Raw genomic sequence first — 144,179 nt, forward strand, 5'->3', positions numbered from 1 at the left:
AAGATGTAGAAGATCTATCCATCTGCTCTGGAGACAAATCTGTGTTGCATCATTTGAATCCATCCTCTCTGTTTAAATATTGCACCAGGCTTAAACAAATAAAGTGACCCATCAGGGGCTGTAATGATTCACGGTGAATCATGTGGGCCATAGATTTCTTTCATTAAAAAAAAGGATAAAAAGAAAAACTATTTTAAAATGGAAAAAGTACTTCTACTTAACTATCACATCAAAGTTTAACCTGATAGTTTGACTCTACTTCTGGAAGACTAAAACTCTCGTTATCCTAAACTCATTGCCTAATCTAGTCCATTTACAACCCTGATTCCAAAAAAATCAAATTAATAAAACAAATGCTTTGTGACATGTATTAAATTGAAAACCCTAGAAAGACAATATATTCGACCTATTAAAGCCCACCTGCCTGCCAGCAGGTAGGGATAGGGTTAGACCAAAAGCATTTTTTTTACTGTAGTTTCGGTTGTCTTTTAGCCATGGTAGTGGAATTGACGTTACAAATGAATGAAGCCTTATACATTTTGGCCTCAGAGTTCTGCTGTTACAGCTTTGACTCAGTTTGTTTTGGTCTAATCCTAACTTTATTTTGCAGAACATGGGGGTTGCTGGTCTAACACTGCATCAACTACTACTATTGTATGACACAATAACACCAACAAACTAACCGATCCAGGCAGTGGTAGAACGGGAAATCTAGTGTTCTGCAAGGTTAAAAAAAAACAAGAGGCTGGTGACTTTGAGTGCATAAAAAAGAGCTACATTCAAGCACTGAGGGATTTATGCAGGAGCCCCAGTCATTTAAAAACCATATGTTTGTCTGTGGTTTCGGTTTCAATTGATACATACTGAAAGGGTGAACTGAAATGCATTTTGTATAAACATATTAGAGCAAAAAAAGCATCCACAAAATAGTCCAACTGAAAAATAGATGTATTTCACTAAAACTCTTACAGTGAATTAGCTTCAGGTTTATACTCTTATCTTAAATCTGTTCTGTTTAAAATCAGTTAGAACTTGTGGAGACAGAAAGAGAACAAACCAGCTCAGCCCTGACCTTGCTGAAATGGAGGATCGACCAAGCTGAACGAGAACCCACATACATAAAATATTCAATTAAGATGCTCATGTATTATCTACACATTACATCTAGCCTAATATATTATACAAACATCACATTGAAGGCATGTTCTAGTGCAGCAGACCAGTGTTTGAATTTAATATTACCTCCGCAACAACATTAATATCACAGTCTGCCCAGCTGCCAGCCTATAACGTGTCTTTGGGGATTAACCAAGTTACTGGAATGATACCGAGTTTGTGCTGATGCTGCGAGCGAGGTATCGGGGGAGCTATGAAAGACCAGATAATTAACTCAAGGGCCAACCAACTAAGTCATACCATGATAAATTATTCAGTATTTGCAGGCAGATGAACACACTCCCTGCTCATATTACAGGCAATACAATAGCGACTCACTGAAACATTAGCGATTCATTGCTGTCCATTTTATTACCGTGCTCGGTCATTTCCATGTGGACTTGCAGTGTGAATTCAAAGCTTATACATTGTTTTCCAGAACAGTTTGAATACTGCTGAGGGATGGTAGATGAGTACAGGTACAAATCTTTACTCAAGTAAAAGTAGAAATACTCCCATAAAAAAACAGTCAAGTAAAAAAAGAATCCCATTTGACAAACTACTTGATAAGTATAAAAGTACTTATGGAATAAACTACTCAAGAGTACCTTTTAATATTGTTTAGTGTGGGAGCCAGAGTTCTTCACAAGTAATTTAATGCAGGTCAAACAACCTGAAACCTCGAACCACCAAACCTTAAATGGTATTTGCCTCGCCTAATATCTGGCACAGGTGCATTCTCTTTGTACAGCATGGAGACTTTTTAAAGCCCACACAGCTTTATCAAAGTTCATTCAGGTTAATGCAGCACACTGCATAGCAGATTACAGACTAGTTGTAATGAAAGCATAAATGGCAAATGGAGCAAAGTTAAAAGTTGATTACTGGCAAAAAAATTGTAAAAAAAAAAAAAAAGTAAAAGTGCTGTTTTTAAAAGAAACAAGAGTAATGTTCAACTGCACACTAGTCTTTTACAGGCTTAACTGTACATTTGATACTACCATCCCATCCCAATATGTCTCATATGACCAACAATACTGTTGATTTTTAGACCAAGTTTGTCTCAGGGGTCTACAACTTAAGATTTTGTCAAGAGAGTGAATCCAGTTATTGACATGCTCACTCCCATGATTCTCCTCTGGAGAATGAAATAAAAAGTTAGAAAACAGAATTGAAAAAGTCCAGTCCCGGTTCATAAAACTGAAAAACTGTGACATGGTGTGCTTGAAATAAGTTAAATAAAGCAAACAAACTTTTGAGGCTATTTTGACACAAACAGCAAAAACATTTTTTAGGTAACATGGCTCCCCTGTATACTGAATACTGTATATGAAGAGAATGAACAATAAACTCTACGTTGTAGTGAACAAACGGAAACTGCCTCAATTCTGAAGCTGAGCTTATGCAAATTACACAGTTGTGTAAGTGAAAGAATATAAAAGCTTATTCTGATCTGCCTGAAGAGCTCTTGAACAAAACCCTGAATCTCTACCAGCCAGGGCAGTTGTTTTGTTTCTGGGTTCTGATCCTGACCTTTGACCTTCCTTGAGGAGACATAAAGCATAAAGCAGGTTTCAAGTGTGGCAAAAAAAAGTGTCATATCTTTAAGACATTGGTTTGTTCCTGCTTTAACGCTATAAGTGGCCATATACGAGCTGGAAACCACAACTTCAGCAATTGTGAAATGTAACTGAGTACTAATGCTTAAGTAGATATCTGTACTTGAGTATATCTATTTAACACAATGTTATAATGCAAATCCACTATACCTCAGCTGCAAATATACTTTTTACTCCGTTCCATGTTTGACAGCTTTAGTTACTAGTTTTCCCCAGGTCACACATATTCTTCATCCCTTTCCCCTTCAGTGAAAACCACATCTTTGCAATTCTGCATTTGATTCTTTCTGATAAAACGAAGAGTGAAGGGTTTTTTCTTGGTGTGCCAAAACATTTCCCTGCTTGTTAAGCTAAATAATCTCTTTTAAAAACTCTCTTGGGAATATTTGGAAAATGCATCACAATTCTCACTGCACAGCGATGTCTCAAACACACATATGACGATCTTAAAGAATATGATGCATTTCTTTAGAGCCAATGGAGCAGTTGAGGGCTTGGTGACTTGCTCAAATTTTCAGTAGGGTTATAGTCCATTCACTAATCTGTTATTCCCCGATTCCGAGATATTTGAAAAGGTAAAAAAGATGCAGCTGGTAACCCACAACAGTAAAAAAAAAAAAAAAAAAAAAAGTCCTCCGGGTCACGTTGAATCCTCTGGTTCATTAACTGCCAGAGACACGCTGCATTCTGAAGGGCCTTCCTCCTCGTCTGTAAGGCTGAGTCGAGGTCTCTTTACTGTTGTTGGTTGCAAGAACAGTAATGGGCTGTCCAGGGGGAAGGTGAGGGTGCACACGCCGCAATCTCTGCTGGGCACTCGCGCCTGGGTAGCTTCAAAGCACAGACAAAGAAATGAGTAACTTCGTCAGCCGTTTCTACAGGAGCTAAATAATGAGCACACTTATTTTTATAGTAAAAAAAAGAAAAACATGTTATATACAACTTGATAATATGGGTTACAAACCTGTACTTCGAAAGTGATTCTGCAGAGTTTTCATTGATAGCTGTGTCCCGACTGATCTTTTGCGAGGCGGAGTCGGGGCAGCAGGCATAATTAGACAGAATCTGTTACCAGCGTCCTAAAGAGCAAAACAGGGAACAAAATGTTACGCATCAATCATCACAAATATCATTTTAAAGGATGGCTAAAGCAGTGAATGTTTTGTTGTGATTCACCTTGGTTTATATGCTATGAGTTGAGAGAAATGTGAAAGTAAGATGCTATTGCAAAGTTAACTTTATGGAAATAAGCAATACGTGTTATTGTATTCTTTGGCATAACAGATGTGGAATGCAGATGCTGAAATTAAGAATAGGAGTTGAAAAAGTAGTGGGAAAAAGGTAGGAAAATTAGATGAGAGGACATACTTTTCTGTCCAATTTGTTTTTAAGGTTAAATACAGCACACCATCTTTGCTTCAGTTTTTTTCATATTCTAGATATACATTAATAGTATTATACTTGAAAAGAACATGTTTATCACAGCCGTCTCTAGTTCCCAATGATTTCTACAACTCTTATTTTTCTGTGTTGAACATTCTGTAAGACAAACATCTTTTTGTGACAAAAACATTCATGTTTTTTGGCTGTACCCACTTCTATAAATGACTTTTTCTGCCCTGTCAAGGCCAGTAATTCACTAAAGAGAAAAATGACATTTCTGCAGACCCTTACCATAACTGGAGATATTGCAGCCTGAGTGCTCACTGAGACGGTTTTTGGAGGGTCTGTTTGGCACCCTATATCATGGAATCCTGTTATAGAGGAGAAGTCTTGGGCACCAGGATCTTGCTGTGATGTACCCTAAAAGACAGAAGCAAATTAATTTATTAAAACCAATTTTGCATCAGATAAAAACATAGTCTCCTCCTTTGAAAAATCAGCACACTATACGCATGCATATAAATACACACATACAATGATAATATGCTTAATGAGTAAATACATAGCTGCCCTTTAGTTTTTCATTAACTAAATGAATCTTTGGTGTCTCTTTGGGTATCCATTTGCATTTTGTAGAAGCATTCACTTTTTATAGAGTGTATTTAGCTTAAGAAGAAGGAGACTTTTCTCAACACAAGGAACCATTTTATCATTCAGTATATCAGAAAAAACCCTTGGAATTGCCAGTTTCAGAGATATACGGTTTTCAGCGAAAGGGATAAAAAAACATTTTGCAAAGCTTTCAGACATCAGACATGGAGTTAAAAAATAAAATATCTGAAGCTGAGATATAGTGAATTAGCAGTATAAAGCTGTGTTGAATAGAAATACCCAAGTACAAGATATAGTCCTCAGTTGCATTTCACAATTGGTGAATTTGGGTTTCCAGCTCATATATGGGCAGAAATAGTGTTAAAGCAGGAACAAACCAATGTTTTAAAGATATGTGACACTTTTTTTGCCACACTTGAAACCTGCCTTTTTTGTAGTTGTCACTCCAGGAAGGTCAAAGGTTAGCAGCAGAACCCACAAACAAAACAGCTACCCGAGCTGGTAGATATTCAGGGTTTTGTTCAAGAGCTCTTCAGCAGGTCAGAAAAAGCTTGTTTTTATAAATATATGGCTGAAAATCGCCAGATATGGGGGTCACCAGTTTATGCCAAGTACACTTACTTGGGACTAACTATGTCACACTGCTGTGCATATAGCATATCCACTCAAGTAAAAGGCACTTTGGATATCTCAGTTATCTTTTGCTGTGATGGGTGTAGCCGACTGTTTCGGTAGTGTTGTGACAAGCCAGTGTCTCAGAGCAGGTGGAAAACTGCAGCTAGCATGTTAGCCAAACAAGAGTGAATAGTAACCATAACATTAGAGCTAGTATAATCATAAATCAACTCCACACTTGTAAACTGTTCAAGGTGTTGCTATCGAAAAACAGTCGCCATATGTCTACACATTAGCTGTGCAAAAACTGATTTTAAAAACCACTTATAACGGAATAACGTTGGATAGCAAGTAAGCTAGCAAAGCCGAGGCCTACAGTTGAGAACTGGGCGTACACCTTAGCTATAACACGTGTTAATAACTTGTTTAAAACATGACAAATCCACAACTTACAGAACATACTTACAGGCACTGTTTCCGACTCTTCATATTTGCACATCATCGTGGGAACTGCCCCGTCTTTCAGGAGGAGCCGTCGCGAAAACCCAGCGTTGAACTGTACCCGGTTCAGGAAGCAGTCCTCGGCGAAATGACGGGAACACAGTAAGAGGTTTGGGCTGTACTGCTCGGGAATAGTGGTGAAAATGAATGTCAACCACTGGTTCTTCACCTCGTCTTCCCTTGGAAGTCCATACAAAGGGAATTTGCGGTCGCACTGAAGAAAACAGCGTCTTCTCGACATGGCGATATCCACTACCAAAACTCCCGCAATATTTTTTTCCTACTGTGGCGACGGTATGACCCGCCCCACTCTGCCCTTCTCTCCCTCTGATTGGCTCATTCTAAGGGTCTTGCTCTAACGCTAACCAATCCCACTCCTCATGGCAAAACCCAACTCCAGAAGGCAACGAGTACTAGCCAATCAGAGGCAGAGAATGGCGGGTTTTGCCGGACCTGATGGAATGCCAATTAACGGTCTATGATCTTTTTTCTTTCTTTTTTTATTTCACATTCATTTATTGAAAATATACAGCAGTAGTGCAGTAACAGAAGTAGCAGGGTAAACATTACATTAATAACATTTGAGAAACATCTAAATAATACAAAAATAAATACATAAATAGAAAATGAAAATAATAACAATTGTAGAACAGAAAAAAAGCTTGAGGAAACCTTGAAAGTTGAATAATCTGACACCAACACCAAAATCCTCACCATTTTTTTGTGCAGATCGTTGATGGGGAAAGGATGAGCAGGAAGACGTCCAAGTTCTCAGTTTAACATAATTTTATTACAATACGTCAAGAAAGAAGAAGAAAGAAAGTCCAAAACTCATGTCCCTGATACACACAGACGGGTTTCAGTTCGTGAAGTCTGAACCTCGTCTCTTTCCCTCAGACCCAATATTTATCCTAACAATTGTTTACTAAACATGATGGTAGATTTCTTCCAGGAAGTTCCGCCTTCTTGATCCGTTGATTCGTCAGTTTTAGAACATTCAACAAAACCTCCTGCCTTGTTATGTCTTACAGATATAATTTGGAGCCACTTATGTTCATAATTGTATCCTATGTTTAAATTTTCAAGTTCCAAAACAGTTCATTGAGCATATTTGTGGTTTTTATTGAAGTAAATAGTATATTTTTTCAACTCGGATTTCATGATTTTTGGGCTCAATATGTTGATAAAGTAGGTTCAAGTGAGAAAATAATTGTCAGATCATATAGGTGAAGAAAAATGGATACCAAATATGGGTATTGTAAACATTTTTTATGTGGTACATGAAGGGCAAAATCAAAAGTATTTTCAAAAACGGCCAAAATAGGCTCAGACCCCAGAGGGTTAAATCAATAATAACCAACCAACTAATCAAATAAAAAGCCCAAATATGCATATAAAATAAACAAATAAGCATAATATAACAAGGTAAATAAATAAGGCCTGAAATAATAATAAAAAAAACAGGCAATAAATATATAAATTATTGTATCATTCTTAAATTATTAATTAATAATATTGTATTCTTTGGCATAGCAGATTTAATAATAGTGATTAATCTGTCGATTATTTAAACAATTAATCGATTAGTTGTTTGGTCAATAAAATGTTGAAAAATATCAATCAGTGTTTCCCAAACCACAAGATGATGTCCTCAAATCTCTTGTTTTGTCCACAAACTAAAGAGATATTCAGTTTATTGTCATAAAGGAACAAAGAAACCAGCAATATTCACATTGAAGAAGCTGAAATCAGAGAATTTGGACTTACTGTCTTTAAAAAGACTGCTTTATTACTTTACTTACTTATTGCATAGTTCCACTGGTTTCCAGACCCATTAGCACACTGCATCACAGTTTCTCTACTGGCATGGACCCTGTCGACTCTAGAGCAGTGAGGTTGCGGGCCGTATGCGGCCCTCGGGCCTCCAGTTGCCCATCCCTGCTCTAGAGGGTCCATGCCAGGCCTCTAGAGGGCACTGCACCTTGTTCCCTTCACTGGGAGGACCCCATGGAGGGCACTGCACCTTGGGAGGGACCCCTTAGAGGACACTGCACCTTGTTTGCTTCACTAGGAGGACACCCAAGAGGACACTTCATCTTGTTTTAATCATTCAATTATTTTTGTATGAGTCTATATTGTTTTTGGGTTGTTGTTGTTTTTCTTTAGGAATATCCTACTCATGTACTAATTTACACTTTAAGTAATTACTTGTAGTATTGTAGTAAGTATTTTTTTTTACTGAAGTAAAGGATCCGCTGCTAAACTTTGTGTATCTGTGTAAACAGAGCACAGTGCAAGGGTTAAATCCCTGTTGTTACCATGGAGATCAAGACAGCCGCGGTCACCACTTGACAGGCTCACCGAACAGGAGACAGGAGAGGGAGGGGCGGAAAGAGAACTGTTGATTGACAGCAGAAGAGGCGGGGTCAAATGTCATAGTCTGTGCTGATTGGTCAGATTTGCGTCACGTTGCCAGTTTGGAATGCATATGAAAAGAGTTGGTTTGGCCGTTTGGCCCGCCCCTGCTCTGCTCTCTAGCTGCTGCTGCTCTGCTCCGAGCCACCGTCCACAAATGGTGTAGAATATCAGGAATAACAGCCAGGGAGAGCGGCCGAAGAGAGGATCGAGGCTTCAACGCTTACGATAACGGTAAGTGCGACTTGTAGAGTGATCCTTGGCACAGAGTGTCACGGTTGGCACGGGGGATGGGGGGTCAGTTACCGTGTGTGTTTGTGTGTGTGTCGGAACGCCTGAGGTTAATCGGTCGCACTAGCTAACGTCTTCTTGGGGCCCCAAAACAGCAGCAGGCACCAGCGTTAGTTTCTAGCTTGCCTGCTAATGTTGTTTAACAGCTAACTTTAGCCATCAGAGCCTCCATATCGACGCACTGTTAAAAAAATCGCCTAAGTCATTTTTTTTGTCAAAATTGTTGTTGTTGTTTGCCTAAATCATCTCCTCGTGCCACCTATGGTAAATCACATACATCCTCAGTTGATCAGATCATGATTTTACCCCTTTAAGATCATCACTTATTTGACAATTTGCCACATTCATAGGCATCAGATAAGAACCCAGCAAAGAAGAGCTAGAGGGAGATTGTTTAGTTTATCAGTGTTTTATATTAGTGTTGACACTAATATTGGTAACACTTTACTCTAAGGTGTCTGCATAAGAGTGTCTACATATGAGCGTGTCATAAACATGACATGGGATGTGTCATGAACATTAATGACACTTTGAAGTAACATTAATGCTCATGATACTTGTCATGTCATGTTTCTGACAGGCTTGTGTGCCTCTTATGTAGACACCTTCAAAATAAAGTGTTACCTTATCTTGCTTAAGTCACAAAGGCATGTTCAAAAATTGCCTAAGTCATTTATTTCTCTTAAATTACATAATTTACACACAGTGTTATTGCTATACCAATAGCCATCCTGTGTTACATCCTTTTTTGAGTGAAATGATCAATAAATGTCACATGTTACAATTTTGGTGAAGTTTTTTGTTTTCTGCTAAACTTGAAAAAATGAGTTAGGCGACCAGCAGTAAGGTGACGATCAACAAGCCAAATAGTGATAACGTTAGCTAATGTTGTAACGGTATTCAACACTAGCACAAACGGATCAGTGCATGATCAAAACGTGTAAATTGAAGGTTTTGGTCAGCAACAGTAGATCAGCTTAGGCTTTTGACGTTTTTGCTTTGCCTTACCACTTTAAAAGTGTTGGCTAAAGTTAGCCAGGTGCTTTCTTGAAGTACTTTGGTCCCACAGGTCGTGACCCATGTGGAGACAGTTATTTTGACAAGTGGAGTTGGGTCACCCGGTTTTCCCAAATGTTCCACTAGAGCTGTAATAGTGTGGCCATGGCCTTCCAGTGACCTGAATGTGGTCAAAATAACATTACATCTATATCTATAACCTCCCATTCAGCGTGTCTGTGTTTAAATACAGTGTGTGGTCATGTGTGTGTTTGCACTTGGGCTAGTGCTGGGTAATTTGGCTATAATGTTCTATTCAGATTCAACTTATTGCATATCTTGATAAGTGTATAAATCCTAATAATAAACCAGGTTTTCTGGTGATCCGCCAAAAAGTCTGTCTAAAATAAGCCCTTTTTTAACTCCATACTCTGCAAAAAAGGAACTTATTCTCTCCAGCTTTGCTTTATTTTGACAACAACTGTATTCATATTATGCAGCCCTGACTTTTCAGAGCTCATACAAATCACGTGTGTCTAATTTATTTTCATTTCGGGGTTGCCCCAAGTTGACAACCCGTGCAAATACGCAACATCTCTGTAATATTAGGTTGATCAGTCAAGACAAACGCCTCATCACCAAATGGGTACTTGAACCACCAGGAACCAAGTCAAATATACAGATAGAATAAAGAAAACAGCTGCTGCAAAACATCAAGACTGAGTAGGTCTCGCAAAGTTTATGTACAGTCGGGCTGCTGATACTGAAAGAAAATAATACACATGCACTAGCCCACACACATGCCTACATCATACACATGCCTACATCATACACACAACCTCAGATGCTACAGGATTACCTTAGAGGCTATTTAAACAAGCGATTTAGGAAAACTGGAGCCATAAATTCAGACAGACTTATACAGCTACAAGCACATTTACCAGAGTAGTCAACTGTCTGGCATTGTTGGTGTCACTTGACTGCTCAGTGCAAGTCCAACTGTGTCCTTTTTTTTCACATATCAAAAGTTTATCCATTTATAAAGAGAAAGTGTTCTGAATGGGCAGAGTTTGTGATTGTGTGGTGAAGTAATTTGCAATGGCCTTGGTTTGAAAGTCATTAAGAGCTTTTTTTAATGTGTATTTCCTACAGCCAGATAGGCCAGAAGGCTTTTCATCTCTGTAGGAAACTACTTTGTTCTGAACTATAGGGGAGTGTCGGACGACACCAAGAGAATTAAATATAGGAATGGAAACAGGTTTATTGTGCAGGCCATCAGACCACATACAATTGATGCCTATGGTTCCCACCATCTCCTCATATTATCTGCACTCTCAAAAAGGTCAGTTCATGCCCTGCAATTTGCTTATTTCTAGAATAAAAAGGAGCAAAAGGCTCAGTGAAGAAGCTCATAGATTTTCTTCAAGGCTACCAGGGTTAATTAAAGTGGAATGCTCACTTTATCCACTTAAAAGCCCGGCAAGCTGTGAAATAGAGTGACTCCTTTTAAACCTGAGATCCCAAGGGCTGGGAAAATTGGCAAGACAATTACTTGCACATCCATTCTCATAGTTAACACCTGGTCTAAGCTGGGCTATTTATCTGAGTGTTTTGAAAAGGCCGATTTGTTTATTTTACAAGAAGTGAGAGCCACACGCCATTCATATGTTTTGTTTAGAGATATTTGCATGTGAGCTGCGACGCTCCCTCATCTGTACCCGCTCCACTTTCCCAACAGCTATTAGAAATGTTGATCAGCATCCAAGAAGCTTGATGTGTTCCCACAACAAAAATAGTTGAACTGATTTTTTTCCCTGTGCAAAAGCAGCATACCTGGGCTGGGCATGCTTTTGTTGGCCAGACACTCACCAGATGTGCTCCCGTATGTGCAAGGTGCCAGTTTCAGTCGCAGCAACAGCCAGTTTTCATTTATAGTCATGCACAAGTTGTCAGAAGGTATGCATGACATCTGGAAATAATTGTTTTTTGTTGTTGCCAATTTCACAGTTGGAGGGCTGATTTTGTAATTAAAAGTGTGTTTGTCTTTTTAGACGATCTATTTTTGTGTAAATGTGACAATTAGCCAGGTTTGAAGAGGTGAAGGCCACATCCAACTGTGCACTGATAAAAGAATCTGTTGCGATGGCTGAGGGGTGCAGTGTTGCCCTTTATTGCACAAAAGAACTTATCACCCACTGACAGTCAGCCGGATACAGAGAAAGCTTTTCAAAGATCCACCTGCTGGAAACGTGCAAGAACAGGAGAAAAGATGTGAAATTAAATGTTTTCCTGGACAAATGTCACATGTTTGTCTGTGCTTCATGTGATTGCAGACACTTGGAAACTAGTGTTAATATTCAGTACAGGTACAAATAAGGCAGCGATTTCCAGTCAGCTGCACCAAGCAGCACAGTAACAGCAGTTAAAATCTATTACTGCAGTATTAAATTTATATAGAAAAGTATTATAATCAGCCAAAAGGATCATGAAGGGATGCATTTTTTTTGGCAAAAAAACATAGTTATGATTATTTTGATCAATAAATAATCTTTATTATTTAATATGATTATGCATTGATATTGGAAACATCAGGCATTTATTGAACTTTAAAAGTTTTGTTAATCTTTTATTTATTTAAAAGGAGTTCAAGACTTGCGCAAGCACTAGATTTGACTTGTTAAAAAGTTATATTCTATCTATAACTGTTTATTCAACTGACAAAAAAGCACTCTTAATCTGATATGCCATGTACTTATTGTCATGCAAAGCATTTTTATTGATTATTAATAAAATTAAGCATAGGTACATACTATTTGATATGTGCATTTTTCATAGAAACAGAAGAGCTCGATCTCCACTTTATGCTGTCTCTAGTCTCTAGTTCTCCCACCCAAGTGGTACCGCAGCATGAAGCCTTTATGTCATGGTTGACATTAGCTACCATTGATAAAAATTTGCAATTAAATTAGACAATGCACAGGTATTTTATTGATGACCCTGCAGTTGTGGTCTTGAAATAAAATCCTGAGTAATTTTTGTAGGACAGAGCCCATCAAACCCATTTTGAGTTCAATGGGCTCTGCTGACTTGAGGTGCCTGCAGGCGGCATCGAGACTATAAACAAAGATGCGGCAAATACTAGGGCTATGGGCTAGGCTAAAGCTAACTCCTTATTGGCAACCAGCATTTTCTCCCCACCGATGTACAGTCTGAATGAACTGCGGCTGCAGATCACCACTCCTATATGGATTGTGGACTACAACATCATGATTCCGATGGAGACATGGTGACAACACTAACTTTATTAGAGTGGATTACAGCTTGTAATGAGTGCGGAAAGTGGCCCGCTGTGAATAAAAGAGGTGCGCTTCATTTATAACACTAGACAAAACAGCAGCAGAAGTGACGTTTCATCGCGATCACCATTGAAAGCCAAAATCTTAATGGAAAATACATTTTGATTAAACGCACCATTTCAAAGGCTTTGGTAATTGAGTAGAGCACATCTTAAAAAATGTCAGATGAGGTCAAACACTACTCTGACTACTCTGAGTGCTGACCTTTGCATGCATCTCAGGGAACATGGTTCGAGATGATTAGATCGACCTTTGTCTCGGCTTCAATGTGTTTTAACAGTCCATGCAGGGAGTTTTCAGGCAGATACCACTATTAGGATGTGGTATTTTTGTACGAGACTTATATTTTCGCAAATGAAAAGAAAGCTTTTCACCAGGAAGAAAGTAATTGAATGCCTTCATTTCTAACCTCAGTTAATTACCATACTATGTCATTTTGGGCACAGTCCATTGAAAGGTATTAATTCAGTCCTTGTGAATCCTGCTTGAAAAGTATGAGTCCACTGAAGCTGCGGATTTACTATTATCCTTTTGGATTATTTGAACTTTAGATGTCTGGCTGGTTTATTGCTGGTGTTGACCTTGTTTCTGATGAAGGCAGTGAAGCAGACATTTTCTGTGCTGCTTCTGCTCATTTCGGCTCATACCTGACCTATTTTCTTCCTCTTGGTGTGATCGACGCCTGAGAGTGATGCCTCAGAGACTGCTCTGATAGAACAGTGTGGATTGAAGCATGTTGCTAATCTCCGAGCTTTGCCAGAACTATTTAACTGTGATATTTATAGATCAGAGGGAGAGTTTTTTTTCATTTTATTTTGTTCCCCAGTCTGTCTCTGTGCTGTTCTCTCTGCTTCTCCTGTGTTTATTTTGAGAGTTGTTAACAGTCCGGGCGATGTTTAGCATCTTGTGGAGCAATCTGCACTTTGCAGGGTCGGGCCTTACTAAATGAAGCTGAACATGAAAAGACCAGTCTGCTGGGGAGAGTCAAGTGAAAGTGTTTTGTATCTTCACAGCGTGAGTCTGTGTGCTGGAATGGTACACACACGCTCAGCACACTTAACCTGGAAAGCAGCCAGCGCCTCTTTTGTGCTGCTCTACTCAGCTGTGGAAGGCTAGGTCCATCTGAGTCAGATGGCTCAATTACGGCTACCCGACCAATCTTGCCTCGGGATCAGAGGGTATCTCTGTCTTACACACTCCCAACAAAGAAAGTGCTCTGCTTGCTCTGTTTGGACAAAACCCATCGACCGTCATCGGCCCCAGGGGATGACCCTGCCATCAGCAAGGAGATGCGGATTTGTAGAGCGCAGGAAGTGGACGCTGACTTGGAGGCTGCGTTCACACGAGATCCGTTTGCGCGGCACTTAAATGGCCCATTTGTGTGCTGTCTTATTGTTAACTTTAAACCCCCAAAGTAGCACAAATACACTTTATATTTCACAATGATTCTTTTACTTTTTTGTGTTTTTATGAACTGACATAACTGCAGCACTTGAGGGCAGCTTCATTCATTTCACAGCAGCTAGACAGGAAAGGCCCGAGGGACTGTGTTGCTGTGTTGTGTTGTTGATGCAGGAAACCCGCTGAGTAGGGTTATGTGCATGTTAAAGGTGTTAATCAGCAGAGGCCCCACGATACATTTTTTATCCCGATGTTTGAGTCACGATACGATATTATTTTGATTTTAAGCATTTTGCTTAAGAAACCCACAGACTGACCAACAAAGTATTCAGTCAAACTGAACTTAACTGATTTCAAACATGTATGGAGGACAACAGTTGCAGCATTTTCTCATACTTTCCTCAACTTCTTTATTTTTTATTATTTACTTTAAGCTTCACTGCTCTGAATTTTTTTGATTGAAACATAAAGAAAGCCTAACTTTGCAGCTTTATTTCCCGTAACTTATAATATTGCCATGCAAAATATCGCGATACTATGCTGTATCGATTTTTTTTCCCCGACCTCTATTGCATATGAGTAATTTTTATCCTTGTCATTTTTTAAACTTTAAAACTAAAGTTGTTTTTTTTGGCACTTTTACGTGTCAGCCATACAGGCCGGGATGTTTTATCGACTCACTTGTTACGTGATTGGCCACTGCCTGACATTGGGCTGCTTTTCTGCAAAAGTTGAATCATTTAAACTTTTTCTGCTGCAGACCACTGTGGGGGTTTTTGTAGCATCCCTGGCCTGTGGTGCCAACTTCTGCCACCCAAACACATTACCCCCACTTAAATGAAAATTATTACAGTAATTGTGATGCTGTTGGTGCAATGAAGCTTGCCCTTCATCCTCCATCATCACTTTCTGTTAATATTAGTTTAGGCGTTGTGGTGTTGACATGAAAAATGACCACACTGCTGGTGTCTCTTTTTATCTTTTCTCTCCATGCCCTTATACATAATCAAGGCATTGGTCTTTATTTTAATTATTAAATTTTTTTTTTAATTAAATGCAACTGAATAAGTCTTATAATTCTAAAAAAAAATGGCAGGTTATAATAGATTATGTTGGAATTTTTATGTACGGAAGAGTCTTAAGCAACCCCTGATTAATAGGTCAGGCCAACCTTATTCATTAGAAATGAACCAGAATATAGATGGCATGTGTTGTTGTCTGTTAAGTTTTGGATTTATAAGCTTAACATGATAACTAAGCCGAGGTTATGGTCATAAAAGACTCAGTCAGGGCTGCAGCTGACAATTATTGTCATAGAATTCTCTGGGGACAATGTTTCCTGTTTAAAAATCTGCACTTTAAATGGCAGAAAAAAATGTGTTCTAAATTTGTTTTTTGCCTGACCAAGAATCCAAAACTTCATGATATGAATTTTGCAATGATATAAAACAGAAAAGCAGCACATCATGACATTTGAGAACCTATGAGTTTCTACGTTGATTGCCAATTAACTGACTGAGTTGTTTTCGAACAGCCGTGGTTGGTTTGATCGTTTTTTGTGTGTATAAATGATTGTGTTACAGATTGAATGCATAAATTGCAGTGTTAATGTTCCCCCTCAGGGATAAGCCCAGATAACCAATTCTTCAAACGTCAGTAATGACACTTGGAGTATATAGATTTTCCATAGAAACTTCAACCAGCTTGTACACTTTGTCCATAAAAATTGATGAATCTGACAGGAAGATACTACATCTCCCCTGTGTGATTCACATAGGAACTCCTCACTCAAAAAAGAATTGAGGACAGACAAATGCATCAAATTAATATATTCAGCCCCTTAAAGGAAGAAATGACTTCCCATGATTTTTAATTAATCAGCTCATGTGATTTCTGTACAATTTGTTCTTGAGTAGCTCATACACTGTCACTTGACATGGTTTTGTTTCATTTCAAGCTTTTCTGATTTCTAATGAGTCTGGAGTTTGGTATATTCTCAAGCAACTTCTTAGTCCATTTGCAGGCAGTTTCTTTGATGTAGGACTGTTAAAGCCAGGCTCATATGGTGCCTAGATAATTTATTTTTATACCGCTCCCCAGAAGAGCTTGTTTGGCGTCAGTGCTCTTAAAATTGATAATGAGCTTGAATGCTCTGGGAACAAAAGGCGGGGTTTATTTGTTTTAAAGCCCCTTACCGGACAACCCCTTATACGGCCCACTTCACTGAGGCTGCTGCCTGTTTATTCTAGTATCTCATTGGGGTTTTGGGACCGGGGCTTTCAAATGTTGAAGTCCATCATCAAGCCGCTCATGTCAAACTGAGCCACTCAAATGCTCTGTTTTTTCCATCTTGTTTTGACCCCCCCTCCTCCTCCGGTGCACAGGCCTGTTCGCCAAGTGTGAGGCTCCAGGCTTGCGTTTCTGGCTGCACCGCCAGCTAATCTATATGCTAATGAGAAGATGATAATCAATGAGGTTCATGCATGGTTGGCCCCAATCAATACCACATTGCGCCAGCAAACGATTCAAATGGCTACATTTCATACAGGCAGACAGTTGGGTGGCGTGTTAATGTGACGGGGCAGAGCATAAGTATGCCATTATCCTCTGGTTTCATCTAGCTTATTTCACATAAATGAATTCGGTTGTCATTAAAGAGAGGTTGGAATTCAACTGCAAAGCTATCCCATTTCATTTTTGGGTGGGGGGCGCAGGAGCAATTTGCTTCACTTGTTTTGCATTTCATTTCCATAACTGCTTTAAATAGGTGGTTTGACACTTTCCTGCTGCGACTTGGCTAGCCACCACATTGATCCTGATTTATAGTTGACTTTGGGCTTTAATGGAGATATTTTTGGCAGGATTAGGGTACATTTTGTTCATTTTATAAAACATTTTGTGTCCCATTACCTCACCACAGTTACTGGGTAATGGATGTCTTTACTGAACAGTTAAAAGGAATTTCATCAAATTTGGAATTTGTATTTGTATTGTGGGCAGTAAAAGAGGGCAAAATACCCTCTGAATTAAATATTTAGTTGCAGCAGAAATGTCCCATCCTTTAGACTTGATTAAAAAAAATAATAATAGTAATAATAATAAATTAGAATAATTGATGATGACTGAACATTCCCTTTAATATTGTAATTGCAATATCAGCCAAAATCCAAAACATTCAGTCCTACTTGAGAAAAAAAAAAATCGCAATTTTCTTCTTTTTTTTTTTTTTTTTTTTAACTCCCTAGACTCAGTGTCAGTCTTGTCACAAAATTGATGATGATTACTGTCTTGCTGGTAAGATAATGGGTTCAATGTTCAGCCCGGCTATAAGTCACTGCTCCTGCCTGTCCTCAGCTGATTGTTATGATACCAAATTGGCCCACTTTAGTGGTGGAAATGGTGCTCTCTGTAAATGGTTTAAAACCCATCCTGCAGACCTCCAAATTTGAGGCGTTGAAATGGAAATGGAGCCTTCAGTTTTTCAGCTGTCCAGACACAGACTAAACAAAATTTAGAGCTATCTCTGAGCATTCATTTTGATGAAATACCTCATTACGTTGGATATGACTTTAAAAAAAAAAAGATGATTGCAGTCTACCTTATGTTGGAGGGTCCATGCATCCCAAAAAAAAAAAAAAAAAAATCAGCATTCAGGCAGCAGCGGAGGGGGAGGGGAAAGACGGAGTAAAATCATTACCATCATCTTCATTAGAGAGGATCCTGCTGTCCAATCAGCACGCGGCTCCGCACGGGGATTCCATAGGCACCCCGTTGGCTGTCGCTAGGATACCACATAATCAGGAGGCAGGCAGCGGCCTGGTTGGTGGAGTGGGGTGTTGATGCTGGGACGACGAGCTCGCTGTGTGTGTTGGGGGTAGACAAGAGGTGCTGGGGGTTTGGATACGGCACAGAAAACACGCTCGCTCATTCATTCACTTCAGTCAGCCGACCAGCCAGCCAGCCAGCCAGCTCACTCAGTTAGGCAGACAAAGAGGAGCAGCATCCTGCAGGAGGACAGCACGCTCCCGGGGGATGGGGCATCATACCCCTGCATCGCGTTGGGGGGGCCGGAGGAGGTAGGAGCACCAGGGTTAGGGGGCTTTGTCTCAGCAGCAGAGCACCCCTCTACACACACACACATACACACACACACATACACACACACACATACACACAAGCATACGTTTCTCTGTGCATCTCGTGGCTATTAAAGCCATTATCACACATCAATCGATCTGTGCTGCGTTCTAGTGGTGTTTTTAATGTGGGTCATAAGAGTTTTCCTAAATGCAGACTGGAGGATGGACACTGATGGATGCTCTTGCACTTACTTACTGTGATCTAAGCTCTGTAGAGACAGCCAGTCTGTCTGACAGTCTCTTAACAGCTCTCATCTTCCTGCAGGCTATGCAAATCCTCCAGACACAAATCTGACAGTCGGTTCTTGCGGTCTTGTAATGCCAGCATGAGCAGATCAATATGCTCTCTGAAATTGTGTTGTAATGGTGTTGACCGGCTGTTTAGCGATGTATTAGAGGCTGCTGGCGCTGCTTTGATGTGCTCTCAAACACGTTGGCTTTTACCACTTTTCACGGGCACCAGGTTTTTCCTCACAAAACCAGCTCAAAGCTTGATTGTGGATGTGGAAGTGGGGTTAAGGATTGGAGTGGAGGGGGTTCACTGATGGATGGGTGACTCCTCTCAGAAAGACAGGGAATGAAGGCATCATTACCAGAGGGGATTCCCTCCCCTCTCCACACGCGAGGAGGCAATGGGAAGCAGGCTCTGGGATGTAGGCTAATGACGGCATACAGGCAGGCTTTGGCAGCCTTGGTGCTTTGTTTACAACCAGAGAGCTGGGCTACATTTCAGCTCTTATGCACACAAGAAATTCTTAATTCACTACAGACTCTGCTGAATGCAAACTAATGGTTCCTTCGTTTTTAGGAATTTTCTAATTGACTTTTTATACTTAATTTAATTTTGGGCTGTTTTGGCTGTTATTCATATTTTATTTAAATCGTTCCCATTTCACGTAATGACCCAGAACATTGTTGCTGAGAGGACATTGTTGACAAGAGTTCCTCTGGTTTGTATGGCAAAGCATTTTTAGTTAAAACATGTCAGATGTATTTTTAACTGGAATGGCACTATTATCCTGGCCAAAATAACTGCAATTATCATCATAATGTGCTTAAAAATAAAAAAAGAAGCCATATTGGAATCAAGTTCTCTTGGAAATATTTGGAAACAAATATTTTTTTTATTGCTGCACTGAAGGTTTGCAACTAATTTCTTTGTTGTTTGGACAGTTTAAAACCCACAGTATTTCCACACATCTAAATTAACTTTTTTGGGGAGGAGGTATAGTGAGCAAGCCACATGCATGCATGAATGAAAATGTAAAAATGGAAGGTTCTCCTTTTGGCAATCATTATTATTATTATTATTATTATTATTATTATTATTTAGGAAATCAATATTGCACTGTATGTTAACAAGCTAGAATGCTATCCTGATAATAGAAAGTCCCCACAATGAACTATTATAAGTGTATTGTTTTGTTATTCCCAATCACAATAAAATTGTATATCGTTCCATCCTTAATTATTCATACACTTATTGTCTTATTCATGAGCATCTGAAGTTTAATTTAAATCATGCAGCTCCACAAATAAAAGCAAAGCTTAAATTCTAGGTTTTTTTCTTATTCAGTGATGGATTTGTTTACTTGGACATTTCGAGGCATTCTGCTTTCGGCATTTCAAGGATCGGCACATGTTTTGTGTAAGATTCCAGTTTGTTTCCAACTCTGCTTTGTAGCATAAGTGTGCTATAGAGCTTTGGCCCCTAATCCGTTCAAAAGAAAATTGAGGAGGAGGAGGAAATGGCTTAAGAATTGCAGCATGGCGGCAGCATTGCTGCTTATTTAATTACTTCCATCACACCCTCTTTCCTCTCCAACCCATTTAAAATCCTCAACCTGCTCGCTCAACCTTCACCCCTTGCTCGCTCGCTCTCACCCCCTCCTCTATAACTTAATGCTCACACCTCTAACCTCAAGGCTCCAAATTCCATCCTCCCCGTTTTGGCCTCTCTTTTCAGCTCTGTTACATCAGCTCAGCTGTCATGCTGTTTGAATCCCCCCCACCACTCACACACTCATTAATCCCTGCCCCTCCTCTACACCACTCACATCTCACGTCCTCCTGTTCTAAGTGAGCTCTGCTTCATCAAAGACTTTTGAACTTTTTTTTTTTAGCATTTTTTTTCACATCTTTGCCTCAACCGAGGAAGGATCCTTCCTCTCCTTCCATCTCGTCACCTGTCACACCCTCCATCTCATCTGTCTGGAGAGCTCTGAACCTTTTCCTCTTGTGCTAATGGAAAGTCGAGCACCAGGGGACAAACGTTAAAAAGGCTATTAAGGACAGGTCTTAAATCATCCGTTTTATCCTCCTCCATGGTCATAACTGACAGGAAGAAATGGATTGAGACGTCTGAGATGCTGTCGGCCTTCTAAACTTTGTTGTATCTTTCCATTGGCTTGTTGTTGACAAGAAGGAGAGTGGACTCTTTGATAGAATCTGAGCAATAATTAGGCCTCTACTTTTATTAGTCGATGTTGTGGGGTTTGTGTTTCAGGGTTTGGGGCGTTTTGAGTGAAAGTTTTAGTCGCACTCATTAGAACAGCCTCTGCTGCCGTCCCAATTAACTTGCACCAAATGTGTGTGTTCTTGTGTAGTGAATAGCTTCGCCGTTTAAGATGTAATTTAGGGAGGCCACTAATGTTAGCCAGCCACTCTGCCTTTTATGCTTAATTCCCTGGATTTCATTAGTTTCCCAAAAGGCATTTCTGCCTGCTCCTCTAACCAGCTTTGTTGTGCCATGCCTCACTTTTCTGTTTTTGGAGAATGAAGTCATTGCCTGTGTTGGCTTTCAGAAAACTGAGTTTCTGCCTGTAACCTAAGGACAATGCGGGGGTAGATTTTTTTTTTGAACAGGCTTCTAAATTTAGATATAATATTCCTGTTATGAATTCATGGATGAAAATAAACAGACTTCAAAGAATCATTCATTTCCCTGCTGACACAAACTCATCCTGCTGCAGATCTGTGTCATGCAGAACTTTGCCGTAGTATTTACAATCCATGTGCAGTCTAATGGTGGATCATTCTTTCTAACTAGATTAGTGGTGTAACCCTCTGAACCCTGAGCAGTTTCAGGGTGTTTTTTTTTTTTCTGCTCCAGTTACATGAGGACTCACTGTGCCCTCATTTTTCACTGCAATATTTAAGTCCTGCACCTCTGTGGAAACGGCTAAATCCTGGAGGAAGTAGGGATAACACCAAAATGTTTTTTGTACAGAATAAACTGTTTTAATGCCATAACTCTTAATCTAAAGCACAAGCTTCATTTCTTGGGTAATTTGTTTTACAAAAAATTAAATGGAATCTACATATACAACATTTGCCCACAAGTGAAAGTGGGGCTCTATGTGATGTCCATATAGAGCTATTTATTTCCTTTTTTTTAATTCTTTTTTTTACAACCTCTACTTATAACCTCCCTTTTTCTCTCGTCTCTGCTCTGTGCAAACAGCCCAAATCTGACTCAATATTTGTCACATGACTGTTGGTGTCAGCAGAGTCAAATCATGGCTTCCCAGTTGCGTTGAGGTCAGAATTTAATGGGTTTTTTTACAGGGTCTGGTTAGTGCAAAAAGTTTATTATTGGTGACACTTTTTTAAGCTTTGATCTGGTTACTTCTACTGATGTGTTTGTCACACATGATCTCTTCAACTGTTTCAACCGGAAGGTGAAAATCAACCAGAATGCCTGTTTTTATAGTTTTTAGACATTCTTTTCAAACGTGCTGGTGGGTTTCTGAGGAGGTTAAGCAACCACAGCTAGAGTTACCCTGGCAGACAGTGTTAGGATGTATATTTCTTGTGTATTCCTATGTTTTTAGTGTAACAGAAGCTGCAGTGTGCCGGCAACTATATTTACAGGCAACTTTTTTTGACAATTGATAATTTTTTTCGGTCAATTTTCTTGCAAAAGTTTTTCCAGCTTTTCAAATGTGATTATTTTATGCATCTCTGTGTCATGTATGTTGGTAAACTGAATCATCTTGAGCTGTCAGAAATGGTTATTTTACACGATTTTTGTGACATTTTATAAACAAAAAGATGAATCCTTTAAGTGAGAAATGAGCGCGCAAATGAATCGATAATGAAAATAATCGTTAGTTGCAGCATGATAAAAGTTTTATCTCTGCCATACCCAAAGTCACTTTCATTTCCTTTACGATTTCTTTATCAGATCAAATCTTTCTCAACATCTCATGAGTTGCTGGTCTCACATTTCCTTGACATTCAGCTGCTCAGTAGCAGTCATGCACAGGTTTAGTGAGCTTCTGCTGCTAAATACAGTTTCTTTCTTTGCCTGTCCATTGTTTTATTTTCTTGGGTTTCTGCTTCTAAAGAAAGTAAATAGTGTGGCATTTTTTCTCATGCACTTTTCTTTTTTTTTCTCTCTTCAGGCACAGGAGAGCCATTCAGAAGAGTCGGGGGTCAAAGGTGAGAAGAGCAGAGGGCACCATGGAGAGCGAGCCGGGGGCCCCTGCCTCCACGGCCAACAGCACCGGGACCACCGCCGCCTCCTCCACCACCTCCTCCACCTCCAGCACCACAGCTGCCAGCAGTAGTAGTACCACCTCTAACACTACCACTACTACTTCTACCACTTCCACTAGCAGTAGTAATAGTAGTAGTAGTAGTAGTAGTAACACTAACAGTAGTGCCAGTAGTAGTACTACAGCGGGGAGACAGGCAGTGCCTCAGATATCTGTTTACAGTGGGATTCCTGACCGACAAACAGTGCAGGTGAGTGTCTCTTAATGTGCTTGCAGACACACTTTCATGCACATACACATGTTTTGAAGTGATCACACCTTCTTTGCTCTACTGCCCTCTGTTGGTGTTTATAACGGCACATACAGGCCAACACATCATTTTCTTATTGGAAGTAAATTATTGAAATTAAACCATTAAAGCCGGGAAAGCGGATACGTCGTTTTGTAGTATTTGTATAAGCTCTCAAATACTTTTTGAAATTCATTTCTATCTGCTACAGAGGCTGAAAAATCTATTATTTAGTAGAAGCGTTGACACTTCTGTTGAATTTCCAGAAAAACTTTATTTTAAAATCGCCCAGAGGTTTTACAGGCATTTTTTACAGGCGTTTTAGGCCTAAATGGGTTAAAGGAGAGTTTCTAGGGGCGTCCCGGTGGCTCACACCGGTAGAGTGTGTACCATTAAGGCTGAGTCCTTGAATGAGTCTGGGTTCAAATCCGGCCTGAGGTCCCTTTGCCTCCCCTCTGTCTCCCCCTTTCTATCTATCACTTTCAATAAAGCAAAAATGGCCAAAAAAATCATCTTAAAAAAAGAGGAGATTTTCTAGATAAATAAATGGATTAAGGAAAATGAAAGTGAATGGTTATCTCACAGGATTTGTCCAAGTTGAAGGAAGGAATGCTTTCTGTGCTTTAGTGCTCTTGACCCGTTGACCCGGGGTTAAGCCTCTACACAGGCTCGCCCTCTCCCTGAATAAGGTCCACGCAGCTCTTAGCGCTGAAGCTTTGACAGGAGGCTTTTTCTTCAGTTCAGCCTTCCTTTTCTTGTACTCCGCCTGCTGACAGTTAAAAGGCAAACACTATTGACACTAGCGGCCCTCTGAGCACAAAGGGCTCAATGGTCAGCAAGAGGTTTGTTGCAACTCTGCTCCCAATTTTACACTCATTTCCAGAGGTGTGGGTCCGGAGGCTTCTATGACTCCAAGGACAACAGGTCAACATCCTCTCTGACGACTTGGCAACTAGGAAGAGTGAAGGGAAGAGTTATTTTCAATGGTTTGGGAATTCAGCTTTTTTAAATGGGTCAGAGAGACAGGGATTGGAGGAGCAGGATTATTTATCCGTCTGCTGCAGCAATCACAAGTTTTAGACATTTTGAAACACTATTCAAGGCGTGTGTCTCTAACCTCTAATACAATATGAATCATAGCTAGATTCACAGTCTATGATCTAATCCAAGAAACAATATTCAAAGCCCATTCGTTTGAGCCAAGATTTGGATTTGATATTGTTAGTTTTTTATATGAAATATTCATCATATGTAAAATTAATTTGGTGGATCTCGACAAATCGGTTGACTTATTTTATCGACCTATCCCAGACATATTGGTATATATATTGTCCGATATTAAAACTATTTTTACTGAACATATAATGCAGAGAATGATGCTTGAGGTGATTTTAGAAATTATGTAAGCTGTTAATTCGATTTCTTTTTTTTTAATTGTTTATTTTCTCTCTTTTCATTTCTTGAATTGGGTAACAATGTAATACATTGTATGTATAATATTGGAAAATATATTTTTTTTAAAATCACTTGTTAAATAATTCTGCCCCTCTGAGTACCTTTGCATATTCCTACTAATGCACAATCCACATGCAAAAGGCACATTTTCAGCACAAATATTCACTATATCTGACAGCATATCAGTCATTTTTTCCCCCTCAAAAGTTTGCGTCAGTCTCAAAAATCCCATACCAGTCTTGCTCTAGATTTGGTATTCAATGTTCTACTCCAGTTTTTACACCCTGTCAGAATCTAATATATGCAAACTTTTTTCCTGCGCATGTAGCGTTACTCAACCAGCTCTGGCTCTGCCTGTCTTCACGTGCAGGTGTTCCAGCAGGCGTTACACAGACAGCCGAACACAGCAGCACAGTACCTGCAGCAGATGTACGCCGCTCAGCAGCAGCATCTGATGTTACAAACAGCAGCCCTCCAGCAGCAGCACAGCCTGCAGGCCGCTGTACAGCAGGTCAGCAAACGGTCAACGCATGAAAGAATCATTCTCACAGTGTAAATATGATACTGTTATTGGTGAGCCCCTCAAAAAGTGTCAGGAAATGGTCAATTTCTCTCTCTCTTGCTGTGTGATAGGCCAGTATCGCAGCTGGCCGGCAAAGCTCTTCACAGAACGGCACTTCATCCCAGCAAACAGGATCTACTCAGGCTACGGTAAGTGCACTTTGTATTGTTGGGCCTGTCTCCTAAGAGCCTCTTAAGTTTAAGTTATCTTTGTTCATTAGATTATCATGCACCTAAGTTGATTTTAGCGCTTTTGCTGGCTAGGCGCCACACTAGCTGGGCTACTTTCCTTTTGTTTTGGAAGAGATGTAAATGTGTTTTGGTGATGCTGAGTTGTAAAAATGTTTAATATGCATCACTTTGTTGACATGTTGCTAAAAGGAAACCGGCGTATTGATATAGATCAGGGATGGGCAACTTAAATGCTGCAGGGGGCCACAATTTTTCATCGACACTACCACAGGGCCACATATAGGACCGTGCACCTAACCAGATATGATAAAACTTCTATTTGAAATATGTTTACAGTTAGGTAACTCAACATATTTCATGCTCAAATTAATGTATAACATTATAAATAGGAATACAAAAGGTTTGAAGCAAATAAAAAATAACCACTTACTGTGATATCTTTTTTATCAGTGCAAGAACAGCACACCAATATTAATTGCAAGAAGTAATTTTGTGCATTTTTACGCTGCACTTTTGAGATTTCATGCTCAAACTCATGTAGTTGTACTGACGGCCACTTGAAGTGTGGGTGCGGGCCATATGCGGCCCCTGGGCCTCCAGTTGCCCATCCCTGATATAGCTCAAAGACAGGATAAAAGAAGTGGAAGTTACCCTGGAGTCTGCATGTGGAATGCCTCAAACTTGCATTCTTTCTAATGGCCAGCAGGGGGCGACTCCACCGGTTGAAAAAAGGAGCCTGATTGTGCATAAGTCTAAAATAAAATGACCATACTTCTCACTTGATTTATTACCTCAGTAACATATTTCTCATGAGTTTATGGACTGATAAAGCAGGGTGCTTTAGCGCATGGCTACCTTTTTGATTGACAAGTTGCTACCACAAAGACCTTTCAATCAGGACAGAGGTGTAGCAGTGCGTATTCCATGACGTGTACATTTAAATAGCTGTTAACTTGTTTTACTTTTACGTTGAATTATAGAAGCTAACTTTGTAAGCAGCAACTTACCAGGAGCCAGGTGCACCCGGGTTGCTGGTATACCTGTGGGCATGCAAAGTGTCCTTGGATTCTCAATCATATTCACCTTTTCTTCCAAAATTGTCACTTCTGGTAAAGAAAAAACAAGTTTAAAACAGCAGTCCATTAACCAATGGGTGGCTACGTCCACCTCTTTTATACAGTCTTTGATGAAGAGCGTCGTAAAAACAATGTATAACTTAATCATCCTGTCTACCTTCTCCCCGTAGATCAACCTGACCACCTCCCCAGCAGCAGCTCAGCTGATCAGCCGGGCCCAGAGCATTAGTTCAACCCCCACCAGTATTTCCCAGCAGGCTGTTCTGCTGGGCAGCCCGTCCAGCCCCACGCTCACCGCCAGCCAGGCCCAGATGTACCTGCGCGCACAGATGGTGAGACTGCAGACACAAGGAGCATAGCCACTGGCACATTTACACGGTGGTGCATATATGCATAAACATAAACTCGCACACATACTGCTTGAATAAACAAGCTGCTGTTTATTTCTTCTGTGTGTTTGGGATTGGTGTATGAATGCTTACTCTGCGATAGTAAATGCTGTGCTTTATTCTCACTTTGCCACCAGCGGAGGTGGTCGTAATATTCCGTCGGGCCCCAGAGGGCTCATTACAAACACAGAAATGAATGTCTTGAATGTGAGTGCATGCTCTGAAAACATTTTCAGGACGTCACACAGGTGTTCTCTCTCTGCTGTAGCTTTAGGTTCGGTTGTTTTGAGAGAGAGTTGCTAAAGGAACACGCACTCTTTATTTGCCTACTTTGCAGCTGGTTGTGGGTAACTTGACGGTTTCATTTTGCCGTCAGTTGTGCAGCTGGCGAACAGACTGTTCCTGACGCCTCATTATGACCAAGTACACACATTCGCCAGATGTGTTTGATGCTTCTGGCAGACAGCAAAAACACATTAGTGGATTTTATTTCAGATTTTGTCCCCTGGTGTTAAATTAGTGCATATGATTCGTATTAAGCCCTTCACATGTATTCATTTCCTTTCGCTTGCTTGTTTTTCCCACACATAGACCAATTAGATGTTCAAAGAAGTTAAGCTATATAATCAGAACCTAACTGTAGTATCCAGGGATGTAGTTCTTCAGTCCAGCCTAGTCTTAAAACCACTTTTTTTGAAGTCTTGCACTTGTTTTGGTCTGTTGTTGGCTGTTGGTCAGTTGTAAAGAATGTTTATTGATTTGACCAACATGATGTGTTAGATTAGTTTGATGTTATAAGCACCAAAAAGACACTATTGCCTATTATGGTCTTGAACGGGACACAATTTGCTCTGGTCTTGATCTTGACTTGGACTTGGCTAGACCGGAATTTGGACTCAATTTATTTGGTCTTGATAACATCCCTGGTTGTATTAATCTGTTTTGTTTTAAAATGTATTTATTTATTTGTATTTAAAAGGGACCATGTTACAGTTAAAAATACAAATGTCACCATTTGATGCACCGTACCAGTTTGATTGATGAAGCTTTTTTGCTTCTGCAGCCTCCTGGCAGGTCAAAACACAACAACAATCAGTACAGACTGAAAACACAACAACAACAAGATAAAAAAAAAAAGATCAGAGACACAAAGCTCACAAAATTGCACATCACAAGTGTAGGCTTGTAAAATAAATAAAAAACAAGTCCTGGAGACCATAAGACTTCAGAGAATTCAAGGTCAGTTTGAGCAGCTTTTAACAGGCTTTTAAAGTTGGTTTTGAACATGCTAATGGTGCTGCAGCTCTTCACATTTATAGGCAGAGCGTGCCAGTGATTTCTGGCTTCTAAAATTCTACTTCTAAGATTATAAAGAAAAATGTCTGCCATTCTGATTTTTTTATATCATGAATATCATGTCTAAAACATGTGAACAGGGTCCTTTCAGCTTGCTAGCAGACTGGCTAATTCGTATAAATCTGTTTTTGTGTTTGTGCTCTGGCCTGTCAGCATTATTTTGCTTTTTTCTTATCGGAGATTAGAGAAGAATCCAGTCCAAGAAGCATGTTTCTTGCCAAGATTTGGATTTGATATTGTTAGTTTTTTGTATGAAATATTTATCATATGTAAAATTTATTTGATGGATCTCGACAAAGCGGTTGACTGATTTTAACGACCTATCCCAGACATTGGTGTATATATATATATATATTGTCCGATATTAAAACTATTTTCACAGAACATATAATGCAGAGAATGATGCTTGGGGTGATTTAGAAATGATGTAAACTGTATCTTTTCATTTCTTGAATTGGGTCACAATGTAATACAGTGTATGTGTAATATTGGAAAATATTATTTTTTTAAATCATTTGTTAAATAATTCTTCCCCTCTGAGTACCTTTGCATAGTCCTACTAATGCACAATCCACATGCAAAAGGCTAATTTTCAGCACAAATATTCACTATATCTGCCAGCATATCAGTCATTTTTTCCCCTCAAAAGTTTGCATCAGTCTCTAAAATCCCATATCAGTCTTGCTCTAGATTTGGTATTCAATGTTCTACTCCATTTTTTTTTACACCCTGTCAGAATTTAATATATGCAAACTTTTTTTTCTGTGCATGTAGCGTTACTCAACCAGCTCTGGCTCTGCCTAATTCCTATAAATCTCTTTTTGTGTTTGTGCTCTGGCCTGTCAGCATTACTTTGCTTTTTTGTTATTGGAGATTAGAGAAGAATCCAGTCCAAGAAGCATTTTTCTTGACTGATCCATTTGTGTTTTCCAGGCTCAGCAGAGTAACCTGGTGCAGGTGGCGAGGAGCCTGGGCCGGGCGGTGCCTCTGTCCCCGCAGCTCATCTTCACTCCAACAGCCACAGTGACGGCCGTCCAGTCAGAGAGCTCCTCACAGGCTTCCTCACAGGTCGGTTCATGGGGAAATACTGTCACTAAGTTACAAGTATAATTTCAAACCTTCATTAAAAGTTTGATGTCCTGGATTTTATCCCTCTGGTGAGGCATTTAAAGGTTGGACAAACTTGTTACAGTGACTGAGAAAGCTACAGCTGATGATGTGAAACCAAAATGAATGGTTTAAAACTATTTACTGTACCGATGTTATTAAAGGTATAAGCTTTCATTCTAAGCTCATTGAGGTTTTCAATTTAAACTTTAAATGTTATGTTTATAGATGTCATAACCCGAGGATAAAACAAAAGTCCTATTAAAATAAAGTGACTCATCTGAATTAGTCTTTCTATTCTTTTAAAAAAATATATAAAATCAACATTGTTTAACGATAACTACTCAGTTACAGTGCTATTACATTTCTGCTGGACCACCCATTTAGTACAGTTGCATGCCTGTGTTGTGTGCAGCAAGCAGAACTAAAAATATTTGATTGAATACAACTTTTTGATTTAAAAAAAAAAAAAAAAAAAATCTTGACTTTTTTAATTTATAATGCTTTGGAGTAATTTTTATTTGTTTGGATCACGAGTCACAAACAATCCTAGACTGCCAAAAAATAGTATAAAATTAATAACATTACTGTAGCCTGATCCTTATCTCAGGGTTCGTACAGATGCTTGAAATCCTTGAAAATGCTTGAATTTAAATGTTGTATTTTCAAGGTTTAAAAAGTGCTTGGATTTTGGATAAAGTGCTTGTAAATGCTTGAAATTCGTACTGTATTTCTCTTGCAATCTGACTATATCCATTTATAGACTATAGATAATCACATGTTCAATGTAAAAAATAATGAGTAGCCTATCTGAAATGAAGACCGTTCCTCCTAAAAGTGTAAAACCATCGCTGTTGGTATGGTTAAGTGAAATCTCCCCCTTTTTGTATGTAAGTACTCATCTAAAACATGCAATTTACAACTGGTGTGAGGTACTGGAAAAGCTTGAAAATTTACCTTGAAAGTCCTTGAAAAAGGCTTGAATTTGACCACTGCTAAAGTGTACGAACCCTGTTATCTGCAACTGTGCAGGAATACCTGGTTTAAACAAAAATGTGCAGCATTTGAATGATTTGGAATTCAATTGGCTTTGAAGCTTTGAACTATATGGTACAGCCCTCTGTGCTTCAATTGTTTGAGAAAAAAAAAAAAAGGGGTATATTACAACTTCATTAATATTTTTTAAAAAGTGGATCTGACAAACTATCTGCTCCTTTAACCTACTTTATGAATCTGTATCAATAATCTCCCATCATTTTGTGTCTCAGAACCAGGTCCAGAATCTGGCCATCCGCGGCCAGCAGGGGGCGACCTCGTCCTCCTCTCAGACTCAGACGCTGCAGGCTCTCAGTCTGAAGCAGAGCCCTGTGCCCATCCAGCCCGCCTCACTGATCAAGAACCCCAGCCAGGGAACGCAGGCCTCCGCAGCGGGGAAGGCCGGCTCCTCCGACAGCTCGTCTGAAGCGGCGAAGAAGGGGGACATCCCCGCTGTCACAGAGGTCCGAGCTATAAACATGAGCCGCAGCGTCACGGCCATCAGCGCTCAGCCCCTCATTGCTCCAGGTGAGTGGAGTTTGAGAGAGAGAGAGAGAGAGTTTACAACCCCACAGCCTGAAAAGTTCAGATTTTGTTAAAGTCTCTTACCTATAAAACTGATCCTGGCCTTGCTTACAAACCCCCACAGGCATTTAGTGTTTGGTCTATAGTGAAAATAAGTGAAATGAGCAATATGGGTATTAAAGCGGAATCAATTAGTTGATTAATTAAGTAATATTTTTGATTTGATTGATAAATTGTCTTTTATTCATGGACTGATTTTACACATTCTCTACTTGTTGCTTCTCAGATGTAAATATTTGCTACTTTTCTTCTTCTTCTATGATAGTAAAGTTCTTTTTTTTTTTAGGGGGGGGTGTAGTTCAAGCAAAACAAGCAATTTAAAGACGGCACTTCGGCTCTTAGGAAATTCTAAAAGGCATTTTTTTCCATTTGATATTGCTAATCATTGTTTTTTGCAGTCTCAATGGATAAAACACATAAATGGTGGTAAGATACAGACGTCCAGAGCTGTTCATGCCATCAGATGCACAAAAAGGGCAAATTGCACTGATCTGCAAAACTGCTTTAATCCATTCTTTGTGAATCCACCTGTCAGTCTTGTTTTCATCTGATGGAGCGTCCACACTGGTTACAGAGCAAGTGTCGTGTGTGTTGAATGTAAACAGTTTGCTTTGTGTTATTTCTGCACAGACACCGACACTCAATATTCCATAGCAAGTTTATTTTCATTTTTATGGACAGATAAATGAACCTACCAGCTGCTTCACACTCATCTTTTTGGAAAGGGATGTCCATTTTTTTAAACCTTGAAATAGACTCAGCTGTCATACTGTACACACAGTGGAAACGTGTTCTCGTGTTTATAGTAAGATTAGACGAGAAAAGAGTTTTTACGCTCTGAGCTTGGAATAGCTCTCTCCGGGCTGAGAGTGGTGTGACATGTCAGGGCCTGCATCACAAACTGAAGGGGTGAAACGAGCCGTATCAAACACTGTGTTGGAACAGTCGAGCTGCTTTGTGAATCAGAAGCTGTGAAAGGCACGCTGCCACGCAAGAGTCTTTCTAAACCACTTTATTGTGTAATTGAAAGTCAGCAGCTGTTTTAGTGTCAATGATTGTGAATATGCCAGCAGTGCAAGCTGATTAGATCAAATTTAGTCCAGTTTGTTTGCAGGATAAGCCTCTTCAGATGCATTATCAGATTTTCAGCAGGAGGAAAAATCTAAAAATATGTGGATGCATGCCCCATATGAGTGAATGTGCTGAAAATGCTAACTGTATGTTCATGACTCTGAACCTTATTTAGGCTGCAGGACATTGCGTTTTTGTTTTTGGGGCTTGTGTGTGTGTGTGTGTGTGTGTGTGTGTGTGTGTATGTGTGTGTTTGGGGAAAGGGAGGGGGGGGGGGGCTGGGATTATCTAAGCGTGTCAGTGCACAACTGTGTCTTGCTTTGTTGCAGTAATGGATTCACATAAAATGAAAGGGAGGATGGAAGCTGAAAATCTGGCTGCATGCTGTCTGGAAAAATTAACATGGGTTGCCATAGCAGCGGGCCATAAGGGACAGGTGTGCACATGAGATGCTGTGAGAGTTAATACACTGTGGATCAGCAGAGGGAGAGGCTGCACGGCTGCCTGATGGGATGCAGATTAGGATAAAAGCTCAGATTCAACTTGACTTTGACTGGGTCATTTTGCACTTTCATTTCCTACAAAAAAAACCACAGAAAACTCTGTGGACCCATTTTTTTACCTGACATGCTGCTGTGTCTTGAAAATCCAAAATTTCACCAACGTCTTTCACGGCTGATGTTTAGTGTCTTGTTGTGGCAAATAAATGGGACGAACCACTAAATGAGTTGGTAAATTCACACCTTGTCCTTAATATCCGAGCTCTAATGGGTAGCTATTATAAGGCCTCGTGTCTAATTAGTGAGTAATCTCAGTGTTGTTAAAATGTAGAAATTACTCGTAATTGTTACATTACAAATTAAGTTAATTACCATCAATTAGAGTAGTTAACGATCTTGCTCCATTACTTTTGCTTTCCAACCTAAATGGGTTTTTATAAGTTCACATTATAGTAAGCCTGCGTTACCACCATAGTATTACCAAAATCCTCTTAAATATCACTTTCAGAGCAACATTTACCATTTTTTCACTTATTTTATGACTTAAACTTGAAAGCAAGATAAAACTTGGGCAAACAAGTTTTCAGATAACTAGGGCTTAAGTCTGGGTGGTGATGCATGATGTTTATCCCAGTATTTCCTGCCAATAGAGCTAAATGTTTAGTTGTAAGTCAAAGCCACACTGTGAGATGTTACAAGCACTTTTATTGAAACAGACTGTGATCAAAAAGAAATGCAAAGGCAGGGTTTCCTTCCCCTTTTTTGAAAAATATACAGCAGCAAAACATGTAAATTATAGAAGATAAGGAGCCTATATTAAACAAAACAACGACCCTTCTCTGAGAGAGCTACTTTTAATTATTTTTAACATCAATAACAAACTGATGAAAGCATAGTACAGAGTTTCCTGCGGAACAAGAGGGGTTTTGCTTCTGTATCATCTCATACTATGTTTGAAAATATATCAGTATAACTTTAAGAAGTCCATATGCTGCTCAGCCCTTCAGACAACATGCCAAATAAGTCTGCAACCGCATCAGTAAACAGGATGTTTTTATTGAAATTGTGTCATAAGTCAAGCACAAATCAAACCTTCACTTTTTCAGTGCTGATGTCACTGCAGTCAGTCTGGCTGATCTGAGAGAGAATTGGAAGAAGACTGATTAATTTTGTGTTTGCTATTTTTGGTCGTTAACTCTTCATGTTGTTTTCCAAGAGATCATTTCAGAGAAATGTCTCGGTTTCTGTGAACATCACAAACATTTAAAGTCAGTCCCCTTTGAATAGAAATTGGAATGGAAACCAATTCACGTCTGGCTTGTTGCAGCGAGCGTTTGTCATCGCCTCCTCTTGGCACTAAAAATCCACCACCTTTACTATTAAAACCACAGCAGGGAACCCCCAGGAGCACCATGCACACATATTAAAAGACCAGATCTGCACATTCAAGTCTTTCTTGGCATATTTATGTAGCTGCTAGCAACACTATCAGTCAAGGATGGGAATTAAAAACCAGTTCTAGTTGAGAACCGGTTCCAAATTGTGTTATCCATCAGAATTGGTTTGGCATGTTTTTCCGGATAGTTTTTGACTAAGAAAACCTAAATGAAGACGAATACTGTACTAATATTTTCATTTGATCCGTTTGAGCAAGTATCAGTGGAATTTTTGCACACACGAGTCACATGCAGTCCTTATTTCTACTCTTTAAATACTGTGTTTGGACTAATAAAAAGTTTTGCATTGACGCTGAAAGAATTGGACTGAAAAGTATGATTGAAATGGCATTTGTATTAATAAAATCGTATCAATTTCCATTCATATCAGTCGCCAGATTCACTAGAATTTGATTCCAAAAAACAAAGACCCACACCTTAGCTTTATGCAAAACCTAATGACTGCTTATAAGTTACCTTTCTGTCCCCTTTTGTCAACAAAACCTGACATTGAGTCTTTTAGTTTTTCCATTTTTTCTTGATCTGAAAAATAACATCAAGGCAATATTCAATTGCAAAACTACTGATTTTTGTGGTTTAGTTTCCTCCATGAGAGGCTGCAATTGTGTTTCATTTGACCATGAGACAGGCTTTTGTTTTTTGTATCAGTGCGGTTTTTACACCAACCATTGTGTCTGCAAACTTCATTTTGAATTGTCATTAAGTGATGCTTCTGCTGCTGCTCTGTTGTTTTAAGTCGGAATGTGTAAGCCAAAGTGGCAGCCAGTGAGAATGTGGAAACTCAGGGATTTTCCAGGCTCTGTTGCTGCAAACCCATCAGGAGTGTTCGCTGTCTTCAGCTGCAGGACATTGTGCAACAACATGCAGATAGAGTAGGAGATCTACATTCATAAGTTAGGGGGCGTGGAGGGCCGCTGCCACATACTAAATATTGTATGAACGCATGCGGATATTTGTGTGTGTGGGTGTGAGGGGCGGCTGAGTCATTCCAGACCTTAATCCCAAAGACCTTGAGGGGAATAGCTTTTAAATGAATTCCCCTGTCTTCCTCCTCTTCCATGACTGCTCTCTGTTCCTCGTTAGAGGCTTGAGAAAGTTGTCAGGATTCAGGCCGGTTGTATCCGGTGTGCACTGATTCAGAAATCCCCCTCCTTCGCTCAGACGGGGGCTGGAAATCTCTTGCTATCTTTTATGATTTAGTGATATTTTGATTAAAGGTGCTATCATTTTTAATGCATTTTGACTCTCACGTGGCAGTTTGTAATAGTCCTTCTCATCTTTATGGCCACAGTTACAACAGCATAATCATTATTATCTACTCTGGAAGAAGGTCAGGTGAATACTTTTATCACCATGTATTGATCGTAGAGTGTGGGTATTATTGTTGCAGTTGGGGTATGTTGAGCAAAAAGTCTTGTTTCACTGACAGAATATGAGTTTAGATCCCTGCGGTGTTGAGTTCTTTCACATGGCCTGTTGTCCTTGTGTTGTGCCACTTTCACATGGTTCTTCGTCAGTTGTTGCCAAACCTCAAGAAGGCAGGTCATGAGAAGAAGAGACACAAATGCAATAAAGTCTGTTTGCTACGGAACAGTTAGAAAGTGAATAATTGAAACCACGATAATGAATAATATCACTTATCCCTGAAGTATTTTGGTTTAGTCTCTGAGTTTTTTTGTTAACCCAAATTAACTGAAGCTAATGCTGTAGGCCAGCATTAGCTGTAGGAGGGTCCGACATTTTTGTCCAGACTAAAATAGCAGATAGAATCTAACTATTGGACTAACTAAACATTCATTCTGACTCCTGATGCCTCAGTCGTCTTCAGATGTCTCGTTTGTCCAACTGAAAGTCCAGAACCTAAAGCAATTCATTTTTGTTTTGACAAAAGGAACAAAGAGAAGAAGCAAATCAGTTTTTGCTTGAAAAATGTCAATTGTTGTTGAAAGTATCTACCATCTCTTGATTCTGTAATTCTCGCTTCATCATTGATTTTGCAAGAATTCAACTCCTGTGCAAGGGAAGCCCTACTGTGCTATAATTGGTAGATTATCTGGTGATAACAATAAATTTCCTTGCATTGAGTTAAATTTGACTCATTAAGCAGCTGGTTAGTTAGCTAGCTAGCTTACTAATCCGTCCCTGCTGCTGCCGTCTGCTATCTTAACGGCAAAGAAGCGCCCTAGTGCTCTTGTGTTCACCTGTTCCGGAAAAAGAGGCAAACAAAGTTGCCAGTCATCTGTTAATAGTTGCTATGCTCTTTCCTACACTGTGACAAGAGTGTGTGGATGAAACATTAAGTTAAATTTAACTCATTTAGCTTCTGGCTAGTTAGCTAGCTAGCTTACTAATCTATCTCTGCTGCTGCCGTCTGCTATCCACACGGCAAAGTATCATCTTAGTGTTCATGTGTTCATAGCACACTAGGTAGTGAAAAAGAGGCAACCAAAGTTGGCAGTCATCAGGCAATAGCAGTGTGCTTCCCTATGCTGTGATAAGTGGCGGAACATTAAGTTGTTCAATTAGACTAAGTTAGCGACTGGCTAGTTAGCTAGCTGAATTCCAAGGACAGGTTGAGTAAACAGGTACTAGCATGCTAAAGCAGGGCTAGTCTCTACTGTTTTCAGGGGAAAATGACACTTTTAAAGTCAAGAATACAGTGTTCATGACAAATAAAGTTATGTGTATGATGATATTTGTTCTTTTCAGCTTTAAAATTGTGATTACTCCATTGTGATTTTTTTTTCCCATAAAGAACTACTTTAAAATTCAGGTTGAGAAGTTCTGAAGAGAAAATAGAAAATCATGACACATTAAATGCTCTATTTTTTTTTTTTGCCGTTACGCATAGTTGCTGATGGATGATTTTATCCCCCAAAGTGTCAGTTTAAATAGCTTTTCATGCCTGATGTATCCACACATTCCAGCCTCACATCTATCCTGCTCTGATCACTGCAAATATTACATTTAGGCTTTAATTGTGCTCCATAGATCACCAAATTTTCTTTTTGTTGGTTCCTCTGTCTCTCATCATGTGAAACAGAAAACACTTTTTCAGCAGATCCTGTAGCATTAAAGACCCTGCTGGATAGAAACATCTATATATTCCACAGCAGGGCACAGGCTGCGGTTAGTGCCTCACAGGGAAACTTTGAAACCAGATGGAGCCGATCCCACACAAAACATCATGAAAAGAACAGGGGGCGGAGGAGCAGAGTGGGGGCGAGGGGGATTTTAGACAAACACTGATGTACTTGGCAGTTTTCCATGCTTGAATTTATTAGGGGGTTTATTAACATCAGCGAACACACCTCCGTGTTCACACGGCTCATATAGCAGAAGCTACTGTATAGCTCTGCGGAGCAGGAGTGATTTCTTGTTTGGGTTTCAGTAAAAAGAGCGAGTCAATTAGTTCTTACTATTTCCTGGTAGGGTTGTTAAAGATCAAGGAGGCAGCAGAGGGGCTTACTGACTCAACATGAAGTCCATAAGTAGTGTCGTGGACAGTTGGCTCTGCATGTTCGTTCCTGAGGCATTTCTAATATTAGACGAGCCTCAGGCTACTTCCGCTGAACGACTCTCCCACTCAGACGTGCTCCCACAATGCAAGATTGATGCGCTGTGTCTTGGGCTTCGGGGCAAGTTATGAGCTCAGGATGTCTTTTTTACCCACAACAGCGCTGACAGGTGGTGACAGGCCGTTTTGAAACCATTTGTGAGTAATGGCCAGAACAAAACTGCAACAGATGTGTGTATGTGTGTGTGTGCACCTTTCAGCGAGCTCGTAATATTACATCCTGTCAACAAGGGGTGAACACAGGTGAAGGACGAGCTGCAAAACAAGCTCTTTTGTGCAAACGTCTACATTTTTTGTGGACAGTTATGAGCACACAAGATAAATATTGCTCTTGGTTTGTGACATGTTTGAGTTGTAAGGGTATTTCTCAGTTACAGGTATAAAAGATGATACTATTTGAGCCTGCCGCATGACGTGTGTATTGTGTAGTCTTTGTGGAACAATAGGCCTCTTCTGATTGGTTTAATTATAGAAAATTACAAAAATATATAAGTCAATTAATCATTTGTGGTCTGTTAAAACAGTATTGATAATTTTAACAATATTTTTATTATTTTTTTCACTTTCACAAGTAAAGGATGGTCACATAATATGGTATACAGTAATAAAAAGCAAAACAAACAAGTAAACAAAACAAATAATAATTTTAAAAAAAACAACACAAAACCAGCTCAGATCCAAATAAATAACACTTGGGGTTACAGTAATAATGTGCGGTATAAGCAGACAAGAAAATCCCTGCAGCATGATATTGGAGACATCAGGTTCTACACAGTTCAAATAGGGTTCCCACACTTTATAGAATTGGTCTGTTTTTGAATGTAATATACATGTAAGGTACTATAATGGCACTAGATCAAACACCATTCTTTCCCAGCCTTTAACAGTTGGTAGTACTTTTTCATTAATCCACTGCAATAAAATATTCTTCCTTGCTGCATAAGTAAGAATACAATACAACCTCTTATTATGATTGGATGTTAAGCGTGGCCGTGGGAGGCCCAGTATGAGAGACACAGGGTTCATCTCCAGTTCTAAGCCCAATATCTTTTTTTATTTCAGATAACACATTACACCAATACATTTGCAGTTTCAAACATGACCAAAAACAATGAGTTAGAGTACCAATTTCTATCTTGCATTTAAGGCACATGGGTGAGAATTGAAGCGATGTCTGCGGTTGGGGGATATGTGCATTCTGTGTATAATCTTAAACTGTATTTCTTTGGTGTGATTGCACACTGAAATTGATTTAGCATGTCTCCAGACATCCTTCCACTCTTCGTCACCAGTATTGATACTTGATAAAAGTATTGATACTTTTTAACCTTACATTTAACGGAGAAAAGTGATAAATGTTCACATGAGAGAAGCAGGAACCAGAGAATGTTTTGCATTGATTAAATGTCTTAAACGATTCCAGGATTTACACAATCGGTGCAGATTGACTTTCAGATAACCAACCCATCAAATAATTGACTTTCTTTCACCACTATTAAATGCAAAATTCTTACTACACCAATAGTATCTGCAGTGGTTTAATCTTGATTATTGAAGTTAAATGAAAAACTTGCGTTTAGATATTATTGTTTTGTTGATGATTACATGCTATATCTACATGTGTAGGACATCAGAATCTGAATCCAGTCTTCCATGTTCACTATTATTCTGTCAATTTTCATACAAATATATTTTTTAAAAAACACTGCGGAGAAATGTGCAGAGAAAATACAGTCTGTTAGTCATCATATAGGAGAAACAAAATATATAGTATAGGATCTGATTTAAAGGTAAATTGGCTGGAGGTAGTCAGTGGCCTGTGAGGTGTCTGTGGGTGGTAAACGCAGCCGTGAGCTGAATTCATGAATTTAAAATAAATAAATGTTGTTGTTGTTGTCGTTCCAGCGTACACACAGATTCAGCCCCACTCCCTGGTGCAGCAACACAAGCAGCAGCAGCAGCAGTTTGTGGTCCATCAGAGTCAAGGTTCCCAGAGGAGCGCAGGCCAGCTGCTGCAAACCGCCTCCATTCAGCCGTCCCAGCACCCTGTCCCCGTACTGCCCAAACCTGCTCCACACCAGCCCTCCATGCCCAGCCAGCAGGCCACCATCTTCCACTCCACCATCAGCCCCCACGCTCTCCACTCCTCCCTCAACCACGCCAAAGCTCAGCCCGTCCAGCTCACCGCCATCAATCTGCAAATACAGCCCACGGTGAGTGAAGTTACATAAAAACGTCTCAATCAAAAGAGCATTTGAATAAATTAGTCCCCAACCTGCTGGTGGGTTTGAAAAGTATCAAAAGAAACTGTAAAACTGGCATTGTAGTCGGATTTTTAACTGTCCGACAGTCCTTGAATGGATCATAGTTTCATGAGTTTCCGTTAGAAGCTTAAAAGCTTAGAATTGTGATAATTCTCTCAAAATCACTTTATTCGACATGTCTCATTTAAAACGTTGACAAAAATAACTTCTCGTAATAGTAGATAGATGTTGGTCTAAAACAGGCCAAGGTCTTGTCATTTTGTCTTTTCTTCATAATAATAATAATAATACATTTTATTTGTAAAGCACTTTTCATTGTCAATAGCAATCCCAAGGTTCAGTGTCTAACAGCTTCAAGTTGATTAATGTTTTCTTGCAGTCCATCAGGACTGCAATTATGTTTCATTAGTTGCAGATTTTAACCAACATTTCTCAGTGAACTGGAGGTCTGAGAGCATTTTCCACTTAAATATCTAGTTATCATCATTGATTTCCCACATTGTAAAGAGTCGGTTCACACTGATACAGGCTTATAAAACATAACGGCAATTTTGTGAAAATAATAAGGCTTTAATTAACTGTTACCACATAGATTCTGGCCCTTGGACAAATTCAGACATTCATGGTTCTCAGATGATGAACCCTACTGACTTTGGGTGGACCCAAGTCAAAGTTTTAATTTATACAATACTTTTATTAATGACCAAATAATCACAATACTAATGACATTCCCATCAGCCTCAGCTGTATTCTGTGTTTATGCTAATTGGCTAATATCAAAATGCTAATAGCTAAACGTACATGGTGTAAACATTATGGCTGCTAAACAGTAGCATGTCGGTATTGTCATTGTGAGCATGTTAGCATGCTAATGTTAGCATTCAGCTCATAGCATAGCCGCACAGTGCCATGAGCACTGAGGTGGCTTTAGACTCAGAAATAAACGTGAAACATTTACCATACATGTTGAATATAAGGTAGCTGTAACATATTATCCATTGTACCCAAAATTATATATTGGATGAGATTTCTTGTTTTTTTAAATATCCATTTGTTTCTAAAATGACACGACTTTCTGTCCTACTTAACATTCTGCTTTTTTTTTTTTAAGTGAGAAACCACAAGACAAAGCATACTGTCCCTAAAACATCCGCTGAGTCCCTCTCTACCCAAAGACAGGCTTTTAAAAAAAATAATATAGGAATCTTCTGAGTTTGGGATTCCTGGTGTAATATTTTCCCCACTGGTGTGATATTTTCCAAGTCCTAATGGTTTTCAGTATTTGAGTCACCAACATTAATAGTCCCTGATCTGTCTTTTCACTCCCGTCTCAGATGTACCTTCTCATGTTTTCCCTTCTTTCCCTGTTGCACATCGTAGGCCTCTCGACTGGTTCAGGACAGTAAAGATAAGCCAACCTCACTGGTGGTCAGAGAGACGTGTCCAGCCCCCGCCACGCAGCCACAGCAGCCACAACAGCAACAACAGCAGCAACAGCAGCAACCTGCGCCTTCGCCATCACAACCTGCCAAGCCTGTAGAGCAGCCCAAGGTCGACCCTGTTACGCCAGCTGTTCAGCCACAAGGTAATGTACTCAAAAGTTTTGGTAAATAAAATCTTTAATCATTTGGGAAAAGAAGTAGCAGATAAACAAACGTAAACTTTTCTCCTCGACACAGAAAATGTAGCATTATTTCTGCTTTGCCATCCTTGAATCGGCCGGCTATTGGGAACCTTCAGTGGAGGAAAAGAAAATCAATGCTTATGTTTACTTGTAATTCAGCTCATGTTGTGTCTGCAGCACATTCGGTTTCACTATTATCTGTCTCTTATTGCTTTGTTTGTTGTTCTCTCTGTGATTTCCCTGAGCTGCGGCCAAAAAGCTCACCTGATACCCACAACGCACTTAACACTGTCGCACACAAACATTTAAACCCACAGCACAAAAGCCCCGATCAACAGAATAACAGAGATATAACCAGCTCATAATGGACCTGAATTGTTTTTATTATATTATTGTCTGTAAATTACATTGGAGACATCTTGGCAAACATTATTTTACTGCATTAAGTGTGGAGCATTTTCATGGGAAGGTTGTGTTATGTTTACATGAGGGGGGTAAAAAAGTTATAATGCAACCAAATACAACAACACCTTTCACTATAACAATTAGGAACATTTCACATATTTCTGTATTGTACTCATAGACTGCATATAAATAATGGACGTAGAGACTGTGACGTCACCTATTGGTTTGTTGCCCGTTGGAAGCATCGAGTTCAGAGTTACACCCCTCGCCATCTTGTTCCGCCATCTTGTTTCCGATACGGGGAGCAGACCATACAGTGTGAAAGGGTCAAAGTTATAAGACTAAACCGGTAAACCTCCTTTTTTTATATCTATATAACGTTATACAGTTCAAACCAGTAGTTTACATACACTATATAAAAATTCACAGGCTTTATTTTCTTCACTGTCTGAATGTTTTTCCTGTTTTAGGTCCGTTAGGATTACCAAAATTGTTTCTATTTGCTAAATGCCAGAATAATAAGAGAAGGATTTTTTTAGACATTTTTTTTTATTACTTTCTTCAAAGTCAGAAGTTTACTTACACTAACATTACTATGCCTTGAAACAATTTGGGAAAGCCCAGATGATGATGTCATGTCCTTGGAAGCTTCTGATAGGTTTATTGACAACATTAGAGTTAATTCGAGACACATCTGTGGATGTATTTTAAGGCACACCTGAAACACACTGCTTCTTTGTGTAACATCATGGGAAAGTCAAAAGAAATCCACCAAGATATCAGGAAGAGAATTGTGGACTTGCACAAGTCTGGTTCATCCTTGGGTGCAATTTCCAGATGCCTGAAAGTGCCACATTCATCTGTTCAAACAATTATACCCAAGTATAAACACCATGGGAATGTCCAGCCATCATACTGCTCAGGAAGGAGACGGGTTCTGTGTCCCAGAGATGAACGTGCTTTGGTCCAAAATGTGCATATCAACCCAAGAACAAAAGCAAAAGACCTTGTGAAGATGCTGGCTGAAGCTGGTAAGAGTGTGTCATTATCCACAGTGAAACAAGTACTGTACTGACTGAAAGGCCACTCTGCCAGGAAGAAGCCATTACTCCAAAAGAAACATTTAAAAAGCCAGATTACAGTTTGCAAATGTACACAAGGACAAAGACCTTAATTTTTCCTGTGGTCTGACAAAACTAAAATCGAACTGTTTGGCAATAATGACCATCGTTATGTTTGGAGGAAAAAGGGGGAAGCTTGCAAGCCTGAGAACATCATCCCAACTGTGAAATACAGGGGTGGCAGCATCATGTTGTGGGGTTGTTTTGCTGCAGGAGGGACTGGTGCACTTCACAAAATAGATGGCAGCATGAGGAAAGAACATTATGTGGAAATACTGAAGCAACATCTCAAGGAAGGCCAGGAAGTTAAGGCTTGGGCGCAAATGGGTCCTCCAAATGGACAATGAATGAAGTTTAATCTGATTTAATGACAGACGGTGAGAAAAAAAAAAGATTGTGTCTTTATCTATAGTGTATGTAAACGTCTGGTTTTAACTGTATATAACTTTATTGACACGTTGCCATGGATACGCATTGTTCTGCTTCTCTGCCCCAAATCATACGATTCTTTATCTTCTATTTTCTTCTAAATGGGTCCATTATTTGAACTCTTAACGTCAAATTGTCTTGAAGAAGATTTTTTACTAGCGATTAAGACCATAGTGTTGTCCTAAAAAAAAATTCTGAGGTAATGAATCAAGTGAGAAGGTTTCTTATTTTGTATTGAAATAAATGGACCGAAACCTTTCTGCAGCCAAACTCAGCGTCCCCTACTGGAACTCTTGGTAGAATGCAGCTTAAGGCACTTCCTGGTTTGCCTCCCTGCTCAGACCCGGAGGTTGCCGCCTAATTACACTTTACGAATAATGAACAAACACTTCCCTGTTGTGCCCTGTTACTTCCCAAAAGGTAGCACAGGCTATACAACTTAAACGCATCTCTTATGCTATGAAATTGAATACAAAATAAATCTATTGCATTAAGAGCACCTCACAGCAAGAGGGTTGCTGGTTCAACTCCGGCTTGCGGCTCTTCTGTGTGGAGTTTGCATGTTCGCTCCGGGTCCTCTGGCCTCCCACAGTCCAAAAATATGCATCTTAGGCTTAATTAGTGACTCTAAATTGCCAGTTGGAGTGAATGAGAGTGTGGGTTGTCCGTCTCTGTGTGATAGTCTGGCGACCTGTCCAGGGTGTACCCCGCCTTTCACTCAGTGTCAGCTGGGATTGGCCCCAGCCCCCCGCGACCTGAGTTGGGATAAGCGGTTAGGGATAATGGATGGATTAAGAGGACTGTTTGAACTGCTTGAAAGAAGCGGGAATGTGTTTTGTTTTTTCCGGTTTGTTTTTTTCTTTGTCCAGCTGATTGGCACACCTGGCTGATGCTGTTGAATGTGTGTTAGCATGTTGTATGTGTTTTCTTTGATATACCCTGAAATAGTGGAATAAGATTGACCCTTCGTTGCTGTTGTGGCTGATCTGAAAACCTAGAACTTGTCTTCCAGCTCTGATGTTTCATTTGTGCTTAGTGTGACTGACTCGCACACCAATCCGCTTGTTGAACTAACTTCAGCACATGTGGATTACAACTGAAAGTTTCCAGTTCCATATTACGGTCATGATAGTTTATTCAATGTGTGCACCGAACTGTGACCCCTTCACCGTGAAAGTTTGACACAAAGTCACATACGAAATAAGATTTATTAAACACGTTTTCTGATTAAATTTCATTAGATTTTGAAGGCGTTCGGGCTAATAAACTGTTAAATCAATTTTATTGTAGCACTGTTGTAGGGTTTGAGTTCCATGACTTTGCAGTTACTGAACAGCTTTTGTCCGTTAGACTGTCTGATGCATGCCTGTGTAATTGACTATTATGATGACTGCTGGGAAAATCAAAGTTTCTAAACTCTGGACAAACCGTTTTGAAATGTGGGATGACTGTAAAGTGATTTTCACAATATAATGCAGTTTAAAGGCTTTTATGTAACAAGAAAATCCCAAAAATGTTGCATTGTCAGTAAAATCTATTTTCATAATGCTGCATTTTCTGCTTATTGTGCACATTTTGTTGGCCAGGTGATTTAAGGTGATTTGAATAGCAGGGCTTAAAGCAGATAAAAGCATGTTCTGATAAATCATAAATGGTCAGTAGCTTTCAGATTCTTCTTGCTAAGCACCAAATTATTTTGGTGTACTTTATAAATGTTGACACAGATCAGTTTCTATAGAGATATTCCTGCTAAATGGTTGGAAATGAGGCTAATGCTGTGTTTCTTGTAAAATGAAACTTTCTGTAGACCGCAAATTGCTGTTTATGGGCAATGAGTTGGGTGTGATGCTCACCACCAGAGGAGGAAACTATTTTTGTAATCCACTGGCTGCAGGGCCTGATGACGCTGAGCCCAAAGTTTTTGAGCTTTTTGGAAAAATGAACAAAAGCTGTTCTTGAGTCAAAGTGGCTTATAGAGAAAACTATGTTTTCAGCTGCAAAGATTGCATTTTCTTACAACCCTGATTCCAAAAACCACTGTGTAAATAATGTAAATGTTTTTTTTATGTTTTCAAATTAAAACTGTACAAAAACAATTATATTCATTGTTTAATCATATCAACTTATACAGTAGTGTTCAAAACAATAGCAGTCCAATGTGACTAACCAGATTAATCCAGGTTTTTAGTATATTTTTTATTGCTACATGGCAAACAAGGTACCAGTAAGTGCAGTAGATTCTCAGATTCTCTTTTAACACACCCCTTTGAACTAATTGCCCAATTGCACAGCCTTAAGAGCTGCATATCACGAATGCTGGGTCTTGTTGGTTTTCTGAGAATCTACTGCACCTACCTTGTTTGCCATGTAGCAATAAAAAATATACTAAAAACCTGGATTAATCTGGTTAGTCACATTGGACTGCTATTATTTTGAGCACTACTGTATATGTATCTACTTATTCAGAATTTTGCCAGCAACATATAAGGTGTATTTTTTTACACAGGTAAAGGAAACCTAATCCTAAAGGAAACACGGCTTTTCAACAATTGTAACCCCTGTGTCATGATGGTCAGATCGACAGACTCTCGCCAGTATATAGCCCCATTTGTAACCAGTTAAAAACTAATTTTAATTGCTTTAAAATTATAAATTTAGAGTGTGCACTTAAGGGGGACTTGGACCCTAAAAACCCTCTCTACGGCCCTGCTGAAAACATGCACTCTTACCTCTCGCGTTTATTTGTCGCGTTAATGAATTGTAGTTCTAGTTTTTGGGACTAAAATGAAATATTGGCTGAATGTGTTTGACACTGCTCTCCTCTTATGGTTCCTGTTGCACCATGTTGTGCAGCAGCAGGCTTCAGCGGAGCAGAGATGCTAACGTTAGCTGCTGCTGCTGTGGGAGGAAACAGGGAGGCGGGTCCTGCTTTAAAAGCTTTTCTTTGAGCGGCGCTGCAGCTTAAACACGGTCACAGGCACAAACAGCAGCAGAGGCAGGTCGGCGTGTGTGTGTTAGCGTGTGTCCATGTGCGTGTGTGTGTTTCGGATAATTACAGCAACAAACGCGAGCAAACCGCACTCGTTTTTCTCTCCGAACACAGCGGAAGTTGGTAAGAAACGCTAATTCAAAACACTGGTTGACTTTAAAACACGATAAGCATGGCGGCTTCATGTTTACTTTCGCTTTGTGGGGTTTTAGTGAAAAGCCGAGGCGATGTTGTTGTTGTTTTCCTGTCGTTGTGAAGGAGGCAGGGCTGCATGGTGGATTTACTGTCTGGTATTGATGCACTGTGTGTCACTAGGTCACTTCAGCTTTTATCAGATCGGAGAAGTAATTTCGGTCCGCAGCAGGCAGGTGGATGAGACTGTTTTACATGGAGATGGCTGTAAATGTGATAATTACTGTCTGCTTTGAGTAATATAGCTTCATAGTTAAATATCCCATGTATACATGCTAAACACTGCACTAAAAGCAAGAGAAAAACAACTACATAGCTCTTTAGAAATAAGAAAATGAATACTTTTATTAAAAGTTTTAGCTATTCATGTTATTCCTCAGAAGTTGAAATCCATTTCACCAGTTTGATGATTTAGATTAACTCTTTAATTCGAATAATAAAAGTGGGTATTCAGAGTCTTAACTGTAAATTTAATAAGGCAGCAACTTATGATTTATTTTATTTTCAATCAATCTGTTTATTGATTCTTGATTAATGTTTGACCTATAAATTGACAGTTGAATAGAGAATTTTTTTGTTGCCGACAAATTTCATTCATTGGACGATGCTTTACGTTCTGATCCTTGCACGTGGGAGCACAGCTGGAGAGAACCAATTGCTTATTTCATATGTCCCACTTATAGAATAACAAGAAAACATTTGATGTCATATGAATTGTTATCAAGATGTGAAATTACATGAGGACGAAAGATTTTGTCCTTATCTTCCAACCCTAATTTGAAGATTGAATCTGATATACAATCTAAGGCTGGTTGCTGATTATTTTCTACATTAATTGCTGATAAAATGTCTCATAATAGCGAAAAATGCCCAGTGTAGTTATCCAGAGCACAACGTGACATTTTCAGCATGCTTGTTTAGTGCAATCAACATACCAGAGCCCCAAAATATTCACTTCACAGTCACATATGACATCAAAAAGCATAAAATGTGAAAGATTTTAGTTTTTTCTGCATGAGAAATGACAGAAAATATTAATTAACCTTTCAGCTTTAATTTGATTCCAGCTCAGTCCACCAGCTCTCACATCCTCTCATACAAATTAATGGTGTTATATTAATTTCTTGGTCAGCAGGAGGGGGCGCAACCAAGAGGCCGAGCGCTGCACCTGGGACCCCACCTCCAGCCATGACTTCAGGAAATGAGAGTGAGGCGCCCACCGTGACGGGCAGCACGCCGCAGAACGGAGAGAACAAACCGCCCCAAGCCATCGTCAAGCCCCAGGTCCTCACGCACGTCATCGAAGGCTTTGTCATCCAGGAGGGAGCCGAGCCGTTCCCTGTGTGTGTAAGTGGCCCCGATCTCAGCACTGTCACAAGCAGTGAGACACGATAAACAACCCAGAGCCAACTCGCTCTCTCTCTGGTGTACTCGCCTGCGGGGAGCTGTCAGCGGGCAAACACCAAACCTTCTGTTACTACTACTACTACTGACAGCTCGCAGCTTCAGTGTGATTCAGTCATTAATTTTAGTGAGACTGCAGATGGATGAAGGTGCGTGTGCAACGAGCTGTAGCCTCTCAATTATCTCAAGGCATAAAAACACTTCTTTTAATCAGTGTCAGCAACCTTAATATTGATGTTATGATGTACTATATTGTTTATGCATGTACATGTTGACATGTGTATCATCTCATCTCTATTATAATCACGGAAAAACGCTGAATGTTCACGAAAAAGCCATTTGTTCAGGTGCAACATGATGGCTTGTTGTTATTTTTAGGCTTGGGGCTCGCTGCCTCCTACTGGACATTTGGTGTAAATACTCTATAAAATATTTTATATTTACATGCCTACAGGCCTGAATACACACAAAACATTCAGGCAGTTTTACAACATGAAGAAGTGCAGTGTTCACATTGCAAAGACAGTAATGTGGTACTTTTAACTCAGACTAAAGACTATTTTTGTTATTGGTTTGTTGTGTTAATGGAATAGGTGTGTTATATTAAACAGAGAAAAGCAGCCCGGCTTCACATTCGAGACGCTCAAACCATTAATTTTTTTCTCCCATTTGCACTTGATTTAACGACTTAATGACTCGATTATCACAATTGTTGCAGATTCATTTTCTGCTGATTGACCGATTTGTTTCAGCACTAATGAATACACATTTCTTACTTTGCAAACAACGTCTCCAGGCCTACTTTAATTATCAAAGTGAGCCCAAACATGGCTTTTCAAGGACAATTATTCAGATTTTTTTAAACCAGGGAAAGTGTCCACTCCTACCTCATTTTATCTATTCGTATCAATAATGTATTTAGGAGATTAATTATTAATTGGTAGTCAAACAGACACTGTTGGTCAAGCTGTCAAGATACACACATGAAAAGTAGTTTTTGCACTTAATAAGCCCTATTTAAATGATCTATAGTGAGGGTGTAAAGTGTATGACACAAGTGCATTAAGGGTGTTTCTAACTTCAGTTTTGCATAAATTGTGCATAATCTGGGTGCAAAGTATGCACAAGAGGCTGTATTTAGTCTCTTAATTATTCAGGAGTTTTTATTGGTAAAACATGAGTTAAACCAAGCACAAAGTCATCTCCTGTTTCCCTTTTTAAAAGTCCAGTAAAACCAGGAAAATTGGAGAAGTGAGTGGTTTACAGTCTCCAAATCAACAACTCCATTTGACTGCATATGAGCAAAGGCAGTGATAAACTATATAACTGATGAGCAAGAGGAGCGCTGATGTGTGTTACAAGCAGTATGTACACGCTTTGTGAACCTGCCTATGTAAGCACATTTTACTATACGATTTTTTTTTTATCCTTTAAATTGCAGGGAAATACTGCACCATTAACTTTAGACCAAGTTTTTGTTGGTCAGTGGTGCAATCACAAAGCACCTGACCACACCTCATTTTAAGACTAACACGGCCATGTGTGCACAGACACAAGGATTACTACCTACACAACATGGGTGTGACAAAGTCTGAAACTAGTGCACTGGGTGTAAGATAGGGTCCAATGATGCTACCACAATGTATGTCTGAATTATGGTTTTTGCAGTCTTTCACATTTAGATTAAAACCATATTATCAATTACAGCAAGCACAACAGTTTTTTATTCCTGGAGACTGTTTCCTTTTGTAAATGTTTGTTTTTTTGTCACCAGGTGGAGCGTCTGCCCATTCTTATCGACAGTCCAAAGAAGCTGGATCACCAGCTCTCCTCAGATCCCGACAAAACCCCCGTCAGCAATGCAGCAAACAGCGACTCTGATCCCGAGGACATGAACCAGCCAGGTGAGACACAAAGTGTTAAATATAATGTTGTATGATAAAGTACAAAAGGCTGTGTAGCATTGGGCTGCAAAACAGCACACATCCACATGATAAACAACATCATTCACCAGCTTCAGTCTTGAATTTTGGTGATTGCAGTTATTTATTATTTATTTTATTTCCCTTTCTACAGAAAAAGAGCAAGAACCCAAGCTGACCTGTGAATACTGCGGTTGGGTCGACTTTGCTTACACGTTCAAAGGCTCTAAAAGATTCTGCTCTGTCGTTTGTGCAAAGAGGCAAGTGACCTTTTAGTTTTATATTTCTTCTTATGTAAGCCATTTTATTATGTGACAAAAAGTTCTAATAGTTTAATTTGTGGACAGGTACAATGTGGGCTGCACGAAGCGGATCGGCCTTTTCCGTCCAGAGAGGAGTAAACCAACGAATCGCTGGCGTAGAAGATCTCAGGGCCGCCCCAGTATAGAGGCGAAGAAGCAGGTACACACGCACACACACACACACACACACACACACACACACACACACACAAACTTCACCATCAACACTTTACCTCCCATCAGATACTGCTTCTGCTGCACATTTTATGCCCTGCACTTTTCACGCCTCATGCTTTTTAATGAACCTCAGCATCATTTGTGTCAGCGCCCGATTATCTCCCTCTGTCTTTAAAGGGTCATTAAGTACTTTATGATCTTTGTTAACATTTATCGGTGACCAGTAGGAACAGGGAGGCATTAGTAGAGATTTTCTGCCTACTGCACAAGTTATATAGACATCAAAAGAGACTGGATTTGTTTTTGCTCATAGACATTCATCTGAGACGCCTAGATATCCTGCGTCCTGACTCCTCACTTTTAATACTGAAACTCGAGCCTGAGATGATAAAGTTAAGTTTTTACGCAACAGCCAGTATGTGACATGAAGCAGAATAGCTGACTTTTAATTTGGTGACCTTTTAGCTGGAGTTTACAGATTAAATCAGATGTGAAAAGGTATAAAACTTTTACTTGAGTGAAGTTTTAGTTGAGTTAAGTACAGACACTCCTGTACAAATATTACAACAATACAAGCACTTTTTTACTGTCCACCTCTGGATTTAATGGTCTGTTAAAGTGGATGAAGGTGTATATACTGTTTGCTAAATGTGAAAAATAAACTTCAGTCTTCTGTGTGAGTGTGAAGCGACCAGAACAGCCAAATTGTTTTACACACTGTTGTCAGATAAACAATTCCAACCTTACGAGAATTTAAAATTAATATTTTACATGAAATTATTTACATAAAATTGGTATTTGAAGATATAAAAATATCCAGAAAATTGTCTCTTAATATTGCCCAGTTGATTTCAAACCTAAATCTCAGGCAGGGGAATGACAGGAAAATAAAATATCCCAATATATTTTCCCAAATACCTTGATGTCATTTGTGTTAGTTACATTATTGTAGAGATAAGTATTTAGTGCTTTCACTAAATATTCAGACAATAAATAATCATCAGTAATATAAGGGATATAATGCTAGAACAGTTTGGTAAATTCAGAATAGTACATCATTTTACTGTAATGTGGCCTTTAAAACCAGGAAAAGTCAAGTCTAATTTATTTATAGTGCATACACTATAAATATATATTTCATACAAAAAGCAACACAATGTGCTCCACAAGGCTGGAAATCAGTGAATGCATGATGACATGAAATCAAAGTTCACATTAGATCAAACATAAAAACAGACAAACCTACAGTGATTAAAAGCAAAATAATTCAGCTAAAACAGCGGCAGAAATCAACACTTACGCCTTATTAAGACATCCAAAATCTAAGACAATCTCTAGCTTCATATCTATATAATATTGATATGTTTCTCAGCCTTTATGCTTATTCATGATGCTGTGGAAAGAGTATTACATTTTCTCTGTCAAGGTCTTAAAGAAGCATTAAATTAGATTTCAAAAAATGTTCATGCAGCAAACCTGCACTGAATAATAATACTGGAAAAATATAAATTTTTTGGCTCAAGAACAATATTTTAAAGGCTTTAGAGCCAAAATGTTCAGAGTTATGTAATGCCTCGAGGGCCGGGTCCTGAACCTCCAGCGGGGGGTGCTTTTGTTTCATGTTTGGACCAGGAAGCGAGTTTTATAATCCAGAGGGTTCAGCACCTGACAAAGTGATTGTCGAGGCATTGGTATCGATCCAACAGCCCTATCAAATCCCTGCAGGTGTATAATGCTCATCTGAAGCTGTTCTACAGTATAAATCTTACTTATTACCCCTTTAATCTTTGACATGTCGAACACAATGTCCCAGTGGTGTTTTACTGACGAACCTTTCATTTCTCACGCAGCGCCTTGACGTCACGCTCGACTGTTTTTACCTTTCAGAAGCTGTCCCCCTCGCCGCAGCAGACTCAAGGCGGCTCCGTGTCCTCGCCGCATCCCTCGCAGCCCAGTCAGGAGGAGTCCAGCCCGTGTTCGGACATGTCCAGTTACGAGGAGCCGCCGTCTCCTCTGTCGGCGGCCAGCTCAGGACCCCTGCCTCCTGCTCCGGCCCCGGCTCAGGTCCCCGTCCACCGGCATCCCAGCAGGGCCTCGGACCAGGAGGGCTGCGCCGTCAGAGATGCACCTTCACTGTGCCAGCGCTTCTTACCCAACGACCCCACCAAGTGGAACGTGGAAGAAGTTTATGAGTTCATCCGTTCACTGCCAGGTCAGAGGGGTAAACACTGCAAACACACTCCTAAAGCATTACATACACACAGATATCGGCACAAATACATCAAAAAGTAACAAATTACAAACATGCATGTTAGAAGTATCAAAATAAAATACGAAATTCATGGTATAAGAAATATATTTTTGAAAGGAATTTAAAAACAGTCCATATAAATCACATTTTAGGTATTTATTAGCCTCAAATAGGTCTGACCTCAACCTCTCTGTATTGAATCTAATTTCATCATAGATCCACATCCTGTCTCTTTATACAGTAAAATGATGTATTAAGTAACATTTTTCAAAATACACATTTACGGGTTTCTAAAATATTTTGTTATTAATCACGTCTTGTTTGTGTTCTGTCCAGCAAAATACAAATGACTCAAAAGCAATTAAATATTTATTTTGAATACTGCCTATCTTTGCATGCAGACCTATTAATATGCCTGTTTTTGACGTGACTGATGCTGCCTTCCAGTCAAAGTCGAGGGTCAGAATTTCTCATTTGAAATTTTCAACTTTCGACCTCAAAGTGTTTCAAGGTGCAAGACAACAAACGTAGACAAAAAAATGTGGCTGACTGACAAACTGATGTTTTTGGGAAGTGTACACAAATAGATACCATTAAACATTTTATTTTAGAGCACTTTTGTACTTGGAAATGTCTGAAGAACAGGTTTTACTATATAATATGTATTATTTTAATTAAATGCATGCAAATAAACTTGTTTCCTTTTAGTTGATGGGTTACATTCATAATGTGCATTTTCATTGGTGCTTCCATTGCTCTGCCAGAGTCCAACTTTGAGTTTTGTTCCATTGTATTTCTGCTCGTAGGAGGTTGGGATTTTTTGAGATCGGAGTTGTCTATAACTCTTACTTCTCCCTCTGCTGTGCCTCCAGGTTGTCAGGAGATCGCAGACGAGTTTCGCTCTCAGGAGATTGACGGACAGGCTCTGCTTCTGTTGAAGGAGGACCACCTCATGAGCACCATGAACATTAAACTGGGACCTGCACTCAAGATCTTTGCACGCATCAACATGCTCAAAGACTCTTAGCAGGACAACAGTGTTGCATTGATCTTGCGTTCGTCCATTTTCGTGTGTGTGGGTGTGTGTTTGTACGTGTGAGAGAGAAGAGCAGTGTGAAACTTTGGCAGATGATGTCATCGTAGCACTGACAACACAGACTGACTGCAGTATGACCTCGCCTTCTCACCACTACTGGACCGGTTCCACTGAATCCCCCTTCACCTCGCTCTCACTCACATTCACCTGCCTCTGCTCAATAACCGATCTATGGGTGTGCCACTAGTCGGTTGCGATACATAACTGACAGGTGCTCTTCTACCCTGAAACAGTATAAACAATAGAACATTTCCCAGCTTTATTTCAAGAATTTAAAAGATAGATTTATTTCCATTTACGACTACAGAACAAAAAATAAAAGGCTACACACTTAACACAAACGCATCTTGGTATTCCTTGACTGGACAAACACTCAAGGCTGTCTGCTCCAGGATTCCAAAACCGGATGGAGATGGTGGCTCTTTTTAGGAAATTTCTCTTATATCATGAAAGAGGTTTAATGAAATGTGATTTTTGAAAATATTTGAAGAGAGAAATAAGCGATGAAATTATTGAATCCGTCTTTATTTTAGATAGACAACGGTTAGTTTAAATGTTTTTTGGGAGTTTCCAGAGGTGGTGCATCATGCTTGATGCTCCTTTTTTGCATAAAGAAGCTGAGATCTGAACTTAATGCAAACAGCAAATGTGACGCCCCATCTCGCTAGACGTTGCTTCCAGAATAACTTGCACAGCTGCTTATGAATGAGAAAACATGGAAATAATCGACCCGGCTGACACGTGTTGGTGATATTAGACTTGCCGCCCATGTTTACCTGCACTCACAGTAAGGACTGTGGCAAACTCTCTAACAAAATGTTAATCCTAACATTAAATAAGTGAATATTTTTGCTCTTCACACCTCAAATAGAGCTTTCTCTGGATATCCAGTCTGAATCCATAACAAGGCATGAACACATTGCATTTGGACTATTCAATCCACCAAACCGGATTTGGTTTTGGTCTTGCTGACATTGTGTTCAGGGGCCTGTTTGTAAAGTGAGTTTACCAAATAAACCAGGCTTATTTCAGTTACATAAAATGGCTCAATTTATTAAACAGGCCCTTGATTTGGCTCACATTTTGATCTGATCTCAGCAGGTGTGAACGGCATCCATACTGTATTTTTGTTTATTCTTTTAAAGAGAGTCAAGAAGAAAAGAAGCTCCCCGTCAGACAGCAACAAATCTCCTTTTCTCTGCAAAAACAGAACCTTTGCTTTCCTCCACTTGAGACGTGCTTTTACGTTTTATTTTGCATCTAATGACCTGATCATAATGCAGGCAGAACTGGGATACCAAGGACTCTTATTAATACTAGGTTTAGATAAAAAGGTCTTAATTAAATGCCATTACCAAGATACAGAGTCGCTGAAAACAGCAGGTGTAAATGGGGGCTCGGATTTGGCCCAAGAACAACAAAAAGCTGTTCAATTTTAAAGGAAAAAAGAAGGTAATTAGAAAGTTGAGATAATAAGTCGTGCCAAAGTGCACTTACTGCTCTGTGGTGTCAGGGTTGGGTCATACTGCAACACGGTCATTACTGAATTAAGGCATTGAGACACAGTTACGTCTGAATTAATTATTAATATTATTATATTATTAGAGATGTTTTTTGTACAGTTTTGTTGGTGTGTGAATGAAAGAGCCATTTTTCTTTGTGTGGCTGGGAACAGAAGATTGCATTCATTAATTTTCTCATTTTTATTCAGGAGATGCTCCTTTGCCTTTTTTCTCACAATAAGACTCTCACGGCTCTCGAATACAAAGCTTGAATGCAGAGTAGACCGTTTAAGCAGCTTCTTTTGTGACATTGATTTCCCTTTCATGAGGAACTCGCCAGTTTTTCTCCTGTAGATTTAAACTGCTTACAAATGATTTTTCACCGCTTATTCAAAATGATTTACTAAAATATGACATTGATTTCTCGTCTTGGTTTCATAGGAGGACACTAAGTTATCTGAGGAACAATTCAGCTGTGCTGCACTCTTCACACAGCCTGACTTTTGGCACTTATTTTCCTTCTGGTTTCCTTTAATGTTAGGAGACCTAAAGTGAGAGTAGCATCTGCAGCAATGTAACACGTTTATATGTACATAGCAGCTCAAATGAGGAGAAAGACTGAAACTAAGTGTGAAGCTGTCTTTTTTTTAAGTTAAACTTATTTTAAAACAGAAATTTAATGGTGTTCAATATTTTGAAATATGCAAATGTATAAATATCATTTTTTATGTTCTTTTTTCTAATGAAATATGATCAAATCTATTTGTGTTTTGTGGCTGTGATCAAAGGTCAACTTTTTTAGATAAGGCTTTGTCAAATGCTTGTATTTATCAAAACAGTTTGTTACAACATTTTGCAATTATAAATAATTTGCAATACAATTCTGTCTTGGGCCATTTTCTGTGTGTGTGTGGCTGTGTGAAAGAAAAAGTCGATTTCAATCTCACTGTTAGTGCCTTCTTGAAGGCAATAAAAGTTCTTGGTTTGTAAGAAAACAATAATCCAAAACTCAATGAAAATCACTTTGTAGTTATATTAAATGGGGCAAAGCAGCACATTTGTGTTTGAATAACCACCATATGTTTACATTTTTGTTTGAGAAATGATTGTCATTGAAGTTTTGTTGATATAAATGCAAATGAAAGGGAACATAATGCAAAGGAAAATAATGTATAAAACAATCAGATGTATTTAAATACAATTGTAATAAGTGTACTAAAAGAACAAGAACATTATCAAAGCCCAAATAGAAAAAAAAAAAAAGCACAAATTACTTTGAAAAAATCTTTCTTTGAAAAGGGGACGTTTTCAAAGCATTTTATACCTGGATTGTATAAAACTAATGCATGGTAGAAAGTATAGAACACGGTAGAGTATAGAAGCACGTACATGGTGCAAAAATGACATCTAGAAAAAAAGTATATAGTTGGAAAATACATTAGTATTGTTTGTTCCCTTTTTTCAAATGCTGTTTTAATACATATCTGTCAGTTTCTTCTCGAAGTTCCTGGTTTATAGGAAACAGGACATTTCCAGCTGTTCTCACATAATTGTTTCATTATACAATGACCGGTTTTAACAAACAGACCGACCACTTTCCATTTTGTTTGCAATGAAATACAATAGAGGAACAAACAAACAAGGAGCAGGTACGGTGAGTTTTTAAATGACACGTTGCTACAGAAACATACAGTACTGACACGCCCACTGTTTTGATTTGAGAACGGACCAAACCAAATGCTGTCGACCTTTTTTCTCTTCTTACATAGACGTGAAAAGAAAGTCAACCAGTTAAGCCATTTAAATCAATCATTTGAATCACGATACAATGGTAATTTACGGGTTTTGATGTTAAAACAACGTGTTGAAACAATAGCAAAGTTTGTAACTTTGAAACTCCCCCGTATATCTCGATCAGAATGGTTTAGCCCATGTTCAAACTTGACCGTTGTTGATGCTGTGACGTTGTGTGACTTTTAAACTGTAGAAAGGTAAACGGTTAGTTAACGTTAGTTTGTGTAAGTCAGTAAATTACTTTTTTTCATCTCAAAATTATAAATTCATCGAAATAACATCAAAAGGTAAGTACGTCTCTAGAAAGTGTTTTATTGTAATAACAGTGTAATTTTATGGGTTTTTTTTGGTATTTTTGTTTTTAATCATATGACATTTTAGCTTAACGTTATACATTATGTTAATTAACGTTAGAAAGTTTTAGCTGAGGTCATCGGCAATTTTGTGTATGAAGTTGCTTTTTTTAGTGGTAGAAAGTAACGTTACATTTCGTCACCCTGTCAAAATAATCGCCTAACTCACAAAAAACTTCACCAAAAGTGTAACATATGACATTTATTGATCATTTCACTCAAAAAGAATGGGATGGCTATTTGAATAGTAATAACACTGTGTGTAAATGATGTAACTGAAGAGAAATAAATGACTTAGGCAATTTTTTGAACATGCCTTTGTGACTTCAGCAATATATGGTAACACTTTATTTTGAAGGTGTCTACATAAGAGTCACACAAGCCTGTCAGAAACATGACATGACAAGTATCATGAGCATTAATGTTACTTCAAAGTGTCATTAATGTTCATGACACATCCCATGTCATGTTTATGACACGCTCATGTCACTCTTATGTAGACACCTTCAAAATAAAGTGTTACCATATCTTGCTTAAGTCACAAAGGCAAGGCATGTTCAAAAAATTGCCCAAGTCACATTTTATTTTGACTTAGGCATTATAAATCTGCTTAAGTCACACACTTGACAATGGGAAGTGAAGACATAAAACTGAAGCAATATTGAGTCTTACCATCAGCTTCCCTCTAAAGTTCTGGCCTGAAACTACATGCCAGATTTATTTATTTTTGATGATATTCGGCCAAGTAAAACTGGAGATATTGTCAAATATATTTAGTATAAAATATTGAACTAGAGATTATCCTCATTTTACCTGTTATATGTAATATTTGCAACCTGTATTCATATTTGCAACATTTCAAATTCTGTGTTTTGAAACATCATTTTCAAGATCAGATTTTATGTTTTCCTTAGTTTCTTTTGGGTTCAACATTTTGATCAAGTAAGTCAAAGTTAAAAATTAATTATCAGGACATATAGGTGATGTATAGGTGAGGTAACGCTGAAAAAACTGATACCAACATGGCATGGTAAAGATTTTGACCTCCAACTTTACACATGAATGCATGTTTCGTTATATTCCAATACTTACATTTTCTGCTTGTCAAGTCTTCAATGCATAGGTGTTACTTTTGCTTTTTAATCGAGTTACTTTTACTTGGGCAAAACAGCTGTGTACTTTTTCCACCACTGTTTTTTTATTGTCTGTAAAACCACCTTGTAACTGCCATGATCACATTTTATTCATTATATTTCCAGGGATGTAACTTACAATTTTCTTTGTGGATTTATCTAAAGATTTTCTACTGATTCATAATTTAGTCTATAAATTGTCAGAAAAAAAATATTCCTGTTATGAGGCCCAATATGATGTCGTCTGACTTTTTTAAAATTTGACAAACAGTGCAAAACCCAAACATAATTGATTTATTATTATATGCTCTTCACGTTTGAACAGCTGGAAAAATGTGTTTGGCGTTTTTGCTTGAAAAATAATGATGAATAAATTAGTAAAATAATACAGATTAAAGATCTGTCGGTTGAGTGATTGGTTAATCTACTAATAATTGCAGCTCTTAATATTGTTATCATACAGATCGTGGCCAATTCGACCAAGCTCTATTGGCTTTATTAGTTACTGAGTAATTTAAATGTCTAGACTGTTGCTGAAATGCCAAATCAAAGAGACGAGGCTGCTGATGATTCCCCAGCTGACCTTCCCTGTCTGGAAAAACTTGACTCTCCCACAGGTATGAAGCTTTATTATGGCAGTTATTGTTTTCAGGCACGTTCAGGGACCATTAGTAATTGAATTATTACCACCGTGGCAGTTTTAATTATCTGAGGGTGTGTGTGTCCTGTCTGTGGTGTCAGGGAGCCCACCCACCGCCTCATTATCCAGTCTGATGGAGCTGGAAAATTGTGTTTCCAACCTGAACCTCGCGCATGAGATAGTACTGAACAGAGACTTCTGCTTCAAACCCAGGAGCCCTCCCACAGACAGGCAAGAATAACACTGCACCACAGCTAAAGTGACCTTGTTATTCTTATTTCCAAATTGAATTGAGAGATTAGTCTCTTTTGAGCTTTTTTTTTTTAAAACTTTATCTTTCTGTAGCCTGGAGGGCATAGTGACTGAGACCATTCACCGAGCCTTTTGGGACAGTCTTCAAGAGCAACTGAATGACGATCCTCCAAACTACAGCCATGCTGTCACTCTGCTGCAGGAAGTCAAGACGGTAAGTGTGTATGGTATCAAATTATAGGCATTAAAAGAAGGGGAGGGGGTTTGCTGAGACCTTTGACCCCTTTCATTCATCAAAACCAATACAGTATGGGTAGAAAACACAAATAAAAACACATGGCCAACCTCACAGGCTCATTGGAGCTATCTGCAATTTAGGAAAATAAACATTCAATTGAGAATACGTTCTAGAGGGAAAACAATTTAATATTTGTATTACTTATTTATCTATTCATAGTGGTAGTTCAAAGATATATAGGTATAAGAGTTAGAGTATAGGTAAAAGTTAGATTAAAGGATTAGTTGGACAATAAGGAATACACTCGTTCACTTTCGGGCAGAGTTAGATGAGAAGATTGATGCCACTGTCACATCTGTGCGGTAAATATAAAGGTACAGCCAGCAGCTGGTTATCGAAGCTTAGCATAAAGACTGGAAACAGGGAGAAACAGCTAGCCTGGCCCTGATTAAAGCTAACAAAATGATTAGCGCTGGTGTATTTAATGTGCATCTGATATTCATTCAACTTGATGCTCTAAACTCTAAACTGGCTCTAAACCACATGAACCTTAAATAATACATATAATTCTCTGTATTCAAACGTGACTTAAGGCTACCTCATACTTCCTTGTAGATGCTTCAGTCCCTGCTGCTGCCCGGTCACGTCAGGCTGAGGTCTCAGCTGGACGAGGTGCTGGACATGGAGCTGATCCAACAGGAAGTCGATCATGGAGCTCTGGATCTCCACAGACTGGCAGGATACATCATCAACACCATGGCATCCTTATGTGCACCTGTGCGAGACCCAGCAATCAGAGCTCTGAGGGACCTGAGGGACCCCGTGGAGCTGTTGAGGTGAGAAGAAGGTTAACACCACCTTCACAGGCAAAGCTTGTGTCTATTTATAAGTATATATAAATAAACCCAGTTCATTTGACCCATTTTTACAAAAGTCCAGGCTCATATCACTTCTAAACAAGTCTTCTTGGTTTACTTCAGGGGGGGTCAAACTGATCCATGAAGGGGCCAGTGTGGCTGCAGGTTTTCCTTCCAGTCAAGCAGGAGCACACCTGATCAATCATTCAATCACCTGAACTGTCTTCACTCAGTTGATTTGTTGTATCAGGTGTGCTCTTACTTGGTTAACGCAAAAACCCTGCAGCCACTTGCAAACTTTAATGGGGAGCAGCTTGTCTTAAATACTGTACCTCACTGAAAAGTAAACATGAACACACTTTTTCTGTTGTTTTTCCTCAATTCCCACAAAAATTCAAGAAGAAATAAATGAGTGCAGATCTTTAAGAAACATCTAAAAAACAATTTATTTTCCTTTTAGTTGTTATTGATTTGCGCAAATTGTATTCTGTCCCTTTTCTTCTTCCTGTGAAGCACTTCCTCGGTTTTGAGAAGTGCTACATAATAAATTTCACTTGCCTGTATTTGTAATTTTTCAGCAAAGTTGTTTCACCTAAAACTGATTCCCCTGTCCTTCACCTCAGAGAGATCTTCCGCGTCTTGGGCCTGATGAAGACCGACATGGTTAACTTCACCATCCAGAGCCTGAGGCCTCACCTCCTGCAGCAGGCTGTGCAGTACGAGAGGGCCAAGTTCCAGCAGATCCTGGACAAGCAGCCGGGTGAGGAGCGGTGTTTAAATCTCTAACCTGACTGCTGCAGTGTGAGTGATAGATGATAAAGGTGACTTTGTGACTGTGAAATTTACGGTCATCGGATATTTCACTTTTCAATTAAACAGATTTTGACCCTTGTTGCTCTAAAGCGCCATCAGGCCATTTTTCAGCTTCTCACAGATTAAGTGGGGAGCTGGACAGCCAATCAGTGACCTCTGGCTCGGATATTCTGTCCAAGTGCTGCTGGCTAATCAGTTTTGCAAAAAAAAAAAAAAATGAGTGCCTCCCAAAATACATTTTGTTAGCAAATGAATGTGGTGAAAGTAGGATAGTACTCACTTCATTTTTGTTTATAGAAGAAGATGTACATTTTTTCAAAAGGTAATTTTCTTATTTTAGTGCAGATGCTGTGACATAATTGAATTGGTTTTATTCTCTATGCTCCCTAAACAGACACTTAAACTCACACTGTTTTTTGTTGCTACATAAATACATTTGTTTGTATCTCTCAAAACACCATGTGAATCCTCTGCAGGGTTCGTACGGGTGCTTGAAATCCCTGAAAATGCTTAAATTTTAATGTTTTATTTTCAAGGTTTGAAAAGTGCTTGGATTTTGGATAAAATGCTTGAAAATGCATGAAATTTTTACTGTATTTCTCGTGTAATAGAATAGAAGAATAGAATAGAATATATCTTTATTGTCTGTTCAACAGTCTGACTATAGACAATCACATGTTCAATTAAAAAAATAATAAATTGAATATTGAGATTAGCAAACTGTTATTTTGGTTGTTAAGTGTTAACCATCGCTGTCGGTATGGTTGGAGCGAAATTACCCCTTTTAGCATGTAAGTACTCATCTAAAACATGCATCTTACAACCATTGTAAGGTCCTGGAAAAGCTTGAAAATGGACCTTGAAAGTCTTTGAAAAGTGCTTGAATTTGACCACTCATAAAGTGTATGAACCTTGCCTCTGGTAGTTATTGCAGTTCATCCTAATCTGTCGTCTTTGTCATATATATATTTTACCTTGTCTTTTTCAGCTTCTCTGGATGATACCACCGCTTGGCTTCAGGCAGCAGCATCAGAAGAGGCGGCAGCAGTCAGTGCTGGGCCCGAGTCTCCCCGTCCTGACAGCCGAGGTCCTGTCAGCGCCACCGCTGTCCTCAACCGGGCCTACATGCGTCTGCTACACTGGGACCCGCGAGACCAGAAATATCCCGAGGTCAGCTGCCTTTTTAATTTGAATGATATTTTATTGATTATCAGGAAATATTCACTCTCCCAACACACTCCTTGTCACCCCGCTGCATGTTAAATTATGTGATAACGCATTAGAGCTCCAGTCTGATGTACTGACACAGTCCTGTCAGATTAACTCAAGTACTCCTCCGTCAACATCACCCATCAGGTTCCAAGTGTGTTCATTACAGCTGATTTTAAACTTCATGTTATTTAGCACTATTTATTCTTTAAAAATAGATATTGTTGGCCTACAACAATGTCGTTCAAACAAATTGAACTACTCTCTTAATTACGTCATCTTCAGCTTCTTCTGCAGTGGTATCGTGGTTTTCTGACAGGTGAATTGGCTCCAGCTAGTGCTTATCTTGATGAGCCAACTACTAATACTCACACAACGCTGGTGGATGGAAACTAGCATTTAAATCCAATTTTCTTTTGCTGATTTTCTCGAATTTCAACAATATTTGTGACCCATTTGGATGGACACCTGGCTGATGTTTAGGTGGTTTGGTTAAGTTGGAATCTGTGTTACTGCCACACGGAGTAGTTAAAGTTTTAAGCATTTATCAGTTACCTCTGCTGAATATTTAACCCATATATTTATAACCCATTTATCCATTAGGCTTAAAGCTATTCAACACTTATCCATTACGTTCACTGAACAATTTAAACCACCTATTTATTACTTTTAGCCATCTATTTTAACATTATATCCTTAAGTAAATTTTTGGCTATTTTTACTTTTATAATTTACTTGTAGGTAAGAATTTCACTTATACTTCCATTACTAATAGTAGTCTATTTAAGCCAACTAGTTAGGGTTAAACCTCTCTGCTCAGTTGATAACTAGTTATCATATTAAATTTCTTGTATATACCCCTCATGTCCGATTACCCCTAGTTGGGAGCTAGGATTTTGTCATCTAAGCTGTAGCTGTTGGTTTTCTTCAGAAAGACTTATATTTATGCTGAAAACACCCCGTGGTTACCCATTTGACACGAGACTCTGACCTCCACACACAGACTGTGCTGATGGACCGAGCCCGCCTGGACGTTCTGGGCCAGCGGCTCCAGTTGCTGGTTCTGGAGGCGTCAGTGCTGCTCCTGACCAATGCTCAGTGTGGGGGCGCCGTTTTCTCCCTGCAGGGGTTTGTAGGTAAACTCAGGCAGTCCGTCACTGTCCTGCTGGAGGGCAGTCACACCAGGTAAGAGGAGGATTTGGTGATGCATGTACTGGCTGTCACGGGGAACAGGTATTGTATGAGAAGGAAACCAATGGAGGTGACAGGAGGCAACTAGCTTGTCAGAACGGATCCAGCTAACCTCATTCTTTCTGTTCAAGAGAAGCCCCGTCATGATTAGTGGATAAATGTGGAACAGCAGCCTGCTCACACTCAATAAAATGCACCATAGGCTACTTCTCCTTTAATCACCTTTATTAAAATGTCATTTTATTTCATTCAAACCTGAGAGACCTTGGTGATATTAAAAACTCTTATTTATTGACTTCCGTGAGTCCCAGGACTCTTTGCTCATCACTCTTTATAAAATTAATAAATTAATCGGCCTGTGACCTAACACACATTTAATGAACCCAGCTGGTAATTTGTCTAATGCTCGTTTCTGGTGCCGCAGGGAAGCAGACCTAAAGGGGGCGCTGCTGGGGCTCAGGGAGACAGTGCTGCAGCTGGTGACCGAAGCTGTGAGGAGCCACGGAGGAGCAGCGCTGCCTCAGGAGAGCCGAGATCTGCTGAAAGGACAAATCTCTGAGCTGTGGAAGCACAACAACCCTGTCCGCACACTCATAGGTCAGAGCACAAGAGCGCTACATCAATGATTTATTTAAGCACCAATGGGGGAAAATAGTATAAATTAACATATTAGGGTTTTTTTTTTAAATATCCATTGCTTTATTGGTGGTTGTTTTTACTTTTTTTTTTAGAAAACTTAGGCTGATACATCAAACCCCCTCAAAGCTTAATCAAAATATATTTCATAAAGAGATTTCATTATCGTTTGTAAAAAGCTGACAGTTTGGAAAGACACTATTTTCACAGGGCAAGAGAAACCTGCCTTACAACTATTTTCATTAATAATTAATCCGTCAATTATTTTTCTAATTGACAGCTCTGTGGTGCATCCTCACATCAATCGTTTTCTTCAACCAATCGTCCAAAACAAAAAAAAACATCTAGTTTGCCATCACATATGACAAAGAATCGAACTTATCTTGACATTCGAAGAGAACCAGAGTATTAACGATTCAACTTGTTAATTCATTATCAAAATAGTCACAGAATAATGTGGTATATTTTAATGTGTAGGAGGTAACATGCTTTATAATGTCATTTAGTTTGGGTTATTATCACATGAATGTTTCAAACTTGGATGCTGCAGAGAGCTGACTCCTCTCCTTCTCTCTCCCTCCGCCCCCTCATCCTTCCCTCGATCAAACACAGGAGAAAGGGTACAGGGCTTCCTCCAGGCCATGCTGCAGGGCGGCCCCGCTAAAAGGAGTCCAGAGCTGCCCGCTCCCCTCAGGCTGGTGAGCGCCGAGCTCTCCGAGCTGGGGACGGCCTTTGGGCGAATCGTCCACTTCAACCGAACGGTCTTCGGTCCCTTCTACGCACCCGTCCTTAGGAAACTGCTGTTCCCGCCAGGAGAGGCCGAGACCGGGGACGACACGCGCTAGACTGAGGGCGACCCAGACAACCTCCGGTGACCTTAACATAAGCTGCCAGTTGGCACCGAACGTGTCGCTATAGAGTGTAAATACTGTAAACAAGAATGTTCAAGGGAAAGACATTTACACAAATGTACATTACTATTATATTTTTCAGGTGTTTAAACAAAAAGTTTCTCAAAGCTCGAGGCAGGTACTGAATTATTACTGCATTGGTGCATCTGGGCTGCACATTTCAGTGCACAAACATCAGAAAAACTAACAGATTGTGTGAAACAAAATGAGTAATCATTTCCACCCAGACAAGAGTAACAAATAGTTTGTAGTACGTTTATGAAAAGAGACAGATTTTGATTCTGAGATATTTTGCAGGGGGAAAAAATCGATTGTCTGAAAATACACTTTTGTTGGTTTCTGTCAGTTCTCAGATCTCTTCATTTCAAGATAAACAGTCTCAGGAAAAACAAAGTACCAAAGATCATGCAGATAGTTTGTATATAATACTTTAGTTTTAATATGTAGCTGGTTTCTCTTCTTATCTTTATGTTGACAGATGATTATGTACCAAAGACTTTGTGCAATTTTTTCTGATTGTTTTTGTTTTTTGCACCTTTGCTTATAAACCAAAGCTATACTCAGTGTTTCCCCTTCAGCTGTTTTTATTAGTGGGAGGTGGTATACCAAACAGGCACTTATTTGTAAATAAATACTGAATTGATACATTTTCCAACCTTTAGGAGCAATGATTCACTCAACTAAATAAGTTGAAAACAAATGAAAATTCAGGTCTCAAAATTCACCAAGAAATCATCGTTCACATTGAATACTTTTGAACAATAATCTCATAAAAGGATTCCTGGATCCCTTTTAACAGGCAGAGCTAAACACAAAAACAACTTAAACAGGGTGCTAAAGATAACCAAACACGTTGCTACACAACAAAGTTGGTATTTTCTTTGAAACTTGATTGTTGGTAGGATTAGCTGCTCCATTTAAAAAAAAACAAAAAAAAAAACCCTGCATCATTAGAAAACAACAAATAAAAATAAGGTTAATTATTTGACCGTTTGTGAGCAAGTGCTGTCCTGTATTGTCTGTAAAACAATTTCTTAAAAAGAGCGGGAACCCTAATGTAATGTAAATAACTGATATAAAACATATTCTTTGTTTTGCAAATCAAGCAAAGACCTGTGTCATTTCTTTTTAAATCATGCAACAAATCTAAATGGCAAGAACAGTTTTTAAGGACTCTGTAAATGCCATCACCACAGCAGAGCAGAACCAGACACTTCAGGGAATCAGATGCTCAGCTCTGTGACTCGAATATAACACACAGTACACACAAACTGGTGCTAATCGTTTGTTGAGATTAGAAGTTGCACCACCCACTAATCTCTACAGCAGGGGAAACACTGATAGTGTAATTGTACAATAATTACCATGTTATTATGTTTGTCACTTTGAACAGCTGGCATTATTTTTTTCTTTGTGTTTTTACATTTTTAACCATAAAACAAAATCAATGCCGACAACAGACTTGAGAGGGATTCTTTTGTCATTGTATTATTTAATTTTTCATTAATATAATATTGCTTTGAAATTTGAAACAGTATCACATTTTCATTGACAAACCATACTCTGTCCACAAACATGGGCAAAGCATTGTATGCTGGTACAGTTTTTTTTTTCTCTACACTTTGTTACATTTCTGTTTACCCTTTAATAACTCCCACAGTTACTATCTCCAATAGACCTGAATCAATAGAAATGCTCATTAATGGTCTATATCATTAATGGTCTACAGTGCTCTAAACATTACAGTACCTACATGACAAGATCAGAAAGTCACATGGAGGCCAGGAAATAGACTTGACCCTTTTCTGACCTCTCTCTCTCTCAAGACAGGAGTGATACGCAGGTCCTGTTTCTAGCCAGTGATGTGGGACAACAGGTTACCTTTTCGTCTGTGTGTTGGGATTGATATCAGGGGCAGTGGAGGAGCAGGGGGATATACAGAGTGAGATCTAAATGGCCCTGCACGTTGCATAAGGCTTACCTCTCGTTTTCTCTCTCTCTCTCTACCTCTTTTCCACTGCTCTGCCCACTAAACTCAACACACACACTCGCATCGGCTGCTCCCCTTCAACTCACAGCTTGGTATCCGGAAACTTGAACGCTGGGGTGAGCTACACAAGGAAAACACCAATGTTAAAAAGACTGGTACATGCACAGCCAAATCATGCCACCAAAACGTTGCTTTAAATAGCTTGCTGCTCATTAAAGTGTAATGCTTTTATATTATGCATCCATACTAGAGCAGGTTGTCTTGGTGACACACAAAATGGAAGAACATACGTGACAAAAGGCTGGGAGGAATGACGACAATGGAAACGTGGAGGGATGAGGATGAATCGCTGTATTGGTGTTGTAACGGAGAGAGAGGAGGGAACATAAAAAGCGAATGGCAGATGAGTGAGAGGAGACGAGACATTGCTACAGTACATACAGAGACTGCTCAGGCCAAAGTGCATCAAAGGGTACAAAAACACAAAAGACACTGCCAACATGCATCGTCAGTGGAAGCTAACAGTCAGAACAGAGTGGCAATGACACAGCCACGGTACTGCACACAAACCAGGTAGATGAGGTTGTACGAGGTACTTATCCACAGTCGGTGTGTTACCTACTGTAGATGGTGGTCGGCACGCTCGCAGTTGGGAGAAGCAAGCAGGAGTACCGACATGGAAGCTAAGTAATGTACTGCAGGAGTAAAACATATTTTAGCCCCCTAAAAAAAAGGCCTACCTAAAAGTGTACGCTATATTCAGGATATTTTTGCCGCTTTATCTTGCCATCAGACAGCCCTTTCCAACGGGGAACTGAAGCAGCTCAGTGTTCTCTTCCACCAGACTCCACTGACAAAAATAGTAATTTTACCTCACAGAACACAATAGCTGCTGGTCTACCGCTGCCTGAATCCATTAGCTTGTTTAGGTTATTGTGATACTTTTGTGTTTTTAAGGATTAGTTTGGATACCCCAAAGTCACACAATAACACAAACAATCTAAACTATCAGAGCAGCAGTGGAACAGCAAGTCCTTTATTCTGAGGTTAAATTGCTGTTTTTATCAAAAGAATCTGGTGGCTATATAGACACCACAACAAGTAGCAGCAAAGTGCAGTGAGCTATCATGCAATGGCTATGGAAAGCTAAAGCAACCTCTTTGGACGACTGCAGCAAAGTGTGATCAAAAAAAAAAAAAAAGATGGGGATAGTTTAACTTTTTGTGGCAAATTGCAGCCAGACAATACTGACAGCCAGTCAGTAAACAGACCTGTGACATGTTGACATATGCTACAAAAAATGTCTTCTTGCCCGGCACTTAACATGCCTCCACTATACTGCTGCTTGGTGTGTTTTCAGTCTAACAGCTTCAGTTCCCCTTCGAAAAGGGTTGTCTGACGGGAAGGTAAAGTGGTGAAAATATTCTAAATATAGCTTTCACTTAAACAGAAATAGATTTTTTTAGGTGGCTATAAACACATTTTCCTGCTGTCTCTTTCCACAGCAGCACATTGCTTAACTTCCATGTCTGTACTGCTGCCTGCTTCTCCAAACTAGGAGCGTACCGACTGCCATCTACTGTAGTTAACACACACTGACTGATGGATAAGTACCTCATACAACCCCACTTCAAAAAAACCCAAACTATCCCTTTAACAGTCAGTCTCCAGACACACTGTCTTGTGGAGAAGAGCTCAATCCCTCACATCTCCTGCAGCACACAGAAACAAGGACAGTGGACAGTGATGTAACAGCAACAGTCCAAACTCCCATGAGGACAGACAGAAACAAGGCATACAGCACGCACAGTAGGAAGTGCACACAGGGGAGGACCCACAGATATGTGTCGACTCCGCGACAAGCGTTTTTGAGTCACAGTGCAGGAGGGAAATTCTTCTTTTAAAAAGGGGGAGGGAATAAATAAATAAAAAACTGTGTCATGTTCTTAGCATAACAAATCCATTCGCATTAACACGACACCAGAGCAACACTTAGATTTGCCTCTTTTTAATGTGGTGGAATTAAATCTTTTCACTGCCGTTTATTTCCAAGTGACATACTTTGCATGTACTGTACCTAATTCTAAATTGGTGTGAAACAGCGTGGATACCTACCCATGTAATCACGATAATAAGATGCTATGTTGGGAAATGTGTGCCAAATTGTGCTCCAGGCTCATTAATATACAAATGAAATCACGTTGAGGATGGGTTTTTTTTTGGGATTACCAAAATTGTGAAATGTGGATCCAATGTCAGTACACTTAATATGCTTGTGTATTTTTTTTTTGTGGTGGTGGTATTCTCTTTGTTTTTTTGCCTGTAGTCGCTCTTTCCCAACGTATTTCATTCAGCCTCCGTCTATCAAAAAGTATCACAAAGTGCGCTAATGTCCTATTTGCACCGTAAGAAGAAAAAAAAGAGAAGGTATTAAAAGGGATAGTGCTACGTTTTAACACAGTGTTTTTTTTTTAAATTGACAAGAAGAAGATGCTGTGATTTGCAGTCTCTCGGTGCTACCATGAATGCCGAGAGACTGCAGTACAAAGGCCAGAGCAAAGACTCTCATCTGGACAAAACTGTACCATCATAAGAAACAACGTCGTCCCAGCCAGTCAATTTAACACACCAGGAAATCAGAAGTGTTGTCTTTTTTTCAGTCTTTTAGAAGCAGGGGGGAGGCGTGCAGTTGTTGGGTGGTGGTGGTGGTTTTTTAGGAAAGGTCGGGGCTTTAGTTGATTATAGATAACCGAAATGACGTAAGGCTGTTGTCCTCGGTAAAGTGTAGGAAATTTGTCCTCCTGTGTTTGTGTGTGTCTGTGTGTGTGTGTGTACGAGGGTTCAGTTCTTGGTCCATTTTGAGTTCAGACATCAGTGATAGATTCATGACCAATCCATCGTGTTGTTATGAGTATTGTACAAATGCGTAGAAAAGAAAAAGAAAATACAGGTTGTTTTGCTGCATGTTGCTGTTTTGTCTTTCATTGATTTTAATTGTCCGTCTGTCTTGCATCCCGTACTAGCAAAGCAGCCTCCTCATAGTGCCTCACAGTGGTAGATGCCTGGTAAGACAGGACAGGCTAAAGATGGAGAAAGAAAAAAAATTATAACTGTCTTTGAGGCAAAACAACCAAACAATTCAGAAAATTTTGAAATAATACGTGATGTTAAAAAAATAATTAAAAAAAGAATCATGCTTTTATTTTACAGACTAAATCTTCAAACTGTGCGATATCAAAAGGGCACGTTAACTTGTGCATTTTTGCTTTTACATTTTTGGTTTAATTTTGACTGTGTTAATGTATAAGACATGCATTTTGAAAAAAAGATGTTCGTTTTTTTCCCCCCTAGAATTTAGTTTAGAGAAGAAAATTACAATTTTGTGTTTTTTTCTTTAAAAACAAAACAAAACAATGGGTGGTATCTAAATTGTATGCAATAAAAGTTAGGTTGAATTTCTAAAAAATAATGAATATTTTGTAGTGATGATCAGGACTGAAGTCAGTTCAAATATTTAACTAGGTTAAAGTAAAAAAATAATATTATATAATTTCATTTTTTTAATGTACATTTTTTGGACATAAGAGGAACTTTGATTAACAAAGATTAGAGTAAAAGTTCAAGAGTTAGACAATATTGACATCTCTCGCACATCTGTACAGCAAATATGAAGCTACCATCAGCAGCCAGCTAACGCAGGTTAGCATAGAGTCAGGAAAGATGGAAAGAAACATGTTTGTAGAATGATGTGCTGTCTGTTTATGAGTCGTAAGAAATCATAAATCATCGTTTAGAAGGAACAGATGTGTGCTGTGAGCTCAGTAGTTAAATTTAACAATACGTTAACAGAGGGTTTTTTCGTCCATGGTCATTTAAAATCTAAATAAACCTCAAACCTTTCACTTTATAAACAATGTGTGGAAATATATTAAAGGAGTGTTGCACATTCTTGATGTCAAATGTGACACACCAGAAAAAACAGAGGACATACTCGTCTACTGGCAATGTAAAAGTAGTCTATCACCTTTTTTTGCTGGTTTTCTCATGTTTAAAAGTATGCATATACACACAAATTTTGCTGGGAAAGGGTATTGGTGAGCTTTAGAGGAATTAGGCTAGATGTTTCCATCCATTTCCAGTATTCATGCTAAGCTAGTGTTCGCTGGCTGCTGCCTGTAGCTTTATAATTACAATGCGAATGTGAGAAAGTATCAATATTCTCACTTAATTCTCAAAACGCTGAACTTTTCTTAAACAGGTTTAACACACTGGCCCTTTTGGTATTACACACACATTTGCAGCTTACTCTGTTATAAACTTCACCTTTCTATAAATTAACCCAAGCCAATGTAGGAGTCTAGATACAGCGCAAAATAAAAATGAACATGCTCGTTTTGCCTGCAGAGAACCAATTTAAAGAATGGCCTGAAAGAATAATAAGAATAATAAGAATAAAGGTGCAACCTCTGGGAGCTATCGGGGATTTGGAGGCAGATGCAAGCTGTCAGGAGGAGGAGGATGAGGAGGAAGAGGCAGTTTGGTTGAGAGAGCAGGGCCACTGTAAAATGAGATCAGTCCAGGATCATCCGTTCCAGGGCTCCGCCATTGGCTGCAGCAGCAACAGGCGAGGGAGGCTGCCAGGGGTGTTGGGGAGGCACGGGAGAGCTGCAGGAGTGTTTGTCATGGCGGGTAAAGAGGTTGGTGTGGGTCGCTGGGCAGGGCAAAGGAGGGTGCAGGAGTAGGCAGCCCTGAGGGATGCTATACCATCACAGTGAGAAGGCACGGGGCTCGCATGTTTTTATGTTTGTGTGTGAGATAAATAAAGAACCGGATGCAGGGGGGAGGGGGGAGTACGAGGGGGTGCAGAGGGGCGGCTGTGGGGATCCGGCCTCAGAATATGGTGGTCTCGTACTTGGTGCTGACGGGGCGCCTGTGGGAGTCCCGCTGGTCCAAGAGCCAGGTGGTGCTGCCCAGGGACTGCATGTCTGCGTCCATCTCCAGGGGGTCGATCTGCCGGAGGGGAGGGAGGGAGGGGGGACGAGAGGAGGGCGTGAGACGGGCGGCAGTGGAGGCCAATTGCGCCACACTGACAAGTCCTCAGCTCACACACGTGCATGTGGATTAGAGGTACAGTCCAGTGATCATGTTATAATCACAGACACTCAGGGCTCAATCCACAACATGGATGATGTCAGACAGGAAATACACTCAGCGTCTGTACGCGGCGGCTGTTAAAACCAAAGCTACCACCCTCTGGGAGTTAAAAAATATACTGATTATTAGTTCAAAAGCAACATGTGCTCTACGCCGAGTGCTACCGTCATTACATAAGCAGGCAAACACTTAAATATGCTGATAAATACTGATTTACTGAGAGCTAAATAGGAATTTGAAACTTGAAACTGCCCTTCGTATCGAGGAAATCTTCAGTTCGACATGTCTTATTAGATAGAAAAAAATTAGAAGCTGAAAAACATCCAACAGAGACAACTTCAACCATCTTGTTTACAAACCGTCACTGACACAATTAAGCCAACAGTCTTCATCGAAGCGTACATAGAGAAGGTAAATCACATCAAGAAACCCTCTCTTCTGAATGTGTTTAACCACAGAACTGGAGCTAATTGCATCTTAAACTCTTGAAATGTAAGATGAAGATGAGAGATGGGAAAGTAAAGGGGATGAGGAGGAACGTTTATGGTTGAATTATTAAGAACCACAAAACGAGGTGACAGGAGTTGCACTGCGGCACTCTGACAAAAAACAACAACAAAAATAAGAAAGAAATAAAGGAAAGGGAGGGATCGGTGTGTAAGCAGATGTGTGTGGTGATTACAGGTTGAATAGAGGAAAGGAAAGAGAAGGACCTGGACTCCAGGGCTAACAGAGTGCAACGGGAGGAAGGAAGGACGGTGGGTAGTACACGTGTGACAGTGACAGCAGCGGCATTCGAGCAGAGGGGCACCCTGGGAGGCAGGAGGACCAAGAAGACAAGAACAAAGACATGTTAAAAAAACGAGAGAGTATAGAGGGACAGAGCATTTGAATGCACCGAACGGACAAAGAAGAAATCCAGCAGGAGCAGTTCATCACTCGTTGGCACTACAGAAGGTAAATTAAACAAGAAGATTCTTCTATGTACTTCCTGTTTATTGTATATATAACATTTATTTTCATTGTCCTATGTCTTTTACGAACCACTTTTTCTTGAAAACGTCACAAAGTCAATGAAAGATGTGAAGTAAAATTCATAGGGACATAAGAAAAATCAACCACGAGGATTAGAGAATCCAACTCCACTTACACTAGGCTAGGTAATTACCATATGTGATTTTAATTGCAGATTGCGCTAAAAATACTCACAATAGGTTGATTGTGGTAAATTCCTATTATCCGGATAATAGTGAAGATAATTTTCATGACATTTTAAATAAGGGGGGGCTTATGATTTATTACATTACTTAATATTGTCTCTTTCTTTCACAGTAAAAAAAAAATGACTCTAGTATGTTTTAGTGCTATTTCAGGTGTTTTAAGCATATTATGTCAATTATGGGTTAAATATCATGAATTGCAATTATATTGGCCATGCCCATCATGCCAATTTGTTGTCTGAAAATATGAGCAATTATGTAAGCTAAGCAGCCAATCTTTAAGTCTTCCTTATCTTAATTATAATACAAGGACTAACTAGCTTTACACTGCAAAACAAAAACAACGTTTTTTTATTTCCAAGTTTTCTACACAGATTAACAGCTGTTTAGTCGTTAGATTGAAGAGATTAAAAACTTTGTTCATTTGTCATTCCAGAGCATGTTTCGCTTATATTCTCTGATCTAATTCCAGTAGTGCCAACCCGTCGACTAAAGCAACACTGTTCCTCTTATTTCCAGCTTGTTTATTGTGCACTTCACACTTAAACAGGAACCTTTTCTTATCTAAATCTTCACACATTTTGATGTTAAGCTTCTCGTTTTCTTTTATGAGTGACAGGTGATTTTCTCCTTTTCTTATTTCACTGTTGCTCCGAAAGTATCTTTGTCTTTTCTGCCCTTGAAAAATACACAGTAAGTCCTCTCAGCTTTCTGAATGAACTGAATCAAGCTTTTGTGGCAGGTGGTTCCAAGCTTTTAAACGGTAAATTATGAAGCTATCAAGTGCATCTTCAACACCTGTTACATTCATTTTGTTGTGTAACAGAGTCGGCATTTTCAACAAACCTCAAAGAGCTAAGGTGAAAGTAAAATCAGCTGTTGACATTTTAGACATGAGAAGGCTTTTATCTACCGCTGTCTGAAATCAAGAACCCATTGTTTCAGACATTAAAAAGAATTCAAAGCAGTAAATTTGTCACCATTATCACTGTAAACTGCAGATGTGCTGTGCAAGAATGGAAAGCTTGTGTAACAACAGTAACTAAGAGAGGCTAATCGAACTGTCAATCTCTCCTTGGGGAACATTTTAAATAACTGTACGGCTGTCACAGTCTGTTTAAACCAACTAGACTTGGTAGCATTCACATTCCTCATCGCCATAAAAAAACATTAAAACAAATTGCAGCAGAGAGGAGTCCCCCCCTTCCTCATTTAAAACTTAAACAACCAGCCAGACTCATTATGCAGCTCTGTGATTACTCCATATATTATCCTTACAGGCAGGTAGTAAAACAAAGTGATTTGTGTCTCTGCATGAGCATGTGGTCTAACGGTGTGCGTGCTTCCCGGCTGTGCAGCTCTCTCAGGTGACAGTGATCACTGAGTGCTCATTATATAGGCAGCCTGAGAGGTCAATGCATCAATGCGTAGCTCAGGGGTATACGTGTAACATTTACGCAACACACTCAATCAATAGTAGGGAGCAGCGGATGGGTCCAACCAGCGAGGCTGAGCCATCAGAAGAGTCCCAGAGGAAATCATAAACCCGCCTGTAAGCAACAAATAAAACTATCCATTCATCATGTTTCGCATATGCACAAAAAAAAATTCTCCCCTGATCTGAGTGAGTCAGAGAGTTGAGGGGTGGGCGAGATGAAATTGGTTGCAAAGTAATGACTCATCACTTTCTACCACACACACAGCAAATCTTCCTTTGTAGGTGGCCCATTGGGGATTCAGTGGCGGGGAAAAAGTCGGTCACGAGGTCTGTTTACCTTTTCTGAATTATGATTTTACAAACAAAAGCAAATTCAACACTCACACGCTCACAAATAACACACACGTTCCACATCTTTTGTAGGGAGAGTTGTAGGGGTGGTACTCACTGCTGATCTCCGCATGCTGCTCCACGACTGAGATACGGGGCGGCTGGCTTTGGTCTCTATGACCTCTGAGGGTAGAGACGTAGGTGGGACGTAGTGTCTCGCCCTGGACTGCACTGCCATCTGATAGGCCACCTCAAATGCCTGTCCCAGTGTTAGGATGATCTCGTAGGTCTGTGTCTGTGGGAAAAAGGAAAGCTTAAAATAGTTGTTGAAATCTGAACATAAAGTCAGGTTCAGCTGGTGCTAACTGACTGAAAGAGCTTGTTCACGGTGGTTTCCTTTTGTTTTTACACCAGAAACTGAATTCTCATTGACCTTAAATGACACAGCATGGCTCCAGAGTGTGACCATAGATTAACATTATATAGAACATTTATATCGGTGTAAATGTTTTCTGATCTGCAGTAGTATGAATAACATTTTACTAAACAAAAAATGTAGAAAATTATGCTTGCAGTGAGTAAGAAATTCTGTCATGGAGCTATTTTTTATTTTTTATTCTTTATTATTATCGTCAGTAATTGACAGATACGGAACATACAGAACTGATGTTTAGCTATTTAAAAAAAAATCTTTATTTTCTGTGTCGTAGAATGGGTTGATGATAATGTTTTTTTAATAAAGTTTTGGGTTTAAGAAAGCAGCCTTTTTGATTCCTTTGCATCATCATATCAGTGCAAAATGCACTCTGCACAGTTGACATAGAAAAGGTCTATTTTTAACCCAGTTCAAGAATAATGAGTAAATGAGCCTTTTGCGCTCTCAGAATATCTCAGAATAGTATCTCAGAATATCAAAATATTAGTAGTATTCCTTTAATGACTTCTGACTCTGTTTCAATGTTTGTTATAGAATTATAGTTATTATTTTGGGGGGTTTACAAATGCTTGCTCTGAACAAATTGTCGAGCATCACATTGTTTGGATAATTACTCTGTATAATTATCTGTTGGCTGTTGTTTGAAAATCATGCTCATTTCCAGAGCAAAGCAGAAGCAGTTTTTACACATTGTTGTTCAACATTGAGCAGTTTTGTTAAATACAAATAAATGAGGCTGAAAACTGTAAAAACTTTGATCATTATAATTCAGCTAAAACTGTTTCCCTGCAGCTATCCGACACTCCACAGTGGTCCATCTGCCAAAGAGAAAAGATTGTCTTCGACCTTTACAGGAGCTGAGACACAAATTACAACATAATCTGAGCCTGTACATGGAAATGCCACGCATAGCGGGAGTGGAACTTCAATCAAGCCTTCCTACGAGTCAATCAAGGAAATAATGTCCGCAGGATGCTGCACACAGTTTTAACTGTGGGATACCGGACATCCCACAAAGGACACACGGTTTGTACTAAATTATTCAACAAAGAATTTACAAAAAGATCAAAAATAAAAAAATGATATGAAGATTTAAGGGTTTCCTGAATGGACCGATGACATACAGTGTTTGTACTCTTCCAGTTAAGTTAAACATGCCGATACCTTGAATTAAATAATGGGTTTCTCTGGGTTTAAACATTGTTGGAAACATTTGGGATAAAGCAAGAACACAACTTTACAAAAAAACAACATAGGTAAAGTTGTTTTTTGACATTTTAATGTGGAAATGTTAGATATTATACCAGGGGTGGGCAATTCATTTTCCCAAGGGGCCACATGAGATACTGTGATGGTTGCGGACGGCCGGACCAAAACTCTGAAGTAAATTCTGCTCAATATTGAATTAATCGCTTTATAAAATGGAGCAGATTAACTGGTTTTGAGCTTCTACTGGTAAAATGCATGTTATGATAAGGCTGTGTTAATGTGGAGTAAGTAAAATATAGCATTAAAAACTCCAATCATTCTCAGTTTTCCATTTATTTAAAACAGAACATAAATTCGAACCACAATAGCAATATAGAGCGTGTATGTTTTCCAGTAAACCTGCAATTTATCCACTTTATGCAAAAAGCAGTTTCTGTCTGATGAAAATTTTTTTTTTTGTGGAACACATTTCTGTGCAGGTGCATATGTATGCACGCGCATACGAAAATAGCCTTCAGAATAAAAGCACTGTGGTTGTATATCTAATTTCCGGGTAACCTTACCTGGGCTGGACAGGGACAGCCAACGGACCTAATGCCCAGGTCTGTATTATACCTTTAATACAGGGATGGGCAACTTAAATGCTGGAGGGGGCCACAAATTTTCATAGACACTACCACAGGGCCACATATGGGACCGTGCACTTAACCAGATATGATGAAACTGCAATTTTAAATATGTTTACAGTGCAGTAACTTAACATATTTCATGCTCAAATGCATGTATAACAGTATAAATAGGAATACAAAAGGTTTGAAGCAAATAAAAAATAACCACTCACTGTGATTTCTTTTTTTTTCAGTGCAAGAACAGCAGACCAACATTAATTGCGGAAGTAATTTTGTGCATTTTTACACTGCACTTTTAAGATTTCATGCTCAAATGCATGTAGTTGTACTGAGGTTCCACCTCAAGTGAGGGTGCGGGCCGTATGTGGCCCCCGGGCCTCCAGTTGCCCAGCCTTGCTTTAATAGAACAGAGTTGTATTACTCACCACTTCCACAGTGCTGAAGACGTGACAGAAGTGGTGGCCGCTCTTTAGATCCTTGGTAATGTAGGCAAAAGTGCAGAGGTCATCTGGGTCTTGGGCGGCACACGAGATGTTCCTGATCTCATGCTCTGCTACTATAGTCTAATGGAGAAAGGAAGGAAGTGAGTGAGTGCTTACTGGAAATCAACCACTAATGGAGTCTAAGAGAGTGGACCGAAATGTTTGGGTCAGCCAGATCAATATACACGGAGACACACAAACATACTTTCACATTACCTTCGTGGCTGCATCAATGAACTTGACCCCTCTATAGGTAATGGACAGTATGACAACTGGACCCTTTCTGGAATCCTTTGATTTCTACAGCGGACACAATAAAAAGAGTGAGAGGGGAATACATATATTTTATCCACTCTATTTTTCTTCTTGTCATTTCATGTGTGATATTTTTATTGTTTATTTGCAGGAATGTATTTATTTTATTTAAAAACGCAAGCAAAACACTTTTGGAATTGTTCTTCAAATGTCAGAGGGAATAAAAATTAGAAGACAAAAGTCTTGTTAAAGCTATTCAGTCATACTTACCCTAATTTTAGCACAGGCTTCTTGTGTGGACTCGATTCCTCGTAGATCCCTGATTATCATTGATCCTAGGTACTAGGAGAGAATCAAAACACAAGCTACAGTTCAGGATGGAGACATTAAATGTAGTAAATGGAATGAAATATCTCTGTCAATCAATTTTTATTGAAGAGTAGGCAATTCTGTCATGAACTGTATACTGTGTTTGTCTGCGTCCATGTTAAAAAGACAGTAAAGAGAGACTTACGGTTGCCTCGTACCCGCAGGAGTCCAGGATGAGCTTCTCAGGCTGGTGATGCCAGGCGGACACCGTGGCGTAGGTAGCAGACTGACTCGGCGGCCGGAGGTTTAAACGAGAGTCTTTGTGTCGTTCACTCTGTCTGTCCTGCAGAGATGCAAAAATCATTTGTTGGTGAACACAACAGAAAGAGGAAAGCACAAGCAACATTGGTGCATTAAATATATGAAATACTTCTATAACAGTAGGGTTGTACAATAAATCATATTTTTACCAAAATTGCAATATGGCCTCGGGCAGTAACCAAATCGCAGGAGGTGCAATATTTGTTAAAAGTAAAATACAGGGTTCGTACGCTTTTTCAGTGGTCAAATTCAAGCACTTTTCAAGGACTTTCAAGGTCCATTTTCAAGCTTTTCCAGTAGATTTCAATGGTTGTAAATGTACTAAAAGGGGTAATTTCACTTAACCATACCACCAGCAATGATATTACACTTTTAACAACTAAAAGTAGTTTGCTAATCTCATAAAACATACTGGTATGGGAATCTAGGGGCTAGGAGCAAAAGTAAGCTCACAAAAATCATCAACCGGCAGCTGGTGGAACTAAACACGACCCAAACTAGGAGGAAAGCCCCACAAATAGGCTACTGCAGGAGCCCTCACATCCACTAGGAATTTGAAAAACTCCCTTCAGTAAGAAGATACAGGGTAGAGCAACAAGAAACATCTCAGAAACAAGAAGACACAGGCGAAGCGGTCTTCATTTCAGATCGGCTATAGGCTATTCAGTTTATATATTTTTTTCAATTGAAAATGTGGTTATCTATAGTCAGATTGCAAGAGAAATACAGTAAGAATTTCAAGCATTTACAAGCACTTAATCCAAAATCCAAGCACTTTTCAAACCTTGAATTTCAACATTAAAATTCAAGCATTTTCAAGGATTTCAAGCACCCGTACAGTATTGTGGTGCTGTAGAGATGCTCCGGCCTATAAATCATATTTTACAGACTCACGGGAAAATCTCTGTTTGGTAGAGAGCCTAACAAAAATACAAAAACATATTTTTCAATGAAAATGAGAATAATTCCGCAAACATGACCATTCCCTCCAATTATGAATCATATCCCAATAGCAATATCAGTTAAAAAATAATCACAATTAGACATTTTTTTCCAAATCTTGCAGCTCTACATAACAGCAGCATAAATCTTCTAAGTTTTTACTTAATGGATACTTTCCTTCACATATGCACACTTATATACTTCAGTTTCAATCAAGAGTGATAAGAAACTGTATTTTGTGCATATTAGACTTCTGACTGCTTGAATATAAGTGTGAAGGCGACTGAAGTCTGCTTGGTCAGCACTTCACTATAAGTCCTTTTTGATCTGCTGGTATGCTCATAAATATTCATGCACATGCTTGGGCCTGGCAGTGCTCAGCTCTTTCATAAATCACCTGTCAGAGTAAAATATACTACTGACAATAATCCACTAAGCATTTAGGAAAATGATAAGTATTGATTTTGAATATAATGGTTCCTGAGTGGTGCAGTCGTCCAACATTTCCCTCATCTCTGGATGCTGCTCTGTGTTTTCTCTTTGACCTCAGTGAGTCACAAATGAGGAATGCCAGCTTGACTGTTTGTGTCGCAGTTTGACCTTTAGCAAATGATAAAATTTGATTACCGAGTTATTCTTGGTTTATTTTCTTAAGGAGGAACACAAGAAATCCAGGGAAGCACACAAGAACTGAATTAATGTCTGAGAACGGAGATGCTGTGTTGGATTTTAAGGTTTTCAAATATTTATTTTTTTAAAAATCAGAGCTACTCAGGAGACAAATGATCTTAAGGAGTGAGTCAAAATACACTAAAAGTAAAATCCACAGTGTCTTTTGAAAAAACAAGTAAACGTGAAGTTGCTTTTAATGGCCTTTATGATGGAGATTTAATGTGCTAAAGTAGCTAAATACATGAACAGCTAGATTATGCTGGTGAGCAATGATTCTTTGCTAATCAAAAACTAACAAACATAAATAAATTAAATAGATTTACATGAAAAAATACTTTTTTTACAATTTTGTCTAATACAATCCAAAACTTAAGGAGACTTTATTATGAAGAACATTGTTTTATTTTTTAATTTTTAATTTAAATAAAATTTCGGCATACACTTATAATGTAAACATTAGCATAAATGTGATAAATTGCTGTTTTCAGTCCGAAGCAGCAGTGCTTGGCTGCATAACATTAGTCCTCCCTGTGTTGTATAATGCTTACTTACACTCAGTTGTCAGTTCATTAGGTACATTTGGTTTGTTGTGGTGCTGCACCTAATAAACAGATGATTAATGCAAAAATTCAAAAAGTCTGATATTTCCATGAAGCAGTCCAGTCCTGCTCATTGATTCCCAATATAGACCTTAATTGTCTAATAAACTGGCAGATGAGTAATGCAAAAATATTATTTAAAAAGTCTAATATTTCCATGAAGCAGTCCTGATTATTGATTCCCGATATTGACCTTAATTGTCTAATCCGGGGGTGTCAAACTGATCGACGATAGGACCATGTGGCTGCAGGTTTTCTGTTCCAACCAAGCCAGAGCACACCTGAAACAAATACTCAACTGAGTGACGACTGTTCAGGTGATTGATTGAGTTGAGTTGGGTGTGCTCCTACAGCCCCATTGCCCCTTTCAGCACGAGAAAATAGTTTTTTAAATATCTAAGCAACCTAAAATACAAGTATAGACCAGGACATGAGCACAATAAAGACAGTGATACCCCATTAAGAATGTTTGTGGGACACATGGCTCTACCCTATTTACTGCTTTGCTGAATTCTCTAGTTAAAGTTGTTGGGGATCTTTGGGTCTGTCCACTAACATTTAACTCAACGAGTAGGAGGTTTAGTTCTGCAGAACGGCTCTGCCTCTGAGAAATGTGACTACAAGGAGCAACAACATGTGACACGACACACTGACACATCTAACTTTGTACAGCATCCTCCTCTATTATTCAGCCAGTCGCTCACTGAAAGTACGTTTGCTGGTTTCCCGGAGGACAATAAAAGCGAAAGAAGGTGAGACTCACTACGGAGCGCGGCCTCTCGCTGTACGACCGCAGAGAAACGCTGCAGTCCTGGTCGCCGCCTCGCCGCCTCCGGTCCGTCTCAGTCAAGGGCAGGAGCATGTCCATGGAGCGACTGGTGTACGGGTCCATCTGACTGAGGGGGGATGTGGTCTGGGACAGGAGGTCATGGAACTGTCACACACATACACACACACACGCACACACAGTCACACAAAAGAAAACAAACACATCATACACACACACACACACACACACACACACACACACAGCACAGATTAATGATTTGACAGCACTGTCTGCATGGGCTGGTTTCCCTGATCTACATCCAAGCTTAATCCTCAACAAAAGAGCCTCTTCCATGGAGATTCTCAATTCTTTTTAGCCCGGTTTAATCTGCCTGGGAAATCAGCCCTGAGTATTTAACTGTTGTGAACATAATGATATTGAAGAATCTCATTCCAAAATTAGAAATCCACTGCTGTAAGAAAAAAAAGGATCAATTTTCTCACAAAATGATGTTGGCATATAAGTAAAGCTTGTCATGCAAGGTTGCTTAACTTCCATCATAAGCTCTGTTTTGATTGTTGTTCAATGAGAAAAGTAACGGGGTGTAATCATCGATCTTTATTGAAATACTGAGCACTATAACTACTAATCTAAATAAACATGAGCGCACTTCAGATAAATATAAACATGCTGTATCTTTAATGGACATCGCTGACACTAAATATGGGTTAAACTGAAGCCGTAAGCAAAACAACCCTTCTAATTGGGAATATTGAGCAAACCCAATCTGTTAACCAAATTAGCGTTGACAATGCATTTCTGCACTTAGATGGTTAAATAGCAGCACTAACAATGCTGCAGTCTGAATCACACTCTGGGTACTGCAAGGTGCTTTAGATAAAAACATTTATCTTGGATTGCTGTGCTGCTTCTTGTGGATTATGGAGCAGAGTCGACATCAAGTCTGTGCATCTAATGAAAGGCTAGCAAAGAAGTCTAGGCCCTGGAGGATAACCGCATGACCGCAGATATGTGATATCTAGTGCAGGGTTTAGCTCATTACCGCAATTTCTCTTTTTTTTAAATTTCATTGTTTCTGCTGGTGAAAGTTACAGAAGTGTATATGGTGTGTGATATGAAATATAATAAACACAATCATCAGGGTTTTCATCACTGACAGTCTTCCTTTCTGTGTTCAAGGGCTTCTGGAGGAAAAACACTTGTCAGTTGCTCGTCACTCTGTCTCTAGACCGGGGACGCCAAGTCAGCGTTCATGCGACACTGATGTAACTGTCTATACCTGTTCTGCCATGTCCGCAAATTTCAAAGTGTCGAGCAACAAAAGAGCAGCCAAAGTTGCTGTGCAGTGTGCAGTTTTGCTTTGATACGAGTGAGGCTGTCCTCAACTAAAGATATTCCTCGTCGACAAGGATTTCTCGTCTAATTCATACATTTGTGAGTATTCTGGTATTTTTGTCACCAACACTTCCATCAACAGCTCCTCAGTGCTCCTGAATATGGTTGAGCAATATGATGGTGTATACCACTCTCCACTCACAGGCAACCTTATGATCTCACATGATCTTGTAAGGCTCGGGCAATTCATGATCCGTTTTGGGATCTCAAGATTCAAACCAGCTCTTTTTTTGCCTTTTTAATGAACATCAACTCATGCACATATTGTTGAAAAAATAGACTTGAAGCAAAAACAAACACAGGACACAAACCTGTATGCACAAACTGAAATTAAAATACTGCGTGAGATGTGCACTGGCAATGGGCGAACATTGGGCTACGTTGCCTTTTTACCACTTTAAGATGAAATCCATATCATCAGAGCCTTAATGAAGACCGAATGATACTGTGACAGTGAACTGTATCAATTTCTACATCGCTAGTCTTACCATAATTGGGGACAGGCGCCGGGACTTGGATGGAGCCTCTTCATATGGTCTCTCTGCTAGAGAGGCAATGATCCTCTTCCTGTGGCCCAGGGGACCAATCTTAATAACCTAGAGAGAACAGCATCAGGGCACAAAATGAGACAGACTTCCCAGCGTGTTTTCATATCAATATCGCAAACACGAGAATTTATTTAGACTAAACTAATAAAGATATATCCAAAATACACTGACACAGACTTGGTGGCATGCATCCCTCACTGGCAGGCATCCACAGGCAAACAGAAATGACTCTCGTCAATAATTCAGCCTCAATCTGTTTTGCCGTAAGCTTAAAGTACAGCACTGTCTCCTTCCTGGGACACTCCATAATTCACGATCCATTTTTGGACATAGTGCTTAAATAACAGAGAAGAATTTGGTGATTTAGGGGATGATAACAGGTAAAATGCAAATAACCAATCAGGTTTTTAAACAACCATATTACACAGATGCACTTTTTTGACACAACCTAAATATGATTTTAATTGACAGTATTTTAACCTGACACACGTCTATCCACAATATCTCTGTCTCTTTAAACCTTTTACAATGCCAGATCCGCTTGTGTGGCTGAAACCCTCAGAGGAGGAACCATAGGTTAATTTTTATGTAATCAAAACTCATTATCCTAATACTGTATGTTTGCATAATTACCTATTAACATTCATGCTCATGCAGTGAAGGTGGATGTCGAGTGATTAATGTTACATCCGCAATTATGTTGCTGGTACAAAATATTCCGTAACTGGCTCGTATGGCTCTTTGTCTGAAGGCTTCAATTATTTATTCAGTGAGAGTCAGAGGCAGATGAGGCAACTGGTCTGTAGTCTGGATTTCTTGTGCTGTTTTCCTTATTCTTTTGTGCTGAATCCCAGTGAGACCAGTATGCATGAGGTGTGTGAAATAAGAGAAAATTTAAATAGTAATAAAGAGCCTTGGGATTATCTGGGAATGTAAACCAGCTCGTAAATCAAATTCGTGGTTGATACTAAGATGCTGTAAGATGCTGAAGAGGATGTTGGAAATGTAATAGGCAATGCAAGTCCTGCCAAAATGCTCACAGGCAGTTCTGCACACTGAAAGTAATGTGCCCTGCTCTCACACCCATCTTTCTGTACTGCATCGCAGTCTGCTGGACAGCATCCCTCACACACTGCATATACAGTATGTTTGGCTGCTGCTGCTGCTGCTGCTACTGCAGCTGTTGCTGGTTTCTGCCATTTTGCCACCACTGTCTTTGTGTTTATCACAGCCAAACACACATGGATATGCAGTGGAAAAAAATATGACTGCTGTAAACAACCTCAGCTTATCAGCCATATCAGATCAACTGTTTGGGCTGCCTGTCATGACATAAACAATGTTCATGTCTACATGATAGGTGATTATCTCTGCCAAGGAGATGATGTTTTCAGCTTGGTTTGTCTGTTTGTCAGCTACTGGTCCAAATTTCATAACACTCAGTGGAAAGGTGTAGCATGGGCCAGAGAAGAATGCCATTAAATCCCATTACATTTTGGAGCAGATCCATATCACTGGGTGGATGCATGCCACAGTATGCAACCAACGGCTGAAAGATTACAAAAATGCCTGCATCTAGCTAAAACATTAGAGAAAAGCCTGTAAAATGATTATTGCAAACATTGCATTGTATAGCTTTCTGATTTATCCACATTTCACTACAACAGGAGTTGCATACTGTCAACTTTAGCTTAACTGAGAGAACGATTGTTGCCCTAAAACTGATAATATATTGGATATATGAGTTAGGTACAAAATGCTTGCTGCACATGTTACATTAGGCCTTCTAGGTTTTGCCATTGTCCCTCCGTATGTTCCACATCTGTATCTACTGTTGTCCTCTGAAAAGCTTTGTTTTTTAGGTTTGTCACCTTGATTAAAAAGTTTTTTACCCTGTTGGTAGTGAATCCCAATACACAGTAGCTTTTTGGCATTTTTCTGCTGTTGCAAAAGGGAATTTGTGTGAAAACTAGGAGCAAAGAATCAGGTGAGCCGTGGAATGAGTATCAAAAATGTTGATAACTTTCTAAATGGTTGGAACGACTTGTTGGCGCATTCATGTCATTTTCCCAGTCAGAAACACTTTTTACATTATTCTAACAAAACATGAATACAATAAATCCTGCAATGTTAACAAAAGTAACAATTTGTTACATCGTACAAAATCAAATGGGTTCTTCCTTGGTGCAAACCTTTCAAACTATTTTCTTAAAAATTGGGCCAGTAGTCTTTCCTTCTTCTTCTGACAGAAAAACAAACGAGCAGACAGACTAACCGAGCCGAAAACATAACCTCTTTGGTTGAGGTAATTAAAGATTAAAGAGAAAAGTCTGAAAAAGTAATTCTGTAGCAGGAGATGGTATGTTTTTTCTTTCCGATCCCTTTTATCATCTTGCAAACCCTCAGATTTATCTTAAGAGCCCAGTGGGGAAACCACTGCTGGAGTCTAAACACACAGACACGTAAGCGCAAACAGAGACAAATCGACATCTGCACACATGTTCAACCAATAGGGCACATGTTTCTCTACAACCTCACCAGCGTTTTGGCAAAAATAAATTGTAACACAATTTCCATAAAAATAAAACCAATTTCTATTCTCCCCTGTGATCACTCACCATTTGCTCCTTAATATACATTTTATCGTTCAGCTATCTACTAATTACCCAGTGATATTGAAAATGTTACCGTTATAGTTTCATGCAAATGCTTCCATCATAGTGCGCTTCTCTGTTATTTCAGCACTGCATTTTAAACTGCTTCTTAACCTCAAACATGATCATAAAACAAGATAGTCTTGTGATTAGGGAGACCCATCTGAACTGGTCTAAAGATAAGAGCACAGCTCCATCAGAGCAGAAGACACAGTACAATTTGCCTGCTCACCAACCATCTGAAAGAAACTAAAATCAACATTTTACTGAGTAAATGTATGAGATGGCTTCTTACATTGACAATCTCCAGCTCCCACAGGTTCTTAACACACTCCAGTGTGCGGTAGCCACTCGTAAGAAAGTTGGGCAGATATTCATGAAGGCCAAGGCCGTCCAGCCAGGAGACAAGAGATGTGCTGCCATCACAGCCCAGTGCTTTTACCTATAGTGAAGAGAATGACGTTAATAAGCCATACTGTAGCTTTTAGCAGAGAAAAAGGGACTTAAAGTAGGAATTTTCAGTATATGCTTGGTTTTTCAGTGTCCATGGTGTTCCAGGCTATAATTCCTCACTTAAGCTGAACACTGCAGCTGCTGTTTTTAGCCAACCAGGCCATGTGGCTCAATGTCAGTCGGTCAGAGGCCTGTTCCCCAGAGGACGAATCCTTCTGACTTTGGCGATCACCTTACTTTTGTGCTGAATAAAATGTGTTGACAACGACTAGAAGGATTGCTGTGAAATCTTCTTCACGCTTTTAAAGTACCTGGAGGATAAATTTGAATAACTTTGGTGATCCCCTGACTTTTAATCCAAAATAAACATCAGATAATAATTTCAGTCTGTCCAATACTTTGGTTTATGGCCAAATAGCTGCAAAATGAATGACAGTGTACAACAAATGTTCGCAAGTTTAACAGGCTAACCAAAGCTCTTATTAGCCTGTTAGCATTGTCATTTAGCTCAAAGAACTGCTCTGCCTGTGTACAGCATTACATAGCCACTAGCGTGGTTGTTGTCAGGGCTGGAAATTAACTTTTTTTTGTCCACCTGCCTCTATGACGAGTGACACACACCATCAGGATGACACATCATCCTGTTTTTGAATTAATCATACATGTTTTCCTTAACTTGCCAGACTTTTTTTATCCCATTCCCCAGTACAAAGATACTTTTTGATATCTACTGCTTTTTGAACTTTTTTTCTGAGATACTGCATTCACAATCACATACATATTATTCATTATGTTATTATTCATTATTAATTTAAGTAGGAAGCGGGCCAGCTGCATAGTATGGTGATTTTGCAACACAGGAAATGCCCAGACGTAAGGTTACTAGACATACTCAGCCAACCCACAATGCACTGCAGCTCTTCAGACATGTCTAATGGTGGACTCCAGGGCAGACGATTAAAATAATTAACCACTGAATTAAATAATTACGAATGATGGCGAGCGAAATTAAGGTAAAGGGTCATTTTAATACAAAAAATGTATTATTGTTAATTAATATTTGACCAAAATAATTAAGAGTTATAATTTGCCCTACAAAATTACTGGCTGATTTACATTTGTGATAAATAATTTAGCTAGGATGGGTAATTTGTTCTTCATAGTCATTTGATGCATAGAAGATGTATTGCTTGAGTTTACTTGGTGTGAACAGACTGCTGGTTCATACTTGTAGCATGCAGTACATTAGTATGCGATATTGAACAAGGCTACTGTCAGTCACTGTCCTCCCTCAGTGCCGGGGTTAAGTTATGATGTTAAGTACCTTGGGCAAGCTTCGTGCCGCATGGAGGATTTTCTTTCTGTGTCCTGGGTCAGTGATCCCAATGTCTCTGAGATCCTGGTCCTCCATCACGTTACTTCCCTACATGTGCACAAATGCGAGAGACACACACAAATAAACACATTCACACACAGGCGCACACACACACCCACACGCATACACACATGCATGCCAACAAATAAACACACACACGCACACACACACCAGCACATAGACATGCACAGAGACAATACACAATATGGACATACAGCAATACAATACATGACAATAAATCAGTAATCCATTATACTGTATATCAGCGCAATAATATGTATATCTGAAGTATTTACACATAAAAGACACTATGCTGACACATGACAAATCGCTTTATAGGAAAAAAGGCCAATAAAAATATCATGACTCCTTCTATACTGTAACTACCATAGCAACATTGTAGCTGTACAAACACACACTTGCTTGTTACACACACACACATGCACGCACACACACACAGAATATGCACATCTCTGACACAAGCAGTAACAGCAGAGTGGGAGGACAATGAAGTCAAATAAATTGTGCATGCCAAGAGTAATCAATCTGATCTGGTGCGACTCAGAGGGAACAATGCCTTCATAACTGCAGCAGCATCTACAAGATCCCTGTGTTTCATTGAGGGGAACTAAACAGTCCAAGAGGAAGCACAAATATTTTGCCACAGTTTGTAACAATTCCTTAATTTAGGACAGAGAAAACAATGGTTTTCCACCTCCTGAAATCTTGACTGACAAGCAGATTCTTGTCTGTTTCATGTAGCTGTTCATATTTGCAGCTCCAACTGCTTTGTCATCTTATTCCGGTTTATAGGCAGGAATAAAGATACAAGGAGAACCTTGAAAATGTGGAGCTAAGCGTTTTTTCCCTGTGGACTGCTGCAGATTGATTCTTCCTGGCCAAGAATGTTAAAATGTTCTGTAGTCTTTACTCAATCTGCTCTTACTGGATTGGTTTCAGAGCACAATGCAGCAGTATTCACAGGCCTGTATCAGGGTGCAGTTTGGAGATTACTCACTGATCGCTAGAATAAAGGTCAAAATGAAGCGGGGTCTGATGTAAGGGACGCCCAAAATAGATTCTCCACTTTTATTAACACAGTTTGAAGTTTGATGATGCCTCGGGAGACTCTGCAAACTTATTATTTCATGCTGCATTTGAAACATGTGACGGGAATGTATGGTTCAGTTCTTACATAGCTTATGAGCAATGGTAGTTTGATTTAATCTGATACGACTTGCAGATGTAGCCATGGTAGAAGTCCTTCATCTCACTAAATGCACTCAGTTAATGCAACAGTGAATTAGAATTGCTCTATTGCTCTGCACCACAGGGGAATTGTTTAGAAAAATCAAATTTTGCTACTTTTTTTTCTCCAAGAGTCAGCCAGCGTAACAATAATATGGCAAAGAAAAAAGACTTAATTCATGTGTTATGTATGATCAGTCCTACATTATAACATTTGAGAAAGAGGGGACTGCAGAATCTGATGCAATATTAATGCAGTGAAGATGCAATGTAAATGCATGAAGGGTAACTTCTAAGATGTTTCGCACTCGGCAATTTGCCTCATTGCCACATTAGTTTGGACATTAGAGAAACAAAGCATAATGCTATCAAAAAGAAAATAAATTTAGATTTATTTTGACTGACAATTATTCCCACAAAAGAATCCTAATGTTCCTGTTCAGTTAGATTGATCACATCTAAAGCAAGTCTGGCAGAATCTAAAAGGGCAGAATATTAAACATTCACAATGTCTGCCTGACTACTCTGACCTTTCCCTTGTTTGCAACCTCCGCATCCTTGTAAATATCCATGGGTAATTTGCCTTGTGAAATTAATGATTTATCTCCTTGATGCATCAAGTCCAGCAGACACATTAGTCGTGGCATGAAAACGAACATCAGAATGCCTAATGACCCATCGTCCTCATCACATTATGTCCCGGGAATCATGATCAACATGGAATCTTCCAATTCAAATAAGACAAGAAGGTTGCTTTGTTTCCTTTCTAATCACTGTCTAGATATCTGTACACCAGTGTCAATATAATGACAGACTAGTGAGACATTGAAAAAGTTGCCAGTATCAGCCAGTAAAGATTTTGTACTCAGCCAGCTATTTCTTTAATATCTTTGGTTGCATTAGCCTATTGTAGGAAATGCATCAAATCAATAAGAAGGACTGATTTATGGTAATATTGGATTGTCGGGATTTTTTGCATTCATTTAATTAGGATCCTTTATTTGTCAGGTAATCAATTTAACAAGATTAGTGGAAAAACAGCATATGGATTTTAGCTATTCTCAATTTAAGTTTCAGATAGTATACTATATCATGGTATATATTATTACATACAAAAAATCTTACATGTACAGTGTTAAAAGATCCATGTTAAACGCCATCTGGTTTTTGAGGCTGAAGGTTAGGATGCAAACCATTTATTTTAAACTCATTATTGGTTCAGTCCCTATCCATTTATCTCCCCTAATTTCCTATCACCTCTATAATGTCTGCGTATGAATGAAGGGCATGAAATACCTCCAAATACTTAGAAGATACATAAATCCTTTAAAAAGTGTATTGAGCAGAACATTTTTGAGCTGAAAAATAAATCTATAACTATTCTCTAGCGGACAAAGTAAGTAATGATAACACTGTCTCTAAAGCTGAGTCCACACTTACACAGGTGTTTTTTAAAAGGTAGCTTTTTTGTTTGAGTTTTGGCCTTTTATCCAATCATAAACTGCATTTCAGGTCATTATTTTTCTCATACTGTCTGTATGAATTTACCAACCTTACCACCTTATTTACACCTGTCTCTTTAAGCTATTGGAAAAAGCCCAATCTGCTCTGATTGGCTTGGAAGAAAAATGAGCACCTTCACAAAGGTATTTCTCAAGCCGTGGGTGGAAATACTCAGATGTGGGGATGTGACATAGGAAGGGGAGAAGGGGAGAAGGGGAGCCAAATTGTTATGGCCTGTTTAATTGTTTTCTGATTCAGGCATCGCACACAAAAAAAATCACTGTGTTTTGGTTGGCACTCCAGATACAAAAATGTATGTGCACAAGCGATGAAAAAATAAGATTTCATGATATGTCCTCCTCAACTTTAAGGACTTTTTATATATTTATACAAAAATGTACAGTTGCTCTTCCACTAATTTAAGGAATGGAGGCGTCAAATGAGCTACAGAGGCCATTGCTATATAATCCAACACTCCCACGAGTTTTTTCATTTGGGTGGAGATTTTTTTTAAGTAGTTCTTGTGTAGACAGGATATATTTATTTTTAAGAACGGATGAAAACACAGTTTTTTAAATAATACCCCTGTAGGTGTGGACTAGGCATATCATATAAACATATCTTTGGAATTTCAGTGCTGCAATGTTTTCTCACTTGCTGTCGGACATATTCATGATGCCAAAATATCTGCAATAACCTAACATCTGCCTTACAATAAGCTAATATCTATATCAGCTATATTCCTTTTATTATAAGAATATATTCCGAGTACACATACCACTCCTTAGGCCTGTCATCACCTCATGAACAAATCTAAGCCTAAAGCTTGTATCTCCACAGCGCCGCATAGTAGGAGTGATCACGTGTTCATAAGGACTCCCATTATGTTGTTATCTCAAGCTTTACCACTAAGGAAAAACAGATCAGAGAGCAGCAGTCCTCGACTGAAACGCTTTATGAATACAACCACTTGCCCTCTGAGCTTACTGGTCTCACTTAAGTGAGCTCAGCTGTGACAAACTGATGTAACATATAGCCTATAGTGCTAACGCAGCTCTGTGGTCTGAGAAATGTCCGCGTTTGCCCTTTGGGCCTAGTTATTTACAGTGTACAGCCATGTTTTTCAGAGTAACATGACCGGGGGATTGAAAACGTAATGGTGTTTTCTACAATCATCACCAAATGCAATATCAAGTTCCTTGGCAGTGTTCTCTACAGGAAACATGATAATGCTTTCAGTCAGATGTCGACGTCCTTTGAGCGGCAGCTGAATAAATTTATCAATATGTAATCTGACTTTAAAAATGCAAAAACATTCATACAAAATGTGTCAATGCTTTCCAGAAACTGAATGATCATGTTTTTAAACCACCACAGCTGATGCATTTTGTGGCTTTTTCATAATTTACTTTCAAGTGAAATAAGAAATTTGTTATCAAAATAAATGTCTGCATGCAAAAATGTGTGATTAAACTAAAAGAAAACACAAGTATACAGTATAGAAATGCCACATTAGCATGCTGCTGAAGTCTTATCATACATTGTGCAGTTATTGCAAGACCGTCTCATAAGCACCCCAAGCAGAGCATAATGGGTAGTGGATTTAGTGAGATTCAGGAAGCAACCATGCAACTACAGTGTGTTCAGACAGAGGACTGTTTGTCCAGCTTATTTAACTGTATCTACACAGAGGTCAAGTCCAGTGACTGTACATCATAAGAGTCGATACAGGGGGGGAGGTGGTGGCTTTAGAATTGTACAGTAAATGAGATAGCATGATTGGAAATGCTGGGAAAAAGTTAATGGGTTTTGGTTGTCATTTGTCTTTCCATTGGTGACAGCCCATATTCTTTAAAGGGTTTCAGCGTGGGGCCATAAATCTTAGCAGGGTCATGCATTGCACAGGAGGTGAAGAGGAGTTATGAAGGGGAGAGCAGAAAGGGGGAAGGAGGAGAAACGATGCAGGGGTGAGTGGGAAAGAGAAAAGTAGAGGGGGGGAGGGGGTGAGTGGAGCCACTGACAGACAGGCAGAGGGTGAGAGAGCAGAGTGGTGACATAAAAAGACAAATGCAGCTAGGTTGACAAGGGGAGAGACAGGGTGATGTAAAGTGGAACCGACCCCTAAGATGACGTGCTTCAGGTGACTCACCATGAATCGTAGGTCGTCGAAGCCATTGAGCAGGAACTTGCTCTCGTACTGCGGCAGCCCCACGTGCTCCAGCCACTCTCCGACCGGCTGGTCCAGGGCTTTACCACAGGCCCCATCTGCCGAGAGAGGGAAGCGCTTCAGCAGGGAGAAGCCGTTCAGCCGGTAGCAGCGGCACTCAGAGGACGACACATGGCATTGCCACATCATCCTCGGCCAGCAGAAGCAGAGCCGAGTGCAGCAGCACCAGGCAGGGTGGGGGGGAGACAGGGTCCAGGCCGGGGGTGAGGGGCTCCCAAGGTACGGGTTGGGGGCCCAGCTAACTTAAACACAGGAGGAGGGTAGGAAGTGCTGCAGGCCCAGCTCAAGCCCTGCGGGGGACTGACTAGGCTAATATACACCCACTGGTGTTAGTGTGACTGACTGAAAATGTCAGGCGAGGGTGGAGGTAGTGCAGGGAAGGAAGCCCATCTGAAGCTTGGTTTCGTTAGTTATGTTGGAGTGAGCCACTATGGCATCTTCCAACAAACAGGGTTCACTAAACATTCCTTTAGTGAGCAGATGAGCGAGTGTAAGAACAAGTGCCTAGCTAGTCCGAAAAACATAACAATTCTGAACACTACAAGTCAAGAGACTAAATTATTTTCAGGTTGAGGGAAAATTGAAATATCTATCACTAAATTAAACATTTTCATACATCACACATAATTTACTCTCTGCTAAAACTATCCCCGTCATTTTTTTTTCTAAAATCACAAATTACTCCATCAGGGTATAACACAGAAATATTCAGTTCCCCCAAAATAAATTTGTCACGGTTTTCACCACATACTTGTAAAGCTCTGGCTGAGTCCCATGGCTTCATTGGTCAATCTCTTTGAGAGCTAGGACACGGCTCATACAATGAAGGTAGCAGCATTCTAAAGTACTGTTGAGGTACTCATGTTATTTTTGATCAAGGAAAAACACATTTGCTTAAACCATTTTTCGATTTCACTCCAGAGCCACAAGGAGTACGGTCAGGTAGACATATTGTAAATCCTACATCAAAAAAAGAAACGTTGGCTTAGGATTTCCACAGTGTGCTGATTCCAAACTCCTCAATTCATAATCAAATCCAAATATAGATTCCTTGATAAAGCTCCTGGTAAGCTGTCTGCCAGTGGAAAAAGGCTTGGTGTCCTTGGTGGTGCCAGTGCTGCCCAGCATTCACACTCTTCAGCAGGCTGCTGGCTGTGCGTCTCCGCCACAGAACGTGCTTCTCATCTCTCAAAGCAGTAAATCCAGGTTCAGATCCAATAGACGGCAGGTGAGCCTCTTGACTCTGAAGCAAGGATCACTGCAGGACCACAGTGTAGGTTAAGCTAGCTCCTTCCTGAGGCAGGCGCCCCCCACTCACGCCCCAGCCCACCTGGTTCTTCTCCTCGCTGGGTACAGCTAGCAGCCTCTGTGCTCAGGGCAGAGGTTTGCTGCATCCCCTGCCTGTCTGAGACATGCAGGCAGCGCAGATGCAGTCACAGCAGCTGCTCCTGGCTCACACACGCTACCCTCACTGCTCACAGGGCATAACGTCCTGACGCCGGCTACTTCTACACAGGAGACCACAGATCTGCCTCAACCTCAGCCACTGCCGCCACGTCCTTCCCACATCCACGACAGGCAAGAGACTCAGATCATCCCCCCTTCTCATCCGAGCAAATCCCTCAAGCTCTTCTTTTTAACTCCCCCCCTCCTCGCTCTCGTCTCTCTCTGCTTTCTTTCTCTTGCTCTCGATCTCATAGCCCCATTCCCATACTGTGTGATCGCACTGCAGGGCTGCCGTATGCTGCCTGATGAAGTGGGGTGCTGCTCCACGTAACCACCTCTCTCCCTCACTCTCCCACTATATCAATTCCCCTCCCTCTTGCCTCTCTCTCTCTCTCCCTCACTCTGTCTCGCTCCCTGCCTCTCGTCCTCAAACACACAGACAGATGCAAACACACACACACTCTTTCTCTCTCTTCATCGTCTGTCTCTCTACCCTTTTCCCCTTCTATAGTGCTCCTCTTTTTTCTCATACAAACGCACACACTCTTCTTCCCTGTCTGTCTCTCTCTAACCTTACCCCACCTCCCCCCCCCCACTGCACTGATTAGAATTGCAGAGGCACTCTGATCTTGCCAGTGCAGAAAGGACACCACTAGCAGAAGCAAGGAACAAGAACTGAGAGCCCAAAAATCACAGCCCTTCTCAGCCAGGAATGACTAGAATGTAAAGGGATGACGAAGACCCGATCCTCTTCTGCAGCAGCAACGGCAAATTTCTTAAGGCTAACATGGGATATTGAAACAAAGAGCCTCATCAAGACCCTGCTTATTAGCAGACAGCTTTAATTCATTTACATCTTACTTTGATGATAGGACAAGGGGGGGCAGCATTGATTCAAGTCAGCAGAAGTCTTTAATGCACTTGTACAGGAGAAGAGAAGAGAAGAGAAGAGAAGAGAAGAGAAGAGAAGAGAAGAGAAGAGAAGAGACACACTTCAAGTCTCACCCAGTCATGCAGGATGACAGAAAAGAGGCAAATTCCATTATGTACTTCCAGATGCTCATGTCATATCAAGCGTTTTTAGTGCACAAAAGAGGCTACTTACAGGAAAAAGCCCGGATGAACTAGTGACATAATATATAATTAAGATAGATTTTGGGGAGAAAGACTCACACACAGTGCCATTTGACTTTGCCTGTCTAAATGGGGAATGGTACAGTGTAGCACCCACCTATGCAGGGCTGCTCACTGCGTCCATCACTGGTGGTATCTGGGTACAGCTGCAGGCAGAGCGTAATTAAGCAGGCTTTCAAGCTGCCTGCAATCACCTCACACATTCCCAGATGGGTAGTCAGCCATTCAGTAAGGCAGTCAGGGCAAAGGGAAGCGATGCCAACAGAGGGAAGCAAAGTGAAGGGCTATTGATTGAACGTCCTCCGTAATTGGCCGCCTGTACCCCTTGTTGCTCTGGCGTTAACGATCAGGTAAAAGGCCAAGTCGGGTCTCTGTGACCCGTCAGTCATCCACGAGGACCAGTGCTCATCATTCGTTATCAGGCAAAGAAGCTGCTGTCAGATTTGCCCTGACTGAGGAGAAAGATGATGGAAGGAGGGAGTGAGAGAGAATGGGAGAGAGAGAAAATGAGCAGGAGACAGATAAGAAACAGAGAAAGACTAATAAAGGAGGAGGCGATGAAACATATGGGCGAGATAAGATGGTAATAGGACGTAAGAAGGATTGAAGTGGACTAATTATGATTCACTACGAGATCCCACAACTCCTCCTCCTTCTTTACTCTTTCCTCCTGAGCCTCACACCAAAGTCAGCTCTTACACCACAATATCCAGACAAAGACTGTTAAAAATACCCGCCACCCCATCCAATTACTTCCATTCATTTGGGACAGCAACACCTCCCACGGTAGTAGGACCTAATTATTGACTGACAGAGTATCCAATGCTCCTCCGTGGGGGGGAACTGGGTCACTGTCTTATCCCCTGTTAAACAGGCCAAGTTGTCAAATCTATCCAAGTGGGTTTTGGTACTGTTTGAGCACTGCAAGGTCTAGACTTGGCTCCATGGAGCACCCAGAAAGACCTATTTACAGAGGAAGAGGTAGAGGTTGTGCCTAGATAAAGCCATGCCTCTTTATCAGAGCAGGAGAAAAGCACTAGCTCCTTGTCAACACACCCAAGCACTGGAGAAAATGAGCCGCAAAGCTGAATTAATTCAGGGAAACTGAAGGCGGACTCTTTTCCTTTGAACGTCAGAGTGTGCCTGTACACAAATCGAGCCGATGCCTCCTGTGTGCTGTTAGCTGAGCTCTCTCTCCACTCCCTCTCTCTTTTTAAGCTCATTTACTCAGTGCTCTCTTAGCACACAATTGAGGCACTCGTGATGGGCACACACAACACAAACAACCTCATCCTTGGGCGTGCAGAATGGCGCAAAATTGTACGACTGTTTTTTTTTTGTAGCCACAAAAACATGATGTTCAGAAACCTGCTTCTGACGGATGAATGATGTCCTTGGCTCCTGATATGAGAGGGACAGCGTACAAGGAAAAGGTGGATGGATTAAAAATACACAAAAAATTAGATGGAGGATAAGGTTTTTCCAGTTCTGTTACAATAAAAAGATAAAGGTGGAATAAAGAGTGACAATTTAGGTTTCCATGTTTGTGTAATCTCCCTTATCTCCCTCTTTTTCCCCTTTCCCTCTTTTCCTCTGTCTCCCTCCCTTTCCTGGTGATGACTCTGAAGGGTACCTGTTTGTTCCCTTTCATTACATTGTGGAAAAAGAGATATGACCTCTTTACTAAGCGACACGTACAAAAACAGCAACAAAAGCATCTTCGCAACCTCCAGAACTACTTGTGCACAATCTCCGATTAGAATCGGAGCAGCAACTGCATGACTCAGCTGAATCTGGGACACTTTCTGCATGCTTTTCTTCAAACAAGGCCTATAAATAGCACACACCTATATGTGTAGAAGAAGAGAAAAAAAAGCAAACAACATATTTTCTCTTATGTAATGGAGAATAACCTCAGGTCTTAATTGTAAGGATAGCAATTAATCTAGGAATGCTTGGTTGTGCTGGAAGTCAACTTACAATTGAAACCATAAATTAACACTGCAGTGGAAACCAGCTTTGCTTTAGGATTACTTTGCTAATATGGATTTCCTTTTGGCTTAAAATCATATTAACGAATATTAAAATTGTGTGATGGTTAAAAGCAGCCTTGAAGGAACTGAAATACAAAGTGGTTATGATAATGATAATAGGTGTTGTTACAGTTACATATATTTTATTGCAACTGTTCTTTTAGAGTTATAATTATTTCATGTTTTATATTTATTTGCTTTGCTTCTTTTTTTTAAACATATTTCAATATTGTTGATGAAATTGTCTGCGCTTTTCTTTTTTTTTATCATGTTTGGCATTCTGAGCTATATAATTAGAGTTTACTTTTATCCTGTTCTTATCATAGCAATTAGCAAACTGATAACACAATTAAGCATGAAATCAAGACATTTCATTAAATTAAATGTCATTAACAGTATACTAACTGTTCACTCAGCATGTAGTTTAATTGGCTGAATAGATAAAACTATTACTTATCTTTTAATTATATAATTGAATTGGATTGATGTAAGATGCAGCAGTAAAAGACTGAATTTCTTTTCCACATTTCTGCATCCTTACTTTATAACCATTCATCACAACCACATACTTTACTGTTTCTATCATTCAGCTTCGGTGGTGTTCCACCTTGCCGTGGTCAGCAGATTGTTAATGCATGAAACAAGCTGCGCATAACTAATGAAAATGTTATCTTAATAAATCTGATGAGCCTTTATGAAGGTAGTCCTGGGCATAGCTGGAGGAGCTGTTACACAATACTGTATGACGAAACCACCTTATGGCAGAGTCTCTAACAGAGGTAAGTTTACACTGTATCAACTCAGGAGTGTGATCTAAACAAACTGAGCTGATGCCAGCTGGCTTCTTCCTCTGCACTGCCTGAAGGACACTTGATGAAGAGCACTATCAGTACAAGCTCTATTGAGATATATAGTAACTCCAAAAAAAAAAATATGATGGTGAGGAGAATCTAGAATTAGATTTCCCACAAAGTGGTACCTGTGTTTAACAAATAACAGCGAAGTGCCAAACAAATGTCAGCTTGAATCTCTGTGACTTATAAGGACAGCACCCCCCCCCCCGCCCCCACCCTTTCTGAAGGTGTGTTTGAATACTGAACAGCAGCTACTAGAAAAGCTGCTCATAAATGTAATCCGTTACACAGCATAAAGTTTGGTTTCTGCCAAGTGGCAACCTCCGGGTCTGAAAAGTGAAGCCAATGCAAAAGTGCTTTCTCTGTGATTGCCAGCAGGGGGTGACTCCATCGGTTGCAAAAAGAAGTCCAATTTATCACTTGATTCAATACCTCAGTAAACATTATTCTAATGAGTTTAAGGTCTTAATTGTTAGTCTAATTTTGAATTGGATGCCTTTTGCTTACCAAACTAGCTAGTTTGCATTAGGTGATAACTTAGCATCTTCCATCTTCAAAACCACAACCAATTAGTGACGTCAACAGGAGTATGTCCACTTCTTTTATACAGTTTATGGTTTCTGCTGATATTACATCTAATTCTTTGTGTCCAATTAACTCTACAGGGCCATCATGAATGCAATTGAGGCAATCAAAACAGAAGTCATTTAAGGTTACCTTTCCCATAGAACAGGTCTTTATCTTGTCCCTTTATAAAACAAACTAAACAGCCAACATTAGCTTACAATTAAGGTTGTTTTAATCACAAAAAGCTTAACTGTGAATAACCATCTGAATTACTTCCTGTCGCTAAACACATGCAGCTTTCAGAATAAGAGCACAGTGTGTTAACAGAATCAACCACATAATGTACAAGAAGACTGTCAAAATAAGATTCCTTAAATAAAATATACAAGAACCCATATTCTCCTTTACAATATTTCATTAAAATCTGCAATGATTAAGATCAGTGTACATGATGAATAGTGGCATTAGAATGTGTGAGAGGCACCAAATTTGGGCATTTTATTGAAAAAACTAATTCTCCAGAGGGCATAAAGATTCTATGTCACGGTATCTCCCGACTGTGAAAAATGTTGTGTGAGGTGTTTGCTGTTTGTGTTTAACCCTTAAAGTGCACAAGATTAATGCATTTAAGTTAAAATGTACTTTTTTTTTCCTGGGGGCATGCACGTCGGAAAATATGTCTCTTGACTTCGGCATTCAGGCAGCCTCTCCCTGGCCATTCAGATCGGGCCAAAGCAATTATAACTGCCATCGGCGTTTTGATTGCAGCTGATCTCAGACCATATTCAGTGGTTGAAAACGCGGGCTTTAAACACATGCTAAAGGTAATTGAGCCCCGCTATGAAGTACCCTCACGTCCGCACTTTAGCCAAAAAATAATTCCAGACCTGTATGAGCAAGCTAAATCTATTGTTTTGTTGAAAGCTTTTCAGCTATGAGGAATTTATATTTTATAATACTTCATATATTCTTTGTATATTTGAGAATATTTTCTTTATTGGAAAGCTTATTTCATATATATTTTGTTTACTTGAAAATTAGATTTAAATTATTACCAGGCAGAACTTTGCAATTGTATTCTATTTTTTATTTATTTTCATATTTGTGTTATGTCACAATAAATTGTTGGTTTGCAAGCAAAATATATTTGTTGTTTATTATTTTAAAGCATGCAAATAAAATCCATACTGTACTGAAAATGAACCGAACCGTGATCTCAAAACAGAGGTATATATCGAACCGTGATTTTTGTGTATCGTCACACTATTCGAAAAAAAATCCCTCAATTCTGTATCATTAAGGAAACATTATAAGTAGGTATTGAGGCATTACCTGAGCTTGTTGTGGGCTGTTTCTTTTGTGATGTTTCAATGCCTGCTCCAATCAAGTTCATGATCTTCTCAATCTGTTAAACAGAACAAGCACAAAACACTTGAAATATCAACAACTGCTAATGAATAACAAATCAATGCGGAACAGTAGAGATCGTGTGTTGATGATGTTAAAAACATGCACTTAACTCCTTTCTAACCCTCCTCCATCCCTCCACAGCCAAAACAATTACAAAACAGGAGCACTAAAGGAGTGGCGCTGGGAGAGGAGTTAGGACAGAGAGCTGCTGCTGCTGGGAGTATCGGGGAGGAGGCGGGCTGCTTTCCAATGATGGATTACAAGCAACAGTCCAACGTGGAAAGCAATTCAATGACTAACCCACAACTCAGCAAAAACACAGCAGGGTGATAAGGTGAATTACAATCTAGAAGGCTTTGAAACTCCAAATTATTGAGGCCTATAGGCAGTCCTGTAGTCAAGTCCATACTGCACAAACTAACCCTCCAGAGATTCAGATCTGTTGCTCACTATTTCTTAGTGAGTATTTGATTGCCCTCTCAGACCTGTATTATTTAAGCTTCACAGAAGAAGGCAACAGCTTACTGCAGGGTTAAGTGAGCACAATGCTGCATGCAGGAGATTACAGAGCAACTCAGAGAAGAGTTGTTTAGGGGCTTAGAGCCAAAAATGTTTATTAAAGTAGTCTCTGGCTTTCCAGGAGAGCCAAAATACATTTCCAGGTTGTTTGCTTTTGTTTATTTGTTGGATAACAAAACAGTAACTCAAGTTCCAACAAAGTGAGTTTTTTTTCTTTGATAGATGCAGTATGTTATCAATTGCTGGTATAAATATAATAAGGACGAGTAATGAACTTTGTTACTTTCCTATTTAGAGCCAATCTAACGACCTGCCCCGCACCTCTACAGCTCTCGAAATAACATGATTTTTCACACACCTCTCATTTGTTTAATTCAGCCCATAGGCTGTATAAAAGAAGCAAACATATATGCCTTCAGGTCTGAAAAGTGACGTCAATGCAAAACTGCTTTAAATTTACATTCTTTCTAATGGATTGACTCCACTGGTTGCAAAAAGAAGTCAAATTATATAGAAGTTTAAGAGAAAACAGACCTATTTCTTTCTTGATTTATAACCTTAGTAAACATTTTCCTGATGACCTTTCAATCACTAGTTTCAAATAATTTTTTATGAGTTGATATAACTGTAACTGATTGTGTTATATGCCTCTTAACTGGAACTAAATCGTATCTTGGCAGACTTTGTTTGGACCGTTGTCCAAGGCCTTGTGATTTACACCCCTACACACAGCCCTTATGTAAAAAAAAACAAAAATTGCCATTTTTTACTTTTTGTCATTTCTTGTCAGCAGATTTAATTACCATCAGATAGAGACAGGCTTGCTATGCTCAGCTTGCCAGCTGCCTCATATTGAAAGAACAGATATGCAAGTGGAAACATTTTCTCATCCGACTCAAAACAACAATATGAATAAGCATCGTTCCAAGTATCTCAAACTATTCCTTGAAATACAACAGCGTGAAAACTAAGTGGGACCACTTACAGCAGGTGTGAGACAAGTTGTTATCCTAATGTCCCGTCTCTGTTCCATCTTATTAAACATTCAAATACAAGGATTTTATTTCACTGACTTCATTAAGCTCGATTGGAACAGACATTCTGAAGTTCCCAATGTCATATTCTTTCCATATAAATATACACAGTAGTATATTCATGGGTCTTGATACTCCAACTACAACCAACGGTCTGGTATCCATCATATGTACTGCATATTTGAATAATAAGCACTCAACACTGGTTAAGTGTAAGCAGTTTGTCTACAGAGAGGACTTGCTGACACTTCATATTTCAAGGTCAACAGGACCTGCATAGAACAGATGTACCATTCAGCCCATTATGAAGAGAACAAACAATACATAGAAAGGCATTCAATATTCTTTGACTGTTGTAGAAAATATCTCTGCAAGTACATGTTGTGATGATTTAACAAAAGGCAATTAGCAGGCAGGGGTCACCTAAAATTCTCTGTGCAAACTATTGCAGATCAGGCTGGGAACTAAATTTAGAATCACTGGAGTCGTCTATTCACAATCAGCAATGAAGATTTTTCCAAGCCTGAAAAGCTGATTCTGCTTTCACTAGTGACACTAGCCAGGCTTATTTGATGTAATATTTAGTGTTTGAAAAAGCCCTATGCACTTCGCTAGTGGCATCAACACTGTGGAAAAGCCTTGATTCATTTGGAAGTCAGGCACGTGGGACGCATGGCATATGCCTCAAGCAATACAGACCTCACATTACTCTTTGAATTAACCCAGATACATTCTATATCATACACACACACACATCTGCATTACATCTGGGTTTAAGTGCACCTTTATTAAAACCCGTCCTCAAAATGCTGCCTCTAGGGAAACCAGCGTCATCATAGTTGAAGTGCTGTAATATTTCATAACATCATGCACATGCAGCTTCATCCGCTGTATAAATAGCTGAGTGTTTGGCGCTGGGACAGGGCAGAATTATTTTGAATGTTTTTTTGTCATTCAAAAGAAAAATTTGTTGTTTTTACATTTTTTTCATGACAAAGAGTTGCCTTGTGAACTCAGGTCAATTGGTCTAATAGTATTACCACCCATCCATTACTTTTACTCTCTTATCCCTGAGGGTCATGGGGGGAATGGAGCCAATTCCTGCTGTCATTAGGCAAGAGGTGAGGCACACACACTGGATAGAGTCAGCAGTCAATCATAGGGACAGAAAACCATTAATGCTCACGTTCAAAATGCATATGAATTCACATGAACCAACCAGTTAGAAAGGTCGAACCCCACAAAATCTTTAACAGTGAATACAGATGGCAATTAGGTGAGAATCGGGTTGTAAAGGATGTTTTATAATTATGAGAAATATCTGGAATGATTTGACATTTTTGGAAGTATGCTTTTTTGAATTCTTGGATGGGAAATGTGCAGTTACTCTAACCAGCAAGCCATCTCTCAATGGAAATTAATTTTCCAGTGAATATCTGGGAGCCGGATAGAAATAATCAACTTAGAAGATCTATTCTCACGGAAATGTAATTGCTGGTGCAATCATGAAGCACGTGGAGCTTTCAGTGGACTGTCATCAAATCACTGGTGCTCAACTCTTACATTCAAGTCTTACATCCTTAAGTGATTTAAATGTTAATATAGGTTGATCTGCTCTTCCATTTCTGCACACACAGCAAAAATTGCTCAAGTTTACAAGTAAAAGAGATCTGACAGAAAGGGTTTTCCCTAATAGAAGAGGTTGACAGAATTTTTGTGATCAATTTGTATCCTTGTACTGCATTACCCCTGGATTTTATGACTTTTTTCCTCCTAAAATCAAAACAGGATAAAATGCATTGGAAACATGTCCAGACCAGCTCCTCTGAAGACTGGTCTTGATTTAATTTAAGAGATTAAGATCAGAGCACAAGCTCCTCGGTGGTCAGATAATTTGACTCTAGGGTGAATAAACCCTTAGCAAGACTATAAGAACTGATAAAGAACTGGAGTCACATAGTCGAAAATAATTTACTAAAGGTCTTCAGGTAGATTTAAGATAAGTCTTAAAAGCCAAAAACAGACCTGACCCAAAATGGATCTTGGGTTCCTCCCATTACTACTTTATCGCCCAACTTAAATTGCTACTGATTTTGGATGGACTGCATTTTTTTCCAGGCAATCAAAGTAAAACAGATTGCTGACTTGAATCGACGAGGCTAAAACATTTTAGAGATCAGGCTTCAAAAGAGCTCTATATTGGCCACGGGTCAGCCAGTTTTATCCAGAGCCAGTCAGCCTACATGAGTTCCTCCCCAGGCCTCATTATACCTACATAATGATGCGCTTCACTGACCCTTAAAACCATACAGCACATATGCTCGATGAGACAAAAGGCAGAGTTTTTAAATACTATAGTATACCAGAACATAACTCGAAAGAATTGGAAATAATCCCAATTATCAGCATTTAGCTTTTTTTAATAGCGCTTTTATCCAAAGTGCTTCACAATTGTTTTGCCTCTCATTCAAACACTCACACACTGATTGCAACAATCTGCACCTTACCATCTGGAGCAATTTGGGGTCCAGTGTCTTGCCAGCACGTGGACAGAATTGAACCACTGACCCTGTGATCAGCAGAGTACCCACTTTACCTCCTGAGCCACAGCCGCCCACTAATCAGCTGCAACATGTTCCCGATTGTTTGCACTAGTCATTATGGGCCAAGGGTTGCGATGCACTGTTTTCATTTTTGAAATGGCACTGTGTCACCAAAGGGCACAAAGAACAGAACAAAATTGAAAAAAAAATTATGAAAACAACACCAAACCTTACAATAATTGCACCAGAAGTTATTAAGGCAATTAATTCAAGCACCCACTGGCAACTAAAGTGAATTACAGTACATTAACCTAAATGCCAACTGTATCATGATTAATTACTGTCAGCTATGGGCTTTGAAGAACACATAAAACAGATACATAAATCAGCAATAGAAGCCAATTTAGAAATCAGAGCGGCGTCCCTACAATAAACACTATTCTATAGAGTATGCTAAACTAATCTTTATATTACACCTTCACACAGGCAGAATACAAGAAATAACTATATACTACCAACTGTACCAACTGTATGAGACATGAGCCGTCAATCACACTGGGACGACTGTGAACACTGCTGCCAATTAAACTTCAAAAGGAGAAAGCAGACTGTTTACTTGCTTTTTTGTTTAACAAGATGTTCCTTGCCTCACCATCCACAATTTGTCAAGCTGCGAGCTGCTTCTTGATTTAATTTGTGCATTGCATTGTGGGGCAATAGTGTTTGAACAGACCAAATAAATAATAACACAAATTATGCACAAAATCTGATATATTTGAGTACAGCAGTAACAAAGAGGCTATGTGATACACTCAAAATTCATATCATTGTGTTTTAATTCAGCTTGTGACCTTTTTTTGCATTCAATTGCCTGTCTTCATCCCATCTCTCTTGTCTTGTCAACTACAAGCTAGCTAATAAGATGTGAAATAATCTTGAACAATGTGCTTTAGCGATAGGGAGTACAATATTGTCCACTGAGCCAATGTCTCCCGCACATAAATGATGGCAGCGAGCCCAAAGCAGAGCAGATAATGGAAATGATGGCTGGATATAATAAACTAACCAAAAAGGCTGCCTGCTTCACTGGCGCTGGCCTGGAAACAGGATTACCGCCTCAGTATCATTGTCAATAAAGACAGATGGGCCAGTAGCTCCACACTATACAAGACCCAGATCACATAATTCTATCCAGCAGTCCTCATGATTTGGATTGATTTTTATTTGTTTGACAGCTTTGAAACCACACACAATAAATAAAGCTACTAAGAATGATCATAGTAAAGTCTCAATGGCCTTCATGGTTTGCTGTAAATGTGGCGAGGCATTGTGACATGAGTGCAGGATTTTGTCTTATAGATGTGTTCATCTGTTTGTAGGTAAAGAATATAATTATGATACAGCTTTATAGTTACAAATTACAAAATAAGTGTCAAACAGATTTTAGATCTTTAAGGAATGCAGCGTTTTTTTTAATGCTTTTAAAAAAAATGTTGTCAGTAACTCCTGGTGATTAACAGCTTGGGTCTGTTTCCATTACACACTGATTTATTAACCACTAAGTAAAAACTAAATGTCTGATCCTGGCAGTGCCACCTCTGCTGTATGATAGAGTATACGGTTACTATCTTATTGTAGATTTTAAAATGTATTTTTCTTGCATTCAGCTCGTCAGGTTGTTCTGCAATTGGGACTTAATGTCAGGTAATGTCAGATTATCATAAATTATTTTCTTAGTGTGTTTTTCCCCATATGTACAAAATAAGACTTATCAGCTCTATATTTGACTGATGGATGAGAGCTAAGGCTGCAACTAACAATTATTTCATTAGCAATTATTTTGGCTATTTTTTTTTTCTCAATTAATTGTTTGGTCTATAAAGTGCCATCATAATTTTAGGAGGTGACATCTTTAAATGTCTGAGCAACATTCAAGAACCTTTTTTTCTTAAGGAAGCTCAGATCTCTTGACATCTGTAGTAAAATGCTGCAGATGTTTTATCAGTCTGTGGTGGTGTGTTGTTTTATGCTGCAGTCTGCAGGGGAGGCAGCATCAAGATGCAAGGCGGTTGGACAGACTGGTCTAAAGAGCTGGTTCTGTGGTTGGAGCCAGGTTGGACACACTGGAGGAGGTGGTGGAGAGATGACCTGTCAAGATGTTCAAGGCCATCTTGAAATGCCCGGATCATCCATTACACAAAACCTTTATGGACCAAAAAAACAGCAGTGGACGGCTCCTCTCTCTCCGTTTCAGGACGGAGAGATACAATAGATCTGTCGCTCCTACAGCCATCAGGCTGTCTCATTCTACCAGAGATTCTACCAGACTAACTGAATTTCCCCTCGGGGATAAATAAAGTAATTTAGATTTTTTGATTGATATTTGATCCATTACCACAAGAAAATAGAGCAGCAAATCCACACTAATGACTAATGATTGAAATGACTCACTGATTATCAAAGTAGCTAAAGATATTTATTTGTCAATCTGTTAACTGATTTATTGACTACTTGTTTCAGCAAAAAGAGCTGGGTGGGGACAGAGTTGACAGTCTAACCTGAGTGGGAAACGGCAGGTGGCCTTTATACTTCTGAGACAACGCAGTGGGTCAGGAAGGCGTTATCAGCGAAAGCTGCCATATGACATCAGTGCAGAGTGGAGGCGAGTAGGACACACACACAGACTCAGTGCATGGACCAGTTACCACAACAATTCATTGTTGTTTGCTGTCAACAAAGGATAGAGAAGTTTGGATTAAAACACACACGGGAGGAGCGTGACTTCATTCTCTGGTCAAGACACCATTACTGCACGATATCTTCACATAGTTGTTAAGAGCTATTTTAATGTTAGGAATGTCGTGTAGAGCCCCTTTAAAAGCCCACAATAGCTTCAGCACAGGTCCAGGCCCTTGCATGTCTGTAACAACTACATTTAACAGCAGGTCGGATGACACGTGATGTCTCATGTGTGACACCTGGTGAGAAATTTTACGGGCAATGTGGCAGGTGAAACGGGACTGTGCCCCCCTCCACACTACCCAGCCCCCACCAACACCATCATCGCTACTCTCATATTCATGTACCACATCTGTCTAACCAGATCTTGGGATGTGTTCACTCTGCCGTGGCTCTCTATATGAATTATAAACCAGTTTACATGTACTTTGGAAACTTCACCTCAAAATCTACTGGATTTACCAACGTGAAGATGGTTTTTGCAAGCTAATTTTATTTCATTTTCACTGTGGCCGATTCCAGTTCATAAATACTGAAATCAAATTTTGTTTCATAAGAGCAAATATATATTTGTATTCACACTATCAGTTTCAACAATATTATACTAAAAAGAAGTATGAATCATATAAATCTAAAAACATTATGATAAACCAAAATATAATAAAACATGGGTATTTTCATTAGGGGTACAAAACTACTTGGGTTATGTAAGACCCCAGCCATTAGTAGGTGTAGCAGCAGATCAACACACACACTGTATGCACTTTAAGAGCTTGAATGTGTAATGACCTGAGGAATACCGCTGGGAAATTTAGAGTACGCACACGAATGAAGCCACTCAAGCATCTGTAACATGTGGTCGTGTTAACCTTTGCCTTTTGAGCATTGAAGAGATGTGGTGAAGACGTCAATCACTTTAATTATAAATGCTATTTCTATTATTAGTAGTAAAGAGTGTAATGGTCATTGAAATGCAAGATTATTACATAATCAGGTGTATTTATGGAATTTGTTGTATAAATCTTGGTGGAAAAGGAGGAATCCACCTTAAAAAGTAGTGAAAGTGGTGTGGCTGTACCTTACTGTCATGGATCAATTTTGTTGAACAGGGGTGTATGGTGTAACTCCCCAAACGTCAACAAGAGGATGTTAAGAGGATTGTTCCATAGCAGCTACAGTGAAGTTTTAAAAGGACAAACAGTTATATTTGCTAACCGGTATTGAAAACAGCCTTTTTTTAAATTGCAGACAAAATTGAGGATGGCAATTCACAAGATACGTGCTGACGGTAACATGAAACAGTACATTATTGATGTCCACACGATGTACCGAAATAGTATTGTGCATTTTTAAAGCTTCACTCTATAAGATTGGCAAAGTATTTACTCTTTGACATACAATTTGAGAGAGATGTGTGGTGTGTCTTTTTTTGGACAGACTATGTTGCACAGCTGTGCTAAAAAACTAGTAAAAAAAAAATAAAGCATATCATACAGTTATTGTGGCAGTGGTGTTGTACAAGAGTAAGATATCAAATTTTCCTACAGGTGTTAGTTCATTCACTACAGCTGTTGTTTAGTTTGATACATATGGCACTAATGGCAGGGCTCATTATGAGTATTAATGAGCCTATAATTATTACTAATGAGCCTGGTCCTGCATTATTGCTATTTATATAGTTTTTTCTTATACTATCAATCCATTTTGTTTTTTGTTGTCTTTTTAAAAACTCCAATCCAATCATACACTCCTAGTTAAGTAAACATTACTGAATCCTTTCTGTGATAGAAACAGGTAACAATATATGGTTAAAAAATGTTAATGGATTATGTGATTATGCATCTGTGCGTGTATCAGCAGCAACTGCCTTATGTTATATTGCTTCCTCACCTGTTTTTCTATTGCAGGAAACAACATACATTTTCCATATGGTTGCAATATTTGCTAAAACAATTAAAACCAAAAAGAAATATGAATATACGTTATATGACATAGGTATACAGTAGTTTAAACAATATAAAAAACGAATAATCTTTCCACATATTTTTGCATTAAATTCCATTTTTCTTTTTGTTTGAAACTATAACATTAAATCCGTTTTTGGTTTTTTAGAATATTTAGGGGGAACATCTGCGGTACATCTGGTAATGCCCTGCAGTCCAAACTACAACACTAACATAAATTGCACATAACTAGCTATAGTTAATGACATAAAATACATTTTTTTATCTAAGTTCTAACGAGCAAGACCTTGCAACACAATGTCACTTATATTATAAACCCCAAAACCCTAGCTACTATATCACGTTACCAGGCACGTATTTGATAGGATCATTTGTTATTCAATAGTAACGTTAGCGTTAGCTTTAACGTTATGCAGGTTCTACGGAACGTTTGGCTCGCTAAAATTACAACAATTTACATGAAGTTGACTCACTGAACCATGGCTATATGAGCCAAAACTTTAACTAAACACAAGACATTAAAGATTAAAAGTGAAAACTTTAAACTTACAAATGAAAGAAGCCGAACCTAACGGTCAACCTTGTGTCGGGAGTTGAGGACGTCACATCGTTATCAAATTTTTCATGAGCAACAGATCGTTTCCATCACTGACATTCAAAGGGGTTTGGCCTGTCAATCTTAACGACAAAATTAAACTGGCCTAATCAAGGATATTTTTCTTAAATTCATTTAAAGTAATAGCACTGTTCTCCCAGTTTAAAGCACATTTTTAGCGGATTTATTCAGCTTGAGATGTTTGTTTGTTTCACAGCTCTCACCGCCTCCGCCTTGCTGCCCATATTTGGAACTGTCCAACTCCAACTGACAAACATGGCCAACGGAAATACCCCCCTCCCTTTTAAATTTGAATCGTATTTTAGGCAATTTTATTTATTTAATGTATCTATCTATTTTTTAACTTGCTTACCTACTCGTACATTTGTATTACTATTTTGTCCTTATAAATATCTCACTTGAATAGCACTTATTTTCAGTTTTTCTTAAGAAATTTTACCAATCGTTATTTGCAATGTGATCATCAGGGATAAAAAGTGAGCTTTCGTACAGACGCCCCCGGCCAGATGTCTAAAGAATGATTTACTAATCCAACAAAAGCTGACAGGACAGGTAGAGGACATCGTAAAACGGCAACATAAATCTGATCCATTACACAAGCACTGCCACTCACCATGTAGAGCCACTCACCTATTTCAGGCCTGAGACTGTGATGTATGTCTTTGAGGCTTTCCATTGAGTAATTTCCTTTATTAAAGTTTAATGTAATTAAAGAGACCTCCAGAAGGCCTAACATGAATTTAAGTGTCCCTGAAATATCCGGTCCGTACTAATAGGACACCTGAGCATTTTTACTCTGTATTAAGTTCATAAAGTAAGCTGTGTCAGAATAAAATCGACAAATACTGTTCTTTGTATGGATAAAAGTTTAAATAAAATACCAAGGGCTTTCTTCACATCAGAGCCAAAATAAAAAATAAAAATGGTCAGCAGTTACACAAGCTGTCAGACACAATAAAATTCTAAATGCATATATACCACTGAAAATGTCAATGGGGTTTAAAGGTTATACTTTATCTCATAACTTCCTTTTTATAATACCATAATTCAAATGCCGAGAATTGTATTCTCTATTTTTACTTTCTGTGTGCGCATGTACTGACATATGTGTGTGTTTATATATCTGATGTAAAGCCCAGCCTCCCTCTGAGGCTCGTGTGTCGCTTCAATGTTTGATGGCGGTTGACTGTTCATGAGATATACTCACGAGGCACAGTCAATTTTTGCCCCCGCCACACACACACTCACATATCCCCAACCCAAACAAATCCCTTGAAATCTGTAAGAGAAACAGACACTCAGGAGCAGCTGCAAAACAGGATGCCCTTGAGAACAGGACACCCCACCCAACATGGCCTGAATAAACAATTTTGTCAGAGAGCAGAGGGGTGGAGCAGAGAGCAGGCACAGGACGGGGAGGGATGACAAAGAGAGGGGTACTCAAAGCTAACACAAAGTTCAAGATGTTTAAGCACTCTGAGGTGACACCCAATTACCCTTGTAATGATGAAGAAGGTCCATAGCTCACGACAAACTGTAAAAAATAGACCCAGTTTATGTGACAGGTTCTGGCCACAAGAGGTGAACACAAGAGTGCTAGTCCAGGTCAAAGTCTGCGCAGTTTTAAGGTTGATTCAAGTCTGAATGGAGTCAGTACTGTGACCATCACAACAATTAAATTCAATATTCTTGTGGTGCTGTCAATCATTCGGTCCTAGTTTAGTAAACTTTACTTTTACTATGTTGCAGAAAGGTTGATTGATTATGCATCTATGCATGCATCAGCAGCGCCTGCCTTGTGTTACATTGTTTACTCACCTGTTTTTCTAATGCAGGAAACAACATACATTTTCCTAAAAGCTGCAATATTTGCTAAAATAATTACAGTCGAAAAGTAATGTGAATATACTAAAATATTACTTAGGTATGCAGAAGTAAAAACAATTTGAGAACTAATTATCTTTCCACATATTTGTGCATAAAACTACACATCTAAAATTAGGTTGTTACATTGCTAACACACTATGCAAAAAAAGGTAGAAATTTTACATTTTGAAGATTTGCATGAGAAAAGCTTGATGGAAAAAAACAAAATTTGATGAAACTTATGAAAATGTGCATAAAAGTTTCTATGCTCACTTCAGGTGGTTTTTGTCTTTATTGAAAATAGATGGACAAGACACGACTAATGACCCTCTGGGGTCATAAACCATGGCTTGTTTGACCCGTCCACCCTCCTACACTCAGTGGTGGAAAAAGTAATCAGTTCTCTTACTTATGTAAAAGTATAAATCCACGCTGTGAAATGACTCCACTAAAACTAAGTCCTGCGTTCAAAACTTAAGTAAAAGTAGAAAGTGTCCGCATCAAAATGTACTAAAAGTAAAAGTACCTGTTATGCACAATGGCCCCATCCAGATTGTTATATACATTCCAAATATATAGTTGGATTATTATATTTGATGCATTTATATAAGAAGTGTTTTTCTTTGTCAAGGTAGGGTTCATTTTAATTACTTAATATACTGCCATTAGGTTTATTAATGAAATAAAAATCATGTTTTTAAATCTCGACCTGAATGGTAACTAAAGCTGTATGAATGTAGTGGAGTACAAAGTACAAAGAACGATTTGCCTCACAATGTATATAGTAGAAGTATAAAGTTTCATAAAATGGAAATACTCACATAAAGAACAAGTACCTTAAAATCGTACTTAAGTACAGTACTTGACTAAATGTACTTAGTGACATTTCACCACTGCCTACACTGACCTTTGTTCTATTTAAATGAAGTCTGCCACTCTCAGTGTCTAATATTAGTTAATAGAAAGTGTCTCAGATAGATGCTAAAGGGTGCCTTGTGTGTGTGTATCACAAGCTGAGAGTCGTGACAAAGCAAAGTGAGACCAGGCTGGGACATTTTTTAAAAACTGCATAATTTTGCCTCTAAGCTGCACGCTATAATAATATATTATCAGTCATCAGCTATTGTCCCCACAGGTTTCGACTATTTCAGTGCATTTGGAGGTTTTGGTAAGAAATTATTATTAATATCAGGGTCTTTGCAGTGCTTTAGGGTGTGCTGCATTGACGCTCCAAAGTGCTCAGAAATCACAAGTTAAAGCTTTTGGGGATGAGAGGAGGGGAGAGGAGGGGGGAGGGGGTTTGCTGCTCACAGTGGGCTGAAAGTAGATGGCGTAAGACGGAGCAAAGGAGCCAGAGGAGTGCAGGAGGAGACAGTGGAAGCGTGGGTCGGCCCCTGAGACATGTACTGAGTGGATGTGGAATGACAGCACAAGCCCAATTAGTCTTGGATGCCAGGGCTGCTACAGGGAGGTCGGTGCAAGTGATCAAGCCATTCATGCATTCAAGCACTCACCCACAGGCACTCTATGCCAACAGCCTGGGTAAAGTTACTACAGTCTATCACTGCTGCTGCTGCTGCTGCTGGACTCCTGATCGCGCTCATACTGCTGTCTCTGCTTGCCTTCCTTCCTTCCTTCCTTCCTTCCTTTTCCTCTCCTGAAACATGTTCCCATTTCTTTCTTTTTTTCTCACTAATTCTCAGTTGCATCTCTTATCAGCCTCTGTCATAAGGACACTCTACTTGAAAGCCTGTCCATGCCTTTAACGCTGACAGTGCCACTCCCTCTGTCAGCTGCACCCTCCCACTTGTTTCCCATCCCCAGAGCTTGAGTATTACCTCATCCCACTCGGAGGCAAAGGAAGGCATGCGCTTCATGGACGGCTGCCCAGAGCTGCAGTTAGACACGGACCCACTGCGGCCAGCCAGACCTCCGTCCTCCTCCCCGAGTGGTGACGCCAACAAGTCAGAGTCCGACTTGGACAAGCTTCGAATCAGTCCCAGGTCTGTGGGTCTGACTTTGACGGCAGCCACCGATGCAGACTCAGCTGAAACTTCTCTCGAGTCCTTAATGTCAGTTTTTGGATTCTGGATCACCTTGGCGGGGTTGGCATCCTGCGTACACTCTGCCATTGTTTCAGAGCTGCCAAGTGCAGCTGAGGGTCCTCAGCTTCCTGCAGTATTCTGACTTCTTTAATCAGTCCAAAGAGTGATCCAGGATCTTTAAAACTTCTTGAAAGCCAGTCAAAAGTAGCACTGAAAGACACAGATGAATAATAAAAATAGAAGTATTGTAAACTTGAGGAATTTGCTTCCAACTCATGCAAAGTGCTCCTGTTTTGAGGAAAAGGAAGCATGTCAGTGAGAGACTTGTTGTGCACAGAAACAATGATAAAAGGTCCACCCACTAGTTGTATCCTGTTGCCCTCCCCTTACTGACCGGCTGCCTCAAAAAGTCCCCCTCCTTTATCCTCTCAACTGTGACTTTTTTTTAATGCACTTTCCCTTTTCCACATAGCCTGTTTTCTCTTATCAGGCCACAACAGTAATGGGGCTTCTTTAAAGAGAATATTCCTGGAAGAATCTGAAACAGGAAACCAGCATTATAAAGCCTGATTTAAACTAAACACTATCAGCTGGATTTTTTTATTTTTTAAAGTCCTAATTTCTGCATCCTCTTACCTGCTGACTTTTGTAGCCCTTGTGGTTTCCCTGCTCCGTTTTTCTGTGTCTGTCCTGTTCTGAGGTTGTTTCAAGACTCTCCAGGAGGACCAGCTCTGTCCCGTACTGAGGATCAGAAGACGGGAGGATCCCAAAGCCTGGCCTTATTCAGACTGACAGCTGGGGTAATCAGGTTACTGACGCACTGGGTGGCTGCTCCATTTTAAAGCAGGGAGAGTCGGGATTCCTCCTTTTTTCTGTGTGTGTGTGTGTGTGTGTGTGTGTGTGTGTGTGTGTGTGTGTGTGTCTGCAGGAGGTTACTGAGTTGTGTCTGGTTTTGTTATTGTAGGGCAAACGTCTGTCTATCTTTGTATCCATCCAGTTGTGGAAGATGTGGTACTCTTTTTAAAGTTTTAAAGAAACAATAACAAAGTTTAAAAATACTTTGTTATAAGTAAAAGTTCAGCATTCAAGATTTTAAACATTGAGAAGGATACACATTAAAAGTTGGCCCCTCCTCCCAGAAGATGCTAGAATGTACCCACTGAACGTAGTTGCCACATGGAGGTATAAAGAGAACTGGCGACAGTGTTGGAGGAGGGGTCCTGCTCTTTCCTGTCAAAGTTGTTCATGAAGCTAATTTCTGTGCATAAAATTATCCGGATCTTCCGCATCTATGGGCCCATGCAAAGTGCAAGGGCAGTAAAAATTTCAACTTGAAATGGAATAAAATCAATAATGCAGCTCTTCTAGACTTTCCAAATGTTATCTGACTGAATGAATCAGATTGTGGTGCAGAATGAATTGTGGGAGTTATGACTCTGCTAAAAAATGTATCTGCTGCTTTACAGACTTCTCTTTTACAATGTAAGTCTATGGGGAAAAGTGTTTTTTTGGCCCCATGGCATCACATGAAGGTGTAATTCCCTGTTTGGCCACTGTGAAATTTGGCTTTCAAGCTTCACGCTCTTCGTGGGGCTTGAGTTACCGAAACATAACTTGTAAATTGTGCAGTTTGCAATACACAGCTGTATATTTGAACCCTGCTATAACACAGCATTATAGTGAACAAATATGAGGCCAACCAGTGCCCGAAATCGGCCAGTCCTCACCAGTACCAAACATAATTGTACTCATTATGCTGACTGGCTAATTTCAGAATTATATATATTTTAATGGATTGTAGTCATTAATACATGAATATTAACATCACTTTAATGATGTAACTGGTAAAGGTGGTGCTAATTTTAACTACTTTATAAACTGCTGAGCTACCTTATCCATAATAATACATTATAATGTGTTAGCTGATTATATTTTGTATTAATAATCTAAATCTGCAGAGAAACTAAAGGTTTTAAAAATCACTGTGTTAGAGTAAAAAGCATTATCTATCTATCTATCTATCTATCTATCTATCTATCTATCTATCTATCTATCTATCTAGCTATCTATCTATCTATGTATCTATCTATCTCAGTGTAGCAGAGAATTTAGGGTTCCCCTCTGGATGCTTCTCCTGTTTTCCCCTGTAAATTCTGCCTGATCATCTCTGATATATAGTGTCATGCACATATTTTACAGTCACAAATCCAGTCTAGGCCGAAGTGGTGACACTTCACAGTGGCGAAACACAGATTTTGATGCCAAAATCATTGGATCACATAGATTTTCTCTACATCTCTGTGATATATCTGAAGTAAAATTCCCACCTGATGTAATTTACCAAACCATAAATGTCATAAAGTGTTTTTATTGTGACTTGAATGTGTAAGGGAAATATGAACTCTTGGGATCTGCAGAGGAGCAAAAAAGATAGGAAATGCTGATGATATGGGAGGAATGTAGAAAAGAGCTCACACACTCTGTGCTATTCATTCTCCTCAAAGGGAGTTGATGCTGACAAAAGAGTCTCTTGTGAGTGAGGCATCCTTAGTATTCACAGGCAACCGTAGCCGTGCACAGCGTGCCTCTGTGCCCTGTGCCCTCAATCAGCCAAGTTCCTTGCATGCTCACCTCTTCCCTATGGGCAGCACTGGTATGTGCATGACAGAAAAGATAACATCCTTCGCTCGCCAAGGAAGGTTCACACTGCCACACACTGCTTGGCTCGCAATAACAAAAGCCACATCTAATGAAGCAAGTTCAATCGCACATTTAACGATCTCTATGACTGTGATGAGGACGGAGCAGTTAAAGTTATCCACATCTTCTGTGCCTGTTTTAAACAATAGCTGCTCTGGAATACAACATGTTTCAAGATAATGATGTCTTCACGGCATATTAGAGCGACTAAAATAAAACATGCATCCCCTCCTTCAGCTGGCTGGCTGCTGGGCCTCGGGCTAAAGACAGTGGTGACTCATGAACACTCTTCTCCAACAAAGACATGCACACTGTGCAAGTCACAGAGAGACAGCGCGTACAGTAAACACACACACATTGGAGAGCAGTGTTTCCATGTGCGCGGCAGCGGTGGTGTGCTCCTAAATTGTTTGTGCTTTTCTGACACACGGATGCCTTTTCAGGATTCGTGTGCGTGTTTGTGACATTCTTTCCACCTGCTCTATGTGTCCCCAGGTCCGCAATTGACATTTTTAATAACACAGCGCTAGTTCTAAAACCACTTTTCTCACCACACCCGCCTATAAATCATTATCTTTCTCTGCAATTTGGTGCCCTGCAGTTCCCACCTGATCAGCCGGCATTACGGAGAGGGAGAATGAGGCCACTGGGTAAAGATCTAATAAAGTTAATCAACCTTGGAAGCTATTACCTTCAGATAGGCTGTTTGGCTTCAAAACAAATCTGCAAGTGGCAACAAAACTCCAAATCAGCCTCTCATGAACACCATAAAATGTGCTGTACAATTCCCTGTATGCCTGGGAATCTGCAGCCTTAAATGACAGCTGTATTCTTCACTCTCTGAAGTCTCATAGTGCTTCGTACGGCTTGTGTTTTTCCTCCTCGGAGAGAGCGGACGTTAACCCGAGAGTCACGGACAAGAATGCTCTAATGTTAACCTTTAAGGTCATCTGTTCCCCGAGGCAGCAGGGATGCCATTCACCCAAGCTTTCATTTCCAGAGCCCTGAAATGTGTGAATTCAAACTGTTTGTCACTGAAGGAGCAAAGAAATCCAATAAATAATAATGCACTTCAACAAGTTATGCTTAGAGGACTACAAAGAAAGTGGTCATTTACAGGCCAGCAACATAAACAGTGTATGCATTTTGAAATAGCTCCAAAATTGACAAAACAAAGTCAATATCCGAGCAGTAAACATTATGACCAGTGCAGCGCGGGTTCAGGACATGCCCATTCGGTTTAATCGGTCATTCACAGATGGGACATGGGCCAAACTAAAAAATGAAAGCAAATATCAAATAAAGTTTCCCCAAAGATGTTTTCTGAAATTATTAGTAGTACTTATCATGTTGCTGCATCTTCAACTGTTTTTCTCTGATAAGTTTGGTTTTAATTTGTTATTTAATGCTACAAAACAGGGGTGTAAGGTCAAGATTTGGCACTTACATTATGATTGGGCCGGGTGGGTGTTTTGGTGCAAGAACTTACTATATGCGGCGAGCTACTGCACAAACTCCGAAATTTGAGATATTTTGGCTTCACTTTTGGACAGTTGGAAGAAGCAACAAGATCTCCGACCTAAATGACAGAATACGTAGGTTGTTTGTCAGTACGGGGTGTTTTGATATCGCACATAATTATATTCGCTCATTATATATAAACATGGCTGTTGTGAAAAAAAAAAAAAGGCTGCGATTTTGTTGGATTTTGGCTACGAAATAACTTATCCAGGTTTAGGGAAAAAAACTTCCTGGTATGGCATTATAAAAGACAGTTTAAAAGAGTAAATTAATGGTAATTATCCCCCACGCTCTAGTGATTGCTTAATGCTCAATGTTCCCCGGACAAATACTCAATTTGAAAAAACTGCTTTCAGTTTTTCTGCTGCATCTACCTGGAACATCTTACAACATTCACTCAAACTCAACACAATTATAATTATGAGCCAGTTTAAAACTATGATAACAGATAACTCTGCCTTTCACTGTAACTGTTTTTAATATTTTCAAGTGTTTTGTCTGTGCTGTTTGTTCTTCATTATGTTTTCTCTGTGCTCTCGACATCATTGTAAATAGGGAGAAATAAATAAAGGGTACACTGTAAAAAATAATCTGTTTAAATTACGGTAAAATACTGGCAGCTTTGGTTGCCAGAACTTCACCATAAAAAATACAGTGAGTGGGTTTTCTACTGTAAAATTAAATGTAAATATCAGTAAAAACTGTAATTTAGACTGAATATTCATATTATTATAAGGGTAATTGTGTCATTGTGACATCATGGTACTTCCACATTAACTTTACATGAAAATGTTATATTTTTTCAGGAAAACTATGTGTTTCCTACAGTCTATGACAGTAAAAGTTAAAGCTTTGTGCCATTCTTTGATTTATGGATTTTTAATAAAAAGTGTCTACTACGGTGATAGAATTTTTTTTTTATTTTACGCCCTATTTCTGATGTAATTTGATAGTGTTTTACTGTAATTTCTACAAACATTTTTTTTACAGTGTAAATGAAATGAAATAAATGTAAGCAAATGCCCAGGAAGTGAAGTAGTGAGAGGATGCTGTGAGTACTGGAAATGACATGTAAAGTTTGACTCACATGGGACATGAACCCCGACCTCCTGGATGAAAGTCTGGGGTTTGTTGGACGTGACTTCAGGGCTGTCTACACCAACAACAATAACTATAGAGATAGAATAAATATGTAGTTTTAAAAATCCTTCTAACTCTAACTTAAAGTGGATAAAGGAGTCCACACCACAATTATAATGATGACAGTGGTGAACGATATCATTGAGATCACATTTAGAGTGATTTCATGAACGATAGAATCACTGACAGCCAATCAAATCCAATCCGAATTTACAGCATGCCACATTCGAACTCTGCATATAGTATATTTATTGAAATCAGCATTTCTCCCCTTACCTCCATGGTGCTGACACTGTGCTACACAGCCGCGGCGACTAACTGCTTTATAGATACCAGGCACAGGTATCTCACTTTGAAACAACACTCTTCAAATACGACTTCACTGTTTAAAGTAACTTCAAAGTTGAGGGATGAAATAAATCTCTTCAATAGAGGCAACGGCAAAACTACCTGCTGATAGCTCAGAATGGCTACAGATTCGGCTCCTGTGAAAGCTTTCCAACAGACACGAACAGAGCTGACCTCTCAGCGGGGAAATGGGAGGGCAAGTGTGCATGGCTGAGTGAAGACGTAGCGCTGGATATCCATCAGTGTTAGAGAGTGGGAGAGAGATAGAGGGACTGGAGGGTAGAGATATAATCTTTTCTCAGCGTCTAACTGGGTTTAGTTGGTAATCTCACTGGGTTATTCTGCGAATTCCCTCAAATACCCTCTTATCAATAGCATCTGGAACATCTGTAGGTTATGGGAAAATCGACATGAGGTTCCCCACAGTGAAGGGATCTGACTACTGGTGTAGAGTGGTTTACTGGCATTTCAGCACGCTTGTGGCTCAGCTTGCTGGGTGGAAATGATGGTCGTTCAGTTTTAGTGAGACGTCTCAACAATTATTGGAGGTGTTGCCATTAAATCTGGCATTACTAGTTTCCAGATGATGACTCCCAATGACTTCAGTGAATTATCTCAACATTTTCAAGATGGATTGGCACAAAATGTTTTGTAAAGACATTAATGGTCCTCTGAGGATGAATCTGAACACCAAAAACACACCAAGCAGCAGCCAAGCTCCTGGCTTAACGAGCTGTGGCTCTTTGATTCTGCAGCAAAGTGTGGCCAAACTTAAAGTTGGAGATAGTGTAAGTGATAACATTCAGCCAAAGAATATCAACAGGCAATCATTCCTTTGACATGTTGACCTATGATACGAATAATTTATCCCTGTATAGAACACATGAACACACCTTCCAGCTGTTAAACATTTATTGATATAGGCGAGCCACACTTTGTAATGACTATGACTCTTCGTAACTAATGAAGGGATTGCCCTGACATTTTGTTTACACTTTTTTAATCTAGCACCACCATTCGGCCAAGATTTTCAGCTGTACTTTACATTTTTATGCTAATTAGCACATGTTAACATGCTAATATGCTAAGCTAAGATAGTGAACATGGTAAACATACACACTATTCATCATCGTCACTGTGAGCATGCCGTTAGCATTTAGCTAAAAGCATCACTGCCTAAGCCTAGTTTAGACTCTTCTTTAGTTGTGATTGTCCCATGCACAGGAGGAGTAGAAATACAAATCTCAAGGCTTGTATAGGCAACATGTCCCCATATAAAAAAAGGACAAATTACTTTGTTTGCAATTGAGTCTCAAAATGACATATTTGATGGTTGTTTTTAACCATGTAACTTTTAATGCCGCATTAATGTTGTAAAATGGAACTACATGGTTATGTTTAGGTAACAAAAGCACTCAGTTATTCTTAATTAACAAAAGTACTCGATTATGTTTTGGCAACAAAATAATTAGGTTTAGGAAACAAAACTACCTGTTTAGGTTTAGGAGAAGACATTCTGGCATCTCTACGATAAGTAAACATGGAACAAAACAATGGACAAAATAATTTGAAGTTGAACACAACTCATAAACACCAGCCTCCTGTGTTTGTTCGACCCATCCAACCCGCTCTGTAAGCCCTCCGTAACCTTCACCAACTTTCTCCTTCGCTAGGCCACTAGAGGTCACCGCCAACAACAAATATAAATATGCGTCGCAATGAGAAGCTTGCACAGACGGCCTGTACGCCTGCAGTGTTGATAGCCTGCAGATGCCTTTGAACAAGATGCATTGTTCTGACAATGTAAAATAGAGAGCAATCGATCCTGAGCGGGACATTCCAGCATTGTTGCCATGAGTTCTCACCTTCAGAAAACTGGTTATCAGTGATGTTATTACAGCATTTATTCTGCATGAAAAGGGAAATATTTTTTGGACTGGTGTGATAAAAGGGATCGCTCATTCTTTTCTATCAAGCTGCGTGGCATCATGTGCCACAACAACCGCTGCCGGCCACATAAGGATAAAGATAAATTTAACAGATAAATTCAGCATGCCGCAAAGATCAGAATCAAAGCACACCGTGGAATCCAGCTGTGGTTCCTTCATTTGTATGTAAGCCGAGAAACGATGGCACGATAGAGGGATGTGTGTGCATGCAGGTGTGTGCTCACCTGCAGTGCAGCTGTGTGTGTGTGTGTGTGTGTGTGTGTGTGTGTACACGCATGCACGTATGTTTACGTGTGCACATGTATGCATGGAGGGGGTAAATGTTTGTGTTGCAGCCAGAGGCACGCAGAGCTTCCTGTGTTAGGTTAATGCTGTCTGTGCTGCTCTCAGTGAAAACAATGGGCACAGCTCCATGTTTCTGAATTTCCCTTCAGGGGGGGCGATGATGACAATGGCCACTGACAGATTAAACACATTCCCTGTTTTATTGCAGCATGATGATAAAATAAAAAACACCCCCAAATTTTTCAATTGACTCTAATAACTAACAACCCACTGTGTCTTATCAAAAGGTACACGGGGAGAAAATGAATGAGGGACACATTAAAATTCAGGAAGAGACAAAAAAGAATAAGTGAGGAAAAGATGCCGCAGAGGAGAGCAGGTAGAGCGAGCACTTGTGATGGAGTACTCTGGCTCCTTAATTAATCCACAGACAATGCTGACGGTTCACAGGCGGGTCACTTTCTGCGTAACACCGCCATAATAGCTGCCCTTGACAAGCTCCATATCCAGAGAGTCCTGGAGATGTATGTCCTAATGATAGTAATGATATTGGCAGTCATGAATCAATCAGACATGCTTGATATATTCAGCTGAGAGTCAAGAAATTTATTCTCAGGGAAGTGAAACTGTAAGACAATCCACTTCCATTATTAGACGGCTCACACAGCGCTTTAAGATAGATTAAGAACACGCGTTGAGAATAAAGACATTAATCACAGCTCATAGTTGAGGGAAAATCCATCCATTAAAGAAGAGTTTGCACGTCGTCAAGGTGCAAAATACTATGTCTTTCTATTATCGCTTTGCACAAACCCTGCCTTCCGTCTCGTCAAAAAAGTCATTCTTTTATGTGCAAAAGTGTATTGCTGTGGTTAAATCTGCCTTGATCTGTAGATACACAGTGCTTAGCCAAAGGCTTTTAGCCTTTTTAACTTTTGAACATCAAAGAATTTTAGAGAGCAAGAATCCATTCCTCCTTAAAATAGACTCTGCCCCTGACTCCATATTGAGCACATTTTTAGAAGCAATTTCACTTGTTGCTAGAGTAAAAGGCAAGATAGCACTCTAGCGTTCAGTCCTAGCTTTCTGTCATGACTGCCTGAGATTTAAAAGGTGACATCACAGGGGTATTTTTTTTTTTTTTTGCTTTGACCTCGATTCACCTGCTCGTTCTTATTTTTAGAAAAGAGAAAAGTTCTCATTGTTTCACGCACAAGAAATATGTTATTTTTTCAACTCAATCAGTCATAAGTACAAATGTGAAAACGAGTTACTCCTCAGAGAAGCACGACCTTACAACATGACCGCTCTAATGGCAGTTAAAAAAAAATAGAGAAAACACTTTAAGACAAAGTGAATTGTCTTAAAGTGAATGAAAATGTGCCTGGAAAAGGGTTGAATATGTTTATGTAGTAGAGAGTTAATCTTGGAACAAACTGGCTATTTGTCTGGTTCGTGGATGTCCAGATAACAGATATCCAGGCCATGAATTCCTCTTCTCGTTGTTTACAGTCTGATTAGCAATTTGAGAGTCGAGAATGAAGTCGACCACATAGCCCCCACCTTTTTCTTTTTTAAAGCAATTTTTTTGGCATTTTCATGCTTTATTTGATAGCGACAGAGAAAATGGAAGGGGCATCGACATCTACGACTGGATTATCTCAGAAGTAGCCAGTTCAGCTAAATCATTAGTGGACAGTGGCCTATGGGTTCCCAGATTGCAACTCATTGAAAACTCACGCTTTGTCACAAGGCACCAGGCTTTCCATTAACTCTGATGTAAGCTCATCTGCAGCAATATTAGATTCTTAAAGTAAAGGGCATACTATAAAGAGTGAAAAGGTCCGTTTAGGGAGGGTGGGTTTGCATGTGGATGGGTCAACAACTGCCAGACTTTGACCCAGGAGACCAGTGTTCGTGTCCTATTTGAAACCAAGAGTCAGTGATGTTATTTGTTGTCAACCTGTAGAACTGTGTCAGGTACAGGCGGCAACCTCCGGGTCTGAGCAGGGAGGCAAACCAGGAAGTGCCTTAAGCTGCATTCTTCCAAAAATTCCAGCAGGGGGAGCTAAGTTTAACTGCAAAAAAATTCTATCCATTCATTTCAGTTCAAAATGGGACAACTTCGCACTTGATTTATTACATCAGAATTTTTTTTAGGACAACACTATGGTCTCAATCACTAGTAAAAAATCTTCTTCAAGACAATTTGATGTTAATAGTTCAAATAATGGCCCCATTTAGAAGAAAATAGAAGATAAAGAATTGTATGATTTGGGACGTGGCTACCTTTGATTGACAGGTCACTAACAAGGCGAGCTGTCATCAGGAGAGAAGCAGAACAATGCGTATCCACGGCAACATGTCAATAAAGTTATATATAACATTATATAGATATAAAAAAGGAGGTTTACCGGTTTGGTCTCATAACTTTGACCCTTTCACACTGTATTTTCACTTAATGACTTTTATTTAGTTTATTTGAACGTTTTGTTCAGTAGAAATGTCTTGTTCAGCGTTTGGTTGGACTAACAGACACTCCAAGGAGTCGCTGTTCATTTTTCTGAAGTAACATACATTTTGTTTTTGTTTTTTTTGCTAGCCAAAATGAACATCCCAGTTAATGCTCCAGTTAATGCTAACATGAATTAGCAGCAGCTTCTCTCAGTCAGGTTGAGGTGTAGAGAGGCTGTAGTCAGTGATCAGATCCCTCTCCTCCTCCACAGTCCAGATATGGTCTGCTCCCCGTATCGGAAACAAGATGGGTGTAACACTGAACTCGATGCTTCCAACGGGCCACAAACCAATGGGTGACGTCACGGTGACTACGTCCATTATTTATATACCGTCTATTGTCAGGTAGTAAAGTGTGGACGTCAGTGTTCTGAAGCCCAACCCTGTTCTTTTACCCTTTTTACCCCTTTTTAACCTTTGTCAAATGGTTTTATTTCCTGAACCTAAAGATTATTTTGAAATCCCACTTAGCATGTAAATTGGCAGAAACTGCCACATTATCACTATAACATTAAAGTCCTTGTTTATCTGATGAGTTGGGGTGAGTGTTTGTTGGCTTTTCGGTCAATGAGTTCTTTTCTCTCCAAGTGGACTGTTTACATGCAGTCAATCAAAGCCTGCTCAAACACGACTGGTCAACACTACTCAGACTACAAACAGAAACCAGAACACTTAAGAAACCGAAATATCATCCCGTTGCCTGCAGATTCTGCACTCATATGCAGAAATCTGTTTGTAGAGATTAGGCGAGAGCTGACTAACTCAAATCTTCGGCAAAAGAGAGACGTAGGCAAAGAAAGAACAAAACCCAACAGTGGAGAGCAGCCTCTCGCATACTTTGATGAAGTCAATTTTTCGCTTGTTTCCAACAAGAAGTTCAATCAAAAACCATTACATGCATGAATGAGATGGTAACTGACGATGGGTATTTCAGTGTCACCTTGGGCGCATATTGACTGGCAGCAGGGAACAACTGAAATTTCTGTGCTGGAGATAAGCGAAGAGACACTTGATTGCAAAGACAGCTTCTCGATAGAAACACTTTGGGGATACACGAGGCAGTTCTATGTTTGCCTCTGAGGCTGGAAGAGAAGTGATTGGTGAAACGTCTTCTCCTCTCTGCTCGCTGGTAATCTTGCACCATCAGTAGGAGAAAACTGCACCTTCATTCTGGATTCATGGTGTTGTGTGTTGGTGTACAAACTGCTGAACTGAAGGGATTTAACGATTGTTCATGCTGCTCCTAATGAGAAGACAGACGAGAGAGAGGGGGAGCAGGAGTGAGAGGCTCGTATACTCCAGTACTGTACTGAAGTCAAATTTTGATGTACTTTAACTGAGTTTTTCCATTTTGTGCTCCTTTATACTTCTTCTCCACTTCGTTTCAGAGTGAAATATTGCCCTTTTTACTTCACTACAATTATTTGAGAACTTTAGTTACTAGTTAAATTATAAATTAATACAAAAACTTTCTGCTGCTACACTTCTGTGCAATATAAATATTCTATTTTTACAGTTTTATATTTCTTATATTTATTTATCTTACATTCCAGAGTACAATAACTGTGAGCCAATGCATCAGAATTTCGTTGAATGGCAATAAAGTCTGTCTTAGTCAATTTTTTTTTTTTTTTTTCATGCAAGGTCGGTTTACAGAAAAGGAATCGACAACTTGTTAATCATTTTTCATGCAAAATCATTTTAATTATTTCAGCTTCCATATGTGAAGATTTGCTGCTTTCCTTTTAAATAGTTTTGTTTATGTTTATTTTGAGGTTTTGTTTGATAACTTTTCTAACTAGGCACTTTTTAGATTATTAATACAATAAATTATACATGATCTAATAAAAAATGATGTATTGTTATAGATCAAGCTATCCCGCAGTATATTAAGTAAATAAGATCAGGCTGCACCATCAATAATTATCATTACATACTATGATACAAATTATTATGACCATTCTCCTTTGCTTTAAGGCACTTTAGGTACATTTTGATGCGAATACTTTTGTACTTTTGCTTCAGTAACATTTTGAATGCAAGACTTTTACTTCTACTTCTACTGCTACTTTTACTTGAGTAAAAGGTCTAAATACTTTTTCCACTGCTGATTAAATTATTATTATTATTATTATTTTTAAAGCTGAGAGCTTAACTTTTCATTTGCCGCCTGTTAGAATATTTGAAACATGAATTATGCCAGAGAACTATAGCAGAGAATGAGAAGTGTGCCAACAGACCCCGGTCTCCCTATGCAGCTGCGCTGTTTTTAGCTCTGTTTTGTACTCAGAAATTCCCATTGTCACTCACTTTTCAACAAATACAGCTGCAGCATTTTGGCTTTATAGGGCTCACAGCATATATCAAGCCAGAGTAGTTCTTAATTTAACAATAAGTGAATTTTAGCCTTCAGACTGTGGCACTTTCTTTTTTGCTTAAACGGTACATGCATGCTGTTTTGCAACAGAAATTCAACAGAGCTGGGTCAAGAAGCACAAAAAGTCAAGGAAAGGTAACTGAAACAGCCAACAATGGTAAACTGGAACAGGATTACATGGTGTCTGAGCTTTAGACAAATAGGATTTTTGCAACAAAGTGATAAAAAAAAGGCAAAAAGAATCTTTGTGATGGCACATCAGCTACGGGCCGGGGACTCTCATTAAAGACAGACATTTGCAACTACTTTCATATGCATGTATGGATAAGAACCATATGTTTGAGGTGATGAGGACCCTGATAAAAAATTCAAGTACTTTAGTTGGAGGTGAGGTTATATGAAATATTTATCAAGTCAAGTTATTCCAAATTTAGACTTTCAGAATTGGGGAAAACAAAAACACTCCAAAGAAGACTCAAAGAAACCACTCTAGCTTCTAAAAATGACCTTTTGCTGTCAGTGTGTGCATTTGTAACCACATAAAGTTCCCTTTTTATCAGAAGAGAAACCAAGAAAGTTGCTTCAAAAATTAATCAAAATGAATCAGAGATAAAGAGTGAGACTAGAGATAATATTCAGGGTGATACTTTTGTGTTTAGATTATGTAAAATATTATTCAGTGGATAAAAGAGACTCAACACAAGCTGCATTTCTGAAGCCGCTGATGATTTTGATCAGAAGATGGATTTTGTACAGTGAGCACCAACTTAACAGTTGAACATCATAGTTCATTCTTGACGACAGAAACCTGCCGATGAAGATCATATATGATATGATCAATAGCACCAGAAGCTGAAGAAATAACTGTGTGGATTTTTGTTGCACTACAGTGTCACCTCTCTAATAAAATGCATAAAAGCCTCAACATTTTTTTTTAAAAAAAAAAGCATTTTTTCTGGAGTGAAACCTCAGGCAGATAATCTTTAAGACATAAAACTTTACAGAATTCACTTGTCTTCCCTTAAATAAGACTTATAAATAAAAAATATTCACTGATGAAAAAATGTTCCCTTTAGGCCTGCATGTACCGACATAAACTTTAAAATGTGTGAATGAAAAACAGGTGTAGTGGATTAGTTTAGGAAAATCCATTAAAAGTATATAACATTCTTACGTACTCTTAACAAATTTAGTGTATTTTACACTTCATTTATAGCTGGGGCAGTAAATAGTTGTATAAATTGTTTGCCTGTCCTTTTGACTTTATGAAACTCAGCTGTAAAGTACAAAATACTTTGGATGCAAATGCTGACAAATGAATATTTAACACGGTTATTTATAAAACATGGGCGATGCACGACGCAGTGGAGCAGGTGAAGGAGAATCACTGTCAGTGTCCACAGAGCGTACAGCTGGCCGGTGGCAGGCCGCCACGGGGCGGGCTAAAGACAGTTCACACTGAAGTAGGGCAGCTAACAATGTTATGTGCGCTCAAAATGTTCACCCAATGGCAGCGAGTGACTAATTCCCACAGTCACATTGAGGCTTTTAGCTGTTGGCGTGCTGTTATCTTGCTCAGGGGCACTTTAGCAGACCGTTTGTGGTAATTGAACCTTTTTTATTGGCTTCATCCGCCATCCCAGTATGTTGCATTGTGCCGACAGTAAATCAAATCCTGGAGGGAATAATAATTCCATCTTTCTTCCTGGTCACTCACAAGGCCCACTAATCAAATTAGCCTTAATTTAATCTATTTGGATGTCATTCATTTGCTTACCGGCCGGGCGTTGCATTTCAACATCTCAGTGGAGGAGATTAATTCAACTGTAATCAAGAAGGGAGTCTTTTTTTGGATTAGAAGTGGTGCAAAGTACAATACCATAGTTTGTACAGATGTGAGAATACGTTGGAATCTTCAGCATCTACAGCTGTGTTTTGTTGTGGAGAGATTAGATGTAAGCTTTGCTTTGTTTTCTCAGATACTGTGGTGTACTACATCTGTATCAGCCCGCAGGCCCATGGGAGCCCCTGCTGGCCAACACAACCACTGTTTGAAACAAGCAGATTCAAGAGGCTCTCCCTAAGGCCAAGGAAAATGGATATTGATCTGGAGCCATGACTAAATGGATTAAATTACAGGGTAGTGTTGGTAGCAGGGCAGTAGAGAGAAGGAGACGAGAGGGAGAAGAGGAGGAGGAGGTAGAATAGAGGTGTAGGGAGAGACAAAAGGGAGGAGGAAAAGGAGAAGCAGGGGGTATTGGAAGAGTCGAAGCAAAGTCTTTTTGCCTTGCAGACTTGCTTTTCTTTCTCTCAGATTCTTTTCATCAATAGCCCACCCAGCAGCCCTGCGCAATCATGCCGTACTCCCCAGCATCATCCTGGTCTTTATGCAGTTTGGAGCCAATTGGCTTTGGAGGAATCGACAGTCGGGGGGATTATCATTTCCCATTCAACCAAGGCTGTTGAGTGGTAAGAATGCCAACTGCATGCTGGGAGCAAAAAGAAGATGCATCATCATGAATACAGAACCACAAACGATCCTTCAGAGAGTGTAAATCTGGGCGGATGTGGTCGGCCGGGCGGTCGCATTCGAAGCCTGTTTGGTATAAACGGTTAATCAATCAGCTGTCCTCTCTAAGCCCCTCTGCTTCATGGCCTTGCTGACGGGTCTGGGGGCTGCAGAGAATAGCTTTCTGAGTGCTTCTCCTGTGAGCCCCGAGAGTTGATATTCGGGACATTAATGCGTTCACTTGTATGACAGGAATATCAAAGAGGTGAGTGTGAAGTGCACTGTAAAAAAAAAGGGGGAAAAAAAAGAGGGAGTGAAGTTGACTTCCAGGCAATAAATAACATTTCATCTTCTTTCCTTGAAGCTTTGAATTCTCATTTCTGATATCTTATTCCAAGTGTTCAGCACATATAGAACAAATCTTAAACTCTGAACCCACGGCCCACCACCCACACAAAGATGGCGCCTATTTAGTCCAATTAAAACAGCTCACCTGGCAGATTAGCTTCTGCAGTATACAGCACACTGAATAGTGTCTCTCCAGCTCTTTTTAATTGATTTACTCAGCTCAAGGAAAGTTTTACAAATATAAAACCTCCACAGATCAAAAATATCTAATAAAATGAGTCATAGCTGACATTGTTTATAGTTCTGTGTCCTGTTTTACAGTCATCTCATTTTTCATGGTGTTTTATGGGGTACAGGGGATTTTTAGCTGCAATATCTTGAGTTGCCGCTCGAAAACTATTGGCTGCAAGGCTGAGTGGTGGCGCCATATACAAGAATACTTCCATGAGTGGTACATAAAGCCAAAAAAATCTGTGTATTAAATCACCCAGGTCTTTATTCCCTTTAACGGAGGGAAGTAAATCTTGATATTATTGAATTTTCTAACTTTAAGTACATAATGATTTTTTCAAAAATGGCTAGTTAAGCATGAGATGTTGATGCACCTCAAAAGAAAATGATCAGCTGATTTATTTGCGGGGGGGGGGGGGGGGGGGGGGGGGGTTAGACAAGACTTAAACGAAGTAAGTAAAACATTTTAGTTGACTTTCACACTAACAGACTTTTTTTTGCAGCCAGTTGAGTCGTCCCCTGCTGGCCATTAGAAATAAAGCAGGTTATAGGCATTTGTGCGTTGGCTTCACCTCTCAGGAGGTCTCCGTTTGATGTAGACAAGTCTAATTTAAAGTACATATGAATACATTTGACAGGAAATAATTCAAGTTGACCTAGCGAATCAAACATTGCAATTAAACCCCACTTATACTGCAATTTTTCAGGAAATGTTATATTCCCAACAGCTAGAAATCCTCATTTAAACCCACCAGAAATCTAAGTGAGTGTTTCTTTTTTTTTTTTTTTCTTTTTTACAGTGCAGCACAGAGCAACAGCAACATCAAGGGAATGCTGTTTCCTCCCAAAGGTCACTTCTCCTTGTTGTTGAAAATATGTGAATAACTGTTTTTCAGAAGCAATTTTTTCCCCTCATTTTACATTCAAACTATCTGATCAAGCCCCTACAGTGTCTGTGCACTCAGTGGTCTCCTTGCTGCTAAATTTATTATAATACATATTTCCCATGATCAGGGCTTATTTCCTCAACTCCTGAGCTCTAATCATAAACACTTTCCCCCACTCCACTTCATTCCCTTCAGGGCAACGCTCCACTTCATGGCTAGATTGAATATTCATAAAGACTCTCCCGATTTCAGATGACACACGGGGCATCTGCCTATGCTCGACATATGCATAAAATGTGCATTAACATGGTTTTATTCCTGTCTCGGCTGATGTGGAGAGTGGATGTTTATAGGACTTTTAATGGAATCTGTCCTGTAAGAGTGGCCATCAGTTTGCATGTAATCCACCAAAGTCTCTTTGAAGATCACAATTTACAACATGCATGACTGACAGCTACCGAAAAGTTATCTGATGTGGTGCACAGCAGCCGAGCCGTTTGGATTGTCTTTGCAGCGCTCTCCCTCCGGTCTGAAAGTATATAAATTGGCAAACACAGCGTGAAGCATATGGCTATTGCCCCCCAACAAATTTGTTTCTTTTTTATATGTGGCCTAGAAATTTCCTAAACCATAAAGCCAGAGAAATGTCCTCTGGGAGTGTGAGATACAAAGAAATTTGACAGTCCATGGAAGCACATAATCAGTCATCGCACATTCATTCCAGTGTCCTGGTTCTAATTGCAAAGCATTACGACTCTCTAGCTCCATCTGTTGAGACGTTTTAGTAATTATGAACAGACGTTTTGTGATTATGGATACAGAAGTTTACACTCCAGCTAGAGGAGAGTGCTGAATTGTTGCGAGGCATTGTAGACACAAATGTCAGCTGGGATAATGATTCACTAGCAGCCACAGATTCTTATGTAAGAGCTGTAATTCTTCAAACATGCTCGACTGAATAAACTAATGAGGGCTGGGTCAACATCCTCATTTGTCTAGTGAGACAATTTTCTTTTTTTTCTTTTTTTTTAAACATCCGGCTGTTTTTTTTTTTTTAGTGTTCACAGTCTGGAGAGGGGTGATGCTCATCCCAGGATGCACCATTTACGCTTAAAAAGTCGCCAGTCAGTCACGAGGCTAACACATTTAAACACATTCACACCTTCAGGCAGAGAGGATGTCAGATTTAGTCAGGGAAACCTCAGGTGGCAGAGCTGGGTTCAAATAAAGGACCTTTTTGCTGTCCAGCGGCAGTGCCAACCATATATAATTTAGGTTTGACACTTTTATATCGAGCAGGCTGAATGCTATAAGTGTCGAAATGTTTAAACCTAAAGCAAAAAAATTGAACATTTCACATTATTCAAATGTATGTTATTTTTCTGTCATGTTTTCCTTGATATTTATCCGTCTTTTTAAACAGTTTCATCTAATTTTTAAGTCATGTATTCTTGTGTCATTTTATCTAATTTGTGATGTAGTTTCTATTTCACTTCTTTAAATGCTTTTCATATTCTTTTCATTACATTTGTATGATATTGGGCATTTATCTCTAGTTTATAGATTTCTTTTGTCTTTTCTGATTGATTGATTTTCCCTTGTGCTGTCTTATTTGCCAACCATCTGCACAGCACTTTGAATACTATTTGCTATACAAATAAAATTTGATTTAATCTGGTTAAATGTCACTCAAAAACAATAGACCTCATTTTATTTGAATTCTTCCTCTTAGTGCATACACTTACATTTATTAGGAGCCACTATTTGGATAATTTGTCAATTTGAGGGAAAATGGCACAGATTTTCAGTTTTTTGTTTCTCAAATATGAGGATTTGAGAATTTCTTGTTAATGACAGTACAAACTAAATACATTTTGGACTGTTGATCAGACAAAACCAGACGAAAACTTCAGATTTATTTCATCAGACAGCTGTGTAGAAGAGGTACCACTAGATCAGAAGTTGCAAACAACTGCACACATCGATTTTGTTTCTGTGTTCTGCACTGATCTGCCTTCCTCTCTGGAACTCTGTGTCTCGACCCAGCTGCAACCAGACTCTAATGGGAAAAGGTGGTGATGTCCCCCAGACACAAGACAACAGAAACGATTTTGGAGGAGGGATGGTGATCCCTGTTTTGAACACACGTTCCACATCTTATAGTTTTGTTGTCACTGCATTAAGTTGCCAACTAAAAGAGTGTATTTTTTTAAGCCTCAACTGTTAAATCTTAACAGCATCCACAAATCAATGTGTCAGCAGATGCACATACTTTTATCTGATAAAGTAGATATGCCAAAGTTGTAAGGAAACAATTACCTCATAAATCCAGGAGACAGGAAACAACATCAGCATTCATTTGGAGTCGTGTTTCAGGCTATTACATGAATTTTTCTCTCCACTAACTCCTGGAGAAGATATCAGACTCTTTAGCTGACAAATGTTCAACTACAGGAGCATCTCAATACATTAGAATAAGATGGAAAAGTCCATTTCCAGGAGTTCAAGTCAAACAGCCCCAACCAAGTTTTGAGTCATATAGATGGACATACTTTTGAGAAGCAAACATTAAAACATACTTTTAAAAAATTGGTCTTTAGTCATTTAATTTTTTTTTGAGACACTGAATTTTAGGTCCTTTTACTGACAAATAAACTTTTCTATGATAATTAATTCATTGAGATGCACCTGTATGTTCACAGCTAGTCACTAACTTTGCCTGTCTGCTGGTTGGTGCTGAGGTTCAACCTGACGAGAGCTGAAATCAGCTGGAAAAGACACTTTTAAAACAATAAAACTTAGCTTTGTTGATTGGGACTACAATCTTAACGAAACAGGTTTGAAATCATTGTTTTATTCCTCAAAACAATGTCATGAAATATAACAAAAAAATACATGTAAAATCTAAAACAAAAGTAAAAATGTAGCAACAAATATTGTCATATCAAGCACGATCTTTCAACGTGTGCTGAACAGTTTGTCGAAGTGAGACGAGATCTTTCAAACTCAATACTAACACAAGAGAGGACGTTTCATGATTTAAAATAAAGGGTCTTTAAAACAGGGATCTGAAACAAATTCTAATGGAGGTGAATTGTAATAAATACCACAAGTCAGGCACAAGAAAATTAAGTACCGGTAACTACACCAAAAAAAAAAAAAATCACATCGGAAACATCGGGTTTCAGGTTGAAGAGTGTGGGTGTTGGAAAATTTAAAAAGTCGCACTGAAAAGTCCAAGTGTTAACCCAAGTGTCCTCACTCGACAGTGTCTGTTCATGGCAACAAAGAGCGGAGAGAGTCCACCTGGTCTTATCTGTCTGGGCGCATCATGCCCGGCCTGACCGGCATCATCATCGGTCGAGGGTGACGCATCATGTGTGGCGGTCCTGGCATCATCTGCATGGGTCCTCCCATCGGCGGCCTCATGCCTCCTACAAGAGACAGCGAAGAGAAACAAGAGTTTTAGATTTTTAAAGCTTTACATAAAAAGGAAATCTGTGCATTTAAATCCTCACAATTTTAGAAAAAGCTGGTTAGGATCAAGGTTATAATAGTATGGGATTTTTGTTCGTCTGTTTTCAAATTCAGTTAGTTTTAATTCATTTTTAGAGTGAGTTTAGTAGTTTTTATTTTTTGGAAAATGCTTAGTTTTAGTTTATTTTTTTAATTAGTTTTCGTGTTAGTTTTAGTTTATTTGTAATGGGGTATTTTTTGGGTGCCAGATTTAAAAACAAAAATCACAATAAATGTTGCCTTTATTTCCTTTGTCTTATCCATCTCAGCCCCAATAATTTTATTAAGTCATAAAACCAGATAGATGAAATAGATTTCATATCAACCAAAAAGGTTTACGTATGGAAGAAGTTGACAAGGACGAAAACGAAGGACATTTTCACTATAATTTTAGTTAGTTTTGTAACCACACAATACAGTTTCAGTTAGTTATCTTTTTTTTTTTTTTTTAAACACTTGTTTTTACTTTTCATTTAACTTTTCAGTTAATGAAAATGTTTGTCAATTCTAGTTTTGGTTACTTCGTTAGTTTTCGTTAACTATAATAACCTTGGTTAGGATCATTCTCTTTAGATAAAACTATTTATCCCGCAGTGGGGAAATTTAGTTGCCACAGCGCTCAAGATATAAAGAACAGAATAAGAATACAAAAAATAAGACATATACATACATTATATACACATTATATACATACATTTCAGCTATTTGGCATTTATTATTTATAAATTTGTGCTTGTTTGTTTGTTTTTTCTTTAAGTTGTTCTAGCAGGAGCAAAACATCTTTAACCCTCTGAACCCCAACAAGCTACTTCAGGGCATTTCGCTCTTTTTAAAATGTTACTAACTGTGGCCTTGTATTTCACTGCAATATATTAAATATATCGGCCCTGCACCTCTATTGATCAGCTCAATCATGGATAGAAGTGGCAACATATCCAACATGTCTTTTGTGCGGGAATAACAGTTATGACATGAAATAATCTCTTTTTAAAAAAAAAAATCTGAATAACACTGAATTAATTTATATAGACAAAACATTTCCAAGTGCACACAAGTCTCATGTATATTGGTAAAAAGAAAATGGGATTCCACATGCTGTACATATTGAACTGCATTTTTACAACATTTAACCTAATCAAATAAATCATCAGACAGTGATACCACTAGAGGTCATGTTTCGTATTTAAGTCCAGCTTTATCAAAGAAAGATGTTTCTTACCGGGTCCGCCCGGCATCATTCCATGAGGTGGAGGTCCCATCATGGGCATCATAGGTGGACCTCCCATAGGGGGTGTTGGTAGCATGCCCGGCCGAGGAGGACCACCTAATGTATGAACAAAGTTTCGCTTATTAGACCATGTCCTGTGCACATGAATTAGACCAGATTCTCAAGCATTTTATTATATTCAGAGTGCTTCATTTGCAGTGACTTCTGAGTAAACAGAAAACATGCAGCTGTGTAATTACAATTAAACTTTTAGATCATTTAATTGTAGGAGAAAAAAAACATTACACATAAAATACACACAGTTGCCATATTATTAGGCACACCGTGCCACAAAGCATTGACCATCATGAAAATAAATAAAAATAAATGTATAAAGTTTATAATTTGCTTTTTCTTTTAAAATGTGTTTTTACACTGGTGTGGCTTTAATGGATCATTTGTAGGGGTGTAGTTTGTGCTGCTGCTGACCTGTATTAAATGAATATAGACTAAAACAGTTCTCAACACATGCAACACAATTTAATTATAATGAATAACAGCACCACAAACTGCAGCATCCTAAACAACCGTAAAGTTAAATTAACACCTCTCAAATAACTGCAGCAGAGAATAAACACTGTAACATTCATGGAGGTAGGATTTATTACATTAGCTCTCTACCTAATAAAACAGTGATTGGATGTTCTCTCCCTTTCACAAAAACATTTGCAAATTTGGCCACAAGTGATTTGGCCTCAGTGGAGCTCTATCTGCTGTCTCCCTTACAGACATCAAAGTGTTGAAAGCAAGACCACTTTCTTAACGAAATCCTACTCATTTGAATTCAGTGGACGCTCTCATACAACTGTGGCCTTTGTTTTAGCTGAGTCATCGCCAGAAGTCAGCAATAAAAGAGGTTAGTAAAATGTTACAAGGAACAGTGAAGAAAGAAAAGTTTTCCTATAGTTTTTTTATGTTCAGTGGTGTGTTAGTTTTATCAATTTACTTCCCAGATCCCAAAGGAACCAAAAGCTTCACACTGCTGGTGATTGTTTATTCTGATTAATTCATTTCACTAGTGCTTGATATGGAGAAAAAAAAACGCTGACAGCCCTTGCTCACGGAGTATGAATAAAACTATCAAGAGCCAGTATCTACATTACGGTTTGTTAGTTTATCAAATTACTGCAGAGCCGACTCGGACTCACCTGGGGGAGGGCCACCAGGGAATGGTGTGGGAGGAATCTTTCCCTGTTGGAAGGCAGCCGCTGTCGGGAGAAAAGACAAAACATTAACACACAAAAAGGACAAATATTTTATAATCTGCGCAGAATATTTATTGCCTTTTTGGGGTTTATAAAGAATGAATTTAAGCCCGTTTCGTGCTGTATGTACAGAATGCAAATAACAAGGTCCGTCATGTAGGTGTGGGGTCTTTTTAACATTTCTCCATAACAAAATTCAGTAAATTAAAGAAATTCAGTAAGTGGTCCAAAATGTATGCTGCTATCCACTGGAATATTTAAGTGTTTGGGGTTAGGGAGCTAAATAGCAAATATAGATAACACACATATCAATAAAACAGCATACGGTTTGCATTCTTTACATACTGGATGCTTCCTCTTAAATATCTGATCGTGAATATGGTTAAAAAAAAGGTTCTTTAAAATCACTGCAAGCAGAAATTTAAAAAAGGAAAAACACAAAGTGCTCTCTGAGTGATGAATATTCAAAGACTGTCTTTCACCTGAATTAATTTCTTCCCACTCAAAGATATTCTGGCCAAACCTTAGCATATTTCTCCAAAAAATGTATTAAATATTATATTCTATAAAAGATCTGCAATTTTTGTTCCAAGTAAAAAAAAACCTTTAAAAAAAAGTTAAATATGTGAAGAACTTTCCAACTAAAAATGCCCCCAAGACACTAATCAGTGTTCATGCAGCAGAGTAACTCAAGCACTTTCAATGTAGAAAATTTTAGACTCTTCAAGCCTTTGCAATTGTGAAAAACATTGTTTACAGAATTCCTTCATACACAGAAACAAATTGAAAGCTTTTTTTGCACTCATGACTGATTTTCTTGAATACCAGCAGGAGGAAAGCTTGTTAAAAAAGTCAAAAGTCTGTTAATTATGAGGCGGGTCTGACTTCCGAAACGCCCCTAATTTGAATATGAGCCGTCCTGAGCGGTCTTTTGACAGGAATTTTTTTGCCCCCGTCGAAGAGCAGGGCGTTTTTTCTCCCCTTTCTCCTCTCAGGTCAGCTGATCAACTGCTCCTGAGAGTGCAGAGAGCTAGACTAAAGCTCAGAGGGGAACGAGCATTTGCCATTGCAGGAATTAATTGCAGCTGCACATTAAACAGGCCTCCTCACTGTCTCATATTAAATCTCTTCTTAAAACCCACCTCTTCTCTTTGGCTTTTAACACCACGAAGTGTGTTGATTTTATGATTTTATGTATACATGCATATTTTTTTGTGCAGGCAGTACATTTTTTATTTTCTATTTTATCTTACAGTATTGAAGTGTTCTCTTGTTTACTCCATTTTTTTATTGTGCTTTTATTATGTTCTCTATTTATTGTTGTGCAGCACTTTGGAAACCTTGCGTTTGCTAAAATTGTGCTATATAAATAAAGTGGATTGGATTTGTGTCTAGTATGAAGTGCCCAAATGTCAGCTGGGATCAGCTCCAGCACCCGGCAACCCAAGTTTGGATAAGTGGTTAAGGAGAATGAATGAATGTTTAGTTAATTTAAAAAAAAAGGATGTTTCGCCTACCATCTATTTTCAAATGAGAATTTAGTCTGTGAAACAACATGCACCTCCACAGAAGACGACACTACACTCCTGCATCTCCCATGTGGATTAGCAGTTTGTAATCTCAGAGGGGGCCCAAGTAAGCTGGTGTACACAGAGTGCACTATTTAAGCAAAGAGCTTGGATATCCCACACAAGTGCATAAGCATGCCATGTGTGGGATACATAACAGGCTTTATTCTAACACCTACTTTATTGTCTATACAAGGATATTAAATATGGAGATGATAAACCATGCTGTATCATAGCAAAGACTGGGTTTCCACAAAAATAACCCAGAACCAAGTAGAATTTAAACTTTTCCAGCCAAATATACATTCATTTGGTTCTTTTTGTACCAAGATCTAGGGAAAAAATGCTATATTTTATGGTTTTGCTCAATGCCAATCACCACAAGCTTTTTTTTAATTGATGTGACATGTGAGCAGCTAACTACAACCACAGCTACAACTCTTACAGTCTGTGGAGAGGTGAGTGTTGTGCATTTGATGAAGTTGGCAGTTTAGAGTGTAATGTATTTCTTTGAGGATGAGTAGTGGTTTTATTTTACACAACTGAATGCATCCGTTCACATGATGAGTACTGAATGAAGAAAAAAAGAGGTATCAAATGAAGAACTCTTATGGTAACCGTATTAATTTAAGGGTCCTCGTATTGTAATTGCACGGCTATAATCATGAGCATAAACAGAGGGTTCAATCAAATAACTCATCAATAATACATTATTGGCACTCAAGGCCACTTACATATTTAATTTGCAGCACACACTTGCTGCATCTAAAAGAGCTAATTCATGTAAAATCAACATTACAAAGATCTCACTTGTCAAAATGGTCATGTAGGTCATAGGACTTTTAACTGTTCAGTAAACAATTCATGGCCAAGTGGAAAAATGTCTGAAAAAATGAAACAGTTTGCACTTTTAGATTCACTCGGCCATGTTTCCCAGATAATTGAACCAATAAGTTGCTTACTTGTTTTATCGATCAGACTCTGAGCCTGCTCCTCCATCCATTTCTGGTAGTAATCTTTCACATTTTCTTTGTGTTTTCGGCCACTGCAGTGAGTCTTCCTCACCGATGGCTAGAACAGCAAGAGAACAGATTTATGTAAGTTTACAAGAAGAAAAATACAAAGATTCTTTCATGCGTTTTAGCTAGTTCATCCGGAATAGAGAAGAGTAACTTACCGAGTCATGTGTAAGGTAGGTGTCACAGTAGTCACAGTAAAACCTGTTGAAGAAAAGTTTGAGGTTTTTAATACAAAAGGTTCAGAGTTGTAGATATGACTAAGCCCAAAACTGTATACTTTAAATATAAGCTGAGACATATACAAACATAAAATCACAACCGTTAATGAGCTGTAAAACTACAACGGCTAAAGACTGAATTAAAACATTTTCTTTTTCTGTTTTTACAAGCTTCAATACAGAAATAAAATGTTGCAAATCTTTTGGTTTAACCATCATGTTTGCAAAAAAACTTTACACAGACTTGCAGCAGGAATATATTTTACGTGTGAATGCGTCCTGTTGGATATATATTATGCATATTGTGCAGATATTACAAAATGTCCAGCAAAACAATTCAGTCCTTCCTTTCCTTCACATGGAATCTTGAAATATCCAACACATTGGTTCCACGTTTAGCAGGACATATTTGCTTTCTGCAAAACATATCTTAATATTTAAAACATTTTATACATTTTTAGCTTGGGCCCAGATGACCTAAACCCACCACACTGCAATTTAAAAATATTACTTGATTTTGTTAGCATCTTGCTCCTATTTTCTATATGTTTGTACTTATTTGATGAGTTGTTCTCTGCAGCTGAGCTGTTGCACCAGAGACGACGTTCACCCTGGAGGTAAGTGGATGTGACTGTGCAGTGGATGATTTATAACTTGGTATACCGACAGCAAAATCTGCCCATATCCCTGGAAATAAATAAATTACAATAACCTTGTAAAACGCTCAGTCATTAATCGGTTCTGTTAGAAATAATCTGTTATTCTGTCTCTGTTTCCATCTATGCATGCGTAATTCACTAACTGTGTGTGTGCCCTCTCTCTATGCATTTATAGATTAATCATGTAACATGCTTTTGATACAATGATCAAGGAGTCATATTGTTTTAAAACTATGATTACTCTAGATACATTTATTTTATCTGCCTAAACTTTCTGTGTCCTATTTAGAGTAAGATTCTATAATCACAAATATATACATTTTACGTTTTATATCTTATGTGAACATTGCAAAATCTGTGTCCCCACTTTCATCTCTGCAAGTCACAACATGGGAGGAGGTTGTGTCTCAAAAGTTGTTCCAGGTCAGAGAGGGACGCACCTTCTGGAAGAGACCCATTTACCTACATTCTTAGTAAAACCTCTGTTAGGATATAAAAGAGGGTTCAAGGGACAGAAGGGGGTCCAGACTTCATGAACTGATCCCTTAATCATGTAAATCAGAGAAGTGTAGTTTGAACCCAGAGACTCTGTAACTGCAAATTTTTTTTGACGTATTGTAATAAAAGTATGTTAAACTGAGAACTTGGACGTCTCCTGCTCATCATTCCCATCAAACGATCTGCGCAGAGAAATAGGTGGGAGTATTTACTGTTGGAGTCAGATAATTTAATTTTAAAGGTTTCCTCAATGCATTTCTCAACAGTTCCCACGTTAACGCTACCAAGACTTATCTCAAAATAAATGAACCAGCATCATGTTGAGGTAAACATGGCGTAGAAATCCCCAAAACACCCTGTTTTTGTTTTTGAATCGTGAATTCTAGCAGATAAAATAAATATTACAGTGTTGTAATTTTCTTTTTGCTGATTAACTGCAAGCTTCCTTCACATCGAGGTTGAGTTCAGCAAATAGACGCAGCCCAAACAAAGCTCACTGTGTTCAATGGAAAGAAACAGCTCTGTTTCGTTCATTATAAAAGTATATTTTACCACCATTCGTTACTTAGTACAATTATCAACAATAATTAATTTTGTCGAAACGTTTAAACGATATTTTAAGTATAAAAGAGAGATTATCTCTATACTCACTTAGGCATGTTCCCCGGCAATCTCCGTCGAGAGCGCGATTCCGGTGTTACCAGTAAGCGTTCCGACCGGCTATAAGACCTACCGAATGTTAGTTCCTCCTGAAACTATGCGTGACCGCCACAGAAAAAACACACCTGAAAATAAAGTATTAAACAACACTGTGCTCCCCATTGGACATAATTTCGCATATCCAAAGCAAAGGCCTGATTATTAAATATTGATATTTCCTACGAAAGATTTAGTGTCTGTGAATGACAAATAACACTGTACAAGTCAAATTCTGTTTATATAAAAATTAAAGCAATTGACCATTCTACTATTCATGATTAATTTAGTTTGTTTAACAGGCTACTGCTTAAGAAGAATGAAGCAAATCATAATAAGTATACCACGGTGGAAAAAGTAGCTTTTACCTTGTAAAAGTAGTAATATCCCAATATAAAAAAAAATATATCCTACAGTCATAATTGTATTAAGAAGGAGCACAGAAGTATTATTAGCTAAATGTACTCAAAGCAAAAATAATGAAAAAATACTCATTACAATGGTCACTGCTGTATAATTTCAGATATATTAAGCAGCATTTTAATGTTGTAGATGATCATGATGAAGCTACATGCTGTTTGGACAAGTGACCAATAATAATACCTCATATTTTTTTTTAAGATAATCAAAAAACTCATCTGTCCTTCAAAGGAACTATTATTTCAACTTTAGTCAAATTAATGTAAAACAAAAAAAAGCAAGAAAGATAAAAGTAAAATGTTTCCTCAAATATAGTGACTATAAGTTTAAAGAATAGAAATATTCAAGTACAATACCCTCAAAATGTACTAAATAAGGACAGTAATTGATTTGGCTCAGTGCTTAGTTCAAGTATACATATGTAATCAAAATAAACCAAAAAATAAACAAACTCAACAACAGCAAAAACAACCTGTACTGATAGATTCGAAACCAATAATGAAGAAATATTCCTTCTTGTAAGAGAGAAGAAGAGGAACAGGCAAAACATTATGGTCTCCTAACAAGAGCACCTACACAGTCATGTATAATTCAAAAGTCATGGAACACTTAAAAAACAAAGAATACCCGACCACTTTGCTGTCCACTGTCTGTTTGAAGATAAGCTTATTTTTCAATCACATCATCATCATCAGTATATTCTGGCAAAATTGACCCACTACATAGATAATAGTAGTAATAATAATAATAATAATAATAATGATGATACATTTTATTCGGAAAGCACCCTTCTTGGGACTCAAGGACACCGTAAAAGAAGATAGAAAAAGATCGGGAAGGAATTGTCCTCAATTTTCAAAAAAAAAAATAAGTAAGCAACCACTTTCAAAGCATCCAATATTTATTTAACAGCACCTATTCCCAGCAGCACAAATGTATTGAATTGCTAGAGCCATCACAGAGAAAGACAAGACACAAACAAATATCAAGAATCTGGAATCAAGTAGCATTTTGGTCATCAGCTCATTTTAAACAGAAATCACCCTGTCACCTCAAAATTCATTTTTGAGCAACGGCTCTGATGGACAGTTTAATATATAAGCAAGAGATAACCAGATATTTGGCTTGTGCCCACACTGCCCTGGGCCCTTTAGAGGTCGTGGGCCTCTGGGCAATTGCCCAGTTGCCCATATGGTTAATCCGGCCTTGACAGTACTTGAGTAAATGTACTTAGTTACCTTACACCACTTGTAATAAATTGGATTATGGTACTAATGACAAAACATGCACTTTGTATTCAGTACATGACTACATCACCCATTCCTGGTATTAAATAATAATAAATAGTGATATTAAAAGCTGTGATATATCCGGCAGTGGGCTGCTAAATGAGCAGCTGTGATTCATTGATAAACCAATGAAAAGGTGGCTGCAAATAGCAACAGATGACGTCGACGCCCACGACGTGATTGGCGGAGGTGACGCGGGGCTGCTGCAGCGTCAAACAGCGTCCTCCGATCGTGACATGCGCACTGACGGTTGTTGTTGTTGAGCTGGTTGTTATGGCTGGACGAGGCCTCGGACTAAACTGAGAGAGGTTCCCCCTCCTCCCTCCCCGTACCACCCCGTGTCTCCGCTGCGGGACACCCGCCACCCATGGAGGGCACGGACATGGACGTGGACGCGGAGCTCATGCAGAAGTTCAGCTGCATGGGCACCACGGACAAGGACGTCCTCATCTCGGAGTTTCAGAGGCTGCTGGGCTTCCAGCTCAACCCGGCCGGCTGCGCCTTCTTCCTGGACATGACCAACTGGTGAGTCCGGGGATGCGGCGGGGCCTGTTATCAACATGACGCTACCCTAACAGTATAAATGCTTTTTAAAAATGGAGGCGACGCTAAGTTAGGCTAGGTAATTTCATCATTCCCATCATGACGGGAAATGTTTGTTAACTACTATCGGCCGTTTCGGGGGCAAGCGGAAGTGAAACGGTAAAGTTTGCCCCAAACCTGCGAGTTACA

General features: G+C 39.2%; 6 protein-coding genes across 9 annotated transcripts in view; 3 read left to right on the plus strand and 3 right to left on the minus strand.

Moving 5' to 3' along the window:
- Positions 1 to 1,508: 1,508 nt before the first annotated feature.
- Positions 1,509 to 6,173, minus strand: LOC131969157 (uncharacterized). The gene is made up of 4 exons (XM_059330327.1): positions 5,848 to 6,173; positions 4,446 to 4,574; positions 3,736 to 3,850; positions 1,509 to 3,602 (listed from the first exon to the last, which is right to left on the minus strand). The coding sequence occupies exons 1-4, from the start codon at positions 6,121 to 6,123 to the stop codon at positions 3,415 to 3,417; spliced, it is 708 nt and encodes a 235-aa protein (XP_059186310.1). The 5' UTR covers positions 6,124 to 6,173; the 3' UTR covers positions 1,509 to 3,414.
- A 2,283-nt stretch (positions 6,174 to 8,456) lies between these two features.
- phc2b (polyhomeotic homolog 2b (Drosophila)) lies at positions 8,457 to 56,188 on the plus strand. The gene is made up of 15 exons (XM_059329935.1): positions 8,457 to 8,531; positions 22,887 to 23,229; positions 25,094 to 25,234; positions 25,357 to 25,434; positions 26,723 to 26,884; positions 29,231 to 29,365; positions 30,673 to 30,967; positions 39,535 to 39,842; positions 41,274 to 41,478; positions 47,786 to 48,000; positions 49,832 to 49,961; positions 50,134 to 50,239; positions 50,327 to 50,441; positions 52,346 to 52,670; positions 53,582 to 56,188. Exons 2-15 carry the CDS (start codon positions 22,945 to 22,947, stop codon positions 53,734 to 53,736), a joined length of 2,655 nt encoding a protein of 884 aa, XP_059185918.1. The 5' UTR covers positions 8,457 to 8,531; positions 22,887 to 22,944; the 3' UTR covers positions 53,737 to 56,188.
- On the plus strand, positions 55,195 to 66,791 carry LOC131968107 (T-complex protein 11 X-linked protein 2-like). The gene is made up of 10 exons (XM_059328852.1): positions 55,195 to 55,257; positions 59,114 to 59,204; positions 59,329 to 59,458; positions 59,573 to 59,693; positions 60,333 to 60,553; positions 61,198 to 61,334; positions 62,376 to 62,557; positions 63,600 to 63,781; positions 64,212 to 64,384; positions 65,036 to 66,791. The coding sequence occupies exons 1-10, from the start codon at positions 55,195 to 55,197 to the stop codon at positions 65,266 to 65,268; spliced, it is 1,533 nt and encodes a 510-aa protein (XP_059184835.1). The 3' UTR covers positions 65,269 to 66,791.
- A 15-nt stretch (positions 66,792 to 66,806) lies between these two features.
- Positions 66,807 to 114,575, minus strand: anks1ab (ankyrin repeat and sterile alpha motif domain containing 1Ab). Of its 4 annotated transcripts, XM_059329936.1 has the most exons (15): positions 114,077 to 114,575; positions 100,880 to 100,952; positions 93,436 to 93,551; positions 88,485 to 88,583; positions 87,003 to 87,149; positions 83,994 to 84,101; positions 82,084 to 82,254; positions 78,992 to 79,129; positions 78,748 to 78,819; positions 78,439 to 78,522; positions 78,166 to 78,303; positions 75,585 to 75,761; positions 73,192 to 73,290; positions 71,789 to 72,334; positions 66,807 to 70,404 (listed from the first exon to the last, which is right to left on the minus strand). In XM_059329936.1, the coding sequence occupies exons 1-14, from the start codon at positions 114,368 to 114,370 to the stop codon at positions 72,215 to 72,217; spliced, it is 1,836 nt and encodes a 611-aa protein (XP_059185919.1). In that variant the 5' UTR covers positions 114,371 to 114,575; the 3' UTR covers positions 66,807 to 70,404; positions 71,789 to 72,214. The 4 variants fall into 4 exon arrangements, with proteins under 4 accessions (XP_059185919.1, XP_059185920.1, XP_059185922.1 ...); XM_059329937.1 differs by lacking the exon at positions 73,192 to 73,290; XM_059329939.1 differs by lacking the exons at positions 71,789 to 72,334; positions 73,192 to 73,290 and having other exon boundaries at positions 66,807 to 67,445.
- A 19,351-nt stretch (positions 114,576 to 133,926) lies between these two features.
- Positions 133,927 to 141,795, minus strand: snrpc (small nuclear ribonucleoprotein polypeptide C). Its single transcript, XM_059330326.1, has 6 exons — positions 141,694 to 141,795; positions 139,826 to 139,868; positions 139,611 to 139,719; positions 137,024 to 137,083; positions 135,828 to 135,932; positions 133,927 to 134,526 (listed from the first exon to the last, which is right to left on the minus strand). Exons 1-6 carry the CDS (start codon positions 141,699 to 141,701, stop codon positions 134,405 to 134,407), a joined length of 447 nt encoding a protein of 148 aa, XP_059186309.1. The 5' UTR covers positions 141,702 to 141,795; the 3' UTR covers positions 133,927 to 134,404.
- A 1,875-nt stretch (positions 141,796 to 143,670) lies between these two features.
- ilrun (inflammation and lipid regulator with UBA-like and NBR1-like domains) overlaps positions 143,671 to 144,179 on the plus strand; it is a 12,667-nt gene continuing 12,158 nt past the window's right edge. The window contains exon 1 of the mRNA XM_059329150.1: positions 143,671 to 143,972. Within this exon, the coding sequence (XP_059185133.1) occupies positions 143,815 to 143,972 (158 nt within the window). The 5' untranslated portion in view covers positions 143,671 to 143,814. The remainder of the gene's footprint in view (positions 143,973 to 144,179) is intronic.

The sequence above is a fragment of the Centropristis striata genome, chromosome 3 (genome assembly GCF_030273125.1).
Source record: "Centropristis striata isolate RG_2023a ecotype Rhode Island chromosome 3, C.striata_1.0, whole genome shotgun sequence".
Lineage (NCBI taxonomy): Eukaryota > Metazoa > Chordata > Actinopteri > Perciformes > Serranidae > Centropristis > Centropristis striata.

Bases quoted from the DNA above. Each gene is read 5' to 3' on its own strand.
- anks1ab (XM_059329936.1), bottom strand. From the start codon at position 114,370: ATGGCAGAGTGTACGCAGGATGCCAACCCCGCCAAGGTGATCCAGAAT. The intron at 100,953-114,076 runs GTAATACTCAAG...TCTGTTTAACAG, and splicing joins TTGCCTCCGAGTGGGATGAG to ATTGAGAAGATCATGAACTT. The intron at 87,150-88,484 runs GTACTTAACATC...TCTTCACTATAG, and splicing joins CGGCACGAAGCTTGCCCAAG to GTAAAAGCACTGGGCTGTGA.
- phc2b (XM_059329935.1), top strand. From the start codon at position 22,945: ATGGAGAGCGAGCCGGGGGCCCCTGCCTCCACGGCCAACAGCACCGGG. The intron at 25,235-25,356 runs GTCAGCAAACGG...GCTGTGTGATAG, and splicing joins TGCAGGCCGCTGTACAGCAG to GCCAGTATCGCAGCTGGCCG. The intron at 50,442-52,345 runs GTACACACGCAC...TTTACCTTTCAG, and splicing joins GTATAGAGGCGAAGAAGCAG to AAGCTGTCCCCCTCGCCGCA.
- LOC131969157 (XM_059330327.1), bottom strand. From the start codon at position 6,123: ATGTCGAGAAGACGCTGTTTTCTTCAGTGCGACCGCAAATTCCCTTTG. The intron at 4,575-5,847 runs GTAAGTATGTTC...TCTGTCTTTTAG, and splicing joins AAGAGTCGGAAACAGTGCCT to GGTACATCACAGCAAGATCC. The intron at 3,603-3,735 runs GTTTGTAACCCA...TGTGCTTTGAAG, and splicing joins GAATCACTTTCGAAGTACAG to CTACCCAGGCGCGAGTGCCC.
- LOC131968107 (XM_059328852.1), top strand. From the start codon at position 55,195: ATGGGGGCTCGGATTTGGCCCAAGAACAACAAAAAGCTGTTCAATTTT. The intron at 55,258-59,113 runs GTAATTAGAAAG...TTAAATGTCTAG, and splicing joins ATTTTAAAGGAAAAAAGAAG to ACTGTTGCTGAAATGCCAAA. The intron at 64,385-65,035 runs GTCAGAGCACAA...GATCAAACACAG, and splicing joins CCCTGTCCGCACACTCATAG to GAGAAAGGGTACAGGGCTTC.
- snrpc (XM_059330326.1), bottom strand. The intron at 137,084-139,610 runs GTAAGCAACTTA...TTCTCCCGACAG, and splicing joins GAGTCTGATCGATAAAACAA to CGGCTGCCTTCCAACAGGGA. The intron at 135,933-137,023 runs GTGAGTCCGAGT...TTCATACATTAG, and splicing joins CCCTGGTGGCCCTCCCCCAG to GTGGTCCTCCTCGGCCGGGC.